Raw genomic sequence first — 110437 nt, 5'->3', positions numbered from 1 at the left:
ATCCGATCTAGTACCACTCTGGTGCTGTGGAAAATACTGTGCTCAAAAGCGACTTGGGGAAGGAGAGCTCTATTCCATCTTAGGCTTCCAGGTTCTGTTCCATTGCTGACAGAGGCAAAGGCGGGAACCCAAGCAGGATCCTGAAGCAGAGACTGGAAGAATGCGTCCTGTCCTGCTGGCTCACTCTCTGACTCTCCTGCTCCCAGGCTCATGCTTAGCTGGCATGCTTATACAGCTCAGGGCCACCTGTAGAGGGATGCTGTGGTCACCATAGGCTTTCTGTAAGTCAGTAGCCAGGCTATAGCCCAGCCTCTGTCCTTTACTGCCTCCTGCATCAATTAATACTTGAGGCAGTCCCCACGGACAAGTCCACAGGTTAATCAGACCTAGGCTTTGTTCTCAGATGACTCTAGGTCACGTCAAGTAGACAGTCAGTGCTAACTAGGATTCTTTGTCATTAACTGAGTAAGTCAGAAACTGGACAGAAAGGCTCATAGGGCATTTTGAGGTCCAGAAAAGACCATATGGGATGCAATCCTCTTTCAATTTACATCTTTGATTCTCTTTTTTCTTCTCTTTTATGTGAGTACACTGTCGCTCTCTTCAGACACACCAGAAGAGGGCGTCAGATCCAATTACAGATGGTTGCAAGCCACCATGTGGTTGCTGGGACTTGAACTCAGGACCTCTGGAAGAGCAGTTGGTGTTCTTAACCACTGAGCCATCTCTCCAACCCCTTTTCTTCTCTTTTTTGAAGTTCATTTTTATTTTTGCATATGAATGTTTGCTTGCATATATATATATACATATATATATACATATATATATATATATATATATATATATATATATATATACATACACTGTGTGTATGTCTGCTGCTGTGAAGGCTGTGAAGAGGGTTCCTGGCATTAGAATTATAAACAGCTGTATGCAATGGGAATGCTGGGAACAGAGCCCCAGTCCTCTGCAAGAGCAACAAGTCCTTTTAACTACTGAGCCACTTCTCTAGCCACTTCTGAATTTCCAAAGTATATCACATGGCTGTTGGTTTCATATTTAGAACCGGGGGGGGGGGTGGGTGGAGAATGTCCTTACCCAGAAGAACACAGCCCATAGCCACTCAACCCCTCTTTCCTGGCACCAACCCCTTTCCTGGCACCATAGCCATCCTTTAAAAATGACTTCCCATTTGATTTTTTTGGTGTGGCACTGGGTGTGGGTTCCTTTCCCACAAATGTCTACTCTGAGACCACCCTGTGTTCTGCAGGACGCTCTCCTTGACTCTCAGCCAGTGTCTTCGAGAGGCCAGCTTGCCCACCATATGTTTAGAACAGTAGGTGGCACAAAACAGACTCTCAACAAATCTGCTAAATGAATGTGTGCATCCCAAGTTCTAGCCCTACCCAGGGGCTTGTGAGGAGCCCGTCCTTCCTGGAAGTACCTCTTGTTCATAAAACCAAACTTGTCATCACTCTGGCTTTGATGGGAACAGCCAAGCACCTTGGTCCTTCACACAGTATTTCCCTGCAAGCCTGTGGACTAAGGCACAGCCTTGCCCATCCAAGCTCTTACTGAACAGAGGATGGGGACTTGGGACCCAGATGAAGCCAGGGGGTATGGGGGTGCTATGGACACACAGACAACCTCTCTGCAGATTGAGCCCAGTCTCTAACTGCTGAGTGGCTCTTCCCAGGCCTCGGAGTGGCCCTCTGTAAAAGGAGAGAAGCAAGTAGTGGAATGTCTGCTCTCCAGTGGAAGGGGCTTCTAGGACCCAGGTGAGGGAATTGGAGTCTGCCCAGCTTGTCTCATTGCTCCCCCAGAGGCCTTCCCTGGGGAAGGGTAGTTACAAAGGCATAGAAGGACAAAGACTGGTCTGTAGCCTGGTTCTCAACTTATGGTAATGAGCTGGGCAGGCCTGTCACCCTAGCCTGGGGAGGAGTGAAGAGCCTGAGAGGAGGGCCTAAGGGAGAGAGCAAGATTGCCCAGGATTGCAGCCACCAGTGGAGGTGTGACCCACCTAGGAGCAGAGCCCTGGGCCAGGCTCTCCGATTGCCTGGCACCCTGATGGGAGCCCACATGCCCAGACGATGCTTGCTTCTTCTCTCTTGCTTTTGTCTATTTAGGGTTGAGTCCACTGCAGAGGTGCAGCACCAGGGTGAGAAGGGTTGTGACCCAGGGGAGTCTGGGGCTGGGAAAACATTTAAGCGAACAGGTCTGGGCTGGGTTGTAGAGAAGCAAAAGAAGGTGTGTGAGAAAGGGCAGAGACCTGTGAGAGGGGAGGAAGACATCTAGACAGCCAGGCCTGGGACCCAGATAAGGTAGTTGAGAAGAGACACGAGATGGAGAACTAGAGAGAACTGAGGTCCAAGGAGTGGAAGGAAGGAGACCTTCTCTGGAAGGGTCCTGGGAGCTGGAGAAAGAAAGAGCTTCAGAAAATGGGGGTGGGTTGGGGTGAGGGTGGGGTGGGTGCCCAGTGGGAGAATACAGTGGGAGCCCCCAGCAAATGGGGTCTTACGTGGTGTGGAGAATATGGTCCCTCCCCAGCCTCAGCACTCACATGGAAAACCAGTGCAGAGCTGCAACAGGAGCCTGCTCCTGAGCCCAGGTAAGTCACTGCCTCACCCTCAGTCCCTTCATGCACACAAGACCCCAGGGACTTAGTGTATCGGGAGGGTTGGGCTTTGGGGTGAGTGGAAGCAAGGCCACTCCTAACTCCTTACATATGCCGAGCTCATTTCTCATCTAGCCACACCTACCAGGAGATGTCCCTTGCAGTGGAGGATGTCACAACAGTTATGGAAGGCCAGGTAAGAGATGCCCGGGGGTGGGGGTGAGGCAGGAGGGCATGTCCCCAGGCAAGGGACTTCCTCTGGGCCTGAGATAATAGAAGATTTTCTCAGGGGTCATGTGGAGAGGAGCGAACACTCTGGTGCGTGTCTGAGTGTGTAAATTCATGACATCCCTCTTTCCCCATTTTTCTAGTCTCTTGGGTCCCTAGTATTTCTTTTTAGGAGAGACAGGCATCTCCCCTTTCAGGAGAAAGCTGAGTCCTCCCCAGCCCAGAGGAGAGCAGGCAAGTGAGGGCTTAGGAGAGTGGAGTTCTCTTCTCAGTCTTACCTGTGAAGCTGGAAATCCTATCAAAGGCCCTTTCTGTACCCTATGCACTGCCACAGGAAGGCTACTCTGAGAGGCAGGGGGAGATCTGGGTAGTGGTGGGTGGAGCCTGAGGAAGAGCACTTGAGATTGTCCTCTGACCTGCACACTCTCACAAGTGCACACAGACACTATCGTACGTTCATGCGCATGCACACACACTCTCTCTCTCTCTCACACACACATGCTCAGATACATAGATATATATGCTCAGACACATGCACATATGCACTCACACATACCCACTCATACATACACACTCACACACACACTCATACACACATACTTGCTCAGACACACAATACATACTCACACACACACTCACACATACATACATGTTCACACACACTCACACTCACACTTACACACACATACTTGTTCAGACACACAATGCACACTCACACCCACACCCACACATACATACATGCTCAGACACACACATACATACACATACTTATTCAGACACACAATACACACACACATACTCACACACACATACTTGTTCAGACACACAATACACACTCACATCCATGCTCAGACACTCACACACACATACTTGCTCAGACACACACATACACACTCCCACACCCACCCACCCACCCATCCACACACACACACACACACACACAAAGTGACTCCTGACCACCCCTTGGGCCCCCTGACTCCTGACCATCCCCTGGGGCCCACCCTCCTGGGATCCTCTGCTTTTGTGAGAGGGACTGAAAATCCGTTTTCTCCATTGGCCAAACTTTGTTGATCTCTGGATTGGATGACTCAGATTCACTCTCTAATCCTGTCTTACATTGTCTTCTTTCTTCTACAACCACGGACACTTTACACACCAGCCGGCCTCTGGCAATGTTCTCTCAGGAGGCTTGAGCCTCAGCTGTGTCCAGCCTGGTAATCAGCTCAGGAGAGTCCTTGTGTCAGGGAGTTCGGAGTGATAACTTATACTGTAAAAACATGTCCCTGCTATCTGCCCTTCAAAGCTAGGTGCAGAAGCCCAGGATGGGTGGAAGTGAGCATGCTCCCCACTGAGCCCCCCAGCCTGACTTTCCTCTCATTGTCCTGATCTTCAGGATTCAGGGTCAGAGTCCTACTCAGTTTGAGTGGAAAGGTGAAAGGGCATTCTCTGCATAGTCAGGGAAGCTGACTTTCTGGGACCTATAAGGAGCAGGTAGACCAACACGCTGATGGAGCCAGACCTCCCCTTCTGCCCATAGGACTCTAGAAATTCCTACATTTCCATGGAGAGAAAGACTCTTACACCCTTGCTGGTTTCCTGGTTAGGCAGCCTTGCCCTTTTCCAGTGAGAAGGTCCTGTGTTAGTTGGGGTTCTAAAAGTTGAGATAAGAGACCAAAAGCAACTTGGGAGGTAAGGGTTTATTTAATCTACAATTCTCAGGCCACAGCCCAGCGCGGAGGGAAGTCAAGGCAGGAACTCATGCAGAAGCCATAGAGGGGTGCTGCTGCCCATGGCTTTCTCGGTCTGCTTTTTTTATGCCATCCAAGAGCATTTGCCCAAGGGTGGCTCTGCCCCCAGTGAGCTGGGCACTCCCACATCATTCATCAATCAAAAATCCCCCCACAGGCTTTCCTACAGGCAAATCTTATGGGGGCATTTTTCTCACTTGAGAGTCTCTTTCCAACATGACTCCTGCTTGTGTCAAGTTGACATAAGACTAACCAACACAAGTCCTGAGCTCTAGACCAGGTGACATGGGCAGACACCACCCATTACTCCATAGAGTTAAAAGGGCTGACAGTGGTCTTCTTTTACAGTGACTGGTGGGAGACCGAGGCCCACATACTGTGGATGCTTTGAGGGCTTCTAGCCAGAATGCTTGGTCTAAGAAAGTGGGGGCAGGTCCCAGGCTAGAAGCCAAGCTAACTTTCCCTCCCCTCCCCTCCCTTCCTCTCCCCTCCCGTCCCTCCTTCTCTTCCTCCCTCCCTCCCCCCACCTTGTGACAAGGTCTTACTATATACTCACAGAGATCCCCCTGCCTCTGCAGAGCTCAGGTATTCTCCAGAGGACTAGAACTGTAACCAGGAGGTCATGCACGAGGCTGAGGAAAAAAATATCCTTGTTATTTGAGACACCAAGTGAGATCCAGTATACTTTCGATTATTGCTACTATAACCACAAGCGTATTAGCAGTGCCAATCATCGAGGGAAGTCAGGGGCGTTTCTTAGCACCAGCAGATGTCATTGATGTTTGCTGCTCTTACACAGTCTTGTCGGTGAAGAGACTTGCTGACGGGTCTTATTTTATATGTTACTAAAGAAGTATAATTTTACCCAAGCACACATAAATAAAACATTTTCATGTTTACATTACAACTAGTTTCCATTGTAGTCTTACATCTTATGTATTTATAAACGCTTTTCTGAGAAGGTGCCACCACAGGCTTGGCTAGATTGTTAAAGGCGTTCATGACATAAGAATGATTGCAAACCCTGGTTGGTCCTGAAGACTAATTATTTGGACAGAATTTAAAGACTTCTTCAAGCCCGGGGTGGTGGTGCACACTCAGAGCTGCAACACTTGGGAGTAGAGGCAGAAGGGTCCGGAACTCAAGTCTGTGGCTAAATATCAATACCGTAAAACCAAGAATTTTCCAGAAAATGGTTCTGGTGCTCTGCAGCTCTGGTTGTCTTCAGACCACAGCAAGGTCTCAGGGGCCATATCTGAGGTGGCATGATACGTACATTTACGAAGCTAAGCTTAATCAGAAGCTGTCCAGGGACCATGGGAGGAGGGTGGCAAGTGTCCTCTCTGCATGCTCCTTCCCATTCCCCATGGGGACACGGGATTCCTGGGGCTAGGTAAGAATTTCTGGGGAGATCCCAGGATCCAGGGGCCAAAGTGGGGCAAGAACACAGAAAACTGAAAAACAATGGGTCAAGGCTTTCTCATGAAGGAGATGGTTTGAGGGTCTGGCAAGCAAGAAGTCAGGCTTCACGTACCAAGAAGGGGTGGCAAGCTTGGCTGGACCTGCCTTTTCTTGTGAGACCTCTGCTGGGAGCCAGGCTTCATCTTCGGCATGTTTAGGTGTAGGGGAAGAGGATGTGGAGCCAGATAGCCCGGTGCACAGAACTAATTGTTCTCTGTTTCTAAAAGGAGGCTGAAGCCTTAGACGCATCGGCCATGTCTTCGTGGGAAAGACGGCTCCACCGTGCCAAGTGTGCACCATCATGTAAGTTGTGCCCTCTCTGTGGCTATGCATAGGAGAGTCTGGCCTACAGAACACCTGCCAGGGTACCACTTGTGAGTCCCTTCCTGTGCCTGGAGTCTCTTCCTATCTTCCCCAGCTTGATCTGCATAGCCTTGCTGTGCCCTGTTCACATCCTTGTGTCCCGGCTCCCTGCTCACATTGTCTGATTCGTGAGTTTGCTGCCTCACAAGATGGCTGACTCCTCCCCTGACCTAATACTCTTTCTGGTCTTGCTTCCTCCTTCCAGTGGGATGATCCTTCAGTGTGCTAATTCCTGTGGTTAATTCTTTCTTCACCTCCCTTAGATCTAAGGCCTTCTCATCCCCCCTTTTCTGTCTGTGATCTAGTCCCATGTCCTGTGTCTGTGCGGGCCCCCATCAGAGTCCCATGTCTGTCCTGTCCGTGACTCCCCTTGCCACGCTCTGTCCTCTCATTTGCTCATTCTCTCACCTATGTTATTACACCAATCCCGATTCATACTTTGGTCCCTCCTTCTTGAACAGTGGATGCTTGAGTATCTCAAAACAGTCTCCCCTTCCCTCCCACCCACCAAAGGCTTCACATTCTTGGTCTAGCTGTCTTGCTTGCTAGCCAAGAGCTAAACTTACAGAATGGAAGTCTCAGGTCAAGTGCCCTTAGGGCCACTTCATGCATACTGAAGACTGAAGCTCTAAGACCGCACCCTGAATCCCCATCAGAAAAGGGACTGTGTTGTGTCCCCATGAACCCCATGTGGCCCACGTCAGGCTGTCCGTCTAGGGCAAGACCTTTACTTCTTGGTGCCTTCTGGGAGGAGGTGTGTGTCTTGCCTCTGCTGGACTGGTGCCATGGGGAACATCTCTGCATCTCTCTTGCAGACTTGTTCTCCTGCTTCAATGGGGGTGAGTGTGTGCACCCAGCTCTCTGTGACTGCAGACGCTTCAATGCCACTGGACCCCGTTGCCAGTTGGGTAGGTCTGGTCTCTCCAGCCCCAGGAGGGACTGGGGGTGCAGAAAAGCTTTAGGACCAAGACCACAGGGTTGGCCCTGCAAGATCTGGAACCCACCAGCCTACAGCACAGTGCCCATACAGATCTAGGCTCACTTTGCCCTGTCTCAGTGTATAATGTAGGTCCTGAGCGGGATAGCATCTGCCGGACCTGGGGGCAGCATCACGTGGAGACGTTTGATGGCCTGTACTACTACTTTTCTGGAAAGGGCAGCTACATGCTGGTGGGACACCACGAACCTGAGGGTCAGAGCTTTTCCATCCAGGTGAGGCCTCCTCTCTCCTGTCCTGCTGGTCTATGCAGGCTCCATCAGAACCTGGGAGTCTCCGGGGACTGGAACCTGGAACCTCCCTTTTCCACTTTCCCCAGTTCCTGCTCAAGGACTGTGTTCTAAGAAAGAGCCATCGTCTCTAAGCCCCTGATTACCCAGTCATCCTGGCTGCCCCTGGCTGCCCCCTGACTGCCTCTGACTGCCTCTGACTGCCCCTGGGTGCCCTTGAATGCCCCTGATAGCCCCTGGCTGACCCTGACTGCCCCTGACTGTCCCTGACTGCTCCTGGCTGCTCCTGGCTGCTCCTTGCTGCCCCTTGCTGCCCCTGGCCATTTCTTTTATGGCACATACTGTGCTCTTTTTCTGAGTACGCTGTTTCATAGTGCAGAGGCTCTTAGGACAACAGCACAGACCGGTCTTTGTCCACAGTACCTTTGTTTTAATAGAGAAACCACAGCAAATGACATGAGTTATTTCAAGTGCGACTCAGAGAGCTGAGGTGGCAAAATGTCAAAGACTAAAAGGCAGTGTCCTGGAAACCTGATGTGGCCTATTGTGAAGGACAGTGATGACAAGAGGTTTCACATAGGAGGTGATATCTATTGAGATAGAAGGGGAAACTCATTGGAGCTAGCCAAGGCACGTGGGGGTGGGGTGACAGAAGGCATTTGAGAAGGAGGAACGTTCATGTTAAAGAAAAGTATGGTGCCTCAGAGAGGATCATGGGAATCCTGGGTGGCCTTTGGAACAGTTCCTTTCTCTGCGGGCTTTCCTATGTCTCTTGACATCCCAAGCCACAGGGGAGACATTCTATGGGTAACCACGTGTCTAACAAGGCTTGTTTCCTGGTGGGATTCCTTTCCCACCCCGGACCTCTCTTGGCTAGACCATGTCTTTGGGTTTGTTCCCTGAACCTAGATGAGTGTCGCACACCTGAATGCCATGTGAGACTCTGACCAGCAGATGTGGTGGGCACTTCTAACAGATGGTGACTCGGTCAGTCATGGGTTACAGTGGAGAGGATAGGGTTGGGGAATTTAGTGCTTACTCGGGGTCACCTCTCCTGGCTGGCTGTGATCCTTCTGCCTCAGGCATAGAGTGAAGGTCATGATGTCCTAGATGCCATGACTAGTGTCACCACCTCCTACGCCCTGGTCTCTCATTCCTTGGAGCAGTGTGTCATTTTCACAACAGACATGTTACAATTACATGGTTGGATGAGATGCCATATGAGTGAGTTATGAAATCAATGGAGTGAGTCACACCCTGCCTCAGCAAAGGAGAGAATAAACACACACACACACACACACACACACACACACACACACACAGGTCCTCATTAATATTAAGATGTAGAAGAATTTTGTTTTGTTTGCATATGGCATTTCTCTCTGTGAGTCATGGTCAGAAACACTTGATCTTGACTGTTAGAGGTATGGTGGCACACACCTTGAATCCCAAAACAGAGGAGTTGATAGACAGAGGCAGGAAGATCTCTGTGAGTTTGAGGCTAGCTCGCTCCACATAGTGAGTTCCTGGCCAGCCAGGACTACATTGTAAGACACCATTTGAACAAAAACAATGCTTGAGAGACATTAACTGAGGGCAAAGGTGGCTTTCATGATTTCTTCTTCTAGTCCAAGGGGCTTCAGCCTGGTCCGCCACGTCTAAGGGTAATAGAGTGGAAAGCTGGCTCCTGGAGAGTGTTTCCACTCTTGGCAGGTGACATTTGAAAATATTTTTTCTAAGCATTAGAAACCTGCCCCAACCTCTATGGCCCTTAATGTCTGAGTTCTTGAATGGCAGAGAAGATGCACATGTAACAAGCAGCAAAGGAGATGTGTGTGTGTGTGTGTGTGTGTGTGTGTGTGTGTGTGTGTGTGTGCCCGCGTGCACGCGTGTGCAGGGCAGGGCTAGTTTCTGCATCCCATGAGTGTGTAGGATATAGAGTAAGTGTGCTGAAAGTGTCTGTGAGCATGTGTCTTGGCGTGTCTGGATTCGCACACCTGTGTGATGGAAGAAGGTGAGTGCACACCTGGTCCTTTGATTTGATGGAACTTGGAGATGCCTCAGTGGTCTGGAAAGGGCTCTGCAATCCAACCCATTTGGACCTAGGTCAGAATCCCATCCTTGCTACTCCTGGTCTTGTGAGCATGTGACCATTGCCCCTTCTCTCTGTTCCTCAGACAATCATGAAATGCAGGCAGTCCTAGCTCTTCCCCTGCTGCAGTGTTGGAGAAAGGTCATGGAGGAAAAGCGTTCAGCACATGGGGCCACACGATCATCCCACACTAGTGGACTGAAGCTCAGGGTCGCCTGTGGCAGTTGCTGCAGATGTCCCTCTGAACACCTTGCTCTGTCCACCCCCAATCAGGTGCACAATGACCCACAGTGTGGCTCTGCCCACTACACCTGCCCGAGGTCTGTCAGCCTCTTCCTCTCGGGTGAACATGAGATCTGCCTGGCCAAGGAGGTCACCCATGGGGGTGTAAGGTAACTATGCCCTTCCCCTCCCTGATGTGAGGTCGGGGATACCTGTCCCGGTCAAGCTGAACGGGAATTGATAACTGGGGACAGACAGTGTTTTCTACTTTGGGGCAGAAACACAAACCTGGCCTGTGTGTCTAGTCTGTGGGTACTGGCGATGGATGGATGTCTCCTGATTCTCTGCAACTATTAGACCTAGCGGACTTCCTACTGCTTAGAAAAACAGTAAAAATTTCTAGAAACTGGAGTTCCCCACTAGAAACCCTTTCCCTAAGCTCATACACAGTTTCTTTGAACAGACACATCTTTATCTTTTTCTGAGGTGGGAGGGTCATTTTGAATGACAGTTGTCAATCAGGGACTGCTAGGAGTTCAGACCTACAGCTGGCTGAACTTTGGTTTCTCTTACTGTCAGCTGAGCAGGACCCTGTGGCTGCAAAATAGAGGCAGGGCAGGTGGAGGAGGGCTCCTCTCTGTTCTCAGTCTCCTGTCCACCCCTCTCCCCTTCCTTTCCATTCGTCCTGTTCACAGTAAAACGAAACCCCTCTTAGACGTTATCGGCTCTCTCTCACCATCTGGGAGCGGATGGATTGACTCTCAAGATTTATCCCTGCCAATGATATTGTGATTTCGAAAGCCCCCTGAAGATAAAAGAATCCCCGTGCACTTTGGTGCACTTCGGGATTCTGGAAACTTGGAGGATGAGAACTTAAAGAATTCATGTCACTGGGTAGGGGTGGCTGGCTGTCCCTGTGGTTAAAAAAAAAAAAAAAAAAAAAAACAGGACCTGTGGGAGTTGTGTGGACACTCTGCATCCCTGGGCTTTGCTCTCAGGGTCCAGCTGCCGCAGGTGGTGGGGGGTGTGCAGCTGCAGCAGCTGGCTGGTTACGTCATCGCGAGGCATCCATCAGCCTTCACGCTGGCCTGGGATGGTACCTCAGCCATCTACATCAAGATGAGCCCCGAGTTTCTGGGCTGGACCCATGGGCTGTGTGGGAACAACAATGCCGACCCTCAGGATGACCTGGTGACCAGTTACGGTGAGTCTGAGGGAAGGTGCCTTGCGGGATATTTTGCTAGGGATGGAGACTGGGTCAGGATTGCTCTGTGCAGACCTCTGACATCATGGCCATGGTAGTAAAAACCCAATGGGAGACAAGGGCTCGCTTGCAAAACTCTGTCACGTTAGGCATGTTCTCAGCCATGTTCTGGGCCTCAGTCCTCTTAATTGTGAAGTAGTCATGATGAGAATTTAAACTGGGGTTGTGTGCAGATCCACTGCACACTTCGCTAGGTGGGTTTGATCCCACAAGGTTTCCACAGGAAGTGGGGAGTCAGAGGGTAAGAGAAAGCCAGGAAGAGAAAGGGCCAGGCTGGAGCCGAAGTCTCTGTTTGACAGGTAGATGAGAGCTACAGGTGAAGCTCAGGGCACATCATGATGGCCCTGGCAGAAAGCTTGGCGGTGGGCAGCCCTTTGAGTACCCACCATGCGCTGAACACTTTACAGCTATAGTTCTTTGCAGCCTCCTCCTCGGGGCTTAGTTCTCTTTTCTGCAGGTGGGGAAACTGAGGCTGAGAAGGATGTAGGCACTTGTTCAAACCTGCACACTGATCCCCTCCACTATACCATGCTGTCTCTATTTAGAGTGCTGTGAGACAGTATAGGCGTAGGACATTCGTATCTTTTTGATAAGATGGCTTTTCCAAGAGACTGGTTCAGTTGGAAACTCAGTGTAGGGTGGGAGTGCTGGAGGCTGGCTCCTGCCAAATGGCTCTCCCCTGGCTCCTGCCTCTGCCTCAGAGCCCTCAGCCCTGCTGCCCACCCACCTCATCATGATACCAGTTTTTCCTGCAGGGAAAGTGACTGATGATGTAGGGGAGTTTGTGCACAGCTGGCAGGAGCAGGTCCCCAACAGCCCTCCAGGACCTGTGACTACTTCCCTGCCTCGCCCACCATGCCTGCAGCAGAGCCCAGCATCCATGCAGGTCTGTGTCCTGGGGAGAACCCCCCTCCCCAGTAGAAAGCTATTGGTCACAGGGCCCTGGATGGTGCATACCCATGGCCCCTTCCCTTTATTCTCTGCCTTCCTTTTGCTTAAGTTGGGGTTCCCTGTGGGATGGTGAATCAGAGCCTGCTGTCCTCCCAGCCCAGCTCCTGCCTCTGCCCCACTCAGGGTGTGTATGAGCGGTGTGAAGTACTGTTGAGGCCTCCTTTCGACACCTGCCATGCTTATGTCAGCCCTCTGCCCTTCGCAGCCAGCTGTACCAGTGACCTCTGCCAGTAAGTGGGCAGCTAGGTGGTGGGCTGTAGGGAGCGTCTTCCGATATTGGGATAAGGGATCAGGATGTGGGTCAACAAGCTGGAGAATACGTGGTCATTACAGAACCGCTTGCCAAAGCTCTAAAATTCTTATTTGCCAAGATGGGTTTCAGCTGTCCCATTTAACCGAGGCTCAGAGATGGAGCTCAATTCCCTCAGGGTCACACAGCAAGTTGGCAATGATGCTAGAGCTGGAACCTAGGCTTTCTGCTTTGAGTCTCTGTGTAGCCGGATGCCTTCCTAGAGGAGGGTGCTCTGACATTCTGAGAGTGTTTACAGCAACAGTTCTCAAGCTGAAGGTTGCGGCTCCCTGGGGTTCAAACCACCCTTTCACAGGAGTGACCTAAGATCATCAGAAAACACAGATATTTACATTATGATTCATAACAGTAACAAAATTACAGTTATGAAGTAGTAACAAAAATAATTTTATGGTTGGGGGGGGTCATTACACCATGAGGAACTATTATTTGGAAGGTTTACAATCACCTGGTCTATGGGATGGTGGCAGTTGGTGACAGGCCAGACTTTCTCACATTCAATATCCTTGCACAGATCAGGAGGTGATGAAGCCACTTGGTGCCGAGCACTGATGGAATATGCCCGGGCATGTGCACAGGCAGGGAGCCCTCTGCAGGGCTGGAGGACCCAACTTTCACAATGCAGTAGGTTCAAGGTGGAGGCCGGCAGGGAGGGGGTTCAGATGAGTTCTGATGTGGGCTGTGGGTAGCCAGTCCTCCCCACTCAGAGCCTCAGCTGTCAGAACCTTAACTTCTGAGGTTCCATCCTTGTAACAGATGGGAGAAGTAAGACTGAGCCTGAGGGATGGGTCTGGGGCCACCAAGTAAGGTGAAAGTCTCAGAGTACCCCAACCTTCACCAGTCTCTTGGGCACCAAATACTCCAACTGGGACTAGAGGGTTAGGGGATGAGAGCCCTCTTGTTCCCATTCTAGGACCTGGGGTGAGGTGGGTGTTGGCCAAACAAATAGACCATAACCTCCCTCCCTCCCTCCTTTCCTTCCAAGCTGTGCACTGCAAAGAGAAGGCCTTCATCTATAACGAGTGTATTGCTTGCTGTCCGGCTTCCTGCCAATCCCGTGCTTCATGTGTAGACAGTGAGATTGCCTGTGTGGATGGCTGCTACTGCCCCAATGGTTGGTTGTGGGGAGGGTGGGGGTTGGTAGTGGCCTAAATGTGTCTCCCTGGCCTGGCATGGATACGTGGGAATCAGGGAGCTTGGAGGATGCCTGCTTGTGGAGTGAATGAGGGGACAAACAGCGAAACCAAGTAAATGACAGGCTTAAGGGAGGTGAGGACGAGGGCAGAGCTTGTTGTCTCCACAGTTTGGGTCATCAAGCCATCTGCCTTCCTTTGGACTGAGCTTTCTAGGTGAAGACAAGCCACCCATCCATATCCGTGCACATGCTTTTGATTAAGCATCCATCCAGAGTTGTGTTGTCCTGTATCCGATGACGTGTTTATGATGCATGAGTAACTTGACTGGGTGGAAGGGTGAGATCGGAAACTGTAAAGCTGGAGCTGACCAGAGCTTTACAATCTGTAGAGTGCTTATTTAGCATGGGCAAAACCCTGGCTTCCTCCCCAGTGCTGCCTGAGCGGGGCGTGGTGCTGCACACCTGTAGCACTAGCACTGGGGAGGGGGAAGGCAGGAGAGTCAGGCATGCAAGATCATCCTTTGTTATCTAAGAGTTCAAGGCAATCCTGAGACCCATGGGACCCTGTCTCAACAAAGCAAAGTGACAGGCTTTGATTTTAAGGAACAGAGCCTGCTTTGAAGGATGTGACACTCCAGCCTAAGCTATGGTGAGGTGAAGGCCAGCTCAGGGAGTCAGAAAAGAAGAGCTCTGGGGATTCGTGCAAAGTAGGGAAGCCAGGAAAGGTCTCCGGAGGCAGTGGAGACAGAATGGCAGGGTTTGAGAGGTGGTGTGCAATTTCGGGGTGACACATGGAATAAAGTCTGCCCAGAAGGGGGTTGGTGCCCTGCCTGAGCCAGGATTTAGAGGAGAGTTTGAAAGTGAACTCAGCAAGAAGTGCATGTTGCCAGCAGCCTGATACGGCTGTCTCCTGAGAGGATCTGCCAGAGCCTGACCAACATAGATGAGGATGCTTGCAGCCAACCATTGGACTGAGCATGGGGTCCCCAATGGAGCAGTTAGAGAAAGGACTGAAGGAACTGAAGGGGTTTGCAGTCCCATATAAAGAACAACAATATGAACCAACCAGACCCCCTAGAGCTCCCAGGGACTAAACCACTAACCAAAGAGTACACACAGAGGGACCCATGGCGCCAGCTGCATATGTAGCAGAGGATGGCCTTGTTGGGCATCATTGGGAGGAGAGGTTCTTGGTCCTGTGAAGGCTCAATGCCCCAGTCTAGGGGAATGCTAGGGCAGGGTGGTGAGAGAGGGTCGGTGGGTGAGCACCCTCATAGAAGCAGGGGGAGGAGGGATGGGATAGAGGGCCTCCAGGGGAATATTGGGGAAGGGAAAAACATTTTAAATGTAAATAAAGAAAATATACAATTAAAGAAAAGAAGAAAGTGGGCTCAGTAGAGAAATGGCTCTGAGTATGGGGACCTTTATCTAAGAGTCCAGGCAACCACCATAGTGGCTTGTGAGCAGAGGCAGTGGTGAGTGGGACTTTGCTGTCACCCTAGGGCTGATCTTTGAGGATGGAGGCTGCATGTCACCAGCTGAGTGTCCCTGTGAATTCCATGGGACCCTGCACCCGCCTGGCTCTGTGGTGACAGAAGACTGCAATGCCTGGTCTGTGTCCCCTGCCTGGAGGGAGGGGCCTGGGAAGGTCAGAGCTTCCTGTCAGGCTGCGTGCCTGGGGTTGAGGAACCCTGAACAAGCAAGGGTTACTCACTTAACCTCTTTGAGCTCCAAGGGGATGTCATTAGATCTATGGGGGCGGGGGAGAGATTTCTACCATCCACTTTAGAAATTGGACTCTGCGGGCTGGGGCCTGGGACAGTGTCTGGGCATTGAGGCCACCTTTGTGATCTCTGTGTTTCAGTACGTGCACAGCAGGGAAGTGGGTGTGCAGCTCTTCCGTCTGTCCAGGTACATCTGACCCTCACTCGGACCCTCCCCTCATCTCCAGGTCTCCTAGGTTTGGGGCAGGGACACCCTGGGGCCATGCTAACTCAGGGGCATTTGATCCAAGGGGCTAAACCTGACTCCTCTTTGTTTTGTTGCTCTGGTTCTGTCCATCTCCTGCCAGAACTTGGGGGACCGCACTGACACCAGGTCCCCAGTGTCTCCTCAGAGGGACACTCTGGTGGGGCTGTGTCAAGTCTGCCCCTGAGCAGGCTCTCAAGAATGAAGGTACCCTAGCCTGACCAATTCCAGAGGGCAGAGCCTAGGTCCTGTCTTAGACTTGGATCTGCAAGGCTGAGACAGTCCCCAGCGGGAGAGGAGAACAATCCTGTGAGGAAAGCTCGTTAGCTTGCTCAGGAAGCTTCCATGAGCAAGCTGCCTTCTTTCCCTCAGCTGAGTGCTCAGTGACTGGTGACATCCACTTCACGACCTTTGATGGACGCCGGTACACATTCCCTGCCACGTGTCAGTACATCCTCGCCAAAAGCCGTTCCTCAGGCACATTTACAGTGACGCTGCAGAATGCCCCATGTGGCCTGGTAAGGCTGGGTGGATCTCCATGTTCAAACAAGCCTCCCACAGATCAGGGCCTTCCCATGTCTCAGCTGTTGTCTCTTCCTGGGACACAGAACTGGTTCCAGAAACAGTTCAAAGCCCAGGCCCTCTGATGCCTGAGTCTCTAGAGCGGGTCTAACTCTACGTAGCTTTCTATGCTTTGTTTGTTTGTCTTTTTCTATGTCTGGAAGGCCTACTCGATCATTTCATTCATCAAATTCATCAAATTCTGTTGGGGGCAGAAGCTGTGCTGAGCTCTGACATTGCTTTGTCTGTGAGACCTCATAGCTTAGTGGGCCAGACAGGCAAGCAGACCCAAGACTCACCGTCACAAGACTGTGGGGGGTGGGGATGGGGCAGGGTGGCAAGACTTTTCCTTTTACCTGGGCATTGGGTAGCAAGGGCAAAGGGGATCAGGAGGTGACCCCTGAGCTGTGCCAGTCACCTGAGAACAAAGCAGAGAAATTGGCTGTAGGTCAGGTGTGCATTTGTCTGTCTCAGTGGAGACTGTATTGTCCCTGGACTGACTATGCGGAGGCCCTGGTGTGGGCTGTGCCCAAGCTCCTTTCTGCAGAGTAGAACCAGCACTTTATGCCCAGCCAGGATGCCAGGCCCACCCTGCATGTTTACTCTGCTCCAGCCCCAGACTCTAAGGCTTTGAATGTGAGCAGACCCCGGCTAGGTGGGGACACAGTCTGGGAACGGTGGATGAGGCAGAAACTGGCTTTCTTCTTTTGCTCTGAGCTGTGGGGCAGCGGGTACTGGGGAATAAAGAGGGTGGGAGAGAACCCGCATCCTGCCAGAGTTCTGGTGCTCTGGGCAGGTGGATGCAGAGGATGGCTGTGTGTTCTCCATGCGGCCCCTGGTGGGTGTCTGGCTGTGTGAAGCCATGGACCCAGTGGGCAGGAGGGTGAACAGGGGGCAATCTAAGGTCTCGGGGCCTCACGGAGGCCAGAGATAACAGGTTCTCATTCTCAAACATCCCAGATGCCTCTGTATATTACAGAAGAGCTGAGAACAAAGTGGAGGCTCCAGGGGTAGCTTGGTCATCCCCAGGGCCAAAGAGAGGAGAGGGCAGGGAGAGAGGGGGTACTGGGTGGTTCCCATGTGGGTGAGAGTCCTTGTTCTGGTCTGTGGCTGGAGCACAGAAAGTCCTTCTGGCAGGAGGTTATATGCAGCTCTTTAGGGGAAAGCCTATTCCAGCGTTCAAGCATGGAGGGCCTTGATGAACAGAGATGGTCTATGGTTTTTAGAGCTTTATTATAGAAAGGCAGAGAGAAAGAGAGAAGGTAAAACGAGAGAGGCTGGCCATGGCCACGTGGAGAAAGGGGGGAAGGGAGGGGGAAAAGGGGAGCTAGAGATGAGAATAAGAAAGGTGAGAGCTGCTGGCCGTGGGGGCACACGCCTTTAATCCCAGCACTGGGGAGGCAGAGGCAGGCAGATTTCTGAGTTCGAGGCCAGCCTGGTCTACAAAGTGAGTTCCAGGACAGCCAGTGCTATACAGAGAAACCCTGTCTCGAAAAACCAAAAACCAAAAACCAAACAAAAACAAAAACAAAAACAAAACAAAAAAGGTGAGAGCTCAAGAGAGAGAGGAGGGGCCAAGCAGCCCCTTTTATAGTGGGCTGGGCTATCTTGAAGTTGCAGGGTAGCTGTTGGGAGGAGCATACCTGGCTATTGGCAGGTAACTGTGAGGGTGGAGTCTAGTTAGAATGTCAGGAGCTTGGGGCTTTGTCTGCATGACTGATAGTCACAGAATTATGGAGTTGGGGGCTCTGTGGTGTCAGGCACCTGTCTCTGGGAACGTGGCTCACTGTTCCATCCCTTGTAGAGTTTTCTACTGGGTCTCTGGAGCAAGCCTCGCTCAACCAAAACGGTCTGCCTTTCATGGTCCCACATTGAGTGACCTCTTTTCTTTCTCTGTCATGGTCCCTTCTCAGCTGTTCTCCACACAGGGGACTGTCTTCCAAGATGGTCACTTCTGTTGCATCTTGAATGTGGGAACAAAGAGGAGTGACAGAAAGACAGAGCAGTTTCCACTTCTCCCATTCATGCGGCTCAAGAGCCCCAGAGCACATAAGGACCGTGGGGCCCCAGGGTGCCTTGCTCAGCCTTCTCTCTATCACATCCCAGATAGGCAGCCATCCAACCTAAGCCTGTCTAGTTGCTGGATGGTGCTTCTTGATTGCAAGCTTTTTTTCTGCCTCAAGACAGGGTTCCTGCTTTTGATTCTATTTACACGATGAACCTATGGAAGTCCTACTCCTGCAAGTTCAGGGCTGAGCACAGAAAGGGCTACATAGAGGAGTCACACCCAACACCCTTTCAGGTGTTCACAGCTTACAGGCAGGTCACTTGGCATGACATACTACATGATCCGAGGTGTAAAGGAGAGTAGAGTAGCAGAGGAAATAGTCCTGTACATTAGCAGAAAAGAAGGGAAAGCCATTTGGCATTGAACCTAACGGTGTCCCTATAAAGATAGACACAAAAACAAGGAGGAAGCTCGCCCCGAGGGTTGATCGTGCCGGAAAACAATGGCACTGGAATGGTCAGGATGGAGTGTGCTGGGCACAGTCACAGAGGTGGTGGTGGTACCCAGGACGACGTGTATACCCAGTGGGCTGAACTTTGACTTCCTGTATAGCAGCTAATAAGTACAAACCAAGGTAGTAGACATTACCACCCTCCCTGTTTACATTTAATGAGCCATCTTAGAGGCTTTGGGGGGACTTTCATGACTACCCAAATCTTACCTGCCTCCAAGGTCAGATGTTGTCACAGAGTCATGAGACATCCACCTCAAAGGGGTTTCAAACTCAGCTTAGTATTTTAGAGTGTCTTCAGAGTGTTATACAGTTCTTGCCAAGCTAGGACCTATTCCCACATAGCGTTTCCCTTGTTAACATCCTATGCTACCCAAGGCGGTTTTTGCTACTTGTTGCTTTTTCTCTTTTGCTGTGACAGAACACCATGGCCAATAGTAGCTGATAGAACAATGATTTGGGCTTATGGTTCCAGAGGGCATATCCATAATGGTGGAGAAAGCATGGTATCAGGCCACTGGAACAAAAGCTGAGCTATCACATCTCAAGCGCACGCAGGAAACACACCGGGGCCGGTGGGAGAGGAAAAAACTGAATGTGGGCTGAATCTATAAACTGTCAACTCCTCCCCCATGACACACTTCATCCTTTAAGGCTCCTATCCTAAAAGCCTCACAACTCCGAGCACCCACCACCAACCTGGACCAAGTGTTCAAACACATGAGCCTACAGGAGCCTTTCAAAGCAATGCAGCATGGAACTTCCTAAGCAGCCAACAGTATGGATGCCTTGCCATTAGCTAAGGCCACGGTTTACTTGGATTTCATTGGTTTTCACCCAATGCCATGTTTTTTCTGGTCCGGCACCGCATATTAGATATAGTTATAAGTCTTGGGCTCTTTTTGGCTGTCTGTCAGGCTTTCCTAGTTTACAATGACCTTGAAAGCTTGTGAAATCCTGGCCAGTTTCCCCTCCCCCTAGCCACCCGGAGAAGGCTCCCTCCCTTGGGATTTGCTGATGGTTTTGTCTCAGGGTGACATTTGCATATTATTTGCATATTTACATTTGAGGCGACAATCTGTAGCTTCTTTATTTTGTGACTCAATTGTTTCAGGTTTGACCAATGGTAGATTTTTTTCCATTTGGCTCCTGCATCCCTTTTATGTCCTCATATCATATGTGTGGATTTAGGGTCATCTGCACATGTCTTTATTTCCGGCCCTATGGGCAACAACACGTAGGTATGGGTTGGCTACATGTAATAAATGCTGCATGCTAATGTAAGATGTCAATAACAGAAACAGGTGAGAAAGGGGGCAGGCTAGAATGAGCCATGCCATGGTGGATTAGAGCTGGAATGTGAATGCATAGTGAGTTTGTGTTTTTAGATATAGTTCTATATATCTCTATATGTGATATATAGAAATGCTGGTAGGTATACATGTTCATTGGTTATGCAGATACATGCAGGTTATACATATATTTCCCTTTTAGCAACTCAGAGAGCCAAAAAGAAATGTTGTTCTAATGTCAACTTACATCCCTACTGCTGTGGGTTTCTGAGTCCATTATCTAAATGCAATAATGAGACTCGGGAGAGTCTAGCAGTATTCTTAGAGGAATGGGACAGGAAACATATAAGAAAGCATGGCAAAGACAGGTTACAGTTCTCACATGGCCCTGCCAAATGTCACCTTTTGTGCCTCAGTTTTCTGATCTACAAAATGGCGCCACTATTTGCAGCCATGCTTAGATGTGGCGTTTGAGCATAGTGAGGGCTGAGCGACAGAGTTAGCTCCAGGATAGTTCACTGTTATGAGCAGAACACAGCAGTACCAAGGCTTTGCTGTCAGCATGACTCTTCACTCTTGTTCCCGGGGACAGGGACAGCCTTTCCTGCCTCTGCAGCAACCTCTCTGTTCTTTTGTGTGCTTTGCTGGTACCCTATCCCTGCTTACAGCAGCCACTGCTGTACTTACTTATTTAATGTCTCCGTTCCACATAAATTTGCACTCTTGAGCTTGAGAATGCACTTGCCCAGTGTAGTGCAGCCTGCACATGGCAAATACTCAGGGAATCTATGAATGAATAAGATGCAGATGTCTTCCTGTGGGAGAGGTATGAACGGGCGGGTGTGGTAAGTGACATTTTCAAAGTGGAGAACCCAAGGCCCAGGGACTATTAGCTCATTTACTGTTCCCTGCCCCTGCCTACTGTGGTGGTTGAACAGAACCTATGACCTTATTCATATGTGCTAGGTAAGGGCTGACCCTTTACAAAGCCCTGGCCCTTTAAATTTTTTTTTCCACTTTAAGGCGGGGTCTTGCCTCAAAGGCCAAGGTGACTTAGGCTGGCCTTGGACCCTCTCTGCTTCTCTGACAGGCCTGTGGTAGCGTTCTGAGGAGAGTTGGTTTCCGCTTGCCTTTCAGTGGCATACAGAATACGATGTATGAGCAGGTCTCTATGTAAGATCTGCAAACAGAGGCAATTAAAGCTCTGGGTTGCAGTCACGTGAGGGAGCCATGGTTTCCAAAGCTAGACAGAGCTGTGTGGGAGTCACTTCTGCTCTGTGCCTTTGGACAGCTTCTCACTCTCAGCAGCCTGCTCCTCAAGTTGGGCTGAGTCTCTGTCACGGAGGGTTTTGTTTAAGCCATCAGGACAGCACAGACTAATGCTGCCCATTGGCCCTTTGTTTTCTCTAGAACCAGGATGGGGCCTGTGTCCAGTCCGTGTCAGTGATCCTGCACCAGGACCCTCGGAGACAGGTGACCCTGACCCAGGCAGGAGATGTCCTTCTATTTGACCAGTACAAGATCACCCCACCCTACTCAGATGGTATGGCTCGGCTCGGGGTGGTGGTAGCTCAAGACCCTTTCCCCAGCTTCTAAGGGATCTGCGGCATGGGCAATCCCTCACACAGATCAGGCCAGGGGACACTGAACTCAGGAAACAGGACTCCAAAAATGTGCCTTTGTCCCCACTCCGGCATGACAGTGTGACAGTTCCTTTTGACATTAGGCCATTCATGGGACTGTTTCCTGTCTCTAGGCTCAGTATTTATTCCCCCTCACCAGAATTGAGTCTAATCCACTGTGATTGTATGGTTGCACAAAAATGGGTCATTATACAAGTCTTCCTGTGTTAGAGCAAGAAACTATACTCCCTCAGGAAGAGACGGGCTGTTACTTGGAACCCACAATGTAACATTTCTTCCCAGAGGCTGCATGGTAGGTTATGCCAGGGTTTGGCAAATCAATCCTGAGGCAGGGCTTTCTGCAGGATGAAGCCAGAGCTGTGTGCAGATGTGGGAGTGGACCAAACAGTTGGTGGCAGAACCCTGGGCCGTACTAACAAAATTGCTTACGTCCCACTTCCCATTCTGTGGCCAGATGCTTTTGAGATCCGGAGGCTGTCCTCCGTGTTCCTGAGGGTGAGGACCAATGTGGGCGTGCGGATCCTCTATGACCGGGAAGGGTTGCGACTTTACCTGCAAGTGGACCAGCGATGGGTGGAGGACACCGTGGGCCTCTGTGGCACCTTCAACGGCAACACGCAGGACGACTTCCTGTATGTGTTCCTGCCCTGTGACAGGAAGGAGAGGGAGACCCATGGGCCCCTTAGGGTCTGCATCCAGAGACGTTGCCACACACACACACACACACACACACACACACACACACACACCACCTAGTTTGCTTTTCCACACTTAAATTGAAGTATGATTGGTTAAAATGATGGTCACAGTCTTCTGCATGTGGAAAGATCACTTAGTGGATTTGGTTCCTGGGTCCTACTCTTACGAATCTCATTTAAGCCTTGTTTTCCATAAGCACTCCCACAATCCTAAGGTAGATAGGTTAGGCCATGAGAAGTTTCTGGGTTTGATTAGTCCCAGACGTTTACTTGTTTTAACAACTGTGAGCACCTTTAGGTGAAGATAAGATCCCACAAGCCAGAGACACTAGTGTTCCCACTGCCTGCCCCAGGAGGCCACTATGACCATTCCCTACAGGGTGCTTGAATACTTTTGAGTTTGTACAATGCATGCCTCCCAGTATACAGAGGGAAGCCATTTCCCATGAGCTGAAAGTTGAGAGAATGCATTCTCTGGGCGTGGCCACAGTTTAAGAATTTGGAAAGGGACAGTAGTCTGCTGCTCAGAAAGGAGAAGGGTGAGAATGAGCTTGAGGCTGGAGAGTCTCGGCCAGTTCTTCAAGATATAGAGATACGGAAGGCATCCCAGAGTCAGAAGGAGGGGTCCAGCTTTGCTACGAAGAACAAGACGCCTTAAGCTTTGCGAGGTGTGCCCACGAATAAGTGAAGCTTTTTCCTGTCTTGCCCAGTAGGGCTGGTGTTTGGGCAGCTGGCCAGAGTGGTGGAGGCAGACCCTGGTTTAGTGTGTGGGCTGCTCACTGCTCTCCAGGCATGTGTGAGTTCTGCCTTGTTTAGTTAGAACGCTCACAACTCAGAGCAGTAATGCAGGCATTGTGGGAGTCATGGTGGACGTCATGGTGAGCGTCATGGTGGGCATCATGGTAGGCATCATCATGGGCATTATGGTGAGAGTCATGGTGAGTGTCAGGCAGCACCCTACCCACACAGAATACTGGCTCTTTTTCTGTAGCACTCACACTGGGTTTTGCTGATTGTGGACACTAGCTGTGTTGTAGATGCACGCTTGTCTCAGCTTTCTCTCCCCTTTTCCCCATGCATGATCCATTTCCTACCTACATCCCAGGAGGGGAGATGGAGAAGGTCATAGGTCGCTGGGGTCTGATATTCTTTCTAAGAGTTAGAGCTGGGGGTAGTGGCTGAAAGCATACAATCCTACGCCCCGTGTGATCCCTTTGGGTCTTATTACATGGGATTGTGTATGAGCACGTCTTTAATTGTGTGTGTGTTGAACGTGGCTATACACAACACCTTGACAACTGGTGTGTCTGGCATGCAATTGTGCAGTGTGTGTGTTTATATGCATGCGTATTTCTGATTGTTGCTGTGTGCAAGCGGTCTATCCCAGACTGTGCGTGCTCACCTGGAAGTGACTCAGAGTACATCCTCATGCCGACCCTGTGACCATGTGTTTAGATGTAAGCCAATGGCTGCTTGTGTGGGTAGATGTTCTGTGGATCCCCGTGTCTGCATGAACAAGTGTGCAACTGTCGCTTTGCCACGGCTACAGGTCTCCAGTGGGTGTCCCTGAGAACACACCACAGCTGTTCGGCAATTCGTGGAAAACCCTGTCTGCCTGCGTCCCACTGGTCCCTGGCTCCTTGCTGGACCCCTGCGATGTGCATCTGCAAGCTGGTGGGGACTGGGGTCCTGGGGGGTCCTGGGGAGGCCTGGGGAGTGGAGTGGAGGTGAACTGTTTTGAGAAAGGCGAGATGGCAACCCAAAGTGAGGGTGCTGGTCAGACGCGTAGGAGTGACAGAAGGAGAAGCCACAGGGAGGGGACAGAAGGGGATGAAGGCCAGGTGGGTGGGAGGCTTCCTGTCAAATCACTGTCACCGATACTCACCTCAGTACTGGATACCCATCCCAGATCCTCACAAGTGTCCAACCAGGTCCCTCCATGCCTGCTGCCCTGAACTCTGCTCCAACCATGAAAGTGTCCATGCTGTTCTGACACACAGGTCTGCCCTCCTCCCAAGCTCTGCACCCATGTAGCCCCACTTCACCAGCCATGCTCTTACCTGATTCTGGCTACTTGAATTAAAGTAGCAGTTGCCTAGCCCACCCCTCCCCAGACTGCCTAGCCTTTCCCTAGGTTTCTCTGTGCCCTACGTTCATGGTTTTTCTACCTGACTAGCAAAATTGTTTACTGATTGTCTCTTCTAACCAGTTTGGCTATGTGAGGGTCTGGAATTTGGTCAGCAATTTTCATTTCTGTGTCTCCCTTAACAGACAGATCCTTACCTGGTATGAGGTAGAATCATTGCATGAAGTATCTGCCCATATTCCTGCTGTGTGCATGCACATGCTCATGTACATACATGTGCTAGTCATAGAAGTGCACACATGTGTGCACACAAATGAACACATGCATGCACATGTGCACACACACGCACACGGCTGAGTCTTGGGGCAGCAGGCAGCCAGACCCCTGCTCACTGACCATATCTTCACATTCCAGCCTCCTATGCGCTGCAGTCCTGCAGTGTGCTCACGGGAGAGCTCTTTGCACCCTGCTCTGCATATCTGAGCCCAATACCCTACTTCGAGCAATGCCGCAGGGATGCCTGCCGCTGTGGGCAGCCCTGCCTTTGTGCCACGCTGGCCCACTATGCACGACTATGCCAGCGCCATGGACTCCCGGTTGACTTCCGTGCCCATCTGCCAGCCTGTGGTGAGTGCCCCACCCCTGTACATCCATGAGAGCCTAGGATCCAGACACAGGTGTCCCCTAGCCCTGGATGCTCTAATGCAGAGCCCTGTGTCCTCCAGCCTGACTGCCACTCAAAGCTGCTTCTCTCCCTGCCAGTGTGGTCTGTAAGCTTAACACTTGGGACATAATTGCTCCATATCCTGTCAGCTTGGCCAAGCACAACTTAGCCCCCTGCTCACCTCCCCTTCTGCCACCTCCATGGGCAGTTTCCTCCAGAGCCATTTTTGTACTGCAGGAGGATGGGCACACTGAAGAGCACTGGCTCCGAAACCAGTTTGAGGTCACAGGCACTTTAACATATGTGCCCCTCTGATGCCCCTTGAGTCTTAGTCCTTACTGCCCTGATTCCCTGAGCAAAAAAGAATTGTGCTGGGAGCCAGGGGCTCTGAGTTCTCGTCCAGCCAGGCATGTAACGTGCTTTGTGATACTGCACAAAGCTCTGTTGGTGTCTGAATTAGTGTCTCTAGAGGTGTTTGGATAGAATCTGTCATTCCCAATGCTGGCTATACACACTCAAGTAATTTAAAAATAAAAATGCTCGATCATCCCTTATCCACATCCTGTATCCATGAAAACATCACTTCTAATTGTGGGTTCCTAACATCTGCACTGTTTATAAGCTCATGTGAGCTGGCTTTTGATGAGAATCCTGGGATGGAGAATAGCTGATTCTGGCAGTTTCAGTGGATTTGTGGCCTTGGTGCTGTGTGAGGTTCCTGGGGATAGGATGGTGGCCTGATGAGGAGATGACAGGCCTGAACCCTAGGACAAATATGTTGGAGAGAGAGTCTGTGATCTTCCCAGTGAGGGACGCATGCTTGTGTGTGTTCACACACCTGTGAGAGCCATGTGTTTGTGTGTGCATAACAGGCTGGGCTCTGAGCGGCTGGGGTCTTGACCTCTGCTCTTCCCCAGGACCCTTAAGAACAGAGCCTGCTTTTCCAGGCTGATTGTAATGGATGCTGTCTTGACAGATCAGTACAGTGACACATTTCTTTGACCCTGGGCTGCTCTGTGACCAGGGACAGGGCAAATGTCTTACCCTCTCTGAGTTTTTTTTTTTTTTTCTTGTCAAGATGCTAAACCCACCCCACACAGTTGTGAGAAGAAGAGAGACCAAGTTTGGTCTCCTTTCTCCCTACAGCACTGTCCTGTGAGGCCACTAAGGAGTACAGCCCTTGTGTGACCCTGTGCGCACCGACATGCCAGGACCTGGCCAGCCCTGATGCCTGTAGGGCTAACGGAGGTGGCAACTTCAGCAGGGAGGAGTGCGTAGAGGGTTGCACCTGCCCACCGGACACATTTCTGGACACACAGGCTGACCTCTGTGTCCCCAGGTGAATGGCCAGTCTGGAATCTGGGAGAGGTAGGGAGGGAGGCTAGGGTCTGCTCTGGACAGCTGGGCTGAGCCTCTCTACCCATGCTTCCTCCCACCAGCATGCAGGCCTTGCTGGGAGAGGCAAGTAGCTCCCTCTGCTGAAACTGTTCCCGGGCCTCTCTCTCCTTCCTGTAAAACAGATTGCACCAGAGCCATGACACCTCTCTCTCCTTAGCTCTCTTCTCCCATGAACATCTGTGCATGCCTCAGCCTGCCCAGGACATTTCTAGGCCCTGAAAATCCAACAGAGACCAGAGTAGAGTGTAGTTTCCCAAGTCCACAATCGAAGGTGGAAAGACAGACCCTCCTCCCCAAAACAGGCCCTTAGGGGACTGGGGAGGTCAGGAGAGCTGGAAAGCCACACAGAGTGTGAGGCTAGAGGTCCTGGTTGTGGTACACAGCTGAGGCAGGGGGGGGGGCTTAGCAGAAGTGGCCTCTGAGTGGCCATGAGGTGAGGGAAGGCAGGAGGGAGCCTGAGGTGAGAACTGCTCTGTAGCCCGGCTGGAGGAAGCTGTGACTAGAGGTAGACTGGGAAGAGTGACCCACATGAGTTTAGGATGACTGGCAAGGCTTCTGGGGTCTTAGCCTCAGTTTCTCTGTCTGTGAAATGGTCTATTAATTGCTTGGAGGTATACTGGCAGTGAAGAAAAGAAGTCGCTCCCTTTTAGGTGGCAAATGGGACTCACTCAGAAGCTTATCACACTGCAGGGCTCTCCAGTAGATTTCAGCCATGTACCCACCAACGTCCTTAATAAAAGCCTCAGAGAGATATACAGGAAAGACAAGGAATTGGCTGGAGAGTTCTGGGGAAGACGATTCCAGGGTCCCTCCCTTGGGTCCCCGAGACTTAGCCGGTTCTGCCCTAAGGCCAGCAGTTTTGGACTCAACCATGAGAGCTGTGTGATATGGACATATAGCCAGTGACTGCAGATAAGGATAAAAGACAGAGCGACACTCTTATATCCCAGGGTCCCAGAGAAGAATCTGGGAGACAATGCCTGGGAAGGCCTAGCCTGAGTCTCCAGCCAAGCATCAACAGTGACCTGTCAGGGCAGATGCTGGGCCTGAATGGCTCTGATGCCACTCCAGAACAGTATCCATTTTAATATGGACTGGGGCCCGGAGGTGGAGCTCTGAGCTGGGCCCTCTGTGCTCTGTCCTCTAAGTTGGGCTGCTTTTGGTGGGGGTGATGAGTGGGGGAGTGGGGTCAGGGAGGCTGAAGACCTTTCAGAAGCCAACCATGGTCCCCAACCTGGCACTGAGTCCTATGTCTGGCTTTCTAGCTCCCTCGAGACGTGTCACACCCCAGGGATTGCTGTCACCTCTCTCCACACACCCTTGTCTGAGAGTGGGGCCCTGGGTGTCTTCATTTCCACTACCGAGTCTGCTCTAATCCTTCTGTTTCCATAGGAACCAATGCTCTTGCCATTTCCAAGGAGTGGACTACCCCCCTGGGGACAGTGACATCCCTTCCCTGGGCCACTGGTGAGCTTCCTGGGTATCCGCTGCTACATGGGAAGTAGCACCCACATTCTTACTCTGTGTGAGGGATGGTGGTGGGGAGGGATAGTAAGTAGGGGCCCAAGGGCAATAGCCTGTGCTGTGTGGGTCCCTAATGACCAGCTGGGCTGATCACTCCCCTGACTCTCTGCAGCCACTGCAAAGATGGGGTCATGAGCTGTGACAGCCGAGCCCCAGGTAAGCAGGGCTGAAAGGGGGGCTTTGGGGTGGTGGGAAGTGGCTGTGGAGAAGAGAGTGAAGAACTGGGGTGCTGGTGAGGATGAGGTGAGCCTACTCTAGCTTGCCCTGACATGGGAGCTGGTGTTCTTGAACTCTTGGCAGAGGTCCCAGCTTATAGAGTGGTACCCCATCTCCGCTTCAACCTGCTGGAGAGCACTTGGGGATCTAAGAAAGTTGCTTGTCTTTGCTAGTCCTGGATATTTTTCCCCCCTCTGAGCTGCCAAATATCTTCTGAGAAGGGTTCTGTTCAACCCAGGAGTAGACATGAGGTCCCAGAGATGGAACAGCAGTTTGGACTTTTGAGCTTCTCCATAGCACATAGGTCAGGGATGATACAGTAGTAAACAACTCGTGGGGTGCCTGGAAGTGGCAGAGCATGAGGGTTAGAGCATCCTCAGAGGGCCCATGGAGAACGGGGCAGAGATTGGTAAGCATACGCCCAGTGATTAAGAGGAGGCCTGGAGGCTGGGTCCACTAGGTAACTGTAGTGACACGCCTCATCCCTCTGAACCGTCATAGATAATTCTGAATCCTCCCTCCTACCCTCATTTCCTGTCCTGTCTCCAGAGCATCTTCACTAGGGGTTTCTCCTGGCTTGGATTTCTTCCTCTTTTGGGTCTGGCTCCTTCTTTCTGTTCTATTCTCTCCTGGCGGTGGAACTTAACTGCCTTTTATTGGGCTCCCTAAAATAATCACTCACACAAGTGTGACTGTGCATGGCAGACTTTGCTGAAGACGGGGAGGGTTATGTCGGAGAAACAGACGCAGCCAGGAACTGACTCTCCCCATTTAAAATCCTCTGGCCACCACTCTAGACCACTCATCTTTGGGTCCCTCACCTCGTCATACTGGGACCCTTCCATTCAGTTCCTGCTGCCTTTAGACGGCAGGACAGTCCTCCATTCTATCCTCTGAGAGGGGAGATGCAGGGCACTTGCAATAAAAAGTAAGAGAAGTGTGGGGGGGTGTGGAACTCATGGTGCCACTGGCAGTACAGAGGCCCCGTTTACCTCGGGTGCTGCTGACGAGGGCTGTCCTGTAGTGTGAGAAGGACCTATCTACTTTGTCCCTGTGATGCGGGAACCCACACCATACACAGAAGCTGCCCATCCCTTCCAGCTGCCCACACAGCACCACCACCAGCCCAGATGCAGTCCAGCCCAGGGCCTGTGCCATGTAACCCCCTTTCTTCCAGCTGCTGCCTGTCCAGCAGGCCAGGTGTTCATGAACTGCAGTGAGCTGCACCCAGACCCTGAGCTCAGCAGGGAGAGGACGTGTGAGCAGCAGCTGCTGAACCTGAGCGTGCCAGCACGTGGCCCCTGCCTGTCGGGCTGTGCCTGTCCCCAGGGGTATGTATCTACACGACTAGAAACTCGCCTGCCTGCCTGAATCCACGGTAGCAGATCTGGGCACGTCAGGTCGGAGATGATCCTCACACAGTTGAGGATGGAGGAGACAGTGTGGCTGTGATGTCTATGGGGAGCCCGGGAGGAACAGGAGCGTGAGAGCTCAGCCTGGAATGGAGCCTGTCAGGTTCTGCTTCCTGCGAGCCATGGGACCTCAGATGAGGAAGGCACCTGTTCCTCTGATACTCAGTGTTTCAGTGGTAAAAGGAGCACCGAACACTTATCACCATAACAGATGGATTAAACAAGGCTTCAAAGCGGAAGCATGGAGACAGGTGTCCTATGTACCCCAAATGCCCAAGGGACCCCATAATCAAAGAGCAGGCACCAGAAGACCCAGGCTAGCTCTCAGCCTCCTTCCATGATCACAGCCCTCGATGGAGGGTGGCGCCCCTGGAATAATCCAAAAAGAAAACCACACCTACAAGAGCAGCCTCCCTCCTGGGTGTCCAGATGATGCACAGAGGCTGCAGGCTGTGGGGAGCTACAGGAGCTGGGCTTGTGGCTGTGCTGTGTACACAGGGGCCAGCGCTTAGCTCTGCCAGTGACTTTCTCAGGTCTGGGCCAAAGGAGGCCCCCAGAGCCACCTCCGCCCCATGACTTGGCAACATGGGGTTGTGCCCTTCAGTCTGTGCTGAGATTAGTGGTCATTTGGGAGCCCTGGCTTGGGTCTGGCAACCAAAGGGCATGAAATGAGGGTCAGAGCTCTTGCAGTGGGTGGGGCAGGACACAGCCTGCTGGAGCTTTACAATGTTTAAGACACCGATGTTCCCTGTCAGTCTCAAAGTGGGGAGGGGCTTACTCATTTCACAGAAGACAAAACAGACCAGGGCCAGAGGGAGGGGAGTAGTCTGCTGAAGGAACCGGGCTCAGACCAAAACTCCTTTATTGCAAGCTCTGCTCCTTGCCTAGAGTGGTAGGGAACACAGTGTGGAGTATGTGCTTGCTCCTTCCCCAGCCAGGGCACTTACCTGCATAGGATCCTTGCTTTACCTACAACCACCCAGACCTCAGACAGTGGAGTGTGTCACTGAAGACCTCTTGAAATACTGTCCTGTTTGCACAAGCCTGCCTCTCAGCCTGAGGTATCTGCAGTCAGGAGCCAGGGTCTTTCACTGTTCAGATTGTGACCATACAGAGATAGATTCTGACCTGGCCTGGCTCCTTGGTCTGGATTTGGGTCTGCTCAGGATGCTTGGAGGGTATATATAGACCACTCCGTGGGGAATCCACCTGTACTCCCATGGGGCTCATGAAAGGGGGACTGTGACAGGGAGGCAGTTCTACAATCCTGAAAAGTCCTTTTGATGGGAAAAGGCTCCCAAAGATGCTCCAATACCATCAACAACTCCTCTCCAGGACCCACTGAGCCCACAGTTAGCTACTTCTGCACCCTGGTCAACATGTCTCTAAGGTTATCTAAGAATGCACAATGCTGGGCATTGCTCCAAAGGACCCTGGGGCTATTATAGGGGTGTCAGTAGCTATTCTAGTTTGCTTTCTGTTGCTGTGATAAATCACCCTGACCAAAAGCAACTTGAGAGAGGAAGGGGTTTATCTGGGCTGTACTTTCAGGTCAGAGTCCATCACTGAGGGAAGTCAGGACAGGAACTCAAGTGGTTCTTGAAGCAGAGTCATGGAGGAATGCTGCTAACTGGATTTCTCTGTAGCTCATGGAGAGCTAGCATTCTTATGTAGCCCAGGCCTACCTGCCTAGGGATGGCACCACCCGTGGTGGACTGGGTCTTACTACAAATCTAGAAGGAATGCTCTTTTGACCACTGGCTTACTGTGTCCCTCCAGCCTGCTCAGACATGGGGACGCATGCTTCCCACCAGAGGAGTGTCCATGTACCTGGAAGGGGAAGGAATATTTCCCTGGGGACCAGGTAGTCTCTTCCTGCCACACCTGGTAAGTCTCTGAGCTGGCTTCATGTTGTTTTTCCTTTACCAAGTTCACATTGACTATTGATATAGCTTGTTTATATGCACAAATATAAATATGAAATAATACCTAGAATATTTGTTATTATTTACAGGAATGGTCAGACATGTCTATGAACATATACACTTGAATATTTGTAACCATGATAATGTGTTTATATATTTAGATGAACAATATATATGTATATATATGTCATATATATGCATGTGATTGAACATACATATGGTATATATATATATACATATATATGCATGTGAATGAACATACATGGACAAACATAAAAAGGCAGGTGCCAGAGAGTTGAATTAATTCAGTAATATATCGGTAAGAATTTACATATGCATAATGGTGTATTTACATATATTTATGTGTATATGCATCTATTTAGTACATATATGTGCAGAGCAAGGGATTATGTACTAAATATATGTATGCTTGTATTCACTTGAATGAAGATGTGTGAATATGTGATTTGTGTTTTGCCTATGAATACAGAAATGTTCATATTCAAAGATATGAGTATGTATGAGTGTATATATGGGTGTATTTCCACATTGTTCATTCAGTAATATCAGCACACATATACAGAAGTGTGCACCCAGATTAGAACCCAGATTGGTTTCAGTGGTGACAGGCTGCGGCCCAGGAGCCTAGCAGAGACTCTTAGAGAGGTCACTTTAGAGAGTCATCCAACCAATGACAGCTGGCCCCCAGTTCCTGTCTTATGTATAGTGGAAAATGCTCCATCTTTTTTCAGCCCAGAGGATGTCTTCCCATGCCAGTAGTATGGTCACAGTCAAGACCTAAAGCACAGACGTTTTTGTATAAGCACGGTGTGTGTGTGTACCATCAGAGCCATGGCTGTCCGACTTAGGAAGTCCCAGGGTGGGATGTCAGGACTCATAGCCCCGTGAGGGTGTGCTCCAATGCAGGATCTCATGGAGGGTGGCCCAAGGTGACTGGTTGGTTAAATTACTGAGTCTAGTTGGTTTGAACCTGTCAGAGTGAAGTCTTCAACCTTTTAGTTCTGCCTTTAAAATACACTTCTAATGTGACTATGCCTTCAGCTTTCAACTGCCATGAGTCCACCCTGAGCCCCTGCCCTCTTGTCTCTAATTCACTGCAGTCCCCTCCCAAGTGGCCTTTCCCTCCCTCTGGCCTCCAGAGTCTTCCTCTTGCATTCCTAGGAAGAAGTCACACCCTCATGTGGCCTGCTTGGACAGCTCACCACTGCCCTCCAAACCTCTGCTGCCCTCTTATCCTTGGGCTGTCCTCTCGGCTGTTATCACCTGAGTAGTCCTCGGGGTCACTGTAGACTGCACCCCCTTCCCACAATGCTCTTCTTCCAAATGTCCACATCACTAACTTTCTCAGCTCCTTGAAGTCTTTGCTCCCATGTCTCTGATGACCCGGTTTAAATCTGTGGGCTCATTCCTAAACACAGCCCAATTCCCTCCATGCCCCAACCCTGCCCCAGCACGGCCTGCCTGCTAAGACAGCCAGGATACCTACTTCTTCTCTAGGAGACAAGCTCCACTAAGCCAAAGGGCTTTTCTTCTGTTTTGTTCACTGATATTTCTCAAATTCTTGGAAGAATACCTGAGATGTGTTCACCACCAAGGTCTGTTGAATGAGTGAAAAATAAAGAAATTAATGAGTAATAAAATGTGCAATCAGTCTGCCTCCCTGGCTTCCGATGGAGGTTGCTATGCTTGCTGATGCCCTTCTTTGGTACACATACTGTGTGCATTCAGCAGGCAGTGGCTTCATCAAGAGCATCCCAGTATGGTGTAAAGTGCATTCTGTGAGCTGTCTCTGTGTGCATATGTTCCAGTGTGTGCCAGCGGGGCTCATTCCAGTGCACCCTGCACCCCTGTGCCTCCACCTGTACCACCTACGGGGACCGACACTACCGCACATTTGACGGGCTTCCATATGACTTTGTAGGGGCGTGCAAAGTGCACCTGGTCAAGGTGAGTTACGGGCTGTGTTTACACAGCAGGTTCCGTGGGTACCTAGAGTAACTAGGGACCAGGACCTGTCAGATGTGTGGGTGATCTGGACCCCGGGCGGATGCATAGTTGTTGTGTGTGTGTTGGGGGAGGTCTAAGCCCTGAAGTGCTAACTTCCGGAGACAGCTTCCAGAGAAGTGGGTCAGGGTGAAGGAAACCGTATTTCCTGTGTACTCCAGCACAGCTTTGGCCCATTCATCCTGATGTCCTTTTCTGCTTGTGAGGGAGAGCATTCACACCGTTGCAGCTTTGGTCTACTGATCGTCTTTGTGGATTCTCCCACTTAATTTCCACAGCATGGACTGGTCGGGATGGTTGTCCCCAAGCGAGAGATGTGTCACCCTTGGCCTGGAGAAGTTAGGGCTCATGCTTGAGGTGACACATCTAGGTGGCCGCAGAACCAGGAAATAGGAATAGGAAAGCGGTAGGTTTCGGAAGTTGTGCACTGAGGGTTTTTGTTCACATAGAGGAAGAGGATTTGGGCAGCCCAGTGAATGTGAGAAGGAGAGGGCATACCAGCAGGGTTGGGGAGAAGGCAGGACCGGAGATTCCTGGAGACACTGATTTCCTTATGTGCATCTGCCTCATCCCGTGAGGGTCGGCAATCACTGTAGTGACAGAGCCGAACATGCACTTATTATTGACTTTTGTGGTCAGAGCTCGCACATGCTGGCAAAGTGGAACCTCTCACCAGGTCTTGCCTATGGATGAATGTTGTGCTGGAGTCTTTCACGTAATGCTAATAACTCCATGAGACACATATCACTGAACCTGTGCCATTTGGTTTTAGTTTTGTTATGTGTCTATGTATTTGAGATGAAGGTCTTGCCATGTTGCCCAAGATGAATCCAGATTCTCAGGTTTGAGTGAGCTCTGTCACAATCTCCTGAGCAGAGGGAGGACAGACATAAACCATGGTGCCCATATTGAAAAAAAAGAATTTTAATTAGTTCTGAGACAGAGTCTTTGTCTGTCTCTGTCTCTCTGTCTCTCTCTGTCTCTCCGTCTGTCTGTCTGTCTGTCTGTCTGTCTCTCTCTCTCTGTCTCTCTCTCTCTCTCTCTCTCTCTCTCTCACACACACACACACACACACACACACACACACACACACACACACACACACACACACTGTTTAGGTTATATGAATAAGACACCACAGCTTTCTTTTCTCATTTTATAGTGTGCCTTGGGTATTATTACCCACTGTCAGTACATGCTCTGGGTTTTACTTGTTTGTTTTTCGTTTTGTTTTGCTTTAAGACAGAGTTCCTCTGTGTAGCCCCAACTATCCCGATACTTGCTCTGTAGATCAGGTTGACCTAAGACCCACGAGTTTCACCTGTCTCTGCCTCCCAGGAGCGGATTAAAGGTGTGCACCACCACCTCAACTGTGCTATGATATTTTTAATGCTGGTTGGAATGTTCTGCACAGAGAGTACTATACCACATGGGGATGCATGAGTTTTAGCTCGGTGGCAGTACTTCAGGGATGCAACAAAGACATATGTGGCTACATCTCTTAGTTCTTAGGAGTGGAATTACTGAAGAAAAATGGTATATATTTAATATGTTATTGATACAGGCAAGCTTCCAGCATAGACCACTTATATGTAAGGTAGAATATACAGTCTGTAAGACATCTTAAACAGTATGCAAGACCATGGGTCTCCTCTCCATCCCTGTTACACCAATTCACTTACTCATTCATCCCTCAGACCCTTTGGGGGAGAGTCACCGCCTGCTAAACACTACACTAGGCAGCCAGAAAATGACACTAAACATCGGAGAACTGAAGAAAGCTGCCCAAAGCCACACAGTTGATGAGAACTATGTTCAGGGCTGGGGAGGTTGCTGGGACAATAGAACTATTGCTTTGCAGCATGGGGGCTTGAGATCATTACCAGGAGCCACATAAAAGCTGGGCTGAACTTGTTGTATGCCCAGTGTGGTGGAGGCAGAGACAAGCAAATCCCTGGGGCTCCCTGGACCGACCTAGCCAACTTGGTGAGTTCCAGGCCAGTGGGAGGCAGAGATAGGGTGCTTCACTATCAAGGTGGATAGAATCCAGCAATGTCATCCAAGCTCATTCCCTGGCTTCCACAGTGCATGTGCATACATATCTGTGCACAGCTGCACATGTTACACACACACACACATGTGCACACAAACCCCTCCACTCCAACACTCACAAAAAATAAATGGGTGAAACATTCCCTTAAACTCCACATCCCTTCTCTTTTGTGCTCTTCGTGGGACGTCTCCTCTCCCTGGCTGTACTGGCTTCTTCTCTTCTCCTCAGAGTACATCTGAGCTCAGCTTCTCTGTCATGGTGGAGGATGTGAACTGCTATGGCTCCGGCGTCATCTGCAGGAAGTCCATCTCCATCAACGTTGGCAGCTCACTCATCATCTTTGATGATGACTCGGGGGATCCCGTAAGGACCTGCCCTGGGAAGGGTTGTGCACAGATGGGTGGTGATGGAGTGGGGGAGGGTTGGGATCAGGAGTTCCACTGAGGCAGAAGCCCTGACTGGGTTCTTCATGAAGGGTGGGAGCAGAGGTCAACCTCAGGGTGGAGGAGGGGGGAGATGTTGGTGAGGTCTTTGGGTGGGGCAGTGACTCATGGCCACTTCTGATAGACTTGGTGCTGAGGGACTGACTAATTCAATCTCTCTAGAGTCCCGAGAGCTTCCTGGATGAGAAGCAGGCTGTCCACATCTGGAGAGCAGGCTTCTTCACACTGGTGCATTTCCCACGGGAACACATCACCCTCTTGTGGGACCAGAGAACCACTGTGCATGTCCAGGCAGGCCCTCAGTGGCAGGTAGTCATGAGATTTGAGAGCCATGGTCTCTACCATTGCCCTGGGCTGAGGCAAGCTGCTGCTGTGCTTGGCTGAGCTGCTTCTCTCTGAGGGGCTGGGAGGAGCACAACCCTGTCCTGTCCATTGCTTTCCACTCTGTTCTGACACCATTCTCTGGCTCTACCCTATCCCTCTTTAACACGCTCCCTGCAGTATCTTCTGGATCAATAGTCTTGGTGCTGCAGTTCAGCCCTACTAAACTCTCAGTTAACATGGTGGCTCTCTCTCATCTCAGGGTCAGTTGGTGGGCCTCTGTGGGAACTTTGACCTGAAAACCATCAATGAGATGCGGACCCCAGAGAACCTGGAGTTAACAAACCCCCAGGAGTTTGGAAGCAGTTGGGCTGCGGTAGAGGTAAGGCCTTCCAGAGTGGCTGGGACCCTCTCTCTCTCTGATGGGTCATACAAATCCTGGACCCAAGCCAGGGGAGAAGCCCATTCATGCTAGGCTCTTCCTGGGAATGCCCTCTGCCTCTGCCTGGTATCCCTAGCCTAAGTTTCTATCCCTGACCCACAAGGCAAGCAGCCTACCTTGCCCTTGGCCAAACTCAGGGAACTAGTAACTTATTTGGGAAGAGATAGACTTCCTAGCCTAGGCAAGAGGGCCACCTAATTTGGAAGGCGGGACTTGTTGAAGTATGCCAGGCTTAGCCACCCTCCCCACCATCACTACTTCATGGAGAAGGTGAGACCGAGGGTGGGATTTAGCAGATCAGTCATTTTAGACAGGTGACTATCAGAGTCACGGCCTCAGAGATGGAGAAGACAAGCAGAAACACAGGGGTATCCATGTGGGTTAGGAGATGCCCGGCACTACCAAACTGTGAGTTGTCAGGGAAACAGCTCTGAGCTGAGAACAGGAGATTCTTGACTTATCCTTGGGTTAGTCTTCTGTTGAAGTAAGGGGGCTGGAGAAAACCCTCACCAGTCCCAAGAGGCTGCCTGCAAGGTGTGATTGATTAGTTATGTCTGCCTTGGGTGCAGCAATGGGGAATGGGGATAAGACTTTTCATATATGGCTTGCCTGCACTGGATGGATCTTAATTTTTTTTTTTATGGGAAGGTAGATGGAGACAGGGCAAGACATAGCAATTGGGCATGGCATCTGCTCTCATTTTAGAAAAGCTGAATGGATGCCTGATCTTATATTTGTGATATACCTAACATGGATCCATATTCTTCATTGCTGGTAACTTCAGGGATACTGAGTAGTCAGTGCATAAAAATGTAGGCCTGGAGAAGGAGGGCCGTCTCTGGGGAAGTCTGCATTAAGCATCCTTTGCTGTGCAACAATGCTGCTCAGTGTGACACCACTAATCAACAGGTGTCTTAGCTCAGTTCCTGCTGGTTAGGAATCAGAGCATGAGCCTGGGGTCTGTACTCTCTGCCCCATAGGCTGCAGACAAAGTGGACAGCCAGGACTGGGATCTCACTCAGAGCATCCATATGTGGGTAGCTGTGGGTAATTTCCATTCCTGGACCTGTAGGCCCTGAGAGCTTTGGCTCTCAATAGCAGTCAACCAGAGACCACCCTCAGCTCTTAGAAGTCACTCATATTTCCTGTCATGAGGAGTTCCCTGATTTTTTTTTTTTTAACAAAATCTCAAGCATTAGCTTTTACTAGAAAAAAAAGAAAGACTCAGGAGCCAGATGCTAGCTCGGAGATAGAGAAAGCACCCAGCTGACTTTCCTCCTCAGCCAACGTCCCCAAAGGAAGTTCTCCTCTATCCCTTCTCAAACACCCTTCAAACTCAGTGTCCCCCCCTTTTACTTCCTGTGCACCTCTCTATTTGTCCTCCTGACTCCCTCACACTCTGTTTTCCCCTCTCTGTTCACTGCCTGTCAACTGCTGGCTTGCTCTGTCTCTTGACCCATGGGTTGACTTTACTTAACCCAGCTTACAATAAGCAGAAAGCTCGTGGATGAAAGGTGTGTGCTAGGGCTGAGCCACACCACAGCTAGAAACAGTTCTTATCATTTTTAGTAAGTAACACAATCTCGGGGTTCACAGTGTGATCAAATATCCTGCGACAGTTCCCAACATGGCTTCCCTCTTTCTCACACACAGGCAGTAAGGGAGAGGCTCTAGCGAGGGCTCTGAAACCTCAATCTGACACAATCACGTGACCGCAGACTCATAACTTGGTGTGTCCCCAGATCCTTTGGTGTGTTCTCTTGCTTGGAAGCGAGTTGGAGGCTCCTCCCCCTTTCCAGGGGAGGGGATTAACCAAGGACCTGGGTATCAAGCGGGCAGTTTCAGGGCCCCTATATGACCAGACACAGGCACTTGAGGGATAGGGAGAGCCTCTGTGCTCAATGCCATAGGCACAGCCCTTCCTTTATCCTTCAGTGCCCAGATACCCCTGATCCCAGGGACACTTGTGTCCTGAATCCTCTCCGAGAACCATTTGCCAGGAAGGAGTGTGGTATTCTGCTCAGTGAGGTGTTCGAGACCTGCCACCCAGTGGTGAGTGCCTCCCTGTGCTGAGTGGACCCTCCTTGGCCCCTCCTAAGTCCATCCAACCTTCCCAGGACCCCTTCTACTCAAAGACCCCCTTCAAAGAGGAGAGACCCATCTCTTCTCTGACATTCTCCTGCCTCAGCTCTGCTCAGGTGAGCCTTCCCTGAGTGCCTGACATCCAGGGACAACCAGCCATGCCTCTGTGCTCTCGGCCTGCCTCTCCCTGCTTGTGAGGAGGTTCTGCTGCAGAGTGGGCACAGACTCCTTGCTGGACCTCTGCCATTTTTGTGTCCTCCATAGAGATGGGAACTGGGGCTTAGCCCCACATGGCTCCTCCGGGGCTTCAAAGACCATTGCAGACTAGTCTTTGTTGTCTTCAGCCTGGGTGGGCAGGCCCCACTCTCTGTCTGTTCTTTAGTGGTTCCCTACTTCCCTGGGTCCAATGTCCCAGGCTCAGGATGAGTTTCATGAAGTGGGCATCTGCCAGTGCTTTCCAAGCTGGCTGCCTCTCCCATATCCCTCGTTCTATGTGGACAGCTCACCCTACCAGTGAGCATCTTTTATGTTGTGCTGTCACAAGAAAAGATACAGACTTGGCATACAGAACCCTCTGAACTTCCTAGGTTGATGTCACTTGGTTTTACTCAAACTGCCTGACGGACACATGTGGCTGCAGCCGGGGTGGCGACTGTGAGTGCTTCTGTGCCAGTGTAGCTGCCTATGCCCATCAGTGTTGTCAGCACGGGGTGGTCATTGACTGGCGGACACCCCGCATCTGCCGTGAGTATTCCAGACGGTCGCAGAGGTCCCACAATAGGGATGCACACAATCCCAATGGTGTATATTCCTGTGTTGCAATCCGAGAGAGAGAGACAGACAGAGAGAGAGAGAGAGAGAGAGATGCACACCATGCCCAAGGTCACTCAGGATAGTAGGGTTGCTGATTACCCCTGAAGAGACTGGTACAGGCCTGTGTCCTTAAGCTCGTCACTAGGAGAGTCAGTGAGAAACCCTGGACTCCAAACTGGCTTTGTACTCTGTGTGACCTCAAGCAAGCTGCCTGGCTTCTCTGAGGCTCAGTTTTTATCATCTGAAAACTAGAAATCAACAGGTCCTTACTGACTTACTGCAAGCTCAAACAGGATAAAGGAACAAAGAAGTTCTCCATCAGCTGAGCTGTGGAGCTGTGGAGAGAGTCCCTGCTTACTCAAAACAGGGGTCTGTCGATGCCTCCGAGAGATGGAAATATGTATGCACATGCACACACATATTATATATATGTATGTATATATATATTTGTATATATATATGCATATACTATACAGAGTATAGATGTATATCATAAAACATACAGAATAAGTAAAGGGGGAAATAGAATGTGAAGAAGGTTAAATTAATTGGTCAGTTCCTTTAGATTCCAGTATCCCATAGAGGGATTTCTTGATCTCATTTTGGAGTCAGTGGCAAGGGCCCAAGTTCAAAAAGAGAAGACGATCTGGTCCAGATGCCAGTTCTGCCAGTCTAGGGCCTGGGTTTATTCCCTTCTGCATAGCACAGGAGGAAAGCTAAGTCCCCATCTGGCAGATGCTGAGAACATTCAATGATGCAAAGCTCACAGTTCTGGCTTGGTGCTGTGCAACACTGTTAGTAGACACAGGGGTGTTGACTCCAGGCAGGAGGACCTCATGGAGAAGTTGGAGGAATATCTTCTCTTGGCCTCCTTTTTTCTGCCTGCTTCCCCTGAGACCCTTCAGCATAGATGCTGGATCCTAGTGGGGTCTCCTCTCTCCTTGCCTCTGATAACCACCCTTCAGGATGGAGAGGGATACACATGTTTCTGGAGGATCTACCATGAGATGCGACATGTGTGCTGTCTCGTAATAACCAGGACGAGGCTGAAGCACTTGCCAGGGCTGTGCACTTATGGGGATGCCAGTAAACCCAGGGATCCAACTCAATAGCATTTCAATGCAGCATCCTTAAAAATTAAAAACGGCCGCAGAAACAGTGCTAGTGAACGAATATCAAAGATGCTCCCAGCACTCGGGAAGCAGATGCAGGAGGATCTCTGTGAGTTCTAGGCTAGTGTGGTCTACAGAGTGAGTTGCAGGACAGCCAGGGCTACACAGAGAAAAACAAAACAAAAGGTCTGTATTATCCGTTTCCCCTGTGTCTACACTCCATGAAAACCCAGTGGGAATCCCATTACTCATGACTTTAATGTTTTGATATGTGTTTATTATGAACCTTTTGTGTTCATTTTGATGTGTTTAGAATGTCCCATTAAAGCGGAATTAGATATTGGTCTAAACAAAACAGAAATAATTCCTCCAAAGATAAATAAGGAATTTAGTAAATATTAAAATATCATAATGGGGATACATGTTCCATACTGGGCTATGAGCTTATGAGAAGTCGAGGCAAGGAGGGGAAAAGTGAGAAATATTACACAAGATCTCTTCAGATCAGTACTCCTGGGCCAGTGAGATGGCTCAGCAGGCAAAGGCTCTTGCTGCCAACACTGACAACCGAAGTTTGTCCCAGGACCCACATGATGGAAGGAGTTGTTCTCTGACCTCCACAGCCACATGCAGGTCATGGCACATGCATCCCCCTGCCACACACACAATACATGAGTAGGAAAAATCCTTTGCTGACACAGTAAAATAAGTGTTGTTCAGATCAAGAGCAAGTAGTTTGAGTCCAAGGTTGGACAAATAGGAGACGGACGTCTTTGCAAAAGTGATTTTGCTTCGGTGTGTAGCCATTAGGCTGGTTGGCCCCAGAGATCCATTTGCTTCTGTGTCTCCAACACTGGCTTGAACTCTCTCCTTGTGTGGGTACCCAACAGAGTCATACCCCTAGCCCTATCTTAGAGGCTTATGGTTCAACTCTCAGGGTCTACACGGAGGACAAACATGTTTTTGCACGTAGCCTCATGAAAGCCAGCCCCTTACTCTTTTTGTTTATGCTTTTTGAGATAGGGTCTCTCTATTTTGCCCTGGCTGTCCTGGAGCTTATTACATAAACCAGGATGGCCCCCAACCCACAGGGATCCTCCTGTCTCTGCCTCCCAAGTGCTGGGATTAAAAGCATGTATACTATGCCTGGCTTTATCTCCTGGTCTTCAATGACCTTGCAAGAAGGAAAGAGGGCACAGACAAATGCGTTGATTGTGAGTTTAGGGTGTGAAGAGAAGATGGTGACTTTCTTCACACTACACCCCTTTGTGTGAGGCAAATCCGTCCTCAGTCTTTAACTCAGGTCCACCCAGCTGGTTCCTCATAACTTTGCGTGTTCTTGGTTGGCATAGTCTGACAAGGTCAGCTCAGCTCCCCCATTGTGGGCTGAAGAATCAGTAAGCGTGGCTACAGAATAGACGAAGACTGTCCACTAGAGGGCGCAATGGATCCATACTTTACCTCCTAAGAGATCTTTGGTGGGGCCAAAGGGAGTTTTGGAGACCTGGGGTCCTGGAGGCCCTTTGTCCCCTTCCATCCAAGGCTGAGCAACTTCGGTTTCATGTTTGCATTGATTCTTTGGTGGCTCTTCTGCAACATATCCAACCAGAGCTTCTACACTTGAGTTCTGTTATTGTCTTTGAGACAGGGTCTCTAGTCCAGGCTTACCTCAAACTCCCTAGATAGCCAAGGATGACCCTGAACTTGATATTTCTGCCTCCACCTCTTAAGTGCTGGGATTACAGATGTGCACCACTACACCATAAAAACGCAATGCTGGAGACTGAGCCCAGCACCGTGTATAAGCTAGGCAAGCACTCTACCTATCTGTTCTATGAGTGAGGGCTACACCTTACTCATACCCCTTCATTCTAATCTTGACATTCATGGCCCCACATAACACACTCTTTTGTCCAAAATTCATTCATTCATTCATTCATTCATTCATTCATTCATTCATCACACTGGTAACTGCTACTCCAAGCCAGGCTTTGAACTTGGGTATAGGAAGAGACCATTGTATTTCCTCCCCTTAAGGCATATGGATCTCTGGGCAGTGGTGGCTCACGCACGCCTTTAATCCCAGCCTTGGAGAGGTAGAAGCAGGTAGAACTCTGAGTTCCAGACCAGCCTGGTCTACAGAGTGAGTTCCAGTACAGTCAGGGCTACACAGGGAAACCCTGTCTCAAAAAACAAAACAAAACAAAACAAAACAAACAACCCCTCCCCTGAAACAAAAGAGACATAGTTTTCCAAGTCCATCCCTCAATCTTAGGCCAGATCCAGTTCTTGATTAAGGGCAGAGGTTGGGTGTGAGTGCCCTACTCATGGGAAATCTCCCTTCTTTCTTTCTTCTTTAGCATATGACTGTGACTTCTTCAACAAAGGTAAGCCAATTTCCTCCCAGGTGAGCCTCAGGGGCTCTGCCCTGGGCCACGTCAGTGCTGCTGGCCTTGGAGAAGCTTTGATATGTCAATGGAAGGGGGTGTGTTTTGTAAAGTCTTGATGGTGAGGGCTCAGAGGTGTCCAGGACCTGTATCCACAGTTACTCTAGTGTCCCTGTGAGGTCCAGGGCAGGAACCTTCTCGGGGGTTCCATCATTCAGGGCAGATCTGGCAGGCAGAAGACACCCATCTCTATCAGTGGGCTCAGCCCGCAGCCTTCCTAATTGGGCCCAACAAGCTCACGGAATTTACCCAGAGTTCTCAGAAGACCTGAGTTGTCAAAAGCAGGTGTAAACTGCTTTCCCTAAGGACGGTTGCTGAAAACCTAGACAGGTCTTCAATTGCTCAAGGGTTCAGGAATATATATACACTAATATCTAGATTAGTAATGAATACAAAAATACAAGTCATTGCTAGGGGCCAAGGGAGATTAATGTCCAGTATTAGAGCCATTTAATCAATTCGATCAGAGGTTGAATGGACTGGGGCAGGATGCTTCGTTCACATGGGTCAAGGTGGTGTCCTGGAGGCACTCAGTGCCTCTAGCCCTTCCAAGCCTCTAGGTCTCCTTCCAGCAACAGCCTGCAGGAGCTGGCCTGTGACAGCGTGGGCGCAGGCTTCATACATATTTTGGTGCAAGTTTGGGCTTAAGAAGCATCTTTCCAGACAAGACTATTGAAGGGGGAACAAAAAAGGAATAAGAAGAACATGATTGCTGCTAGGTATTGTGGAACTGAAAGTTTATTGTAGACAGGAAATATCAGACTCCATAGTGAACCTGACCCTGAGCCAGGCCATGCAAGAAGAATAGGGAAGGGGAGCCAAGAGGTCAGGAGGCAGAGGCCAAAAGGTAAAAGGATAACAAACAAACAAACAAACAAGAAAACAGTAGCCAAAATGGCTGGATTATACAGGGCAGAGCAGCTGCGGGGTATGCCTGCCAGGAGAACCCTGTAACAGGTAGGAACTGAGGGATGCTGGGAGAACCTGGCAGCTGGCATCATACATTAATAGGTACCTCCCTTAGCCATGTGTCCCTGGTGGAAAGGACACAGAGAGACGACTAGGGATCCATAGATGACGGCTGGACCAGCCCAGTCCTGTCAATGGTAGCTCCAAGGGGCCGCTGATGGCCCTGGATCTTCAGTGCCCAAAGGGATGACTCTGAAAGGAGATCTTCGTTCCCCGGGACAAAAGCGTCCCTGTGACATCAGGCGAGACATTTCAGCAGCACCGTTCTGAGCAGTTCTCTCCTCTGCGGCATTTGGGGTGTCAGTAACTGGCAAAGGACAAGCTGCTTCTAGCATCCTCCACCCACCCTCCCTCCCACTCGCCCAGTCCTTGCCTCGGTTTTTCTCCCAGCATCTTCTGTGGCCCAGGCCTCATGGGGTTCTGGGAAAGAGGACCCTTGCAGAGGTACAGGGGAGTGCCCCAGCATCATGTGCGAGCTCTGGACCCTGCGTCTGTTGAAACTGGCTTTGAGTGTCCACCCCATTGAAACCAGCCAGTGTGACACACTGTTTTTTGTTTGTTTGTTTGTTTGTTTGTTTGTGTTGGGGGAGCTGGTTGCTGATCATTTACCAGCACAACACACTGTCTGCTTTCTAATGAAGGATACAGAGGGGAAAGCCCAGTGCAGAGCCACAGCACAGAGCTGTGACTGGCGTGCATTTGCTTCTGGGGCTGGTAGGGTGTGGAGACGAGGGTGTGCAGGGAGAGCAGCTCTAAGGAGGTGACAAATGAGCTGGTCCCCAGGGACTGGGTAGGTGTCTTTCAGGCACAGAAGGAGAAGGATTTCTCGGAGGGAGGAGTAGGACCATGTGGCAGAGAGGAGCCAGGACAGACATGTGGCTCCTCCAGTGAAACAGGAAGGAATTCCGGTGTGGCAGGACCCCTTGTGGGGTCGAGGGCAAAGCAGGGGTCCAGTATGGCAGAGCTCTGAATTAAAGCTGTGCTCTTAAGACTCTGTCTTGGGGATGAGGAAAGCCACAGGGGACAGTGGCTAGGAAGGTGACCCCAGACACCTATGGGACACAGCAGAGGCAGGAAAACCATTTATCGAGCTGTCACCTCGATATGTCTAGGACACCTACATGCCTTCCACCCTCCACCCACAGCTCCACCTCCTCCAAACACAAACAAGACATGTGCATGAAACACATAGATACAAACTCTGAGCTCTGGGCTCCTGACTGTCATCCTCCAGGACGAGGTGGGCAGAGACCAGTGTATTGTATTTTCCCAAAGGCAACCCTGACAAAACAATGTCTGCTATGGTAATGGCCCATGCTTTCAGGGGTGACTGTCATGGACTCCCTGTGCAATGGCTTAAGCACAGAGGGAGGGTCTGTCTCCTTTGGGACTGCTAGCCTGGGGATCTACTAAGGCTCCTGCAAGCCAGCACACTGATTCTTCTGAACTTCTGATCGGTGGTACGTGTGAGTTGGGCGGTGACACTTGTGACAGAGACTTTTCTCTCCAGCGCTAGGTAAGGGTCCCTACCAGCTGTCCAGTGTGGCGGCTGGCGGTACTCTTGTGGCCACGAAGGCAGTAGACAGTGACATAGCCCTTGTGAGGACAGAGGATCTGGCGCCAGGGGACATTTCAAGCTTCCTGCTGACAGCTGCTCTGTACAAGGCCAAGGCCCATGGTAAGGCCCACCCTTTGGCTCCTGTCCAGCCGTCTCAGAAAAGGCGGTGTTGATGGGGGTGTGGGGGACGCTGAAGCCTGCAGCCACCCACAGGGCTCCAATCCCACTTGTTGTTTCTAGTTCTGACTAGCTTTTTTTTTTTTTTTTTTTACCTCTGTGACCCCAAACTGCCTACGACAGGACTGAGACAGGTTTTCCCCATCCCCACCCCCAGCCAGACTATTGTTCTAACGAAAATCCCAAATCCCGGGAACAGCATCTACTCTCCTTTCTCTTCTGGCTTCTCTCCCCTCCTTGCTCCCTTCCTCTCTCTTTTCCCCTCACCTCCCCCTCTCTTTGCCCCTACCCACTTTTTCCTCCTTCTTCTCTCTTCCTTTCTCCCTCTCACTGAGTCTTAAGCAGAGGGCAAGCACAGGAACCAGAGACATTAAGGGACACAGTCACTGTCCAGCAGGAGTTCCAGTCCTATGGTCCACATCAGCAGGAAAGAGCCGACTTTAGAGTCAGATGTGGGGTCTGCCCATCGGGGCAGCTCAGGGCCTCCTGGGATAAGGGATTCCTGTGACAGGAAGAAATGGAGACGGTTACACATTATGAGAATGCTTAGCTTCTGGAATCACTGGATCCACTTGTTCTCCATGCCCGGTGGACTGTCCCCCTGTAGAAGGACCATTCCCATCTGTTTGGTGCCAAGCATAGCAGGCCCTAGGACAGGCAAGGCTTTCTGGTGGAAAAGGAGGAGAGACAGGACAGAAGACAGAGGCAGCTGAGGCCTTCTGTAACCTCCCGCCTCCATCCACAGAGATGATGACCAGAGGGTGGCCCGTGAGTGGGAGGGAGAAGCAACAGGGGAGCAGGGTCCAGCTAGTCCCCAGGAACCTGTCATCTCCAGCCACTGAGTGTGAGAGCACACATGCTGGCATGCTGTATCCCCAAATCTGTTCTCTCTGCATACTGACCTAACTAACTCCTATGGCTCTGCAGACCCTGACGTGGTGTCCCTGGAGGCAGCTGACAGACCCAACTTCTTCCTGCACACCACAGCCAATGGCTCTATAGGGCTGGCTAAGTGGCAGCGCAGTGAGGCCTTCCATCAGCATGCTTCCTTCTCGCTGCACCGGGGGACATGGCAGGCTGGCCTGGTGGCTCTGGAGTCCCTGGCAAAGCCTGGCTCTTTCCTCCACTCATCAGGCCTTGAGCTGGCACTGCGAACATACGAACACACGGAGGTGTTTCGTGGTGGTGCGCTCTTCCGCCTTCTGGGTAAGGGTCTGCAGGGGCATCGTTCTTGGGTCTGGGGCTTCTGCCTCACTCAGCAGCATTCCCTGCCCTCTCTTCTCTTCCCCAGAGGACAAAAATCTCAGCCTTTTGACAAAGGGGGGGGGGTCCCTGGGGTTTACTCCTGGAACAGGAGGTGGTCTGATCTCCATGTTGGCAGGTCAGGGAGTGGTGGCAGGATGGGCTGAGACCTAGGTCACTTTTGTAGTGTAAAAATAGAAAGTCTGTGTGAAAGTGAGAGGAGCCATGAGCCTGCTGGAGGCTCATAGCGCGCCTGGCTTCTATTTCCTGCCGAGGGCACATATTGTCCCCATCCCCAGGAGTTTAAGGTACACCCGTGGGGACTCAGGACTGAGAAGCTAGCAGGATTTCCTCAGGCTCTCCAGACCATGTCCCCAGTTGTCATGGATGCAGCCTGCTTAAACTCACTTCTTATTTTCTCTCTCTCTCTCTCTCTCTCTTTTTTTTCTGGGTGTACTAACATGCCCTCGCCACAGGGCTGAGCTGGGATAATTCTGGGCACTAGTGTTCAGCCTCTCTCAGTCCAGAGACTTGGAGGGGATTGTCTTTCTAGATGCCAAGCCTTTGGGGGCTGCCTACCCCACCTGTGAGTGGCGCTACGATGCCTGTGCTAGCCCCTGTTTCCAAACCTGCCGGGACCCACGGGCAACCAGCTGCCAGGATGTGCCCAGGTGAGACCAGGCGGTTGTGGGCATGGCATCAATGCCTTTGAGACAGTTTGAGCGCACCTGCGAGCACATGTGGAGACAGACCCTTGTGTGGGTGGGTGCCAGGGTGTGTTCTAAGATGAGTATGGGAGTGTGTGTCAGGGAAATGTGCCTTTGTGTATGTCGTAGCCATTTTTCTCACATGACAGAATGGCTGACAAGAGAAGCTTAAGGGGGCAGGGAAGGGTTTATTTGGGGACACAGTTTAAAAAAGGACCCAGTCCATTGTTGTGTGGAGGCACAGCAGTGACTCTATGGGGGACATTCAGATTCCAATCACAAAAGTATGTGTATGCCCCATATAAATGTGATATATTCATATTGTATACTGGTGCACGGAGTGCATATAGCTTAACTGTGTGCTTGTATGTACTAACTAGGTATGGGCTGTATGCGGCTATATTCCCACATCTGTGTGAGCTGATTATATGCAGTTGAGCGTGTTTGAGAATATCACAGGGGTGTGTAAACTGGTATCTGTGGGCATCTACATAGGTGTATATGTATGTGTGCACTAGGTCTATGTTTTAGCTTTTGTGACAGCCTTAGAAAGAGCCTGTGGGCCGTGCGGGAACAGGCCTTGCAGAGAGTCTGATCCTGTGGAGAGGAGTGCACAGAGCCACACCCTGTTCACACATGTCTCCCTGTTGGCCAGGAAACAGGAGCATGAGGCTCACATACATGGGCACGGGTGCTAGTGTACATGTGTGTGACAGGTGTCTGTAGAGCTTCCCATGAGGGTGTGTGTGATAAGCATGCATTTACACATGTGCCATACAGATGATGGGGCCTGTGTTCTATCCATGTTCTGGTCACTAGCTAGCCCCCTGCTCTGTCCTTAGGGTAGAAGGCTGTGTCCCTGTGTGTCCCACTCCTAAGGTCCTGGATGAAGTCACACAGAGATGTGTCTACCTGGAAGACTGTAAGCGGCCCGGGGTTCTCCTTTCTCCTTCAGACTCCCTCGTGTCTCCAGGGCGTCACTGGTCACTGAGAAACTCTGCTCAGGGTCCTACATTCTGGAGCAGCTGGCTTCCAGCAGGGCCCTGGAAGGAAAGGTCTTCATTGATCTGGGGTTTTTTCTGGTCCCCGTTTCAGAGAAAGGAAACGTGGGCTGTGGAGGTCTTGCTTGGGGTCTGGTTTTGGACAGAGTCCAGTTTGTTGGTTTCTGTGGACAGAGAGAGGCCTTGGCTGTCTGCCATCAGAAGCTGTGTTTGACCCATCAGTTAGGGTACCAGTCCTCCAGCCCCTTACCTCAGCACTACCCCGTGAGGACAGCTAGGGGCAGTCGCTCTTTTTCTGAGCCTCTTCTCTTGTCTGTGCTAGGTGTGGAGCCAGCCCCGCGGGGTCCCACGGAGACCCTTGGCAATGAGACTCTGGTACCTGGTCAAGTGCCACCCACCACCAGTGCTGAGCAGCAGCTTCCACAGGGGCTCCCTGGAGCCTCTGCCTACAGCCCCGCCCCTGTTCCAGTAGCCACACCCACCTCAGCCCCAAACCCACCAATGGCTGCCACGGAGGGGCAAGTGCCATCTCCAGGATCCACCCAACCCACGCTGCAGACACCCCTGGGCCTTACAACATCTAACTTTCCTGCTGACCACACAGAGGCCACAGCCAGAGAGGAAGGGGCTGCCAGTCTTCTAGCCACTTCTCATCCCCCAGGGTCCTCGTCCTCCCTCCCTAGTTCCCTGCAGATGTCCACATCTGGCATTGTATCAGGTGCAGCAGAGACAACCAAAGTGACCATAACCTTTACAGGGAGTCCCAACACCACCGTCGCTTCCCGGTCACCCCCTGTACCTCGCTTCCCACTCATGACCAAAGCGGTGACAGTCCCAAGCCATGACTCCTTTCCTGTTAAAACCACACCTCTGCAGCCCTCTTGGCTATGGAGCCTCTCTTCCAGACCTCTGACTTCCCTTGGAGCTACGTCCTGGCCCCCCACCTCCCCGGAATCCCACCTGTCCACTGCAGTAACTAAGGTGGCAAATAAGACAATGACATCCCTGTCTGTCCTGGCCCAGAGCACTTCAAGTTCCAGCCAGCCCCTGGCTGCAGTGAGCACAGCACACAGGGCTCCTGCCAGTCCCCTTGTCACCAAGGGCTTGGAGGTGGTGTCAGCCACAGAGAAGGGAGAAGCTGGGCACAGCCAGCTTACAGAGTTGCCAGTGTCCCCACCCCCAAGCCCAGCCCCCATCGACCTGCCTCACCCAGCCCAACATACCACCACAGCCCCCGGGCCTTCTGCTCTGTCCCCAGGGATCCTGGCTGCTAGCAGCCCAACCACAAGTGCTCACAGACCGGGGGCCACAGCTTTAGCTTCTCTAGAGCCAACTCTGCCACCCCACCTTCTCTCTGGCCTACCTCCGGACACCAGCCTGCCCTTGGCTAAGGTGGGAACCTCTGCCCCAGTGGCCACACCTGGCTCCAAAGGCTATATCCCCACCCCTCCACCTCAGCACCAGGCTACAACTTTGGCTCCGGCCATGACTGTGAGCCCACTTACTCAGTCACTCAGTCTGACAGTGCCACTCATGTCTGCTGTAGAGGAGCAGGCACACTCACCTAGCCCCAAGCCTCCCCAAGGAACAGGTATGGCTCCAGACCAGATGCTGGGAGCCACATTGCCAAGCTTTGTAGCCTCCTCTGTGATTGCTGGGGTGCCCCCCACAGTGTCTGTGGCCCCACGGAAGAGCACCACCCAGAGAGCAGCCATTCTATCTAAGAAGGTGTCTCCACCCACCCTCATCTCTGACTCTGTCCAGGGTGGGTTCACAGAACTCACACCTACAGTGAGCCATACTGTTACCCCCTTGGTGACTGAGGCTGAAGGCCCCCGGGCTGGCACAGTGCCACTGGTGCCCACAACCTACTCCCTAAGCCAGGTGTCAGCGAGGACAGCCTCCCGGGAGGTCCCGCTGGTTCTGCTGCCTCAGCTGGCAGAGGCCCATGGGACCCCAGCAGGATTCCAGCCCCAAGAAGATCTAGTGCGCCAGGCCACCACGGAGCAGTCAGGGCGCTCAGCTCCAGCCCAGAGTATAGCAGAGGAGTCGATGGAGGCCGAAGTGAATACTTCTGCCACCTGTGTGGTGAGTGACTTGTTAGGTCCTTCGATTTTGTGGCTTGTCCCCAAGACCTGGCCTTCTCGATGCCTTTAGCATGGCCATTACCATAAGCTGTGTCTGTTGAGGTTTCTGTCCGTTTTTATTTACTCTATGCTACAAGATGGCAGTAGTGTCCTTGACCTTGCTCACCCTTATCTGAAGTTGCTGGTACTTTAAAAATCACCAGGTCCCCTGAAACCACAGCAGGGTCCCACCTTGCCTTTTTGGGTCCAGGACTGATTGAGGGCTTGGTGTGTGTCTGCGGGGTGGGATGGGAGTGAGCTTTGCACCGCGAGGATGAAGGAACACATGCATGCTTACTGCTCAGCTAGCTTTCCCTGCACTCACACAGTCCGGGGCTCAAACCCAAGGAATGGTGTTGCCCATGTTCAAGCTGGGTCTTCCCGCATCAATTAAAACAACCCGCCACAGGTATGCCCACAGTCCAACGTGATCCAGACAATTCCTCATTGAGACTCTCTTCCCAGGGATTCTTGGTTGACTCAAGTTGACTGTTGAAACTAGCCATCACAGGGCGTCGGTTCCCTGGTTCCACTTCAGTATTACCTGCCATGCTAGACTCTGGCTTGTTCCAGAAGGATCGAGGTAGGTAACACCATAAGCTCCGAGGGTCACTCATGTTGATGCTCCACTTTGTGCCACAGCCCATCGCTGAACAAGACTGCGTCCGTCACATATGCCTTGAAGGCCAGCTGATACGTGTGAACCAGACTCAGCACTGTCCTCAGGGTGCCGTACGCCCTCGCTGTGGGGTCCTGGGCCTCGCTGTGCGGGTGGGCGGGGATCGCTGCTGCCCACAATGGGAATGTGCCTGTGAGTTATGGGACTGGTCAGAGCCTCTGTGTCTTTTCCCTACCCCAGCATGCCTGTGTGTTCCCTCCCATACTTCTGCGGGAAATCTCTCTCACTGTGACTCCTGCCCTGACAAATCTCCTTCCCTCATGACCTCTGAACTCTGAGACACCTGATCCCCGGAAACCTCCAGCCCCCAGGGTGTTTGACTCACCTGCCCATCTTCCTGGTGGCCTTGGGACTACCCGCTTGGTCTTTGTCCCTGCCCAGGCCGATGCTCAATCTTCCCAGACCTGAGCTTTGTAACTTTCGATGGCAGCCATGCGGCTCTGTTCAAGGAGGCCATCTATGTCCTCAGCCAGAGCCCAGATGAAAGCATCTCTGTGCATGTCCTGGACTGCAAGAGTGCCAACCTGGTACGGTACTGACCCTTGCTTTTCTCCCTGCCAGAACCTGAGATCTGAACTAGGCTGAGAGGGGAGATTGGGTGGTAAGGTGGAGTTCAAGGAATGCCAGAGGTTACGGTAGACCCTGCGACTCTGGGGGTTCATGGAATGGTAACTGCTCAGGCCAGGTGACTGAGGGGACGAGTGGAGCAGAGTGTGCCTCCTCCTGACTCTGAGATTTCAGTCCCTGCAGTTTTCCAGTCTCCTTGGAGTTGACACTTAAGTATAGAGGAGTGGGTAAGCCATTCCAAGGTCACAGGTGTCACCTGCAGGGGCTGACTGCTAGGATAACCAGTGAGTCAAGTGGACGGAGGGGGTATTCTCCCTGTTCTCTTTTTCCTTCCCTCCCTTTCTGCCTTCCTCCTTCTTCCCTCCCTCCCTTCCTTCTTCTGTCCCTCCCTTCATACTTCCCTCCCTCCCTCCCTCCCTCCCTCCCTCCCTCCCTCCCTCCCTCCCTCCCTCCCTCCCTTCCTTCCTTCCTTTTTCTCTCCCTTCTTTCCTTTCCTTCCTTCCTTCCTTTTTCTCTCCCTCCTTTCCTTCATCTGAGCCCACATGAGATCAGGTAAGAGTCTAGTACCTTCTACCCAGCCTGCAGGTGTGCTCATGTATCCTAGACTCACACAGCTGGAGGGGCTCTGGGCCGATGAGGCTGGTCTTTCTGCAGGGACATCTGAACTGGCCCCCGTTCTGTCTGGTGATACTGAATGTGACTCATCTGGCACACCATGTCAGCATCGACCGCTTCAACAGGAAGGTGAGCACACCAATGGGGTGGCCTGCGAGCCCAGCAGCAGTCAGGGCCAGCATAGGTGGGGGCGGGGCCTTGAGACCTATTTGTAATTAGAGGCAGGGGTTGGGAAGACTCTCTCTTTTAAGGATGATGGCGCATGTTTGCAATCCCAGCACCAAGAAGCAAAGGCAGGAGCATCACTGTCTCTATAGAGCCAGGCTGGGCTACACAATAAGACTGTCTCAAACAAAACAAAACAAAACAAAGCAAAAAGAAAGTATACTTGAAAATTATTTCATTTAGGATACTTCCTCCATTCTTATAGGAAGAAGGTAAACAGGTGACATCAGACTGGCAAGACAGTGTGACCTTAAATAATTGCTGTCCAAAAATGTCACCTTTGCAATGTCTTATGAGGATAGATAGTCATATAAAGGCATTCCAAAGTCCTTTCCAAGCAGGCACTGTGTAAGTGAGGTGCCCTCAACGGAAGGTTTGTGAACTCAGAGTTAAAGCCACCTCAGTCACGGAAGCTGGAGTGTCCAAAAGACCACCCGCAGGTGGGCTTCCCTTCACAGGCAGTAAGAGACACCGATGAGTGTCCACACATTCCCAAGAGATCAGCACTTTCCTGCCTGGCTCTGCCCTCCATCCCTGATTGCCAAAGCTCTCTGAAGCAAGGTTTGGTTGATGGGGGTATGATGAGGCTGAGACTTAAAAAATAAATAGAATAAAGTCCCTTTATTTATTGCCTTTCTGCTGCTGTGATAAAATACTGTGAACAAAAGCAACTTATAGAAGGGAGAGTTCATTTTGGCTCATGGTTCCAGAAACTGTGGTGAAGGTTGGCAGCAGGCGGCCAGAGCAGGACGCAGAGTGCCGAACAGGAAGTGAGGCGAAGCTGTAAACCCTCAAGGCCCGCACCAGTGATGAGCTTCCTCCAGCAAGGCTATACTAGCTAAGAGTTCCATAGCCTGTCCAAATAGCACCAAGAACAAAAGACCCAATTCAAATAAGGAGGCCTATAGGGGACATTTTTCACTGAAACCCTCGCAGTTCCCAAAATCCATTCCTTGGTGTGTTTTTCTTAACCTTTCAAAAAGAAGGGCATAATTCACACACACAAATTTATCATATTTAGTATATATATCTATAAATTCTTCCTTCCTATTAGCATATATTCAAATTATACCTGTAAAATAACTGTTTAAAACATTATGTTTCATGGGGACATTTCACACATGAACATCATGGGCTTTGATCATTTATTTTGCTGTTACCCTCCCCTGCCTTTGTACCCTTTCTCCCTCCAAAGAGTCGTTTTCCGTGTTCACGTCGATATGAATATATATGGGTATGTATTACATACACACATCCACCACAGGGGAAAGTCTTGCTTTTTTACTTAACATGATTCTTTCTAATTTTAACCACTTTTTTTTTTTTTGCAAACGATGTAATTTGATCCTTTTTTAAATGGCTGAATAAAACTTCATTACACATGCATATGTGTATGTGCAAGTGTGGTCACTCGAACACACATACAATTGGCTTTATTCATTTGTCCGTTATTGGACATCTACCATGATTCCACAAGCTGGCAATCATGAATGGCCGCAATTAACATGGATATTCAGGTGCCTCTTGGTTAGGAGGTCTTAGTTCCTGCAGGTGAATGTTCAGGAGTGGCAGAGGTGGACCACACGGTTGGTAAACTTGGAGTTTTGTGGACCCTGTGTACTGATTTGCACGTGGCTGACTCACCTTCTGAACACAGCATATAAGGTCCCTTTGCCGATCCTAACTACCTGTGCCTGCATTTGTTGTTTGTTTGCCTGGATTGAGGGGAGAGGGACCCTCAATCTCATTTTTATTTGCATTTTTTATGACTAAACATGTTTGACCATTTTTCCCATATATTTACTGGCTATTTTTCCCCCTGGATAATTCTCTGTTCAATTCATTTTCACATTTGTTGACCAGATGATTTGGTGTTTTGTGTTTAATCTTTGAGTCCTTCATATAGTTGCTATATTGATCGCCCTCTTAGATGAATGGAAAGATTCACTCCATTCTGCAAGCCACACTTTATTCTGGCAATTGTTGTCTTCACTGGATAGAATTTCTTTAATCTGATGAAACCTCGTTTATCAAATTTGTTGGGTTCTTTTCAGAAAGTCTCATTCTTCTTCTGCTAGAGGCAGTTTCAAAGTTTTCACATCTTATGTTAAATCTTTCGATCCATTTTGAATTAGGTTTTGTTTAGGGAGAGGTAGTTCTGGCTTTCCTCTTTGGAATGTGCGTCTCCAGTTTCTTCAGCACCGTCTGCTGAGAAGCCTATCTTCCTTCAGTGTGTGTTTTAAACCTCTGTGAAAAGTGAGTTGTCTATAGCTGTGTGTTCCCTCCTGGATTCTCAGTCTTACTGCACTGATTCCATGTCTGCCTCTGTGTTGGTGCTGTGTCCGTTGGTTTGCTCCCCCACCCACTGTGTCTCTGAGTGTAACTCATAGCTGGGTACTGTGGTACCTCCAGCACCACTCTTCATGGTTGTTTCCCCTGTCCTTCCCTAGGAATGTTAGGATTGTTTCCCTCCTTCTGTAATGATGGTTAGAACCGTAATAAGAACTGTGTTGAGTGTATATTGTTCTCGGTCGTATAACCATTTTTACAATATTAATCCTGGGATCTCTGAGCAAGAGTGCCCTTTCCATGTTCTGTCTTCGGTTCCTTTCTTTGATGCTTAATGTTTTTACTGTAGATGTGTTCGTCTTTGTGGTTTAATCTCTTTCTGCTTTTTGTTCTTTTTGAGACTCTTCACCATGGGATTGCTTCTCTGCTACTTTACCAAAAGCATCCGGTCTCAGAACTCTCTGATGCCGTCTTGGGTTTTTGTTTGTTTGTTTGTGTTTTTTTAAATATAGGATTATATTAGCTGCAAGGAGGGATAATGTGATTTGTGTCTCCTGTCTTATTTTACTGCCTCTGTTCCATGCTCCAGCTTTACTGCTCTGGATATAACTTCAAACAGCGCATTAGTAAGAGCAGAGGGAGTGGACACCTTGTCCGTTCCTGACTTTAGAAGGAATGCTTTCATTTCCCTCCCCCCCCCCCCCCGTGTAATATAATGTTGTAAACTGTAAACTCAGCACCCAGGCTTCATTGCATTGAGATCTGATGTTCCTATTCCTGGTTTCTGCTGGGCCTTCCTTTATCATCAGGAGAGGTTGGACTTTGTCAAAGGCCTTTTCTTCATCCACTGAGATGATCACGTGATCTCTACCCAGGAGTCTTTCTATGCACTGTATTACATTTATTAACTTGTATGTATTGAATTACCCTTGCAACTCTGAAACCATTTTGCTCTTGGTATATGGTGCTTATTGTGTGAGTGAATTTCAAGTATTTTATTGAGTGTGTGTGTGTGTGTGTGTGTGTGTGCGTGTGTTGAGGGAAATTTGTCTATGGGGTGTTTTTTTGTCATATTCTTAGCCAACTTGATATTAGAGTAATATTGGATTTGTAAGATGTGTTTGGTAGCATTCTCTTCCTCTCTGTTTTATGGAATAGTTTGAGGAGCATTGGCATTAATTCTTTAAAGTTCTGGCAGAATTTGGCCAAGAGTTCAGTCAGAACTCTTGTTTATTCCTGGGCCTTTCCTTCTTGGGGGACTTTTTAAGATTGCTTCAATCTCATCCTTCCATAGAGTGCTGTTAAAGCCTGTGGAACTCGTGGACACAGGCCAGCTGCCTGGCTTCATATAGGGATGGACACACTCACAACCCAGAGCTCAAGCCTCTGTCAGTGCAAATAGGAAAGCTGGAGGTATCAAGAGAGTTGGGGACCTTCCCAAAGCTACAGTTTTCTGGCTTTTGAACAGAGGTTCCCTTCCTGTAGGTTAGCAATTCACATGCTGGGTGCCTTGTGGTGTGATTAATAGAATAGTCTACTCCTGAATGGAGGATGGTGAATCATAATAAATATTTTATAATCTTAATCTTTTCTGCTTTTAGTTTTATGGCATAAAGCTTAATTCTTACTCCATCTTATATACGGAATTTTAACCATGTCCACTTTTAATAGAAGCTATAGCCTTGAATTTAAAATGTTTGTGAGAACTAAGGTGTGCTCAGAACTGAACAGATATTGATTGAGCCCTCAGGTAATGCCAAACCCAAAGACAAGCGCTAGGAATTCAAAGAGTCTGACAGTTCCTGCCTCTAAGGAAACCATGATGTAATGGTGACTGTTGCCAGGGAACAGCTGCATTCTTCCTTGATGGTCAGCAGGAAGTGGGCTGATGCCAGGGAGGGAGCCCCTCATCCTAAGGCTGTAGAGCCAGGAAGTAAAGACTTGCTTAGAAGGGACGGGAGTTTATGCACCCCTTGAGATTCAGCCTTCCTCCTGCCGTTACAGTTCTGGTTTTATTGGATTTTGCACTTAAAAATATTTTCAGAATTCTCTCATATTCTGTTGGTCCATGCTTTGGATGCATGTGCTCCAAACAGCCTGGCACACGGGAGATGCCTAGGGAGTACTTGTCAGTTCAGTGATGGGTGAGATGGATGGGTCAGTAGGTGGGTGGATGGATGGATGGATGGATGGATGGATGAACAGACAGATGGACAGATGGATATGTAAATAGATAAGTTGGTGGACATATAGATGAGTGGGGAGGTAAGTGGGAACTTTGCTCTTCCTGCTCAAATTTCTTACCCCTTAAGGTGACTGTGGACTCTCAAGTTGTGTGGCCACCCATGAGCCGATATGGCTTCCAAATTGAGGATACAGGACACATGTATATCATCCGGACACCCTCACACATCCAGATCCAGTGGCTTCACAGCTCAGGACTCATGATCTTGGAAGCCAGCAAAGTCAGCAAGACCCAGGGCCATGGGCTGTGTGGTAAGGAGGGACCCAGTTGGGAGAGGGGAGTGCTCCCTGGTCCCTCTCTGGGACCGGGAAGGTTCTCTCAGACCAGGATATGTTGGGACAGGGTATCAGGCCAGAGGAGGGACCAAGAGAACTGCCAGTGCGAGTGGCCTCGTGTCTATGTCTGGGGCTGAGGCTGTTAACAGGGAATAGTGCAGGGTCTCCTTGCCAAGTGTCACTTCAGCCAGGTTTGTCTGTCAGCATCCCTGACGGCTTCCTAATGCCAGATAATCCTTCCTGTCTGCATGTGCAGGGGCCCTTGGCCTGACACTTCCACTCTTTGAGATCATTTGCTCCAGGTCACCCACACAACAAGTCCTGGGAAGTGGCCCTTAGTGTCTTCACTGAACCAGAGACAAGCAGGGCCTCAGAGGTCAAGTGGCTGTCTGACAGGCACATGGCAGAGTTGCTCTGACACACACACACAGTTAGGGCTCCTCAGACCACAGTGTAGCAGCAGACAGTGCTTTCTTAGAGACTAGTGTTAACTAGGAACACAGGTGCGGGCTGCTGCTCCCTGCAGAGACACTTCATGGCAGGCAGCTGTGATTGTGATGGTGAGTGACATAGGCGCCCCCTCCCTCTGGGAAGCAAAACAGACTAGGCTATGTGGTTTCTAAAGCTTCCATTCTCACAGGAAAACATCTTTCCTTTTACACACCACTACCATCACCATGAACACCACAGTCCCCTCCACAACCACCGTCGCCACGGTCGCCATCATACCTTCTTTCTCTTCCTTTCTACCATGCTCTGTTTATCTCTGGCAAAGGTGGCAGGATCCAGAAGGCCATGTTCCTTCTAGGATACCCCTTGGGGATTCAAAACCCAGACCCAAAAATGTCACTATCGAGAAAATTAATAAAAAAAAAATCAGAGTTCTGCCTCAAGGAATGCTTTATGTTACCAAAAGGGGTGGTCGGAGATACCAGAACAGAAGCCAGATCATTCACATCTCTGTTTTAGCTGAAGTGACCTTTGACACATACACTGGTCCCCCCATCCCCCTGCTAGGCAACAGAGGGAGTTTCAGTGAGACCTGGGAAAGAAAAGCCCTTGGTACTTAGCTAAAATTGTTTGTGCAACATTCCTGCAAGCTACTGCTGCTGCACAGACCTGGGAAGATGGGTGGATGGGAAGCAGGCTGGGATGAAAGATGTTCAAGAAAGCACTGTAGGCCAGAAGAGTTGCTCAAACCAAAGCACAGGCAAGAAAACGTGCATCTGGGGCTGAGAACACGCCAGGAGGTGAGGGACGACAGGGAAGTGCAGCCATGTGAGCCCTTGCAGCAGATAAGCCACATTCTTGCCCTCATCTCCGTACCCAATACAGCAGAAGCATATTTCCTGAGAACGTGACTTCTCAAATGACCAGTGACATCTCATGTCCCCAGATTCCCTTCTTATAGCTCTTCACTGCTCAGCGTAAGCTTCCAACTCCAGAGAGGGAAACCGGTAGGGTCTCTGCAGCAGGTAGTAAGTACCCTTCACCTTACCACGCCATTGGCTGGGGCTCAGCTACACAGTCACATCCAGCTGCAAGCGAGTCTGGGGGAAATGGATGACTGATTCCAGCTAGCATCCTCCATGAAGCATCAGTTAGGGTTAGCTAGCCATCCCCACTGGAGCAGGTACCTAGGGGATAACCTTCCACTGTGATATGTCAGACACAGAAATTAAAAGAGTAGACTAAAGGGGCCCTACAGACTTTCACTCAGACGTATCTATTCTCAGTTGTTTCTCTTCTAGTAAATACACATATAGAACATACATATGTGTAGTATATACACATGTGTATACGCATGTATGCGTGGATCTCTGAACCATTTTAAAGTACATTCAAATCAGAGCTTCTTCTCCCTAAATATTTTTGTGTGAACTTTCCTACCCAGCAGGTGCCCTGGCTCCCTGTGCCCCCCTGTCCTTATCTGTCGCATGGCAAAGCTCAGTAACACCTTTCAAATCCGTGTGATGATTGCTCCACATGAGAGCCACCCTGGGGTAGTTAGTAGTGGGCTTTGTGCCTAGCGAGATCACTTTGTCCCTTTCAGGTATCTGTGATGGAGATGCAGCCAATGACCTCACCCTGAAGGATGGCTCTGTGCTGGGTGAGGCAGAGGACCCTGCTCCCTTTCTGGACAGCTGGCAGGTGCCCAGCTCCCTGACCTCAGAGGGTCAGACCCGCTTCCGCCCAGACAGTTGTGCCACAGCTGACTGCTCGCCCTGCCTTCGTATGGTGTCCAACCGAACCTTCAGTGCCTGCCACAGCTTTGTAGGTGTCCATGGAGTACAGCATGGGACGACTTCCTGGGCTGGGGAGGGCACATGGAGAGACACCGTGACCTTCTGAGCAGGGTTAGGCTGAGCTGGGCCCTGGGATTTGGGGCACCAGGATGGGCAGCACTGACGGATGCATCCACCTAGGTCTCCCCAGAGTCATTCTGTGAGCTGTGGATCCGGGACACCAAATACGTGCAGCAGCCCTGTGTGGCACTCACCGTGTATGTGGCTATGTGTCACAAATTCCACGTGTGCATCGAGTGGCGGGGCTCTGACTACTGCCGTGAGTAGGGGCCGGGTCACCTTCTCCCACTGTTCTCTTGAACTCATCCCATTAGTGTGTGAAAGGACTCCCAGAGCCACGTCAAGTCAACGCTTCCCCGAGCTTCATAGTCTCTTCACTCTGATTATATTAATGTGCTTATAAATATTCTGCTTGTACATTCTATGCTAATGAGCAGCATCTTTTGCTGTACTTATATTAATGAACAATAAGCAATTATTTTATTTGAATTGATTGTTTTTAATTGGATCATTTCTCTAAACAACGGGCATAGTAACGATCACTTGCTCTTACCGTGCCTTGAGTCAATAGGAGATCATGGCCGTCCAGTTCTCCACACCGGCCTGGCACATGATCCCTGGCTGGGAGTTTGCTTGACCTTTCTCATCTTTGGATCTCTCCCTTCTTCCTTGGAGACAGAAATGGGACCCACCCTTTCCTTACCTCTATCCTGTTAGAGTTGGGTCAGGCAGGCGTAGAGCATTTTTGTTTCCAGGAACCATGGGGACCACTCCTGAGAAGGCCATACCTATCTATGACAAATAAGAATGGAAAGGCCCGGAGTGTACAGAGTAGCATTTTTAAACTGTGGATCCTGGCACCGAGAGTATGGAGCCAGTTGGAGGAGGGCAACAGCAATACTTAAAAAAAAAATGCAACAAAATACAAAATACAGTATGTATCATGGGTAGTAAGATTTTTTTTTCTTTCAACTTACACAGCCATTTCAACCCAGCTGTTCACACAGGGAATCTGGATAAATGCTGGGCCTCATCAGAGGTTTGCTTGGTATGGGACAGAGTCCCAGTAATGGGATTTCTAAAACGCCCAAAGAACTGTCCAGCACCCTTGTGTGTGCTGGGCTGAAACCCCAGATCCACTGTCTCCACCAACACCACTAGAAAACACCAATCTAGAGCAAACGTTTTCAAAAGGGCCAGATAGCAAATACTTCTGTTCTACCCGTGCAGTGCAGAGACAGCCAAAGACGATATGTAAATGAACGGGGTATGCTGGCTGACACCTGCACCCCTAGTACTGGGAAGGCTGAACCCAGAAGATGGATTTTGCCTCAAGTAATGAGACCTTGACCCAACAACACAAAACTCCTCAGCAACACAAACAACACTGACACAAATGAATTGGCACATCTGTGTTCCAATAAAATTGTAGTCAAAAAGCAGACAATAAATAGCATATGGGCTAGGGAGCAGTCTATTGATGACTCCCGACCTTAGAGGAAGGAGGTTCAGTGCTAAGCCCCAGACTCAGGTACTCAGCTGGGCACGGTGGATACGCTGCTCCTCCTTACCCCTTCTTACACTAGGCTAGGACTGATGTCCATTATCCTCCTACAGCCTTCCTGTGCTCCAGTGACTCTACCTACCAGGCCTGTGTGGCAGCTTGTGAACCCCCTGACACATGCCAGGACGGGATACTGGGCCCCCTGGACCCAGAGCAGTGCCAGGTGCTGGGTGAGGGCTGTGTGTGCACGGAGGGCACCATTCTGCACCGACGCCACTCGGCACTCTGCATCCCTGAGGACAAGTGTGGTAGGTTCCAAGCCCAGTCTCCCACTAGTGCCTCCTATGCTTCCTGAAGACCTTGGTAGAGGCCACTTTGCACTTCCAGGTCTTGGCCTTGGGGTGTTTCGTGTTTGGATGAGAGGGATCGTAGTCTGAGACAGTCTGGTCCTGAGTCCCTGTGCCCTAATATGCCCCCACTGCAGCCTGCACTGACAGCTCAGGGGTTCCACGTGCTTTGGGGGAGACCTGGAACAGCTCCCTCAGCGGCTGCTGTCAGCAGCAATGCCAGGCTCCAGACACCATCATACCAGTGGACCTGGACTGCCCTGGTCCCCGACCTGAGAGCTGCCCCCGCTTTGGTGAAGTGATCCTGTTACAGCCCACGGAGGACCCCTGCTGCCTGGGGAGTGTCTGTGGTGAGTCCCACTCTTGGCTTCCCTGGCACTCAACTGTAAGCCAACAACTGGCTCCAGCTGTGTCTGTTGTATGGCCATGACAACCAGGATAAGGCCTGGAAATTGGAGCATCTTTTGCGGTGTTCACTAGGGGGAAATAGAGAATGAGGCTTTGGGGGAGCAGGAGCAGAGGCTTGAGTTGGAATGGAATGGGCAGAGGCCTGGGGACATTATCCTAGCCAGCTCTGCGTCCTGTAGATTCTGTAAATCACTCTCAGTGTACCATGCCTGGTTCTCCTGTAACGACTTGGCTGCGTAAAGATCTTAAACACTGGCATGCAGTACACCTAGATGAATGTCTGTTCATCTCAGTCTCTGCCTTGTGGGGTCCTCAGAGGCAGCCATTTGAGAGTGGAGGAAGGGCAGGGCAGGGCAGGGCAGGGCAGGGCAGGGCAGGGCAGGGCAGGGCAGGGCAGGGCAGGGCAGGGCAGGGCAGGGAATGGAAGGAGCCCATGTCCAGGCATCCAGTGGCCTCAGTGAGCTGTGAGGACACTGGCCCCCAGGTGACGGGTTGTGTGTCCGGCTCCCTAGTGTGTAACCAGACCCTGTGTGAGGGCCTCGCTCCCACCTGCCGCCCAGGCCACAGCCTTATCACCCACTTCCAGGAGGATTCCTGCTGTCCCAGCTACAGCTGCGGTAAGAGGTTGGGATGGGGGAGTGGGGTAGACCTGAGATGCTAAGACTGACATCTGTGTTCTGGGTCCTGGATAAAATTGGACAGGGACAGAGAGGAGTCCAGACACAGCCAGGCAGAGCCTGCGGCCAGAGCTTACATTCTGCTTTTTCCTCAGAGTGTGACCCTGGTCTGTGTGAGGCTGAGCAGGTCCCCACCTGTCGTGAGGACCAGATCTTGATTGAGGGCCGCCTAGGAGACTCCTGCTGCACCTCCTACTTCTGTGGTAGGTGGCTGCGGGCTGTGCACCAGCCCCTTCCTCGTTCCTGCTTCTGTGGGTGACTGAGAGGAAAGGCTGGGGTCCTTGTGTGAGAGGGGTAGAGGGGGAAAGATGAAGTCACTATTCAGAATGCAATGTGGGACAAAGGGGAAGGAGTCCTGTGCTACCTTTTCATCACACCGTGAACCCTGACATTGTTGTTTACTGAAAAAAAAAAAAACCTGTTTCTAGTTGTGGTATGGCTCAGCCTTAGCACAGCCCTTTAATCCCTCTCCCTGGAATATAATGACACCCTTAGTACACACTTTTAATTCCAAACAATGAAGGTAAAGTTAGTCTGTAGAAGGAAGTACTCATGTTTGAAAGTAATGTCTAATTGAGTTGCAGACAAAATGACAAATCAGAGAAAGATTTGACAGAACAGGATATGCACAATTCTCACGAGAAGAGAGAGGAAAGGGAAGCTACTTGAGAGGCAGTACAGATAATATGCATATATATATATATATATATATATATACATATATATATGTGTGTGTGTGTGTGTATATATACACATGTATATATATGTGTGTGTATTTCCTATATATATACACATATATACCCATATTTATGTATATGTGTATATGTATATATATGTATATGTGTGTATGTATGTGTATATATATATATATGAGAGAGAGAGAAAGACAGAGAGAGAGAGAGAGAGAGAGAGAGAGAGAGAGAGAGAGAGAGAGAGAGAGAGGAGGCAGTTTTATTGGGACAGTTGTGCAGAGTCAGGTTGCAGAAAGAGAATGAGCTAGATATGGGGTGAGGACAGAAAAGCCAGATGAGAGGAACCAGAAGATTAGAACATATTGCCAACGTTAGCATGCGGCTGGGAGAAAGAAGCCAGCTTGAACCAGTCAGCTTGGAGGTGAGTTTGAGCCAGAACAGCTGAGTTGAACCACCAGGTAGAATTTAGAAAAAAATAAGAAAGGGTGAGCTTATTCAGCAGCAAGTCTTAAAGGCTGAAAACCTTCTAGGCTTAGATTAGATTGCACAGAGACTAGAAGTTTCCAGGACTAGGCCTAGGTTAGCAGACAGAGGCCTCCAAGATAACAATTACATCAGGTGAATAAAAGATACATCTACGCTACCCCTAGGTTGCTGAGCACAAGAAACAGGTGTGTTTTCAGGGCCACACTGTGGGCAGACACAGGATGAACACATAGATTCTGATGCCAAGATGCCGGAGACCCCAAAATGCTGCTTTGAGATGTTTAGAGGCCCCATCCTCTCCCTGAGGGGGAATTTTTATGACAGTGGTGACCCTTCTGTCCCCACAGGCTGTGGTGAGTGTTCAGATCCCATGCCTGAGTGTCAGGAAGGAGAGGCACTCACTGTGCACAGGAACACCACAGAGCTCTGCTGCCCTCTGTATCAGTGTGGTGAGTCCCCGTTGGGCTCAGTGAGGGCCATGTGTGAAGAGGTAGTAGCCTTAGGAGAGACTCTTGCCCTGGGGGTACACTGTATGGGTATAAGCAAGAGGTGGGATGTAGCGGAACTGCACCCTGAGCATTCGTAAAAGCATTCGTAAAAGAGGTGTCTGAGACTAATTTGTCACCTGTCTCCCTACTCCTGCCGCATTCGACCCAGTGTGTGAGAGCTTCCGCTGCCCACAGGTACAGTGTGGCATGGGCACTTCCCTGGTAGAGGTGTGGAGCCCAGACCGCTGCTGCCCCTACAAGTCCTGCGGTAAGTTTCAGTGGGAGAAAGAGCTCCCCCAACATCAACTTGGCTGAGACTGGCTTCCCCAGGCCATTGCTGGTTCCCCTCCTCCTGCCTCACTCTGAGCAGGAAGCATTCCGACTGCCTCGTTCCTCCCCAGGATCACAAATGGTCTCTCATTCTTTTTGCCATCACCTGCCAGTCCAGATAGTCTTGAGTACTCAGGTCTTCCTGGAAGGCCAACAGGAACCTTACAACAGTGATCAATACTGATTGGTGGTGAGCCTTTCACAAAACTCTGAAAGTTACTTTTAAAAGCTGGGAGACCATTCTGCTTCCAGTTTTCAGATGCGTCTTCCAGACCTCAGTAGATGTGCTCTGCATGAGCACAGGGCCACACTCAGCTTCTGGGCACACAACAAGCCAGCCACCCCAGGGAGCATTTAGATCCCTTTGCTGTATGAGCCAGTGGCCCAGAAGAGACTTTCCCAGATGCTCTGGCCTGTGGCCCTTGGTCCTCAAAGTTAAAATGGCTGTGCCCCTTATGTTAGTCTCTGGTGCCTCCAGACTGCTCTGTGCAGCTGGAGCTGCCCACAGGTTGTGCTGCAGGGCGCAGCTGCTGGAACATACCTGTGGGAAATGCATGAGGGAGGAAGTTGCATCCTTGCAGTGGTTATTCTTGGAGAAGCCCTGCTTCCAGGGGAGACAAGGGGAGATCTATGAGTGACCTGTCTGCCTGCTTCACCTCCCTCCATACCCAGTTAGGAGTGTGATATTTGGGACTGCCCAACCATCTAAGCAGGAGCGCTCTGTCTTGGGCATGTCGGGATGAGAGAAGGGTGACAATTTCTCTGGCCATCTCCCTGGGGTGAGCTAGGCTGAGAGTTGTGCCCTTGGAGGGACTGGGTTGCAGTGACGTGTCTGAACATCCCTGTGAGGTAGCTTCTGGCTTCTTCTGTTTTTCAGAGTGTGACTGTGACACTATTCCTGTGCCCAGATGCCATCTGGTATGGAGACCCTGCCCTCTCCACCCACAGCATTATTCTATGTCTCTTTCCCTCCCTTCTCCTCTCCTTCCCGTCTTCTGGAGAGTCTTCTTTTAACCTAGCTCAGAGAGCCCTGGATTTCAAATCAGCACACATATCCCAAGCTCTGCCCCTCGCTCTGGGCACCCTGTCCTCTCTTTGGAGAGCCAGCTTAACTGTGCCGAGGAATAATTGCCAGATCCCGCAGATGGTTGTGATCATGGTGGAGATGCTAGGGAGGATGGTCATGACAGTGAAGATAATGATGGCCATGATTGATAGGTGATGATTGATGGGTGATGATGATGGTGATGATGGTGGAGTTAGTGGGAGGGCAGTCAGGATGCTGAAGATGATGGAGGTGGTGGTGATGATGTGAATAGGTGGAGTTGCCCACTCGCAACTGCTCAGACTTTACCATTGGCCTGCAGTGTTCCAGGTCTTGTAAATGAATTATCTTATTAGTGGTTATGATAAGCCCAAGAGATTGATTCTGTGATGATCTCAATTATGTAAACAAGGGAGCTGAAATTATGGTCGTGAACTTGGTAAATTGCTGAGTCAGGATAAGACGCTTGTGAACCCTTAACCTCCAGGGTGCGTGGCCATTGGAGATGTGTATAAAGTTATACTAGGCTGTTTCTGGATTATGTACTCCGTGCCTTGTCCCAGCACATGTTGTCTCTCTCATGCTCCCCTCCCCATTCCCCTTTCTTCCCTGAAACTAGTAAAGAAAGTGGGGGCGTGGGTAAGGTGTGAGCCACGTGGGTCTCTGTGGTGGTGGTTTCGTGTCTTTCTTGCTGAGGGCAGGAGGCTGGACGGTGGGGAGAGTGGCTGAGCTTCTGGGTGCCAAGGGACCCCAGGTTGTCATCTTCTTCTTACCCATTGCACATGGGCCCAGTGGCAGGCTGTTTCTGAGGGTAGGGTTGGGTTGCCCGCTGTGGGCACTGACTCCCTCTGTCACCTGCAGTGGGAAAAGTCACAGCTGGACGAGGAGTTTATGCACAGCGTGGAGAATGTGTGCGGCTGCGCCAAGTACGAGTGCGGTGAGTGGGCAAAGGGCAGATATGGGAACCTCAGGTGGGCTAGCTGGGAAGGGCCACGGTGGATGGCTGGGCTCTCCAGGACAGGTCCTCCCCTGTCCCCCATCCAGTGAAAGCCCCTGTATGCCTGAGCCGTGAGCTGGGTGTGATGCAGCCAGGCCAGACTGTGGTAGAGCTCTCAGCGGATGGTGTGTGCCATACGTCCCGATGCACAGACGTGCTGGACCCTCTCACCAACTTCTACCAGATCAACATCACCTCTGTCCTCTGTGACATGCACTGCGAGGCGGTAGGGACAGTGTGGAGTGTGTGTCGTCGGGAGGGCTGGGCTGGCGGAGTCTTAACAGGTTGCTGCCTGCTCCAGAGAAATGGAGTCTCTAGCAGGAATCAGAGGCCTCCCAGTTAGGGGAGGCTGGGGCAGGGCAGCAGAGGGGCTTAGTTGCATAAGGCTGATATCACCTTCTCTGCCCTGGCCTTCAGAACCAGGAGTATGACCACCCACGGGACCTGGCAGCCTGCTGTGGCTCCTGCAGGAACGTGTCCTGCCTCTTCACCTTCCCCAATGGCACCACTTCCCTGTTCTTGGTAAATAGTCTATAAACCCACCTGGGAATGGGTCCACTGAGACCCTGAGAGCCTAACACTAAGACCGTGGTTCTCCCTGGGCCCCAGACTAGGGCTTGGTTATGAGCACTATCAGCACCTGGTCCTGGGTTCTACATGTCTTCAGGCCATGCTGCCCATTTGGTCAGAAGCCCTCACTGCCCACCCATGTGTTCTCTAGCCTGGTGCATCCTGGATCGCGGACTGTGCCCGCCATCACTGTGGCAGCACCCCCCTGGGTGCTGTGCTTGTCCGCTCGCCCATCAGCTGCCCTCCACTCAATGAAACCGAGTGTGCCAAGGTCAGTAACTCCTTCCCTCACATCTGGCTTCAAGCCAAGGCATCACTGTCTCACTGGGTGGGAGGAATTTGGATCAGAATCCTGTATGGTTTTCTCAATCATAATCACGTATCTACAAATATGTGATCACAAACCAAGGCATGCAATCACATTGTCAAGTGTTCCAGGACCCATCTCACGCCATTCATCATTCCTATGCCATAGAGACATCAGCACATATACTGTACACTGACGCACCTACACATATAAGTACCGGGCTTATACATACATGTATATTTTAGGATGACAGGATGGCATTTGCCCAGCCTGGTGTAGAAGGCTTTCAGTGTGTGTATAACTAAAAAAAAAAAAAAATCCGTGGAGTGATGAGGTTTCTGTTGAAATGATAAGGTTTCTAAGATTAATAATAGATATTTGAAGATTTCTGCATCTTTAGAACACACACACACACACACACACACACACACACGGATGTGGCTCATTAGTTACAGTGCTTACAAGCATGCGGGAAGCCCTGGATTCAGTCTCTCCTACAGAGCTCTTGCTTTGGGCACCATGGGAGAAAGACTAACTTATACTCTTTATATATTATTTATTTAGTTGGGTTTTGTGACAGGATTTTACTTTGTATTCCTGGCTAGCCTGGAACTCACTATGTAGAGCAAGCTGGCCTAGAACTTGTAGACATCTTCCTGGGATTCGAAACATGCACTGCCATGCCCAGCTCTCTAAGCCTGTTTTTGCCTCTCCCTGGGATCTTGGCTCCTGGACTGGAGCATGGATTCCCCACTCTCTCTTTTTCTCCCTCTAGGTTGGCGGCTCTGTGGTACCATCCTTGGAAGGATGCTGCAGAGCATGTGAGTGAGCATGGTGGAGACGCAGAGCTCAGTGTGCAGAAGGGAGTGGGGCACATAGGTGGCCAAGGGGCTGTGTCACCAACCTGTCATTTATGATGGTAGCTCTCAGGATGAGTAGATGAAGGGATGTCCCATAAGCTGAAAGTCATGGCCCTGGCATAAATAATCAGGTGGCCAGAGGCCACATGTTCATGAACTCCATCCCAATACAAGGCCTCTTCTTCTTGCTGGAGATAAAAGACAGTAGCCACTCCATACAGGAAGCCATTCATCCCTCAGTCAGTCTGCCTCCTCTGCCCCAGATGAAGACTCCAGCCCACATGTCCCCCTCCCCCCCATTAGTTCTGTGACCCATGAGCCCTGGTCTTGAAGCTGCCTCTTTGAGGAGACTTAGGTTTCCAGACCTCTGGCTGTCAGACAGAAACCTCCGACTCACACTTTGCTTCTGGAATCCTGGGTACCCAGAACCAGCATCTCAACTACATGTACCTGAAGGAACCAGTCAGCCTTGTGGCCTTTGCTCACCAGCCTGCCTTCTAGGATGCTCAGACCCTGTGTCCAAAGGGTCATAATCGTTGAGCTGCTTATGTCCACATAACTTACTACAGGAGAGCTTGGCTCCAGACTTTGATTGGCTGATCCATGATCCATAACCTCATGCTCCCTGAATGTTCTGTGTTCCCCGTGTGGCCTGAGCCCTGTGCCTCTCTCCTCGGTTCCCTAAGAGGCTTGTCTCCCATGGTCCCTATTAGACCTGACACTCCCCTGTGTCCCCAATGTCCACTGCTGCTCAGTTACGTGTCTCAGAAACACATAAAACAGGAAGCAGGCAAACACACAGCTATTTCTAATTGTCCCTTCTAGGTGTCCCTACACTCTGAGGGTGATAGAAAGGGAGACTCCTTGCCTCTAGTGAAGGCCATTTAGTCCACATGCATGCTGGGTATTGAGACACATCTCCTGGGTTTTAGTAGCTTCCACTTATCTGGTACCCATGTCCAAGACCACCATTCCTTCCCCCACTGAACACTCCCACAGGTCTATGGCCACGGCAGCACTCGATTCTCCTGCCGGTCTGCTGAGCCTCAGAAGTTAAAGGAAAGGACTCTACCCAGTTGGTGTCTCATGGCTTCTGGGGGCTTGCAGGGCAAGCCCATGACTCTAGCAGATATCTAATGAGTGGCACAGTGTGCCATCCATAAACCTGGGAACTGTGGGTATGGCATAAAGAAGGCTTTGTGGCTGCTACTTTGTGGGCAGATGGAAGAACAGGCGTAGTAGATTATAGGTTGGAGGGTTTGAGTTCTGCAGGGTCCAAGTCATTAAGACTCTGGTGGGGTTCATCACACCAGGATCCATTATCATCCGAGCCTCCGACCCTGTCTGTCATGCCTGGTTACACCCTCACACCTCCTCTGAGCTTTCCATGTATATATATATGTATATGTATGTGTATGTATGTGTTTATATATGTATATATACACATATATGTATATATGTGTATATATGTGTATATATACACATATATAAACATATATACATATATGTATAAATATATATACACATATATACACATATATACATATATGTATAAAACTTTTGGATTGAGACTAGAACTCACAGTGCAGGGAGGAAGGCCACAAAACTTACAATCTCAGGTCTCCCTAGCATAATTAGAGACAGGCCTCTGGCCAGAAAGATTGTGCCTGGGACAGAATATGTCAAAGAGGGATCAAGGAGGGTCGAGGAAGGGAATTGCGTTTTCCAGAAGAAAGGCTCTAGAAAGGTCTCAGCAGGGGTTGGGGGGTCGGGGTGAGGGTTGTGGGGGATAGTGGAGAAAACTATCCAAGGAGGTGAGGCAAAAGAGAGCCATGTGACTGGTAGTCTGTCTGGGAGAGATGTGATCTGGGCAGAAAAATACTCTACAGTGCCAGTTTGCACCCGTGGCCCCTGATTGAGAGCTATGGAATCCCCATGGGTCTTGCTTGTGTGGAGCATCCTGTTAGGCCTTGAGGTTTCCACTTGTGACAGACTCTTACTGCTAGAGTCCTCTCGGAGTAGAAACACTGATGCACAGAGAGGATGTGAGGATGGAAGGAGGGCCTCTAACAGGGATGACAGATACGTGTCGGGCTTGGGTATGGAGATAGCCTGTTCTTGCCTCAGATCTTCTTATAGCACAGAGGTCCGAGGCTCTCCCTAGCCACTCCACGTGTCTTCCTTTGTGTCGTTTGCTCAAGCTTCTACCTTCCTTGGTCCTACATCCTTCTAAGACACTGGGTTAAAGGGGTTTCCCCTTGATGGAGGGGACATCAATGTGTGGGTACCAACTTGGAAGACATTAACTAACCCCAGGCTGACCCATCTCGATGCCAGTCTGGGACATAACTCTTGCCCACCCTGCCCCTACCAGGTAAGGAGGATGGACGGTCTTGCAAGAAGGTGACCATCCGCATGACCATCCGCAAGAATGACTGCAGGAGCAATACCCCTGTGCGTGAAGGGATGGGTATCTTGGGGTGGTGGTGGTGGTGGTGGTGGTGGTCGTCGTTGTTGTGGTCGTGGTCATGGTGGTCGTGGTGGTAGTGGTGGCTGAGGGACTGGAGAGGCAGATGTCCCCCTTGATGACATGCTCGTCCCCAGGTGAACCTGGTGTCTTGCGATGGGAGGTGCCCTTCTGCCAGCATCTACAACCACAACATCAACACCTATGCCCGCTTCTGCAAGTGCTGCCGTGAGGTGGGACTGCAGCGTCGCTCTGTGCAGCTCTTCTGTGCCACGAATGCTACCTGGGTGCCCTATACAGTACAGGAGCCTACAGACTGTGCCTGCCAGTGGTCCTGAGGCCTGGGTGCCAGGCCTGGCTGGGTCACCCCTGTCACCCTCATGTTCTCCTTCCAGCTAGTCTAGGTGACAAAGGGGAGAGGTTAAAGGTTGGGGGATCTTGTTTGTATGCGTGTGCGTGCGTGCGTGCGTGTGTGCGTGTGTGCGTGCGTGCGTGCGTGCGTGCGTGCGTGTGTGTGTGTGTGTGTGTGTGTGTGTGTGTGTAATGGTGAGCAGCATCCACAAGGGACCAGAATAGGCCCCACGTGCCCATCCTGGCTCTCTCTCTGAGTCCTTTTACATGCACATAGGAAAGTGCCATTGCTCAGGGCTTTTGGGATCCAACTCTACATGGCTTGGTCAGGAGGGAAGTTCTAGGCCCAGGAGCTGAAGGCCTGATCCATCTGTGTCTCTGGCCAGGACTTCTAGGGGGAGGAGCCAAGGCTTTCCTGATACACTGCAACCAAAGCAGAACCCAATGCTGGCTTAGGGTTAAGATTTGGTGGCCTGCTTCTTTCTTGTCCCTCTTAACAATGGAAAACCCATAATATAAGGAAAAGGGATTTAACTAACATTTCTGTCTGTCTCAAGAGATCTAGAACTCCTTGAAGTGAAGAGGGTGAGCTTGGGGCTCAGGGATGCCCATGAAGATCTGTGAGACCATGCTGTGACTGAGCAGGTGGCTCTAGACTCCACAACCTCAGAGGGTGCCCTGACATTCTGGTATCTAGAAGAGCAGGTCCAGGTCTGTGCCTCTGTGTGTCACATGCTCACCGTTGAGCCAGGTTTGAGATACATGAAGGATAGGCTTCTCAACAAGGGCCTGGGTGCCAATCCCAGAGGGTGCTGGACAGCCCACTCCTCCCAGCAGTTCTGGAGTATACAGCTGGCACTTCCAGCCTAAAGCTCTGTCCCTTTTCTCCAAGCGTGTGAAAAGTGTATCTGTACTAGGTCTCACTGTGCTAGGTGGTGGCTCAGCGCTGCCTGGGACTGTGTTGGTGGAGAATGTCTGTAGGTGAAAATGCAGCCCTGTGAGTTTGCAGCTCAGGTGGCCCCCGAGTGTCTGTCAGAGCCTTGTCTCCAAACCAAAGTGTCTTCCCTAAAGCCAGGATCAGAGCTCCTGTCCACAAGCCACTCTGCATATCCCCTCCTTTCTGCACTGCTTTGTGCTACTGGGTCTCAAAGGTCATGACCTGCTGCTGTTCAGGTCCCAGCACTGCTCTGACGCCCCCATGGGGTAAAGGTCCTGTGTCGAGATGGTCCCTACATCTGCTTTGTCTCTGTGACTCTTCTGTATCTTCTTCATGTATCAATAAACTGCAAGAAGTCTTCCAAGCATCTCTGAGGATGCCATGCTGGCCTCGAATTCAGGAGAGCATCAGCTGTGAAGAGAAGACCCCCTTGGAGAGCCCTGGGGGTGGGGTATAATGGAATGGACTTCTGCCTGTTTTTACCTGTTTTTTTCTTCTATCACCCCAACTCCCACTCAGGCACCCCTACTGCCTGCCCCATCCCTAATGTTCCAGCCCACACTCCCAATGCTCCTGTTAGGTTACTCCCAGTAAGACCAACTACTCCAGGATAAAACACTCCAAAGAAAGATGAACAAATCACCATCCCTGTCCTGCACCATGGGGCACGAGGGTGAGGACTCTACTGTGGAACAGGCAGGAAGGAGTTGTGGCAGTGTATCATAGCTAGTGGTGTTCAGTTGCTCTCAAAAACCAAGACCAGCAGCACTGTCATAATCAGGCACAGGACTCAGGAAGCTGGTTAACTTAGCCGGGCGTGGTGGCGCACGCCTTTAATCCCAGCACTCGAGAGGCAGAGGCAGGCGGATTTCTGAGTTCGAGGCCAGCCTGGTCTACAAAGTGAGCTCCAGGACAGCCAGAGCTATAAAGAGAAACCCTGTCTCAAAAAACCAAAAAAAAAAAAAAAAAAAAAAAAAAGAGTAAAATCTTTTCCTGTGTCATAATACATAAGGCAACCAGTGTAGCTTACTTATAGCCCCCCAACTCAGATGGGTCCTTAGAGAAGGGGCAGGAAGGCCAGAGTCCAGAGCAGACGAGGGGACAGGGAGGACACCCTTCAGCTTAGGAGGAAGTGACAGTGTTCAGGAGCTCCAGGCAGCTTCTAGAAAGTGGAATTCAAGAAATGGCTTCTGGGCTGGCGTCTTACTCACCTCTCTGTTGCCAGGATAAAACACCACGATAAAGGACAACTTAGAAAAGGCAGTGTATAATTCGTCTTGTGGTTAGAGTCCGTGAGAGCAGAGTGAAGGACTATTCAGGAGAACACATCTGGATCCAAAGCTAATGAGACAGAATTGGGATCACAAGAACCTTTTGGACCCTCAAAGCGTACCCCCAACTAATGCATCTTCTCCAACAAGGCCACACCTCCTAGTTTTTCCTAAACAGTTCCACCAACTGGAGACTAAGTATTCAAACGCATGCACCTATGGAGAGGCTATTCTCATTCGGAGCACCACAGCTAGGGAGATGGCTCAGCCGGTAGAGGCTTCGGGGCTAAAGAGAGCTCTGCAGTTAAAAGCATGCGCTGCTCTTGAAGAAGATTTGGGTTCAGTTCACGCGTGTGGTGCTCATATATACATGCAGGTAGAAGGTTCACACTCATAGTAAAGCTTAAAAACAGCTGGACATGATGGAATATGTTTGCAATCCCAGCACCAAGAAGGTAGACACCGGAACACCCCTGGGGCTCACTAGCCAGCCAGCCTCGCTTAATCAGTGGACTCTGGGCCAGCAAGGGACTCTCTCAAAAACTGTAGACCCATGTTCTGATGAGGGACAATACTGGAGGGTTAACACACACACACACACACACACACACACACACACACACCCCAAGTGGATTTTTCTTAGAGCCTCCATTAAGAGCACAAACCTTCTGGGCTTCCCAGGCTCAAATGAAGGTCAACAAGTCCTAGAACCAGAAACTGTGAGAACATACGTTTGCATGGCTCTAAGGTCCTAAGTCTGTAACTTTTGTCATAGTAGCCATAGTAGGAAACTTATACAACATCTTGAGAAGGAATCCAAGAAATACAGAGAAAGCCAAGCCAGGGTACAAGCTGCAAGCACTGTCTAGGTTTAAAAATAGATACCAATTGTAGCTATCATTGGGGAACAATTAAATAAGCTGGTACAGCTAACACTATGCAGCGCTCTAGTGAACTGACGTGTTGGGCTTCCTAGGATATGTTGCATGAAAATGGCAAATTATGGGTAGAAACCCACAGAACCCACCTCCTTCATTGCCTGTATGTGGGCCACAGAATCCCATTGGTTCTGGTCTTATGTCTTTGAAGGAGTTTCACAGCTGAGTATGGCCTTTCCTGGCTACTCTATCCAAGTAGCTAAGGACATCTACAACCTTCCTGATTCGTCCCCACACTGCATCTAAGACCTAAAACTCAAGAGAAACCCAGAAGCCACATGTCCCACTGGTAGAGAAACAAGGCCACAGCCAAGCAGGGTGGCTGCCCAGGCTACAAACTCTTGTGCCTGTATTTGCAAGCATGAGGGGCTCTGAGCTACAGAACCAGCCCATTCTCCTTGGTGTAGGCTCAGGTTCCCCGCTCTGATTTTCAGGGCTTAATCTTCTTCCTGTGGAAATCAATGAGGACATTGTGATGGAATGATTCACGTTCAAGGTCAGGCCGCAGCAAATTGGTGGCGACATGCTGATTTTAGTGCCCTCACCGAGAGGGGATCCAATCCTGTGCCTGGACCACTTAACCCTTTCCTCGCCATGCCTGTCACTCCTGTCAGCTCCAAGTCTAGAGCCCCCCCCCCCAAGGCTTTTACACCCCCTACGTGGCCCATCTTTTGCATTTTCCTAAGATCTTGACGTTTCACGGGTCTGCTAAAGATAGATAACAAATTAGAATGGTTTCAGGTTGAAATAAAATGTGTGACTATCAGCCTGCTGTGCCCATGAGAGGCTCTCCCTACAGATATTTTGCACCCTAAACCTCTGTTCCAAGTTCCAGGATTTCTTTGTTTGTCCACATGGAAGGATGGAGGAGGCAGGAAACTGAAGGCCTGTGTGTGCATGTGAAGTATCTTTCCTGTGGTTCAAATATAATAAAAATTTATTTCCCCTCATATGTATAAGCTTTCAAATAGGTTGGTCTCAGGAGCTGCATCTTTATGTCCAGAAAAAAAATAAAGAGACCCTGGTTGTTCTGTTTGAAAAGTCCACATTGTCCATCCAATTTTCCCATGGTAGCTATGCCAGTTTCTGTCAGGTGTGTGCCTGGGGGTTCAGGCAGCATGCATTGTTGGAGTGAGAAGATGCTCTATGGAGTGATAAGTGGCTCACTTCCTGCCAGTCTCATTATCCTGACCTGAACAGAGGCATGTGGTCACACCTAACTGCAAGGGACGCTGGGGGATGTAGTCCTCCTGCATGCCCAGGAAGAGGAAAGACATGTCTCTGATGGATGGAGTCTTGGGAGGAAACAGACAGTGAAGAAAGGGCTTTCAGAGAGAAATGCAGAGTCTCAGAGGACATGGGGTGGGATTAGGGTGGATCGAACTGCCCCTGGCTGGGTAGATTCTGCCTTGAATCTCTATTGATTTAGATCTCAACACATAGCACAGAAGTTACGAAAAATGAGTCTGAAAAAACTGGTGAGCCTGAAAGAGAAGACCCAGGACAGCAAAGAGTTAAAGGAGGCCGGCAGGGGTGGGGGTGAGAAGAGCTGGAAAGCCAGGTGCCCCCCAACACACTGTGGCTGTGGTGTCCTTTAATCCCCTGCAGCAGGCAGGAGGCCTGCACAGCTGTCTCTTCCAAGCTGGAACTGTACCTTCCCCCAGCTGCCCCTGCCTGCCGGCCCCTTGCCCAGGGATCTGGACTGCCCAGGGATTGGGTGAACGTGGGCAGCACTGGGCAGTCAGCATAGTGGAGGGACTGGCCCATCCCTAGTACCCTTGGAAAGTCCATTTTCTAAAGCTAAGTTGCTTTCAAGCTTACTGTGCATCCTCTCATTTGTCAAGAGACCTCCACACACACACATATTACACACACAAATACACACATATATACATACACACACATATATACATATACTTACATACACACACATATAAACACACATACACATGTACACACACATACACAGAGATATATACGAATATTCACATATACATGTACACACACAAATACATTCACACACACACACACACACACACACACACACACACACACACACCTCCCTCTGACAAGGCCTACTCCTAGCCATCCAAACCCAAGTTCTGCCCCTGCTCCTCCCCTCACACTATTTATTCCTGCTTCTATGCCTTTGTCCACCTGGAATGACTTGTGGCTTCTTTTCCCTAGGCAGTCCCTGCCTGCCCTGTGCCTTCAGATCAGCTGCACAGTCCCAGCCCACAGAATTCCTCCCATTGGCATCTACCATCTGACCCACCATCTACCACCCTAGATTCTGCCTGTCTGGGGCCTGCCTATCAGCTTTAAGCAGGACAGGGGGTATGCAGACTTACTCCTGTAGTAACTCCTGCATGCACCCACATATTCATCCATACTACACAAGAATGTAAGGCTCGGGACGAGTAAGGCATGTACACAGCTGGAGAGTAGGGGATCAGGACTTGAGCCCCCTGTGCGCTACACCAGGCCCCATGTTCAAACTTCCCTTCTCAGCCAGGAAAGAGCAAAGAGAATGCTGGGGTCCCCGTGGCTGGTAGCTGGTGCTGTAGGTCACTGCCTCTGGAAATCTGTGGGAGTGAGTGAGCCCTGGAGTCTCTCTGGTCAGTTAGAAGCTACAGGACATTGAAGGTTTCAAGCTGCCATCCTTCATGGTGAAGGGGAACAACAGGTTCTACGTCCCAGGGTTGGCATGAGGGTCAAGTGAGATCATAGATGGGAAAAGGCCAGACAACTGCAGAAGCTTCTGAGCCAGGGATCCCATCCCAACTGGGCCTAGGACAAGAGAGAAGCAAGAGCACGGGGCCCCAAGCAGCCCCAGCTCCTCCCCATCCAGCAGGCTCAGGACTGAGCGTTAGTTATGGGCCCCCACTAGCCGTGCCATCCTGTCTCAGTTTCTCCAGAACAGAGACACTGGTTAGTGTCACTAGAGATGTCACTAGAGATGACAAAGGAGCAGGAAGCTTTAGAAGAGACTGGATTATGGAGTCAGGGTGTGGCTGACAACAGTTGTGTGGTTTATCCCCCGCCCAAGGCTTAATTTCCTCACACCCCTGGCTGGTAGATAACATTTAATGAGTTTAATGAATTGCTATAATAAATGCTGTAAATGTTTTTCTCTATATCTGTATACGTATCTGTATATGATGTATATGTGTGTGTTTTTAAAAGATAAGCTATATATATACATATATATATACACACTGTTTAATGTATATGTATATATATATATATATATATATATCTGTATACACACACATACATACACACACACACACCTATAGCAAAGAGAGAGAGAGTATGTGTGTGTAAAGTCTGTATGTATCACTCAAGTGGAGATCAAAGGTCACCTTGGGGAAATCTATTCTTTCTTACTGCCATGTAAGTTCTAGGCATTGAACACAGGTCATCCATCAGTCTTAGCAGCAAGCACCTTTGCCTGCTGAATCATCTTATGGATGGACCAAAGTTGTCTTCTCCAAGCTCTGTGTTTTCAGGAGTCAGAAGCTGATCCAAAAGAGAAAGAGTGACACCCCCAAGGTCTCACGGCCCTGAGCCAGGGTGGATACCTGGTGTTTATCACGTGCCTCCACTGTGGAATCTTCTCTTCACCCAGGATACCCTCCCTGCTCTGACCACACAGCTTCTGTTGTCTGGTCAGCCATGGGGCTTGCAGGAACCTCTTTCCTCCTAAGTCAGGGAGCCCTCGACCTGCAGGTAGGACCTGGCTGACCTACTTCTACATGAGTCTTTTGCAAGTTCTTTTGCAAATAGGTTACTACCAGAATGGGTCTTTTGCAGACCTAGGCATGGAAATCACTTCCTTGAGGGGCCCCCTGAAACTTAACTGAACAGTGTGACATCAACTCTCAGGATGAAGTAGAGAGGAAAGGGAGAGAAGGAAGGGTTAAAGGCTCAGCGACTGGAGTGGGCAGCCTGCAGACAGCCCAGCTCAGCGATGGGAGGCCTGAACCATTCCATTCCTCTGCAGATCAGTTACACCCAGCTGTCTCCCTCCCTGCTGCCAGTGCCCCTTGGATTAGGCGGGAAAGGCTCCCCGGCCTGAGGCCTGCACACGGCCCATGGGGAACAGCGCCTGCAGCCCACGCCTCCACGACAGCTGCCTAGTGTCAGGCAAGCACATAGATCAGCAGGATCCTGGCAGAGGTGCCCCAAGCCCCGTCCCCCTCAACATGTGCAGGGGGGACTGCCTGAGGAGAGGGGGTCTGTAAGGGATTTGAGAGGTACAGGGAAGGGATTGCTCCCAAAAATATCTCCTTTGCCCATATGTCATTGTGCTTCAAATTCCATCATTTGATGTCTTGAAACTTTGGCTCACCCAAAGACACCAACTAAAAATAATGTTCATGGAGTCCCTGGAATTCTGAGACATTGTTGATAAAATACACAGACCTGTTACAGTAGGTCTCTCCTCTCACCCGCCAACACTGTTGGGAAGAGTGTTCTCAGCACACACAGCAATTCTAATTAAGCTATGCTGGTTGTTATACATACTATCATTGTTTATTTGAAAATAATGGACGATCCCAAAATGCTGTCTTAGTTGAAAGAGAAAGGTAGACAGATGGCCTTCAGTGAAACACCATTGATCAAGAAGAAGGAAGATATTCTAATTAACAATTACTGGGATGGTTCATGAAGATGTTATCCACATAATTGAAAGCTGATATGTAATAGAGCACGCACGCGCGCACACACACACACACACACACAGACACACACATGAACTTTTATGAATTAAAACCACTCATGATCTCTGTTTTCATCACAAAGAGCACCCGGTACCCAGACTTATAAATAACTACAAATTTGGGCAAAATATGGGAAATATGTTTTCAGACTTTAGACAAAAGATAAGTCAAAGCTGAGGCTCTCAAAAGAAGAGAAACAATAAATCGAACAATTCTTACTAGACAGCTCCAATTTCTTCCCATTCCACTTTCTGGAATGAGGAACAGCAAGGGACATCCAAGCAGAGTCTGGTGGTCTCACTGAGGTGAAGAGATGAGACCCAGTTCAAGTAGACTTTAGTAACTGGACTCTCTAGGGCAGAGAGCCGGAGATAGGGGAGCCAGGCAGAAGAAAAGGAATTCCAGAATTTGAAAAAAAAACCAAGGCAGTTACTGAACACTGTCCTGTACTCCTGTAGTATAGACAAGCCACACAGTTAGGCAAAGCAATAGTCATCAATGTAAACTGAGCAATTTCTGAAGTCTACCTGGGGCTATGAGGCATTAATTTCATACCTAACCTGGAGCAGGCACACCTCATTGACAATCTAGCACACTTAACTGAGCCACTTCTTACTTAGCAGTAAGATGAAATTAACCCTAGAGTAGAGGGCTAAAACTAGCCCAATTCAACATTGAAATTAACTTTCTTAGTTAGGGTTTTATGAATGTAAAGAGATACCATGATTACAGAAATTCTTATAAAGGAAAACATCTAATTAGGGCTGTCTTACAGTTTCAGAGGTTTAGTCCATTGTCATCATGGTAAGAAGCATGGTGGCGTGCAGGCAGACATGAAGCTGGAGAAGGAGCTGAGAGCTCTACAGCTTGTTCCAAAGGCATCAGGAGACTGTGAGTCACCCTGGGTGTACCTTGAGCACAGGAGATCTCAAGCCCCCCCCCCCCAGTGACACACTTCCCCCAGCAAGACCATACCTACTTGTGTTTTTGAATATGCTTGGCCCAGGGAGTAGCACTATTAGGAGCTCACATCTGTGACCTCCACATTGGGGGTGGGCTTGGAGACCCTCCTCCTAGCTGCCTGGAAGCTAGTCTTCCGTTTGCCTTTGGATAAAGATGTAGAACTCTCAGCTCCTCCAGCCCCATGACTGCCTGGATGCCGCCATGCTCCTGCCTTGATGATAATGGACTGAATCTCTGACCCTGTAAACCAGCCCCAATTAAACCTTGTCCTTTATAAGAGTTGCTTTGGTCTATTTACAGCAGTAACGCACTGACATGGCTTTATTCTGTTAACACAATGAGCTACGCAGATGATATTTGATTACAAACCAATCTTGCATTCCAGTCTAAAGCCCTCTTGTTCATTATGTGCTATTATTCTACAATGTGGAATTGGCATAGGTAACTTTTGTTAAGAATTTTTGCAAATATTCTTATAAAGAGCAATGCTCTCTATTTTTCCCCTGTGACATCTTTGCCCTGTTTAATGCTGGCTTAATACAGTGGAATGAGCAACTGGGCCTTAGCTAAGTCCATGGGCAACCAAGAGGGATGGCAAGAACAAGTATTGTCTTGGAGGCCTCTGGGGCTTCTCTGACCTGTAACAATTCATAAGGAAGATATCCTTCACACTGGGGTCTTGACTGCATAATCCTAGGAACAGCTTTGTGCAGCCATGCAGTGTCTCTCCTCCCAAACTCTCTTTTGAATTCAAAGTGCATATTTTAATTTGGTTGCTATATAGTAAGTTTCCATATAGATTTTCATACCCCCTCACTTTAGTTAACCCTTCCTCCCCACTGGCTTCTCCTATCCTGCAATCCACCCTCTGCTTAGACTTTCCATCCCCAGGATTTCCCCTCTCTGTTTTCATGTACCTGGGTTCAATTGTCCTCCACTCTCATAACAAATCCCTTCCCATTCTCTTTCTAGTTTCTTGGCTTCTCTGGGAACTCCACATTATATGCACAAAATCAGAGGTCCAAAGCCAGAGGACCCACATATGAGGGGAAATGTGGTGCCCATTTTTCTATGTCTTAGTTAATTCACTTAATATAATTTTCCCAGGTCCATCCATGGGCTGCACGATATGGAGAAATCAAGCTGAAACTGAGCTGGAAGTGTGCTCCCTGCCAGCTGTAGTTTCCATAACCCAGGAAAGTGCTATGCAGGCCTCTGGAGGAGAAGAGGGCATTAATGCCCTTACCCAGATCTAACCTCATGCAATAAGAAAACAACCTTCCAGGTAAGATGTCTCCACTCAGGCAATAGTGGCACTATTGTTATATAGGGTTAACCAGCATCCCTGATGGGATTTGAAGCCTACTCCTTGCCTGTTACTGTGATGCTGGTCAAGACATCCCAGTATGGGACAAATTATGGACAGAGGGGAAACTGTTACTTAGCTTAAATGGCACAATGTCACATTTACTTTTAAGTATTTATGGTTATACCCAGGGGCAGATGCTCTTCTTAGTCTCAGTCAGAGACAGTGGACAGTGCCAAGTACAGACTTGTGGCAGCACAAAGGGCTGTGAATAGGTGACAGACTAGCACTCAGCTCTAAACATGACATTTCAGGGCTGGAGAGATGGCTTAGTGGTTAAAAGAGATTGCGGCTCTTTCAGAGATTGCGGCTCTTTCAGAGAACTGGAGGTTGGTTCCTAGCCCCCATGTCTGTAACTTGCTCCCCCAAGGAATTGGAGCTCTCTTCTGGCCTCCATGGGTGCCTGCATACACAGGTACATGCATATACAAGCAAACAAATATCAAAAGAAAATTCTTCTAAAATTGACATTTATACCATCCTCTCAGTGGCTTAGGGAAAATTACAAAAGAGAAGGTAGAAAAACAATGGAAGGGACCCCAATAGGGAGAATGGTAGTAAAATGCCACCATTGGGCATCATACAGACATTAGAACCATAAACTTCACAGCAGTCTACACCAGGTCTGCAAAAGAATGGGCCTTCAACAGCCAGGTGTGGATGGAGAGCTTATGTGATTCTGTTTCTCCGTTTAAAGACTTCTTCTTGATTCTTTGTGAATTTCCCATCATGCACCCCAATCCTACTCATCTCCCTGTCTCTCCACATCCACCCTCTGCCATGGCAACCTTCCCCTAAAAGAAAAAATAAATAAATAAAAATAAACAAAACAAAAAAACTTCTCGCCATGGAAGTTGCTGTGTGTCGTGGTGTGTTGCAGTGTGTCACACAGTATATCCTTTTCCCCAAATAGCTTTACTTGCAAATGTTTACTTGTTGATGCAAAGGAACTTTTGTGAGACTATTTGAAAAACTGATCTGGAGCCTAGTTATCTAGGTAAGAACTTATCTCTGAACTGTGACAGCCTGAGTTGAGACAGAGGCAGCATAAGTCTACCTAGAGGACCTTTCCCCAATAGAGCTTTGATCTTTGAGCCAAATTAACAAATGTATCTTTGAATATGGCACGGAGTAAAAGTAATCTGTTACTTTGGTGGTAGAAGGAGAGTGTGGAAGACCGGTAAGCAGAAGAGGAGAAGCTGTAGTAAGGAGAATTCTGACTCATCAGACTGGGAGTGAGTATACTGATTGTGCCAGCAGGTCATGCACCAATGGAAGCATGAGTCAGCAGGCCATGCACCAATGGAAACATGAGTCAGCAGGCCATGAACCAATGGAAACATGAGTCAGCAGGCCATGAACAAGTAGCAACATGAATCAGCAGAGGTCAAGACTCAACAGGAACCCTAGTAAAGACAGGACAAGACAAGCAGGTCAGAGTCTGTGCTTGGCCATAGCTGGCACAGAACAAACAATATTGTGGTATCAGAAAAGAAAGTTTGAGATTACACTAGATTGTAAATGGCTTTCAGAATCTATGAAATTTACTGATCATTGCTTCTTGATTTTCACGGTCTTGTAGCTCTTACTTAACAACAGACTCTAGTGTTTGTTGGTTTTTCCCCAGACCTAGCAACCTAATCCTCCATAATTGTATGTGGTGTCCACCTGCCTTCCTAGTCGTCATGGGTTTCAGAGAAAGCTGAATTCCATCTCTAACTTCAAGGGTAGATTATAATTAGTGTAAACCAGAAGAGTGCTAACTTTTTCTTAGAGAGCTAAGTAATAATTCTTTTCGGCTTTGAATGGATATTTATAACCATTAAGATGTAGCTATTTAAAATATAAAACTAGTCCTAGTTTGTGGCCTTTAAATAGTCAAGTGGCTGGCTAGATTTGGTCAGTGAACTGTGCCTTGTCAACCCTTAAACAAACACACAGTCTTCCTAGTGAATAGTATTAGTTCAGGAGGTAGGCATGTGATCAAAAGTTGCCCCGCTTCTCCATGGTAGGAGAGACTATTTCTCCCAACTTATTAACTGAACAAAAGAAAAAAAAAAGATGCGGAGAGCCTTTTTGGGATGCTGCTTGGCAGTAGTCTAACCCTGGCCAAGGACAAGGAAATGGGCTTCAGGCAGGTATCTGAACTTGGCCATGATAAGGAAGTAAGTTCAGGCAGGTATCTGACATTGGAGCAGGACAAAGAAGTAAGTTCAGGGAGGGACCTGAATTTGGCCAAGGAGAAGGAAGTAAGAATCTGGTTTTAGGGTAGAACAAAGAAGTAGACTCAGATATCTTGATCATCCTTAGAAAGAGCTACCACCGGAGTGATCCTGGGGCTTTGTGTTTGTTGTCTTGCTTGTTCCTTGATGATTGTCTTTTTAGTTCCTTATTGTGCTGCTTGCTCGCCCTTAATACTTGCATATAATTTAAATGGCATAAAAAAAGGGAGTGGGAAAATTAAATTTGCCTTCAGTCTCAGAACTGACTGGGGTCATGCTACAATGTTGTCTAACTGTCTTTTTTCTTTTTAATCCTCACTCCCGCGCTGGAGAACCTGCTGACTGACTGAGCAGGCTTGGTCAAAAAGGTATCGCCCTTTTCTACAGGAGGTCATCTCGTATCGAAGTCAATGATCTAATGAAGTAGAGGAAGGGAAAGCTAAGAAAAAAAGTCCAGATCCTGGGTAGCAAGCAAGGTTGAAGTGCTGAGCAGTTCAATGCTTGCGTTATCTCTGCATTTGCTAGGAGTTAATGAAGGTGCCACACGCCTTACCCTGGTTGGAGCTGGGTGCTCTGTGTAGATAATCCATTTGCACTCATGTGACGCCTTCCTTTACTGAATGCATCTTTCTTTCATACAAATAGGCTAATGCTGTCAGGAGCCAGTTAAGATTAGATTTGTCTTAAATCCTGGGTCATGTAGGATGTCCTCATCCCTTAATCATCTAACAAATAGGTCCTTAACTCTGGCTTCAACCCACCCTTCATCTCCAATCTCTGGAACTTAGATCTGTCACGAGATACCTCTTGGATTTTGGACCCAACGTCGCCCTTGGGTTAGGATTATCTGTGCCTGTTGTAGTACTGTATGGGAGTGTATTGCATGGGAGTGGGTCCCTCGAGAGCCCAGCTACCAGGTTCTCATGCTGGCACTGATCACTCCTCCCTCCCCCCAGCTCTCCTCTGGCTGCAGTAACTGGATTAACTATCTCAAGGTCAGTCAAGGTCTCTGCTATCTCTGAAACCCAGAATTCCTAGGAGTAGGAAACATCAAACTCTTCCTATGGTGGTGGAGACACCCAGGAGAATGGAGGAATATTGGGTAATGGTTTCTCAGGATATGAGGCAAAGAGAAGAACTGAGATTTGGGGCAGGTAAATGTAGAAGATGAAAAGAAAAGAACCAGAGGTCTTGGCTGGGGTTGGGGGGCAAAGCCTGGCCACCTAAGCTCCTGCCCTATGCCTTGGAACCTCATCTGGCCATTCTTCTCTCCTCATTGCCCCCACCACTGGCATCCTCTCTTTCCTACCTTGAACTTTGCTCCAATTTCAAAGCTTTCTCTAGCTGCAGCTGGATTGGGAAAGAAAGAAAAGAAGAAAACATCATTTTTAGTTCTTGGGAGGGGGAGGGGCTATGAAGGAAGGGCTGGGTGGAAGAGAGAAAAGAAGCCTTTTGAAATGAAAGCCGAGCCAAGCTCATCAGAGATTACATAGGCAAAGCTCTGCTTGTCTGATAGGGCCCAGGTGGTGGGCAACTTTCAGGGGCTCCTGACAGATCCTGATGTGACACAGCCTGCCTCCAACTCCTCCTCATCATCTTGGAGGAGATGCAGCCCTTATCCCACACCCACCTCAAAACAAAACAAAACAAAACAAAACAACAACAACAAAAACAAAAGCAAACAAAACCCCTCAGGGCTGCCCAAGGCCAATTCTAGAACAGGTAGGAGCCAGAGAGCTACACGGAGGCTCACTCTGGCTCCCTGCACAGACAAGTGTGTACTCACTCACAGTCACACACACAAAGGGGAAGAGAGTAGACATTTGACCCAGGACATTAATCTGAGACAAGTCTGCCCAGAGGAGAAGGGTCCTAGCTGAGAGTTAAGGAAAAGAAAGCTATGGCCGCCAACGTAGCTCAATCTTCTCCCCAGGCCTTCCTTCCTGCCCCCTCCCTGGCCACGTCTTCTCTTTCCATCCATGCCCCAGCAGCTAGCCATTTTGCTTAGCATATTCCTCTCCCTCACTCTTGTCTTCTGCATTCTACTCGTTCCACCATGAGAGCTACCCTCTTCTGACCACTTTGTTGTCATGTTTAACACATGTCACCTCCTGGATTTCAGCAGCGAGAGACAGCAACCACTCCTGTCCTGTCTCCTTACCCAAGAGCCATGTCTGCTCTGATCTCCCTTGATCAGTCCTCCTCGGCCTCCTTCATTGGCATCTCTTCTTTATCTGCCTTTCATGGCTTTCCTTCCTGTAAATATGGGGAGGCCTCTTAATGCTCTCATTTTCTTCTCTCACTACACACTTCGTTTCCAAAGGCTTATAAAGATTTATTATCATTTCTTATCAATGTAAGTGTGTATGTGGGCACATGGATGCAGATGCCCATGAGGCCAGAAAAGGGCATTCCACCCCATAGCTGGAGTGAAAGGTGTTTATGAATCACCATGTAGATGATGAGATCTGAGCTGCAGTCCTCTGAAAGAGAGGCAGAGTCCAAGAACTATTTAGAAATTTAGAAACCATACTCAGAAGCCTTTATGGGCTGAGAAGATGTGGGTACTCTAAGGAGTCTCTGATTTCTGAGTCTGGCAAGTGCATAGATGAGGGCATCAGTTCCTGATGAAGAGACACCATGACCAAGGCAACCCTTATAAAAGAAAGCATTTAATGAGAGGCTTGCTTACAGGTTTTGAGGCTGAGTCCATGACCATCATGGAGGAGTAGTTGACAGCTTTACATCCTGATCTTTAGGCAGTGGGCAGAGAGAAAGAAGAAGGGGGAGAGAAATAGAGATGGAGAGGGAGACTGGCACGTGCTTTTGAAACCTCAAAGCCCACCCCCAGCAGCACCTCCTCCTCCAACAAGGACAACCCTCCTAATCCTTCCTAAACTGGGAACCAAGCATGCAAATATTTGACTGCTTCTCTCTAGCCATAATTGCTTCAGGCCCTGAACCTTTTGCTTTCCCTCCTGGAAAACTGTAAGTGGCTCCTGCCTGGTCCACCTTCATCCTTGCGCTTATCCAATTCACTTTTCAAAAGCATTTCCTAATCATCATTTTGTCGCTATCCCCAACCCACTCCACCATCTTGCCTACCTGAGCACTTGGGGCTGCTTGAATTTGACCCATTTGTCCTGACTGCTGACTTAATTCTGCACCATTTGGTTCTTTATTCCACTCCCACGGATGCTACATCCACTTCTCATACGTAGTCTGCAACATACTCCACACAGCCTACAGCCCATTTCCATGCACTCTGCACTACAGCCACAGAGGTGCACAGTTTGCTCCTTGCCTTTGCTTGCACTGCCTGAAATTGCTTCCAGCTTCTCATCTGGAACCTCTGGAACCTCTGGAACCTCTGGAAAAGCTGTTACCTCTAGGAAGTCTCCATTCTCTCTTCTGTGTGTTCTCCTGACTCTTTTTTTTTTTCTGCCCCCAGTGCAACACTCTCGTTGGCTTCAACTTTGCCACTCTGTTTCCACTTTCATGGCTTAGACCTGAAGTCCTTGAGGATAGGAAGAGTGTTGTCTGGCTCATCCTCAAACAGCCAGCTACTCCTTAGCTCAGGACAAGGAACATGGTGAGTGATCAAAAAATGTTTGATTGGCATCTGCATGGTTCTACATTAAGTGTGGTGCTGCCTTATTGGCCAAGTCGCCATTGGCTTTATTCCTCTGCGCAAACTCTAGGCTCCTGAGGACTAAACTGACTGGCTGGCCTCAGATCAAGTTTAAAGTGAAACAGTTGTTTCCCAGCTCGGTGGTTCTATTGTACCAAGCAATGGTGGGATGAGTATCTTTATGAATGAAGGTATTTCTCAAATTCAAAGTCCGGCCTTGGGGTAAGTGAGAAAAAACCAGATTGCCCAGTGTTTCCTCTGGGTAGTAATAGGTCCTTCAAGATTGGTAGGCATCCTTTGAGTCCTCTCTAAGTTATTTATCTTAGAGTTTGGCACAAATCAGAAGTCACTGGCCACAGCTCTTTAGGGATTTACAGAATACAAACAACGAAGAGAATTGGAGACTGGACAGAACCTGTCATGCTGAGAATCAAAGGCTCAGTAATGATTATTTTAGATAGTCTTGGTTTAGGTTATCCACTGAGTGGGGTTTAAGAACTGGGGTTTCCTCACTGGCCAGCTTCTCCTTCGCTTATATTGTGTCGGCTTTGGAATGTCCAGCACTTAGAGAGTCCCCAAGAAACATGGCTAGGGATGGTCATGGAGTTGGGGAGATGCCGTACCCCAGAGCCTCCAAAGTCTTCCCCATTTCACTGTCCTCACTAGGAGATTAGTTTAGGTTCCTCCTAAGACACAGATAGGAATGGAGCCGGGATGAGGTTCGGAGACTAAGGCACTGAAGATGATTTAATGGCATCACCCAGACTCAACACCAGTATCCTGAACACAACAAATAACAGCAAGAATACCAACCATTCCATTATCCCAGCTTCTCAAGAGCTGAGTCACAGTGTTTGTTACTCCTGTTGTACCTGTAGAAATAGACATGAAGAAGTCAAGTCTATTCAAGGCCACGCAGCAAATACTCAAAGCCCTCCTGCCAGATCCCAACATTCATGGGGCAATGACAAAGTTTCCAGCTTCAGCCAGTCTTATACCAGGGCTCTTTTGAGACAGCCAGCAGGAGAAGCCCTAACTCCTAGACTCCCGTTTCGCCTAAGCATCTGTTGTGAAGAATAAAGGACCTACCTATAGGATTCACTCATAGAAGGACACCTGGTTTGTGACTAATGCCACTGTGTAATGGGGGGAAATGAATGGTGTTGGATCAACTAGATATTCACAGAGGGAAGAGAATACTGATCCTCACTCCCCGCCCCCACACACAGATAAAAACTAAAGAAAATCTTTTCTAAAACCTTAACAATAAAGCTGTAAGCAACTGAATTAAAACTAGATAAATGATAGGACAGACTTCTCACCAGAGAAGATATATGCACGGCAAATAAGCAGTTGAAAGAGGCCCAGCATCATACATTCTTTATGCATGCAAATTCAGACAGTGGGAGGGTGTGACTTAGCCCTTAGAATAGTCAGCATCCCTACTGCTGACATCACCAAATGCTGCTGAGGGTGTGGAGCAGCAGGAACACTTCACTGCCTTCGGATCACAGAGCAGGAAGGACACCTGGGAAGACGTCTGGTGTCTTCTTACAAGATTAAAGATGCCCTCACCGTGTGACCCATGGTGTGATACCTCATTATGTTTACTCAGACAGGTTGAAAACATGTCCACCAAAAAGTGCATGCAGATGTTTACTGCAGTTTCCGTCGTAATTTGGGGGAACTTGGAGGTCGTTCTTTAAGTACACCAGCCACTATGAATGGTGATCGGTGGGCAGGGTATGGGCATAGACTCGATGTTCTGGGTGACATGGCCGTTCTTGAACCTACATTAAGTGCATTGTGAACGCATGATTCATGACCTAGTGTGGCTGCTCCCCTCACTGTGGCTACAGTCCAGGATCTCTATGTTTTCAGGAAACCAACAGTGCTGTTCATTTTGCAGAGAACATCCACAAGGGGAGGTTTACATATTTCAGCCAGAAGGTCCACCTCCACCTGAACTTTCTGCTTTCCCTTAGGCACTAGACCCAGTTCGGGGAAAGCCTATGAGCAAAGGTAAACTGGCCAGCCAGGAACTACGTTTATCATCATTTCCCAAAACACCCTGACCAAGAAAACTGGGAAATATTGTTTTGGGTTCCAAGACAGTGATGACCTTGGCAATAGATCTGTTGTTGACGTGATGTCTTGCAGGGGTGAACTGGCAACCTGTCTTGAATGCTAGCTGTCCCTACTAGAAGTAACAGACAAAGATGCTCTGCTGATCACTAGTGAAAGTAGGGGCATCATGCTGTGGAGCATCCTTTTGAGAATAATAGCCACCAGCAGATCCTCTTCCATCCACAGAGATGCCCCTGCTGGTGCACACTGGGCTGCCTGCCTGAGGAAGAGACTCCTTGAAACCCAGACAATGCAAGAGAAAGAAAAGTAGGGTCAAACAGCTCAATAAAGTTCACCCTTTGGCCAAACAAACAAAGCTTAGAAGCCACCAAGATATCTGTTAGTAAATAAAGGGTCTAATAAATGAACAGAATGGAATATTATTCAATACTAAACAGAAATGACCTGTCAAGTTACAAAGAGACAGCATGGGGTGGGAAGTGGGGGGTCCAGTGCTTATTACTAGGTGAAAGCTGCTGCTTTGGAAGTCTGACATACTATGGGGTTCCGGCTGCATGGCATGCTTAAAAGGGAACACTGTAGAGACAGTAACATGGACAGTGGCCACCAGGAGTGGGCAGGGGAAAGTAGGCACAGCAGAGGTTTTGAGAGAATTATTCTGTATGATACTTAATGTTGGATACATGCTGTCATGCATTTATCAAAACATAGAGGCAGTTAAACACAAATGGTGAAGCCCAACGCCATGGAGTGACATTTGTATGTTAGCTATAACAAATATACCACACTGGGTTAGCACACTGGTGGGGGAGAGGCTGTGCACACATAGGCACAGGGACTATGTGTAAACCTTGTACATTCTGCTCAATTATACTGTGAACCTTTTTTTTTTAAACACTCTATTTTAGTAAAAGTATACAAAGTGTGGTGAGGTGCTGTATCATCTACATACACTAAAGCTAGACAACACATTTTATTTTAAATGGCCAAAGAATTGAACTAGCATTTCTTGAGAAGTCTAAATAGCATCCAAGTAGCCGATCATTGTCTGACTTTTCCTGGGGAGGTGTGAACAAATGTCTACTTTCTCCAGATAAGGCAACAATGACATACCAAAGACACCATCTCACCCGAGTCTAGCTTAGTGAGCCAGAGAGCCCACAGAGATGACCACTTACAGAAGCATGAGCGAGTCAGCGGCAACTGTGTAACCAGAAAGCCCGCCCCAACATGAGTGACAGCTCAGGAAAGCTGCAACCCTGGAACTGTCTACAGAGCTTGCAGGCATCTCCTCCAGAGAGTCTACTCTCCCACCAATAGCTGATGCATATACTACCCCGGGGAAGAACTAGGGAATCATGCAACTGTCTGAGCTTCTCGAGTATGGCACTTTGAATGAGAATGATCCCCATCATGTGTTTGACTTCTTGGTCCCTAGTTGGTGAGACTGTCTGGGAAGGATTAGGAGGCGTGTCCTTGGAGAAGGTGTGTCAAAAGATTTCAAAAGATTCTCATCATTCTCAAGGCTCTCCCTCTCCCTCTCCCTCTCTGCCCCCCCTCTGTGTCTCTCTCTCCCTCCTCCTCCTCCTCCTTCCTCCTCTTCCTCCTCCTCCTCTTCCTCCTCCTCCTCTGCCTCCTCCTCCTCCTCTTCTTCTTCTTCTTCTTCTTCTTCTTCTTCTTCTTCTTCTTCTTCTTCTTCTTCTTCTTCTTCTTCTTCTTCTTCTCTCTTTCTCTCTCTCTCTGTCTCTCTCTGTCTCTTTGTGTGTGTGTGTCTCTCTCTGTATCTCTCTCTCTCTCCTCTATGCTCGTGATTGTGTCTCAACATGTAAGCCCTTAGCTCCTGCTCCAGCACCACGCCTTCTTGCCTGCCTGCTACCATTTTCTATGCCATGACAGTCACAGACTCTAACCCTCTAAAACTGTAGGTACCAAATAATTCTTTCTTCTATGAGTCACCTTGGTTATGATGTCTTATCACAGCAACAACAGGCGAAAGCCGAAACTACCCAATACACATTAACAGTGGAACAGGTAAGTAATTCATAACAGAGATACAACGGCTTGCATTAGGTAGATGAATCTCCTACACTGAACACATCTTGCAAGCACAGGGCTCATGGAAATCAATCAGACACAAAATTTTACAGAAGCAGCTAGATAAAGTTAAAAATCCAGATCAAAATATTTTGGTAGATTTTTTTTCTGTATCAGGTTATGATGATAATTACATGAATCTATGTATTTGAAGAAATGTCATAAAACTATATGCCAAAAATACCAAGAAAATCATTGAATGTAAAAACTGTTAAAGGTTCATTCTGGTCCGGAGCTAAGTACCATTGTTTTACCCACATCATGTTCCTGGGTCCTGTGGTTCTATAATGTACCATGGGGTGGGCAGAGCCATGCCAAGGATACACAGAGGCTCTCTGAAGAACCTGTGCAATTTTTTTGTGAGCCTAAGTGGAAACTTAGTAAGAGCAGCACAAGCTGGCTTATTAGGAGGGAATAATGCAAGCTGCCAGTCTGGGTAGGGCTTATGCTACTAAGAGTCCAAAGATCTTGGACTGAGATAGACATTAGGTTTTTGAGACACTGTCAAGCTTTGCTTTATTGATTGGTGGGCTTAACTACAAATATATTATCAAACTATATGTGTTTTTCCCACGAATACTATATTTAATAAGAAGAATTTTTTGATTGATTGAAATCTTTTATTTTTGATACATATATTCTCTAAAACTGCTTTTCCTCTTACTCCTAAAAAAGTAAACTTTAATTTGAAAAAGAAAACGAACAACTTCAGATTTATGCTAAGCTTTCCCACTTGGTCTTTTTCAAGCAATTCAGTTTTTCATTGAATTCAGACAAACTGAAAATGTACCCACAGTGGTACTCAGGTTGACTCCACTCCACTGCTGCTGCTGCTCTTGGTGATCATCCTATGATACTGGCATTTCCAGTACACTGGGATCTTCTGCTGCAACTAGGCTTCACCAATAGCCTCTCATAGGCTCTCTTCATGGTACCAAGCCTCAACTCCTTTGCATGACCCCTTCAGTCCTGGGCTGTCAACTGCAACTGAACCTGCACCTTCACCAATGACCTTCCATGGCCTCTCACAGTGCCAAGCCTCAGCTGCTCTTCATGATCCCTTCATACCTTTAAAACCAGTACCACCTGGGTGATTCTTAAACATTCTCAAGTTCAGCTGTAACAACCTTGGCTATCTCTGGAACACAGCTTCTTTGTGCTCTCACAAAACACTTCCCAGAAGATTTCACCTCAGTGATGCTGGTCTCTTCTTAATCACCACTAATTTCTTACCTCCAACTAACCAGCATCCACTGTCCCAGCAGTCCCTTCTACTTTTTTCACTCTGAAGCCAGAGCCAAATGACCCAAACTGCCAATGTTTGCTGATTGATGGGGCTAGAACATGCCCCCCCCTTTTCCTATTATGTTATTACCAGGTTTGTTTTCCAACTCCTTCACTGCCTAAGCTTGGCTGTCCTAGAACTTGTTCTGTAGATTGACCTTGGCCTCAAAGATCTGCATGGCTCTGTCTCCTGTCATGCTGGGATTAAAGGCAAGAACCACGATGCCTGGACTTAAGCTTTTCTTCACCTCAAACCTGCTCTGTTCAGGGCTGGCCTTGAAGTCAGAGATCTGCTTGCCTTTGCCTCCTGGGATTAAAGGCTTATTCTGCCAAGGTAGCATCTTGCACAAAGGTCACTATTCCCAAGGTCACTTAATTCAATTTAATATTATGACACAGGAATCAGCTCCATTTTTACCTCTGGAGCCCCTTTAATACTTGAACCATATATTTTATATTGTTCCTTCCTCAGCTTGCTATGCTTGTTTAAAATGCTCTTCATGAGACTTAACCAGAGAACAAAGTGTATGATGGGCATTTCTTTTTTTTATTAGATATTATCTTTATATACATTTCAAATGCTATCCCGAAAGTCTCCTATACCCTTCCCCCACCCTGCTCCCCTACCCACCCACTCCCACTTCTTGGCCCTGGCATTCCCCTGTACTTGGGCATATAAAGTTTGCAATACCAAGGGGCCTCTCTTCCCAATGATGGCTGAGTAGGCCATCTTCTGCTACATATGCAGCTAGAGATACGAGCTCTGGAGGTACTGGTTAGTTCATATTGTTGTTCCACCTATAGGGTTGCAGACCCCTTCAGCTCCTTGGGTGCTTTCTCGAGCTTCTCCATTGGGGGCCCTGTGTTCCATCTTATCGATGACTGTGAGCATCCACTTCTGTATTTGCCAGGCACTGGCATAGCCTCATACGAGTATTTCTGAGACTTCCTTTGTCAATGTAATTAATCTGAGTCTCTTCACCTTAGCCTCAGGCAGACCCTTCAGACAAAGGGCAAAAGGTACCCATTCTTCACCAAAATACTATAAGCAGTCTCTAGGCCACTGAACTGAAGGACTGAAGTTCTTCTCCACTGAAACCTCTTGGGCCAGGTCCGCATGGTTCAAATCACTCACAGCAACAAAGTCTTCCTACTAGGATGGCTCAATAAGCCCCACTTAAAACATTCCACTGCTCTCCAAAGCCAACGTCCCCAAATCCACATTCTTCCAAACAAAACCATGGTCAGGCCCATCACAGCAATACCCCAGTCCCTGGTACCAATCTTAGGATTTTACTGCTATGAACAGACACCATAACCAAGGCAACTCTTATAGGACAATGTTTATAGTTGGGGCTGGCTTACAGGTTCTGAGGTTCAGTCCATTATCTTCAAGGCGGGAACGTGGCAGCGTCCAGGCAGGCATGGTACAGGAAGACCATGTCTTCATCTGAAGGCTGCTATGAGGAGAGTGACCAAGAAGGATTTTTTTAAGCAGTAAAACTGTACCTGAGTTTGTCCAGTGCCCATCACCCTACGTAAGGATGGTACTCAGTCCCCAAGGCTGTCTCCTTCCATCAGGTTCCGTCCTGCATTGTCTGCTCTGCCCTGGAAAGTACAGTTCACAGTGCAGGTGCTTCAGTCCACAGAGATACAAGGATTGGAGCTCCAGGCCTTCTGACAGGAAAGTTAGACCTCGGAGTGTGGTCTAATGTGCCTCCTGCCCAGTATTAAACAATTTATCATAACTAGGCATATGCCGATCTTCAAATTTTATTTTTTGTACATTGGTGTTTTGCCTGCATGTGTGAGGGAGTCAGATCTCCCTGTAACAGAAGTTATAGACATTTCTGAGCTGCCATGTGGATGCTGGGAATTGAATCTGGGACCTCAGAAGAACAGCCAGTGCTCTTAACTGCTGAGCCATCTCTCCAGCCCCAGCATATATCTTTTCTAATCACCAGGAATTCCACTAATTCATGGCTCCAAACAAAATACACATCATTTAGATAAGCATGGAGACGTGAAAGCAGTTTTGATAATATAATGAACAAACACTACTCCACTAATATAAAGGACGGCATAAATTACCGTTAAACCAGTCTTAAGGGGAAAGAGTGACTTCCAGTGGGTGGAGGCTTTTGGTAAACTCTTTCACATTGCAGATGCCTCTGATAGCTTCTGAAAAGATATTTACTTTTAATTTGGATAAAGAACACCTACCAAAGACAAAAGGGGCTGGAACTGTGGAGACTACAGAGTACAGTATAGAAACAGAGGCACCGGCTAATCCTAGTTCACGGTAGACATCTCAGAGAGCACAGTTGGGATTTTTGGCTGGTCTGGCTTTAGAAGGTTTCACCCGATGCCGCATTACTGACACCTCTGAATGTTACTTGAGAATCATTTTCATGCTCTGGACTCTTCCCCCATTCTTAATGGAACAGACTAAGAAATGCAAACAAAACCACAACTTCAGCTCGCCTCTGAAGACCCCCGTCTCAATGGGCAGTTGCCGTATCAATTACAGGATGAAAAATGACACACGGTAATCCTTCCCCCTAAAGAATCTGCAGATCAGAGGACCGTCATATGTGCTCCAGAGCACATGACATGAGAGGTTTTTTTTAAGAGTATTATCCTTTCAACGGAGAGAGTTTTATGTGGGAGCTGTGATGTGAAACAGTTGGTTTTTATAAAACCTCCAGGGCAATGATACGGCCCACTGGATTGCTATGCAGGGGAATATAATTTCCCTTATTATCCTCTATATACTTCCATCTTGTTTTAAAGTCTTCCCAGAAACAATTCCTGAAATTCATTGCTTGAGTCTTCTGATTAAAATGGCTCCAGAGTCAACTTCCTGTCCCTCTCTGTTCCTTCTCCTTCCTTCTCCCTGAATTCTACGACGGCACCCAGAGGGGATGGACTGCTTCCTACCTGTTGCGTGGAGGAAAGCCTCTCACCTTTGACCACTGGAAGAAGAGGTGACCCAACCCACGCAGTTGCATCTTCCTGAGCTTCCATGGTCTACCGTCTAGTCTTGGCTTACTTCAGTCTGATTTCTCAGTGCAGGGGAATCTCTAGGGGATTGCTTTTCTGGAATATATGACCCTCTTGCCTTGCTTTGGACTTGGATCTGCTGTCCCTGTGCAAATCACCTACAGCTCACAGTTGTCTCCTCTCAGCCCTGATAATGGGACTCCTGAGACCTCCACAATCTGGGTCCTGTCACTTCCATTCAATGGAAACCTCCAGGTAGACCTTCTGACTCTTAACTGTCAGTCCCTGAACTTCCCTACACACAGTCAGCAGATAATTGTAGACATCTTCCAGAGTACATGGAGACTACTCCTAGATTCTAGTCTCCCCACTTTCAGTAGAGAAAAGATGTGGCCAATAAACTCTTGCTATCCTGGAACCTACTGTAGTGTCTGCCATCTTTCTATATCCTGGTCTCTCAAGTCCAAGGCACATTGATCTTTTCTCATCTTTTGCTCTTGATAGAGAAGCTCTCTGCTTCCCCAGACCAGAGGAAGGGGTGGCCCCTACGTCACTTCTGCTCCTGCACAAGCCTGCAACCTGAAAATGATGGTGGAAAATGCTTCAGGGCACAAATTCAAACTACTGAGAATAGAGAAACTCATCAGGAGGGGTTTTAAGTGGTATGCAACCCCTGACCTATGATTCTGATGTTTTAATAGACTGTGCTAACATGGAGACAAGAGCTAAGGGCATTCGTGCACTGCGGTACACCTGCAGCACAGATCAGGCAACAAACAGTCTTCCTCGGGCCTCCTAATCCACTGACATGATAGATCTATGCTATGTCCTATAGAGTCAGGGAGATGGTTCTGTGTGTAGAGTGCTTGCTATGGATTGAATTCCCAACATCCATGTAAGAGTCAAGGATGGATTGAATTCCCAACATCCATGTAAGAGTCAAGGATGGCCATGTGTATGTGTAACCCTGTAGTGAGAATCTTGGTTTCTTTGAAAATCACAGAAATATTATGGGAATATGTTTTTTTTTAATCCCAGGTATGGGATATGGGGCTGCTTCAGATTATCCACAGCAGGTGACTATGATTTGCCTCAAGCTCCAGCAAAGGCATAATTTTGCCAGCTGCAAAGAGTTTCTGCGATTGTGTGACGTTTGGAATTCTGGGGACTTTTCAGAGAGTCTATAAATGCTAGGGCCCTGAGAAGCAGGATGGGCTGTTGGTTGGTTGGTTGGTGTTGGTTGCAGTTTGTTAAGTAGTCATGTGCAATGAAACCAGAAGAAATTAGATATCCTGACAGTGAAGATCAAACTTGCCCCTGGAACTTGATTCCTCTAATCAGCAGGAAGCAGTTATTAGATAACATCGCCCCCTTCTCTTCAATCCTTTTTTTTCCTCCTATCTAGTGTTAGGGACTTGTAATGGTGGAAGAAAAGTGGTGGAGAAGAGTGGAAGAAAGAAGAACCCACAAAGTAGTAAAAAGTGCTACATAACCTCAGTGTTGGTGGGCAGAGACAGGCGGGTCTCAGCATCCCGCTGACCAGTAAGCTTAGTTAAAATGGGCAGCTTCAGGTCCAACGAGAGACTTTATCTCAAGGGAATATAGTGAAGAGTCATGGAGAAAGGCACCTGAAATTCTCCTCTGCCTCCTCACAGGTGTGATGTGGTGTGTGTGTGTGTGTGTGTGTGTGTGTGTGAGAGAGAGAGAGAGAGAGAGAGAGAGAGAGAGAGAGAGAGACAGAGACAGAGACAGAGACAGAGACAGAGAGACAGAGAGAGACAGAGACAGAGACAGAGACAGAGACAGAGAAAAGGGGTATACCTCACTTACTTAAAACCTTTGAAAGCAACGATTATAAATTCTTTTACAAAATGAAGTTAAATTCCAAAAGCTAAATCTGACAACTAGGGCAATTTTCATGTTTTTTTTAAATTCAATGCTATCTTAATTTTTATCAATGCAGTGTATTTTGGTCTTGCAAGCAGGTAAGCATTTTAAAACTAGGACAGTTATTGAGCAGCTGGGTTAAAAGCACTCTAGGAATCTCACAGAACTGCGCTTTGACTCTTACTCCCTGGTATTGTTTGTGCACCATGACAGTGTTATAATTACACAAAGACGTAAACCCCAAGTCCCTTATTTGATCCCAACGAAGCCTATGTTTCTTTCTTTGTTAATTTTCCATGCTAAGTTTCGATGCTTTGCATGTGTGCAATCAGTGGTCTTGTCAGCTCTGTGGCATGTGAATCCCAGAGCGACTGGTACCAGTGAGACTTTTTTGACGTCCTCCTCCTCCTTCTGGGTCTCTGTCTCACTGCACCTCAGGCAGGACCTGAGACGAGGCTTGTTCTTGTCTAGGCAGATGGAAGATGTAGCCATAAGATCATTGACCACCACTGGTGCCTACACAGTGATCAACCTTCAAAACGCTTAGCCACGTAAAGCCAAGCTTATTAGTCTTCAAGTCTCCGTCCTCCAAATAGAGGGGGCAAATGGCAACATGTACTGAATTTAGGTGTCGAGTAGTTATCCTCACGACCTCCGCTCATTGACACATTTATTATCAAAGGAAGAGAGCTTGGGGGAAATTAAGAAACTATTTGGAAAAAACACCAACTAACAGTTTACAATAGAGGTGCGGTTTGAGTCCACTGGATCCCAGGGCTCTGAGGTATTAACCGTGAAGCCAGTAAAAATTAGAATCATATTCAGCCTCAAACATTTGTTCATGTTGGGCAGGACATGAAGGTAACAACAACAGCAATATTCTCGATTGGCCTATAAGGGAAGCACAGATTCAGAATATAAGATAGGAGCTAACCTCTAGAAATGAGATCGGAAGAGTTTTGAGAGCTGACTAAGGGGAGACAGTTCAACTATGGAATCAGCCAATGAGAGAGCTGCACCTTGGGTGGCTGATGAGACCAGCCAATCAGTTAATCAGATTAATCACCAGAACCGACCAATCACGAATACTCGCAGGCAAACCTGTGGCTCCTTGGAAAAGTAATCTGACTTTGTAGTGGCAAATGGCCCACTCTGCGGCCTGACTGGCGCCAGAGTTCCAGGAATCATCAGTCCTGAGACCATTCCTGTGCCAGCGGTAAGTGCCGGGACGCCTTTGCTCATAGATCAGCCATGAGGTCAACGGTTCGTGTGACTCACTTTGTGAAAATGTGGCGACAGTGTCAGACCTTACTGTTTCTCTGGAAGCATTCAAATTGATTTTTCCGGCTGGTTAAATGGTCCCTTTGTTTTTAGACAGAGGCTTAGGATGCAGGGATAACAGGTCCAAACCCAGTACCAGGTAACGCAGCCCCAGGGACCAGTACTTTGACACCATGGCTTGAAGTCACTGCTATGACCAGCATTGCCGATACTCATTGCTTGAGACAGCCCTGCTGACTGACAGTCTGGGAGAACATCCCTAGCAAGAGACAAGACAAATAGAACCTTTAAAATGTCAAGAAATCATGTTTCCAGAACCCTCAAGCTGCATGACATTTCTCTTACAGAAAGAAACTTCAGAAGGATAGTTAGTATGTGTGGAGAGTCTCCAGGGAAAAGAAACGCCCTATCAACTGTGTTCCTTACAGCTTACCTTCTAGTCTAGTGTCAATTATTTCCTACTGCTGCCAGTGTGTGCCACCCCTGCCCAGCCCTGCTCTGCCCATTCACACAGCTGTCAATGTGTAGATGTGCCATTTTGATTTTGATCACACTGAATCATGAGCCAAGACAAGGCTCGCCTGCTGGCTGTCCGCTCAGATGAAAGGCCAAGGAGGCAGAAACATGTTGTAGGAAGAGCGAGATAGGGCTGCAGGAAGGGCTGTGTGTTCTTGGGTTCTAGCAATAGGTGTGCTGTTGGTTCTTCTCGAACTCGTGAGAAGGATACAGGATGCTTCCCAGGAGTGTCCAACTGAGAGATGGCTGGAATCTTTACCTGCTGCCTCCCTCTCCCTCATTGTTGTTTCTGGGGAAGCTAGATGTCTTCTGATTCGAGGCAGAGATAGCATGCTGTATTCAAGCTCTCTACAGGACCGAGAAAAAAAAAATAAAACACCCTTTCATTGGAACCTGGAGAGACTGACTCCTGCTGGAGGCGGGGCTTTGAGGATGTCTGTGTTCGTCAGCTTTCCGTCACTGTAACGACTGGTAATGAAAGTAGGAAGAAGAAAGGTTTCCCTTGGTTCGATTTTAGTTTTGGCCGATGGTGAGTTGTTCCTGTCGTATTCCACACTTCTGCATGAGATGCACTGGAGAAAAGGACTATTGATGGGTTGGAGAGATGGATCAGTGGTTAAGGGCAGCAGCTACTTTTCCAGAGGACCTGAGTAGTTCAGTCCCCAGCACCCACACAGCAGCTCACAGCCATCTGTAACTGCAGCCCCAGGGTATCTGAAAGCCTCTTCTGGCCTTTCAAGGTACCAGGCACATACAAGGTACACAGACATACGTGCAGGCAAAACACCCACATGCACACATTTAAATAAATAAAATAATTTAGGAGGTAGAAAGAAAAGCAGTCTGAGTGATGTATACAAGGTCCAAGTACTAAAATAATAGAGCTATGTGGAAAATGTCAATCTTTGAAGAACTCTCAAGAGCTAATGTGATGCGGACTCTCTGACATCCACTATGTCATGGTCTGAGTTTCCATACTGTTGGGGGAAGCATGCAGAGTACTATAATGGGCAAAGCCAAGATCCATGGAAGGGTAGCCCTTGGCCCCGAAGCGTGGCAATGTGTGTGCTATCTACGTGAGGCATTTGAAAACCTACTTACTGCTCTTATTTTAATTGTCCTGGACATTTAATTCCTGGAACTCTTCAAATTTCTCCTCCACAAGGACTAGATATGTGACTTTTTAAATCTGGGTTAAAGGTCACATAGCCAAAAAAATCATCTAAGGATAGATGGAAGCCCCAACATAAGACTTTTCCAATATGCACATAGAAGTGTACAAAGGACCAACCGTCTGCAAGAAGACATCTTCAAGAAGAGCACAGGCCAGCCAAGACTACAGAGGGAGGCCAGATCTCTGAAGCAGTTGCTGTTATCATAACCTTGGGCAGGTGTCTCCTGATCTAGGTTCTTGTTTCCTTCTCTTTAAGATGAGGGGTTCAGATGGGGTGTGCTGGGGGGTCTGTGAAAGCCACCTCTGAGGGCTTAGGCAGAGGTCTCTAGACAGCAGGGATTTTCTGAGCCTCGCCATGAAGTCCCTGGCTTGGCTAGAGGCTCCTGCAGGGCAGGATCACATTGCCCCAGATTCCAAGACTGGCTGTAGCACAGACCTGGGATCGGGTGACAGATCCTTCCAGTCTGGACTGGCTCAACCCTTCTGCTACAGCAGCAGCCTTGGGGGCTGGAAAACCAGAGCTAATGCAAGCCAGCTGGAAGCCAAGACAAGATTGATGAGGGACAGGGAAAGGTTTGGCCAAGGTGTGCATGGAGGGGTGTGTGTGTGGATGGAGCAGTAAGGAAGGGGGAGGGAATAATTAGTCTTGCCTGCTTCCCAGGAGTTCCCCATGCCTGGTAAACCTCATTAATTGGGGACCCCCAGTGGGGAATGTCTGCTCATGACCCAGAGAAGGAAGGGCTTGTTAGGAGTTAATTAGTAGTGAAACTGCCAATGGGGGAAGGTGTTTAAACTATTAAGTGGTTGAACACCTGTTTATCTACAAACAACTGATATATCAATTATGTGTTCATCAAAGCAGATCGCCGATGATAGTGATTTGAAGACTCAGTCATTCTGAGGGTCATTCTGGAGCTGTGCTATCTATCAGTGGCCAACATAGTGATCCTACTTGGTCAGCCAGGGGTGACAGCCACTGCCCTAAACCTTCCACTAGCCCATGCCGTGGCATGAGCTCAGTGTCTACATCTGTCAGCAGGCAACAGGTCCTACCTCTGCCGGCCTTTCTCAGAGCATTTGGCATTTACAACACAGCAGGCACAGTGCTAGGCTCCCAGGGTGCCATGTTTCTTTTAGTCCTTGCTACAGAAGATGTCAGGATCCCTGATCTATAACAGATAATATATGGATCTATAACAGATAATGGATCTCAGAGACAGGAGGAAACTTATGAGATCTAATGGAAGTAGGAGGTGGCTAAGATTATATTTGATCCCAGACATTTTGACATCAGACTCCAATTACTTTTAAACAGATTCAACCTTTTAAACAATCCTTATACCTTTCCTGTAATTTGGGTGATTAAGCCTTAGATATGTTTTGAGGATAGTCACAGTACAATGCAAGATATTATCCATTATAAAGACAGAAAAACCAAGTCCCACAAAGGGGCCACTAATTAATGAGGTTCTCATGCCTAGCTCATTTTCAACTAGATAAAGCTATCACCTGAGGGAGTGGACTGAAAGAAAGAAGAAAAATGAGCTCCAATACTGGTTATTAATGCATGTACTCTGCTTTTCAAAAGGTGCACTGATTTCTGGTCCCAGTCATACCATTGATGCTAAGTGGGCCCAACACAAGGCACTGAACTTGTGCAGGCCTTAGCTACCCCATCTGTCAAATGGAAGTGCTGGTTTTCTAGTCTATGTCGGCCCTGTGAGTGGAGAGGGAATGAGGAAAGGACACTGTTGTGGTATAAGAGGTGGCACCTACTGGTGTAGATAAGATCCTTTGCACAACTCAACAGCCACATAAGTCTCCATAAAAGTGCCCCATTGGGTCTGAGCTACAGAACCCATCTCAGGATTGAAGAAAACAAAACACTTTCTAATGTTCTCTAGGGAAGTGGTAAGATGGTTGACCAGATGGCCCTCCAGGCCTTCCTGTGACACACAGACTTGGCCTTAAAGGCAAGATAAGTCTTATAGCCCTACCCCTCAGACCAAAGTCAGCCACTTCTATAACTGCACTAGTCTAAGAGCCCCACCCAGATGCCCGCCTAGTTCCCTTCCGGCCTTGGTGGAGACAGGAGCCTTCCCCCCCAACCCCCCGCCTTCTGCTCACTCTTCGGCTGCCAGCCCAGCAGCTGTTGCCTCAGATCAGTGTGGACCATCTAATCCCCTCTCCAGAGCCCTGGCCCCCTCCTCAGGCAGTAAATTAAGGAGGATGTAAGAACAGAGGGCACCAACGTCAGCAGAGCGGCATCCAAAACATCCTCCCCCACCCCGCCTGAGTCACAGGGCCCTGAATTGGCCTCTCTGCGCCCAAGTTGAGGGAGGAGGTGGCAGGGACAACCAGGCTGAAGAGAAGAAGGAAGCAAGAAACTAGAGACAGAAAAGGGCAAAGGCTTACAGAGAGGAGCCAGACTAGACTCTTGGAGGGGGTGGGGGTGTTCTTGCTCTTTCCCCTTCCCTAGGACTCTGTTGTGAGTCCCCAAATCCCTACACCAGAGTTACTGTAGGGTTGTGAGCCCAGACATGAGATTGTTTGTCATGCTCTGAGTCTGTATTCCCATCTCTTTCACACACAACACCTATTCCTGACTCAGTGATGCTGATTCTGCATTGGAATGTTAGATCATTCAGTGATTGGGGATAGGAATCCTCACTCCAAGGTCTGTCCCAGTCCCTTTGTTGAAGTGATGTGTCAGAGGACCCCGAGGGCACAAAATTACATGGCTCATGTGAACTTTGTAAATGTCTATCATTCTGTGACCATCCAAGACTCCAGGTGCAGACACTGATGCTCATTTCAAGAACTTCCTGAACTGACTCTGGTCTACCAACAAATCAGAAATGGAGAGAGAGGACTAAATGCAGTTGGTATGGTATCCAAGATGAAGATGAAGAACAACGTGGAGATGCTGCCTATTTCTTTAGTGATGCTGCCTGTGTTTCCTGATAATTGAACATTAGGTTTCTTACCTCTTCAGCCCACAGTCATCCCAGAGCCTTAGATGCCAAGTCCACAAAGCCAATATCACCTTTTAGACTTGACCGAGAAAGTAGGATGAGACTCGTTCCTTAGAAATGGGGTGAAAATGTTCCATAGACATAAAATGGATCTGCTCAGAGGGAAGGATGAATAATCCTGTATGTAAAAATAGCAGTGCTCAGACTTCTTTAAATACCATGTATAGCTGGAGACTGCCACAGTTCTATATTCTGTCCAGATCACTCAACAAAACTCCAGACTTGTGTTTGTCAACCTACCAGAAGTCATGGCATGGACATTCAGCTGATCTGTCAACCTAACCCACCAACCCCCCCACACCAGACTTGCTTCACACACTGTTCTAATCTCTATTTTCAGGGAAACACCATCATTCACACTGTTTGGACAAGCCCTCAATGCTGCATTCACATCCTCTTTGTATCCTCTGTCTGTTTCCACCATACCCAAGTGTGTCATGAGAGCCTATTAACTCTACTCCATTCAGATGCTAGCTGCTTTCTCTATCACTGTTAACTATCATAAACCAAATTGCAGTTACCTCTCATTTGAAATGTTTGCAGTGCAAATCCTCTCCAGGAGCTCTCTGTCTTCCACCCTTGGCCCCACAGTCCTGTCCCAACTATCCTCAGTATAGGAGTACATTTCTCCAAAATGTTCACTAGGTCATGTATATCTTCTGCTCTAATTCTTGGATATTCCCCATCATCAAAGAACAGGCCAAGGCCCTGGCAAAGCCTCCGAGACTGTTCTCAAGCTTGTTTCGTTAATACTTGGCCTCATCTCCCCCTGCAGAGCTCCAGGTATACCTCCTCACTGTACATCAAACATTACAAACACCATCTTGCCATAGAACCTTTGTTGTCATGGTTTCCTCTGCCCAGAATGCTCTTCTGCCAGATACCTACATTCCCAATTTCTCAATGGCTTTGAGTCTTCCCTCAAACCTCACCCTTTCAAGACATGCATGGGGGCTTACACCTATAATTCCAGCACTCAGGAAGTAGATGCAGGAGAATCATAATTTGGAGGTTAGCCTGAAAGCTTGTCTCAAAAAATAATAGCAATAGCTACTGAAGACCAAGTGTCAATAGAGAAATGCAAATTAAAGCCACAGTGAGCTCCTATTCCATACTTATTAGAATGCTTTGAATTGTTCCTAAGTTGCTACAAATATTTCTCCACCATTGCTTCTAGTGAGAATGCAAATGGTGACTGGTATTTTGGAAAGCAATCTGATAGTTCCTCAAAAATTGAATGCAGAGTTCTCATAGGGCCGAGAAAGTTCACACATAGGTGTCTCCTCAAGAGACTTGAAAATACACCCCCACAAAAGAACTTGCTCACAAACGTTCATGGCAGCTGTGTTCATCACCGCCAAAGAGCATGCCCATGAGCTGGTGAGCGTCTCTGATGATGTGGTCCATACACACCATCGAGCCTCAGTCATGAAAGCCGTGCTCATGTGTGCTACGGCTGGCCTGGAACTTGAAACACATTATGCTAAGCAAAAAATGAGAAAGATACAAAATGTTACATACAATGTGCAACTTCTATAAAAGTTCCTGGGTAGGCAAACAGAGTCAATTTAAGGGCTCAGGAAAGTGGAAGGAGAGAGAAAGTTATGGTAGTAGACACTTAAGGATGTTTGTAAATTCTGTGAGTAAAGAAAACTACAGATTGTTGAGTTAAAACTGCACACTAGTTGGCTCCCAAGTCTGTCCATCAGAAGTCTGGGTGGGCTTATCTGGGCTCTAGTTTTAAGGTCGCATGGGACTACAATCAAAGTATCAGTGAGTAAGAGGATGGGCAGGAGGTGTGGTCTAAGAAGCTTGATCTGCTGGTAGAATCTTAGTCCTTTGGGTTATGAGGCTGAGCCTGCCCCATCCCTCCCCTGTCGTCTCTTTCTCCATGTTGAAGGCTCCTGTATCCCTTTCCAAAGGGTCTTCAGACCAGCAATGGCATACTGCATCCTTCTTATGCTTTATATGTCCCAGACTTCTTTGTCTGCTACTCAAGCAATTACATGCTACTAGAGTTCGGATCTGCAATGCACCCCATAAAAGGCTTGCTCTGCAGGGTATCACTCTCGGAAGGTTCTGGATTGTTTAGGAGATGAGAGTTAGTAGAAGGAAGTTGGAATATCAGAGGCATGCTGGGAAAGAGAGACTGGAATTCTGGACCCCTTTCCCCCCCACTCTCTCTGCTTCCTGACTGCCCTGAGGCAAACAGCTTCCTCCAGGATGTAAGCCTTACTACCAGAGACCCAGAGGCCACAGGCTGAGTGCTCTGAGACCATGGCTGGAATAAATATTCCTTCTAAGTAAAAATTTCTTTAACTTATCTCAAGCATGGTGCTACAGTGACAAACATATAACTGACATGGACTCTATGCTATAATCCTCCTTTAAGGCCTGAGCGTTATCCTAGCAGACCTGCAGATAACTTGATCTCTCTCTCTCTCTCTCTGTGTGTGTGTGTGTGTGTGTGTGTGTGTGTGTCCATGTGTGTGTCCGTGTCCGTGTGCGTGTGTGTGTGTGTGTGTGTGCGCCCACTGAAAACCCACTGAACATTTGCTGATATGTCCCTACCCTATTAGAGGTAACTGAAGAAAACAGTCCGTCTCTACACCAGGAAGCTTCCGAGGGCTCTTTACCAGGAATGCTGAGGTGGTGAGAATACATGGAAGAATGTAACATAGGGAAAAGCTTTCCAGAGTGGGCCTGACTGGAAGAGAGAACCCAGAAGGATACAACCTTCTTGAAGGCAGAGCAAACCTTCAACATATAGGCCTTTTGTGGGGTGCATTACAGATCCGAACTCTGGTTTGTTTTGTTTTGTTTTGTTTCTATAAATTTATTTATTTTTTATTAGGTATTTATTTCATTTACATTTCCAATGCTATCACAAAAGTCCCCCACCCGCTCCCCCACCCACTCCCCCATTCACCCACTCCCACTTCTTGGCCCTGGCATTTCCCTGTACTGAGGCAGATAAAGTTTGCACGACCAATGGGCCTCTCTTTCCACTGATGGCCCACTAGGCCATCTTCTGCTACATATGCAGCTAGAGACACAAGCTCTGGGGGGAGGGGGTACTGGGTAGTTCATATTGTTGTTCCACCTATAGGGTTGCAGATCCCTTTAGCTCCTTGGTTACTTTCTCTAGCTCCTCCATTGGGGGCCCTGTGATCCATCCAATAGCTGACTGTGAGCATCCACTTCTGTGTTTGCTAGGCCCCGGCGTAGTCTCACTAGAGACAGCTATATCAGGGTCCTATCAGCAAAATCTTGCTAGTGTATGCAATGGTGTCACTGTTTGGAGGCTGATTATGGGATGGATCCCTGGATATGGCAGTCTCTAGATGAACTCTGGTAGTGTGTAATTGTAATTGTTTGAGTGGCAGTCAAAGAAGTCTGAGACATTCAAAGCATAAGAAAGATGCCGTTGTATTCAACTTCCTGATAATCCCAGGAGCTGAATGCATGAGATATACTCAAATGTGCCCCCAGGTTTGGAGGGCACAGTCCACAAAATAGAGATGGAGATAAACAGTCCTAAGAGCACATGGATTGGGCTGGGGAGATGGCTCAGTGGTTAAGAGCACTGACTGCTCTTCCAGAGGTCCTGAGTTCAATTCTCAGCAACCACATGGTGGCTCACAACCATCTGGAATGGGATCTGATGCCCTCTTCTGGTGTGTCTGAAGACAGTTACAGTGTTCTCACATACATAAAAATAAATAAATCTTTAAAAAAAAGAACACATGGATTTTCTGAGGTTTAAATACATTTTAAAATTCTTATTGTAAACAGTATCCACAAAGAGAAAAATGAGGTGGGATGGGGGGATGAGAAACTGTTTGAAGATGGTAGTCAGTAGGAGCAGTGTTCTCTGATGATCATTTAATAAATAAATATCTCCTAAGGGACCAGAGCTCCTGTAAGATGGCTACTAGTGCTGCCTGCTTCCCTCTTGACATTCCGTAACAATGGGGCATCACATCTCAGTTTGCTCCAGGTGCTCGATGTCTTTGCATGCTTTCTTCATTCACTTACTCTAAAGGGAAGCCAGCAGCCATGTTGTGAGCTGCCCCACATGACAAGAAACTGAGGCTCCCAGTAAGATGGAGTAAGATGGGTGTGGCTTCTCCCCAGTCAGGTCTTGAGATGAGCCCCAACCCAGCCAACACCTTCATCTGTGCTCTGGAAGCCACCTTGTGTCCTTCAGAGCCCTGCTGCTGCTCCTGAAACTTAACCCATAGAAAACATGAGGCTGTAAACATTTGTTGTTTTTAAACTGTTAAATATGGGGTTAACTCCATATGAAGCAATAGATACCTAACGTAGATTATTGTGATTTGTAATTGTTATAATAAAATAAGCACAAGCTCAGAGACAGGACACACATCTGAAGCTAAGCCAAAGAAGATTTCCCATTTTTATTTGTTTAGTGTTCATGTGTGTTTCATGTTTGTTGGGGGTTGGGGTGTAGGCATTTAGGTGTGCCTGTGCCATGGCGTGTGTGTGTGGAGGTCAGACAACCAATGGGTGGTTCTTCACCACCTCCTAGAGACTGAACTTAAGTGGTCAAGCTTGACCGAAGGCACCTTTACCCTCTGAGTCATCCTTGCCAGACTGGTCCTGAGAGGGCTTTTTGGAAGAGAGTTGGAGAAGAGGAGGACCCATCCTTGGATAAGATGGGAAAGTGCACGAGGGAACCAGAAAGGACCTTTCCAAGTTCATCCTGCATCCACTGTGCCCATGGGGCTCACACTGCTCCAAGCTGTGCTCGGATGTTGCCAAGGATGTTTGGAGTCTACTGGGGTCAGACCGAAGCAGCAGGAATAGGACAAGATTGTCCTGGAGCTCAGACCTCTCCTATGCCCCTGCTTCTCCTTAAACCCCAAAGGATATAACTCTTGCTCCCGAAATCACATGAGATGCTGTGGAAGCTAAGGTGGTAGCTCAGGGAATAGGAGAGGCTATTCCTGAGCGGGAGCCATGATTATCTTCTATCCAGATGTGATGGTTGATCCTGTCAACTTGATGGGATTTAGAACTACCACAGAAGCACAGTCCTTGGTGGGGAGGGTGTGTGTGTTTCCAGAGTGAGTTTAACAGAGGAAGGAAGAGCCATCCTGAGCATGACTGGCATCACCCTATAGACTAAGGGCCAGGACTGAGTGAAAGGGAGAAAAATAACTGAGTACCAGGATTAGCATCCCCCTCCCTTCCTCTCTCTCTGCGTTTGGACGGCAGTTGCAGCGCGACCAGGCGCCTCATCCTCCTGCTGCTCTGCTTCCTTCTTCATGATGGTCTGTACCCCCAAACCCTGAGCAAAAAATAAAAACAAAACAAACAAACATCCTTTTTTTCCCCTCTCTAGTTGCTTTTGTCTTATACTTTGACACAGCAATGAGAATGGTCACTAATACAGATGTCAGCACGCACAGCCTAGAATCAGGATGTTGGTCAGGAAAGAGGCTCTAGCCATGGATGACAGGGGGTGATTGTGAGCTGGGACCAATACCCGAGTTTTCTACCCAGCTGAGGTCTGTCACATTTAACCATGTGGCCCTGTGTCACCTGAGGCGCACACACACACACACACACACACACACACACAGCTGCGTGCAGGTGAGTGTGTGCTGCGAGAATCTACACGTGTATCTGTGTGCCCTTCGCTGTGGGAGAGCAAGTTGTTGAGAAAAGCTGAAGAGAAGTGGGCAGGGCACTGCACACCATGCCCAGGGTGCTTAGACGCAGCAGCAGAAGTTGGTCAGTGGGTCAGGCAGCTGGTCACCCAAGCAGGAAAGTGACAGGTGGGCAGAACTGTCCGGGTGACCCGCAGGCTCCCACCTGCCGGAGCTGTCCATCAGCACCACGACCGGCCGTGAAGCTGGGACCACCAGCATGCCAGGTCCAGAGAAGCATCCTTCCATGGGGCATGCAAACTGATAGAAACCCACCCCCCACAGCCAACCCCAAGTCCTGTTGCAGTCTTAAACTCCACACTACCTCTTCTTACTGTTCCTCACACAGGAAATAAAAACTGCCTTGACTTACTAAGCTGGGAGCTGAGAGACAAGATGGGGTCCTCACCCACTCACCCCTATGAGGAACAGCAAAACCGGTCCTTGGGCCGGAGATAGAGTTCATTTTGTTAAATGCTTCCCTGGGTTGGTGCCAGCAGTGCATAAACCTGGATGTGGGGGGGGGGGCGGCACACCTGTAAGTTGAACACCTCAGGTGGATGTTGAAGGATCACA

The 110437-nt window shown here is 49.0% G+C and overlaps 1 protein-coding gene across 1 annotated transcript; it reads left to right on the top strand.

Moving 5' to 3' along the window:
- Nucleotides 1-2067: 2067 nt before the first annotated feature.
- Nucleotides 2068-71756, top strand: Otog (otogelin). The gene is made up of 56 exons (XM_021168148.3): nucleotides 2068-2158; nucleotides 2548-2608; nucleotides 2750-2810; nucleotides 6279-6354; nucleotides 7230-7322; nucleotides 7472-7626; nucleotides 10007-10125; nucleotides 10954-11159; nucleotides 11975-12105; nucleotides 12294-12400; nucleotides 12995-13104; nucleotides 13466-13594; nucleotides 15118-15226; nucleotides 15480-15526; nucleotides 15956-16101; nucleotides 21366-21498; nucleotides 22053-22230; nucleotides 23846-23970; nucleotides 24797-25009; nucleotides 26193-26385; nucleotides 27837-27911; nucleotides 28081-28124; nucleotides 29362-29515; nucleotides 31376-31483; nucleotides 33351-33489; nucleotides 35828-35962; nucleotides 36205-36351; nucleotides 36626-36745; nucleotides 38741-38857; nucleotides 39475-39631; nucleotides 43173-43199; nucleotides 45739-45906; nucleotides 46891-47169; nucleotides 47759-47876; nucleotides 48755-48834; nucleotides 49236-51001; nucleotides 51682-51850; nucleotides 52100-52245; nucleotides 52940-53029; nucleotides 57727-57910; nucleotides 59988-60208; nucleotides 60361-60499; nucleotides 61858-62052; nucleotides 62229-62441; nucleotides 63012-63116; nucleotides 63272-63379; nucleotides 64702-64803; nucleotides 65012-65110; nucleotides 66050-66090; nucleotides 67079-67154; nucleotides 67262-67440; nucleotides 67632-67736; nucleotides 67936-68055; nucleotides 68867-68912; nucleotides 71326-71405; nucleotides 71556-71756. Exons 1-56 carry the CDS (start codon nucleotides 2068-2070, stop codon nucleotides 71754-71756), a joined length of 8736 nt encoding a protein of 2911 aa, XP_021023807.1.
- The last annotated feature ends 38681 nt before the right edge of the window (nucleotides 71757-110437 follow it).

This window comes from Mus caroli, unplaced genomic scaffold (assembly GCF_978045245.1).
Source record: "Mus caroli unplaced genomic scaffold, Mus_caroli_1 scaffold_8, whole genome shotgun sequence".
Classification (NCBI taxonomy): domain Eukaryota; kingdom Metazoa; phylum Chordata; class Mammalia; order Rodentia; family Muridae; genus Mus; species Mus caroli.
This window is presented reverse-complemented; position numbering and strand designations above follow the sequence as displayed.

What these genes read in the sequence shown, in the direction of transcription:
- Otog (XM_021168148.3), top strand. Translation starts at nt 2,068, where the DNA reads ATGGGAGCCCACATGCCCAGACGATGCTTGCTTCTTCTCTCTTGCTTT. An exon ending in ACAGAAGACTGCAATGCCTG is followed by an intron (nt 15,227 to 15,479) that starts GTCTGTGTCCCC and finishes TCTGTGTTTCAG; the next exon opens with TACGTGCACAGCAGGGAAGT. An exon ending in CCCACAATGGGAATGTGCCT is followed by an intron (nt 51,851 to 52,099) that starts GTGAGTTATGGG and finishes GTCCCTGCCCAG; the next exon opens with GCCGATGCTCAATCTTCCCA.